This window comes from Natator depressus, chromosome 4, assembly GCF_965152275.1.
Source record: "Natator depressus isolate rNatDep1 chromosome 4, rNatDep2.hap1, whole genome shotgun sequence".
Lineage (NCBI taxonomy): Eukaryota > Metazoa > Chordata > Testudines > Cheloniidae > Natator > Natator depressus.
Genome location: NC_134237.1, coordinates 62,056,220 through 62,200,398, shown reverse-complemented (window position 1 = coordinate 62,200,398; position 144,179 = coordinate 62,056,220). Strand labels below are relative to the sequence as shown.

At 40.3% G+C, this 144,179-nt stretch overlaps 2 protein-coding genes across 9 annotated transcripts in view; both read right to left on the bottom strand.

Annotated features, from left to right (window-relative positions):
* Window positions 1-26,523, bottom strand: part of GRIA2 (glutamate ionotropic receptor AMPA type subunit 2) — a 114,153-nt gene extending 87,630 nt beyond the window's left edge. For 3 of the 5 annotated variants that reach the window (XR_012639303.1, XM_074951056.1, XM_074951055.1), the window contains exons 1-2: window positions 26,118-26,520; window positions 25,435-25,575 (exon numbers count right to left, since the gene is read on the bottom strand). Coding sequence is in view for 4 of the 5 variants with exons in the window: in XM_074951056.1 (XP_074807157.1) it covers window positions 25,435-25,575; window positions 26,118-26,211 (235 nt within the window). In the remaining variant the exon portion in view is untranslated. Of the gene's footprint in view, window positions 1-25,434; window positions 25,576-26,117 lie in introns of all 5 variants that reach the window. The other 2 variants (XM_074951057.1, XM_074951058.1) reach the window with 2 other exon arrangements.
* A 21,760-nt stretch (window positions 26,524-48,283) lies between these two features.
* Window positions 48,284-120,158, bottom strand: GLRB (glycine receptor beta). 4 transcript variants are annotated; one of them, XR_012639302.1, is made up of 11 exons: window positions 120,025-120,158; window positions 117,814-117,968; window positions 99,916-100,022; window positions 96,290-96,357; window positions 88,085-88,314; window positions 86,152-86,234; window positions 79,176-79,316; window positions 75,162-75,314; window positions 66,828-67,120; window positions 61,989-62,581; window positions 60,629-61,315 (listed from the first exon to the last, which is right to left on the bottom strand). XR_012639302.1 is itself a non-coding variant. In XM_074951052.1 (10 exons), exons 2-10 carry the CDS (start codon window positions 117,933-117,935, stop codon window positions 48,815-48,817), a joined length of 1,494 nt encoding a protein of 497 aa, XP_074807153.1. In that variant the 5' UTR covers window positions 117,936-117,968; window positions 120,025-120,158; the 3' UTR covers window positions 48,284-48,814. The 4 variants fall into 4 exon arrangements, 3 of the variants coding, with proteins under 3 accessions (XP_074807153.1, XP_074807154.1, XP_074807155.1); XM_074951052.1 differs by lacking the exons at window positions 60,629-61,315; window positions 61,989-62,581 and adding an exon at window positions 48,284-49,111; XM_074951053.1 differs by lacking the exons at window positions 60,629-61,315; window positions 61,989-62,581; window positions 120,025-120,158 and adding exons at window positions 48,284-49,111; window positions 119,017-119,107.
* Between the last annotated feature and the right edge of the window lie 24,021 nt (window positions 120,159-144,179).

The window sequence follows — 144,179 nt, the reverse complement described above, 5'->3', positions numbered from 1 at the left end:
GAAGGCCAAATCACACCTGGAGTTGCAGCTAGCAAGAGGTGTTAAGAGTAACAAGAAGGGTTTCTTCAGGTATGTTAGCAACAAGAAGAAAGTCAAGGAAAGTGTGGGCCCCTTACTGAATGAGGGAGGCAACCTAGTGACAGAGGATGTGGAAAAAGCTAATGTACTCAATGCTTTTTTTGCCTCTGTCTTCACGAACAAGGTCAGCTCCCAGACTACTGCACTGGGCAGCAGAGTATGGGGAGGAAGTGACCAGCTCTCTGTGGAGAAAGAAGTGGGTGGTTCGGGACTATTTAGAAAAGCTGAACAAGCACAAGTCCATGGGGCCGGATGCGCTGCATCCGAGAGTGGTAAAGGAGTTGGCGGATGTGATTGCAGAGCCATTGGCCATTATCTCTGAAAACTCATGGCGATTGGGGGAGGTCCTGGATGACTGGAAAAAGGCTAATGTAGTGCCCATCTTTAAAAAAGGGAAGGAGGAGGATCCTGGGAACTACAGACCAGTCAGCCTCACCTCAGTCCCTGGAAAAATCATGGACCAGGTCCTCAAGGAATCAATTCTGAAGCACTTAGAGGAGAGGAAAGTGATCAGGAACAGTCAGCATGGATTCACCAAGGGCAAGTCATGCCTGACTAATCTAATTGCCTTCTATGACGAGATAACTGGCTCTGTGGATGAGGGGAAAGCAGTGGATGTGTTGTTCCTTGACTTTAGCAAAGCTTTTGACAATATCTCCCACAGTATTCTTGCCAGTAAGTTAAAGAAGTATGGGCTGGATGAATGGATGATAAGGTTGATAGAAAGCTGGCTAGATTGTCGGGATCAACGGGTAGTGATCAATGGCTCCATGTCTAGTTGGCAGCCGGTATCAAGTGGAGTGCCCCAAGGGTCGGTCCTGGGGCCGGTTTTGTTCAATATCTTCATAAATGATCTGAGGATGGTGTAGATTGCACCCTCAGCAAGTTTGCAGATGACACTAAACTGGGAGGAGAGGTAGATATGCTGGAGGGTAGGGATAGGATACAGAGGGACCTAGACAAATTGGAGGATTGGGCCAAAAGAAATCTGATGAGGTTCAACAAGGACAAGTGCAGAGTCCTACACTTAGGACGGAAGAATCCAATGCACCACTACAGACTAGGGACCGAATGGCTAGGCAGCAGTTCTGCAGAAAAGGACCTAGGGGTTACAGTGGATGAGAAGCTGGATATGAGTCAACATTGTGTCCTTGTTGCCAAGAAGGCCAATGGCATTTTGGGATGTATAAGTAGGGGCATTGCCAGCAGATCAAGGGACGTGATTGTTCCCCTCTATGCGACACTGGTGAGGCCTCATCTGGAGTACTGTGTCCAGTTTTGGGCCCCACGCTACAAGAAGGATGTGGAAAAATTGGAAAACGTCCAGCGGAGGGCAACAAAAATGATTAGGGGATTGGAACACATGACTTATGAGGAGAGGCTGAGGGAACTGGGGATGTTTAGGCTGCAGAAGAGAAGAATGAGGGGGGATTTGATAGCTGCTTTCAATTACCTGAAAGGGGGTTCCAAAGAGGATGGCTCTAGACTGTTCTCAGTGGTAGCAGATGACAGAATAAGGAGTAATGGTCTCAAGTTGCAGTGGGGGAGGTTTAGGCTGGATATTAAGAAAAACATTTTCACTAGGAGAGTGGTGAAACACTGGAATGCGTTACCTAGGAAGAGGTGGAATCTCCTTCCTTAGAAGTTTTTAAGGTCAGGCTTGACAAAGCCCTGGCTGGGATGATTTAGTTGGGGATTGGTCCTGCTTTGAGCCGGGGGTTGGACTAGATGACCTCCTGAGGTCCCTTCCAAACCTGATATTCTATGATTCTATGATTTCTAACTACAATTTTTTTCTACCAACTCATTCCCCAAGCTTGCCTGTATTCATTTTGCTAAGCCAAGAAGTATGAGATAGAGAAAATGCCAAATTAATCTTCACATATGTAAGTGACTAAAAGTGCTTTCCCCTTTGAAGTTTCAGACTAGTGGTTGAAGGAAATAGTTATTTTTCTTTGAAAAACAATCACCTAAGGAAAGGGCAGATGGGAAGGTATGTCATATAGCATATGAAAAGGGGTCATAAAGTTAGTGTCTAATACATAAAGCATATGCTACTTACATTATTAGAAGTAGTAGTATTATAGAGCCGTAGTCATGGCGTAGGATCTCACTGTGCTAGACGCTGGACAAACAGTACAAAAAGGCAGTCCTGACTCCAAAGAGTATACAATCTAAGTACAAAACAAAAGCTAACAGATGTAGAAAGATCGACGGGGGAGTACAGTGAAACAATGAGACAATATTGGTCAGCATGATAGGCACTGGCCTCAGCCGTTGGAAGACACCCAACACCAACAACCTAGCTGCTATCACATTTTTTGTAGACATCACAGCAAAGAAGAGTTTTAAGGAAGGTTTTGAAGAAGGATCATGAGGAAGCTTGAGAATGTTAGCAGGAAGCTCCTCCTGAGCATGAGGGGCAGCATGGGAGAATTCACAAAGGCATCTGTCTGAAAATTCAACAAGTGAGGGATGGAGGTTGACATTTCCGGCCAATCAGAGATGAGAATCGACATTTCAATAGCAAATGCAAGATGATAAGAAAAGTGAGGCTAAGCCATGAAGGTCCTTGGCAGTGAAGACAAGCAACTTGTGTTTGATGCAATAGAGGAGGGGAGGAAGACAAAGAGAGGGCTGACATGGTCAAAGTGATAGGCTGAAAGAATGATCTTTGCAGCAGCGTACTGAACAGATATCAGTGGAGCAAAATTGCACTTCTCAAGGCCGAAGAGAAGGATGTGGCAATAACTGAGACAAGACAAGAGCCTGGACAAGAGTTTTAGCTGTGTGGATGGACAGGAAAGACCAGATGTTTTGCAGAAAAAATTGGCAAGATTTAGACAGTCTGGGCCTGGCTAGATAAACGTGTGATCAATTTAACTGTGTTTAGATCTTGCTTAAAATTTGTTCTGCCTGTGATATTTTCTGCCTTATGCAAAATAAGAGTTAACTTTTATTTAACATAACTGAAATTGATGTTACTTACTACTGCTACTGGATGCCCTAGAAAGAAGGAAACTGACTTCTGACCTCCATGAAGGCAAAGGCAGGAGTGAGGTGATGGCTTGGTCACAAGGTCAAGGGCAAAATAGAATTGCAATTCCCAGCCCCAAACAGTAATGAAAAGGGACTGGCACAATGTGTGCACGCAGGGAGAGCCAAACGACCTGAGGGATGAAAAGCCTGGTTACACATACATTCGAGATTTTCATTATGTCTGTTATTGCACAGCACTGAAACCTCAAGAGCTCCTTATTTATTAAGTTTCACTTTAGCTATATTACTGATTACAGTATAATATTTCTAAGCTTCTGGTCATTGCTTGGCTGACTGACTGACAAGCCTTTAAAGGCACATGCTAACTGTAAATTAAAACTACTCCTAGTTTGATTGACTTGTTTGGTTACCATTTTAAATTGTCTTACTTAACTAAGCATGGCCTGTATGTGTCTAAAGAAGTTTATTTATAACCAAAATTCTCATAACTAAAATGATGTATATTTAATTTGTAAAGTTTAGCTGACCTGGAAAATATCCAGTTAATCAGTATTTTAACTCTCAAACATTGCACAGGGCATTTAAACATACAGGACTCGGGACCTGTGAATCTGACCCCACCCTTCTCTGTGAAAGAGAATAATGAGCAACTGGTACCTCTCCTGTCGGGAACATCCAATGTAACATTCAGTAAAGGGATCATCTCTTCCTCCTTCAAAAAAAGTATAGTCCGTCCAACAGTGAAGAAACCCATCCTGGACAGATTGGACCTGGCTCTAATATCAAGCAATAAGCTTCTTGTTAATGAGCAAGCTCATGCAGAAGCTAGCCAAAGGCTACCTTCAAGCTCATCTAACTAAGCCAATATCATAGACCCTGCACAGTTTGGATGAGCTATTGCCAGCAGGAGAGTGAGTTTGTGTGTGGGGGGTGTGAGAAAACCTAGATTTGTGCTGGAAATGGCCCACCTTGATTATCATGCACATTGTAGGGGGAGTGGTCACTTCGGATGAGCTATTACCAGCAGGAGAGTGAGTTTGTGTGTGTATGGGGGCGGGGGAGTGAGAAAACCTGGATTTGTGCTGGAAATGGCCCACTTTGATTTTCATGCAGGTTGTAAGGAGAGTGGTCACTTTGGATAGGCTATTACCAGCAGGAGAGTGAGTTTGTGTGTGTGGTTTTTGGAGGGGGGTGAGAGAACCTGGATTTCTGCAGGAAATGGCCCACCTTGATCATCATACACATTGTGAAGAGAGTGGTCACTTTGGATGGGCTATTACCAGCAAGAGAGTGAGTTTGTCTGTGGGGGGGGCGGAGGGTGAGAAAACCTGGATTTGTGCTGGAAATGGCCCAACTTGATGATCACTTTAGATAAGCTATTACCAGCAGGAGAGTGGGGTGGGAGGAGGTATTGTTTCATGGTCTCTGTGTATATAATGTCTTCTGCAATTTCCACAGTATGCATCCGATGAAGTGAGCTGTAGCTCACGAAAGCTCATGCTCAAATAAATTGGTTAGTCTCTAAGGTGCCACAAGTCCTCCTTTTCTTTTTGCGAATACAGACTAACACGGCTGTTACTCTGAAATCTGGATACAGATCAGGACATGGAATGAAAGCAGCATTAGTGGTCTGTTGGATGATTTCCTCCTGTCAGTGGATGGAGGGCACACATCCACTCTCCTATGCCTGGACCTCTCTGCAGTATTTGACACAAGTCTTTTAAGAAATATTGCCGTCCTGTCTCAGGGATGTGCATTAAAATGCTTTGTGTTCTTCCTGGAGCCAAGGGATACACTCAAAGGGGATAGTAATAGGAAACTGCATATAAAGCACCAAACGTTTCATTTGCAACATCCCACAAGGATCAGTTCTCTTTTGGTCATATTTATAACTCATGTACAACCACTGGGGAACGGAGAAGACATCATGGACTCAAGTCAAAGTCAAGAGTCAATGATATGCAATGACATACCATATCACAATACAGTTCTACCTATCTTTCACAACAAAGACAATAGCACTGTCATTAAGCTGACCAGTGCTTGGCCGAGATGAACTCATGGATGAAGAACAGTTGATTGAAACTGAATTCAGTCAGAACAAAAATTATATTGGTTGACAGAAGAAAACACTAAGAGGAGTTTACAGGCACTGGCTGGGGATAACCAGTTGGTCAAATCAATCTGCAGTTTAGCAGGCTCCTGGATTCTTTGCTTCTAAGCTCTCACACAGCAGCATCTGCACATTCTAGCATCTATTGCTGGCTAGGAACCTGCAACCTGGTGGACAATAACCTGTAACTGAAAACACACTTCTTTGCTATGCAACTTACCTGGAAACTACACTAGTACAAAAATGCATGAGCACTTGTCCTCAGGAACACAAGTTAGCACAAGCGCTTCAGACCTGTCCTCCGCTCACTACACTGGCTTCCCATAGGCTATTATGTAAAATTCAAAGTTTCAGTCATCATCTTTTAGGTGCTTAATGATCTGGGTTTGGGATACCTAAGAAATCACTTCAAGTTCTGAGAGGAGGACTGCAATAGAAAACTCCATTCTTCAGGCACAACAGAACTCTTTGCTGCAAGGGTAAAGCTTGTTTGTGTAGGAGATAGAGCTTTACCTCATCCAGTGCACAACTGTGGAACAATCTTCTGGAGAATCTAAGAAGCAGCACAAACATCCCTCAGTTTTATGGCCAACAGTAATACTAATCTATTACTGGCCGTCCAAAGATTTTCTTTAGCTATTTTTCTGCCCCAGTGATTTCTGTTTTAGATTGCAATGTAATTCTGAGGCAAAAAATCTTGGTTAAACTGGAATTAAGGGGGAGTCAACTCACCAGCCCTTCTGAAAAGATTTTAAAGAATGTTTCAATTCTAAGGAACAAAAAAAAAAACCCCAGGAAAGCACAGAAATCATAAGTCAAGGTTCCACCTTAAAAATGACGAACAATAAGAACATAAGTGCCCATCTCAATCTCTCTCTCTCTTACGCACACACTCACACACCCACACAGAGCTTGGCATCAAAAGCCCTTAAGCCGGAACCTCCCAAGCAAACCTATTGTTTTCATCTTTTGGGGGTGGAGGAGCATAATAAATTCCAAAACAGCATTATAGATCATTGTGATCGCTAAATTCAAAACTTCCAGCAAAAGGCAAAAAATAATTTTCCCATACTTGCTGAGATTTTAAAAAGGCAGTATTTAGTCTCATATCAAACGTTTCACCCCTTTGTTAATACACTGCAAGGTAAAACACAGCAAGGCAAACAACAGAGGAGGGCTCTAAAAATAGTAATACATTTTTCTCTCTCAGAAAGAGGATCATGTCTACATCTTAGACATGGATTGAAATTGGCAGCATGAGCATCCAGAGCAGGCTCTGGAGTTCATAATGCCACCTTAATTTATTGCTAGAAGGTAACACTAATTAACGATTCCAGAAAAGCACAGGAAAAATTTCATCCAGTTTCCCTGAAGGAGCCATCATACTGAATTCAGAATTTTTTGTCATAAAAGTGAATCAGATTTTCTTGATGACATGACAATTTTTTTTCCATGTTAGTGAGTTTTCCTTGCATATTAGCAAAACTGAAAATTAATGCAACATATCATGGAATATTGCTTCCACAATGAGATTTAATAAACTATTATTAAAGAAATGTTGTGTCCTATGTTGGTGCTCTCTCTCCATTATGATAAACGCAAAGATAAATCTGTTAAATATGTTTGTATTTTTGTGATTGTTTCCAATAATGTTTAACAGGAACACCAAAACCAGAACATGCATTTTGGCCAGATTTCCTGATGCACTTGAGCAAAGCTTAATCATATAAAGGGAGTGGTGGGGAGAGATGGCTTTTGGCCACTTTTGGCTTGGCTGCTGGCACATCTTAGAACAAGCTGCCCTTCATTGCATTAGGATGTAAGGGATTGCCCCCCTAGGGGCTGTTATGACAACAAAAATCAACAGAGAATAGTATGCTGCTCCAGCATGTCACTCCCTCTCTCCTGCCCTTTGCACACCCTTGACATGCCTCGTATGCTGTTGGGAGAGAAACCAGGAGGAAGTAACATAGAGCCAGTTAAGCTTTGCCAGGAGAATCCCTAGTATACTAGTGGAGCCCACATTATAGATAGCTTTAAGTGCCCTTGATAGCACAGGAATTGTGCAAAGGGGACTTGGTGGGGCTAAGGATCTGACCCACTATATATTTATGTTTACACACAATATGTTTTCAGCATTCATTTGGATGAGTTGGTTATTCATGAGTGGCACAGCAGATAATAAACAAAACTAACCAAAGATAATCTGACTTCTCACAAGTGAGTTTATCCTAAATGAGTACTGATAAAACCATGCCACCACATGGTTTTATGTTTTACCATGTCACCACATCATATATTCTCCATGCTCCATATATACAATACACCAAATATAGTATCATGAACTCTTTTATATAGCATAGACGAGCTATTTTACAAATATTCTAGAACATTACTTATTGAAATTTTCCTCCTCCAGGTTTAAGGACCATAGTTCCAAGTGGACCGAGCTCAAAGGGGAGCCATAATAAACTTCTAAAACACTAAAAACCTACCTTTAAAATAGCTTTTCAAAATGTTATTTTAAGATCCAACCTGTTGGTATCTTCTAAGACAAGAATTAAGTGTGGTCTGTCTTTCTCAATGTTATAAAGCTCTCCTTTCCACACCTGCAGAGTTATTAAATACCAGAACTTAGGGTTCCCTAACTGAATAAGCAGAACTCTCAGAATATGATTCTCAGTGTAAATAATACTTATGGTTACAAATTCAAAATTCAAATTATGTGACTATTAACTTAAAATTCTGTTTTCTTGAACATTGTTTCTGTACAAATCTGCTAGAATACTCACAGAAGGTGAATAAAGGAACATTATGTGCCCTAAGCACCACTTACACCCTCAAAATAAGGCAAATTACTACTAACACCTGCATACCAAATACACATACATAAACATTTGTACAATTTGGCAAGTACGGAATTCTGGCAAACGGTTTTTGCTCATTCATATAGCTACCCAGATCCAGACCAGCCTTTCTCCCCTTTCCGTTTTTGTCTTAAACAACCCATAGTTGGGCCTTGTAAATCCTGACTAGCTAATCTGAAGAAAAACACATTCAGAATACCTTAATGCTCAGAATACCTTAATGGTGTTCAGGCTGTTTTTGGATGATTCTGGCCATCATTGTTCGGCAAGTAAAGAACACAGGCTGACAGACTTTCCACATGTGCCACTGTTCTAGTCAACAATAAAACAGATTTCTGGGATCTAGTCCCAATGCAGCGTTTCTAGTTTTGTAACACACATATGCCAGTGGGTTACACTTTTATGTTATCTCCTCCAACCTTAATGAAGTTAATTAAATGAACTTCACCTAACCAGCAGACAAAATCACCCAACATATGTTGCTTGAGTCAGGAGAACAGAAGCCTTGCAGTGAGGTTTGTCGAATGGCATCCTAAACCACTCAAACAACTAAAAAAAAAAGTTTTTCCTTTGTTTGACTAGGCTGGAGTCTTGCCACCACATCAAAGCAGAGGTAATTTTGTCATCAAGTAGCTTGTGAAAAATTTACCAAAATATTAGTACTGAAATTTTTCTAGAAATACCATTAAAATGTTATATTTTTATGGAAATCAGTAGCTTGACAGAGCTGTGCCATTATCTTCCATAGGATCAGGAAACAATACAATCACATTCTTGGGAGATGGCAATTTTGGTTGTTTAGTTTCCATTGTTCTACTAAAAGAGGTAGAACTACAACTAGATCTAGCTGAAACTTTTCAACTTATTTTTTCCCCATGAAAAATGTTTAAAAAATTATACGATGTGGCTGATAATGGGGGGGGGGAGGAAAGAGAGCACTACAAACCCAACAATGGCAGCAGTAGGTGGGTTCTGAGCACTTTGATGCATCTCTCACACACCTGCAGCTACATACAGGGCTGTATACATGGCTAACCTGTCTGGCCCCAGGATCTTAGGTATCTTGAAGAGAAGGGCCAGGAAAGAGCAAGACAGAGGGAAATGAGAGTAGGGAGAGAGAGAGAGAGAGTGCAACTCAGGAGTGGGGAAGAAGGAGAAACAGAGATAGATAATATGGAGGGAAAGATTGATATATAGTTAGTACTACATATGTTAGAAAAATACAGTCAGGGGAATCTCTGGGGAGATTAGAAATGGGCATTAGAAAAGCAGACAGGGAAATTCTTGGAGAAATATACAATAGGGGATAGAGGTACAGACTATCTGGAGAGGAATAGTTTTGAGCAGGCCAGAGAGAAGGGCATATTGAGATCTTCTCTATTTGCCAAACATGGTGAATAGAATTGTCCTTAACCAAAACACATTTTCAAATCTTCAGAAAGATTAAGTTTGCGTTTGCTATGAAGAATGAACAGTGGTTCAGGGGAATTCTTACTGAATATTTAACCAAATCAGATTGCACATCAGTATAGCCACCTGGCCATTATCCATCACCAGGAGGATATACCAGCTCCTGGGAACAGTGTCATTTCCTCCATGATCAGCACTAAAGATGGACTGGAAGGGATCCAAGGCCTTGAACTGATACCAAAGTTGCCTCTCCACAGCCCTCTCAACAATCTGCCACAGATAGGGAATCTTCCACAGACAGTGTCAAGAGAGGATTTCCAGGCTAAGGGCCTACCAGCTGTTCCTTAGAGGGAACTGGAACCCCACCTCCACTTGGGAGGCATCTACAGTATTTAACACCAATGGATCCCATATTTTCCTACTTGATTTTGCAAGATATGAGCACATGAGTTCAACATTGTAAATTTTCTGATAGGCTTCACCAGTAAGTGGACAGAGAATATTATTGCTGTGTCTCTTAGTGCCTGAAAACTACCAGGTTTTTGACTTCATAGCTTTTCCTCTGAACACAATGATACCACCACCGAGACAGGCCACAGTTGAGTACTCTTTCAACCCTGCAGTGACTGTGGGTGGCCATCCTTTTGTACTAGTTACTAATCTGAACTCCAAAGACTTAAATGACAATGTGTGCCAAGATGATCTCTTCGATCAAATGGTTACAATTATTGACAAAGAAGATGGACTGGATGGAAAAACAATCTTCATGTACAAGTTCCTTGCTGAACTTGGCCTACTTGTCATGGTTCATCTACATCAAAGCTCTCCTTTGCAGTGATGCCTATAAAAAAAAACAAAAAACTTGACAGCGGTTGGTGCACTGAGACCACAGCCTATCATGCTGACCAATACTGTCGCCTTGTTTCTTTGTACTCCCTCACCTATCTGTTTATATCCATCCGTTGTCTCCTGTCTTATACTTAGATTGTAAGCTCTTTTTGTTCTGTGTTTGTATAACACAATAGGATCTATGACTAGACTCCTGATCTATAACTAGAGCTTCTAGGCATTATGGTAATACAAACAATTAGTAATAACAATTCAGAGGTTACAGTCTAAAATCTTCACTAGTACCTCCAAATGTTCAGTGAAACAATCTGGTCAAAACATCCCTAGAAAAGATATCCCCTCCAGCCCTGCCCAGCCTCTCCAATGGCAGCCATTCTAGATTGAATCCACAAAGTATAGAAAATGGAAAATTCCTCACAAAAGGAAAAACTATTTCTAAGTAGAGATAGCCTCCTAATTTTCAGCTCTCACACACTTTACAAAGAACTATCTGCCTATTTCACAGAAAAGATCACAGAATCAGGGATAACCTCATAGAAAGCATGTAATGCTACCATCCCATCTTCATTCTCAGAATCTGAGATTCACACAACAGGAAGGCCTACTAATATTAAAGACCATCCAAACCTGACCCATAGTCCTAAGGATCTGGAGGACTGCCTGGAAATGCTCTAATCTGACTCAGAACCTTACTCTCAAAGTGTTCCCATAAAGTAGCGGTAGACAACTGCACCTCTCACTTATGAAGATGTGTGAGGCTATATTGTTCCTCTCATGTCCTATTTAATGCATCTATGGAGCTACATGGGGGATCATGAGATGTCAAGATCTACACTGTTAAAACATATGTAAAAATACTCAATTATGTAGCTCCTTCACTACCATCACCCAGTTGATCTGGTGCCTATGCAAAATCAATTCCTACAGCTAGATGAAAGTTTCTTGCTGCAGCTGAACCTAAACCTGGGAAAGTTGAAAATGATACTCGTGGGTAGAGGAATAGTCTACTGCCTAAGAACCCTGAGGAAGGAAATATTTTGGGGGCCTGTATTGGTCAATGGCAGAGGAGAGTAGAAGAGCCCAGAAAGGAGAAAGGAGGATTTTTTGAAACAAGAGGGAGAACTAAACATTCAAACCACTACCCTCCAAAACATATGTTTGAGCTGCAATGAAGGAGGGAGCAAGGAACACAGAGACATGTTGTAAGTGTCTGGGTTTTGGGGTTTTTTTTAGTAGTTACCAAAAGTGACACAGAAAGGTCACACCTGCTTCTGGGTGCAGTGAGAGCTTCAGCATCTCAAAGTTTCAAAGGATACTTACAGACAAGGTTGAAAAGAACTTTTATTTATTTTGAATGGTCAACCTGGAAAATTGCAAGATATAAATTTCTCCATAAAGAATCACTGGTGAATCAGAATTAGAGAGTTAATACTATTATTTTCAAAAACTTTTAAAACAACAAAGTAGTAGTAGCAAAGCTCATGTTTTTGAGAACAATGAATGGGGAAGATTTAATGGCTGGATATAAAGTAGATCTAATAGTGTAACACCTGTCTCCCTCACAACAGCGTTCACTTTTCTTTCACGTTGGAATATTTGGACTAACAAAGCTGACTTTGCAACATGATCTACTGTTTTCAAGGCTAGAAAATATGATAAACAGTACAAACAGGTGAAACAGGCAACTTCAAAACCAGGTGAATGCTGTCAAAAATATTTCACAGAAAGGAAAGAAGATAAACCTATAAGCAAAGTTCTCCCCCACTCCTTCATTTTGTTATAAAGGGTTTTTGACAGTGTAGATTCAGTTTGAAATTTTTTGGTTTTTTACATGCTGAAATGTTTTCTTCTCTATTTACCATGTCAGAATGAAATATCACACACTACACAATGCAGGCTATTAGACAGCTTTTGGATATTGATGAGATAAAGCCCAGAAACAGAGGCAGAAAAGATTAAGCAGTGCTTAATCTGAGTGTACCATAAAATGAAACTAATACTGATAAGCATGACAGTATTCGTGGGTCCACATCTAAGCCAGAAACACCTACTTTGCAAAAGAGTGGAAAACAAAATTCCTAAAGCAGAAGCAATTAGGCATTTTTGTCACCTCCAAAAGGATAAAGGGTAATGGGAAGAGAAGTATCATCATGATTCAAATGGTACTCCAAACAGTTGTCACAGATGGAAAGTATTCTGTGGAATATACCATTTATTTGACACAACCAAAAAAGAAATTATGGTCTAGAATGATCCACTCCTGTCACAGCAAATAGGAATTAATCGTGTCAGAAAAAAAAAAAAGCAATCTCAGAAATCTTCTGAGCTCCCAAGAGTCAACACTCTACGTGTTTGTAGGGATGTAGAGATACTATTTTCATCATCACACTGAACATCATTCTGAAAGTAACACACCCTCAGACTTGATAGTTCTATGAATTATGGCATATCTTCATACTTTCAGCCGTGCAACTGCTAATTCAATGACACTGAAATGTCATTTGGGGTGTTTTTAGTTTGATGGAAATAGCATATTTAACAGCAACTCAAGCATCACCTTTTTATAATTGTAATTATAAATTGATGTCAATGGGAGTCACACCTGCATAAGTGAGACTAAAATTTATCCCATAATTCATAGTTTAAGTGGGGATCTTTTTTTTTTTTTTCAAACCAGTCGGGAATAATTTTTTTTTAAATAAGACTTTCTTTCCCATTTCTTAACCAAAGCCTTCTCTTTGAATACATAGTTTTACTACTTGATCTTAATAGTCAAGATGTGTATGTGTTTTATATTGTTCCACTAAATTTACTTTAAAGTAACATGCAAGAACCAAGACATAACAATAGCCCCATTGTTTTATCTTTGATGGTAGTCTAGAGAAACAAACAAAAAATCCTACATAATATTTTAAGAAACATTTCCCAGGTGACACAAACCTACAAAAAACAATCAAATCCTTTATGTATCCCATTGGGCTTTAATATTGCACATTTCATAGAACTCTTTCATCTGAGATCCCTGCAAGACCAAGTCGCACTGACAAACACAGGAAGAATGGCCTTTGAATGTATTTGCTTTTGTCACAATATTAGTGTTGTTTATTTCAGTTTAGAGTGTCAATTTATAGTCAACAAAACATTTGCACTAGAATTACAGATTTAAAAAAAAAAACATTTACACAGAGGGACAGATCCATGGACCTATGACCATTTACATCAGTTCAGGATCTGCCCCAGATTGCTTGAATAAACTATATCATAGTTGGTAGCCTCAAAAATTGATTTCCCTTTTCATTATATTACTTTACAAGGACTAAGGCTAAAATCTTCAAAATGATTAGTGATTTTGGGTGCCCAATTTGAGATATCTTAAGGAAGCCTGATTTTCAGAGCATGGCTGATCAGAATTTTCTGAAAACGTGGCCCCTTTAAGGTGTTTTACATTGAGTTTTCAAAAATTGAGACACACTCACACACACTCACTCACTGGCATACACACACAGAAATAAATATAAATAAAGTTGTATTTTCCTCCCAACAAATGTTACAATGCTCTGTTTCCTAGAAAATTCAGTGCTAGTAGTATGTAGTTGTGCACAGTTATTTCCAGAGTGGAGTTTTGCTACTTTCTATGGAGCCAGTTTAAGCAATCCTGCAAGTAATTTCCTTTTTACATTTCACATAGATATTGACTAAATAAAATAAGTATCATGACAGTATTCTTTTAAAGGTAAAATGTAAAGGAGGAAAGGAAACAAACATTATCTTTGCTTTGCTGTTCATCTTTAAGACTCATCTACACAAGCAGAAATCAAACCCATTTTCAAAAATGGCTTTACTAACACAAAAAGAAAAGGAGTACTTGTGGCACCTTAGGTTAGTCTCTAAGGTGCCACAAGTACTCCTTTTCTTTTTGCGAATACAGACTAGCATGGCTGCTACTCTGAAACCTTTACTAACACAGTTTCAGCTACATACTTGAGCTAAATTACATTGTTTTAACAATCCTGCTAGTATGTCCACACTTCCTCTTAAGTAACTATGTTAGAAGTGCTTTGAAATACTTGGAATCCTGGGTCACGTAAGCTAGAGTATCTCATTATCCTCCACAGTGTTTCTTGTCAAGAAAGGTAGATTAATGGCCAAATATTTTAGTACAATTTTCTAAAAATGTTCAGATTTCTCCGTTTTACACATACACTGCAATATACTAGTCTGCCATATCTACCGTGTTGACTAGATTGGAAAACTAAAAACTCATGCTACATGCACTTAGGGCTTGATCGTGTTCCCGCTGAAGTCAATAGGAGCTTTTCCATTGCCTTCAGTAGAAACAGAATCAGGGCCTCAGTTTGCTGGCTTCATACTGCAGATTATCAGATCACCTGCAGGGATGAAATCATCTGGTTATGTAGTAATCCTGCCCATATTACAAAGTAAGCTATAGCATTTAGGCATAACACTTAAATATTAACCAGACGTAATGAAATGATTGAAATAAAAATTGATAGCATTTTTATAATACTAAAAAGGTATTGTCACTGGAACTCACAACCTATGGCATAGCACCTCAGTTCTGCTCTATTCCCTTATTTTTTATACCTGTCACTCTCTTTTTTAGTACTATTTAAAAAAATCACTTGCATCATCAGTAAGTCTTAATCTTTCATTAAAAGTTGGCAACTAAAACTATACACTCTGGGTAAAGCTGGTCAGTTAGTATTTACTCAATGGTTTTCATGATATTTCTACAAAAATATCTGATTTGTTTAACTCTGTGCCCAATCCTATGAAGAGAGGAGACTCTCCAGTAAGCAGCAGCTCAGCACTCTCAAGTCCCACCACAGTCAAAAGTTTGAAGCACTGGGCCCACTGAGCAAATGGCTCTAACACTTCCAAATGAGCCATTGGAGTCTATATGGTAATGTGGTTGGAGACTTTTAAAAGGCAGATTATTGATCCAACTGATTGCAAAAGCTCCACATGGTTTAAATCCCTATTTTGTGCATCACTGAAATGACCGATCATAGCAGCTTTTTGGTGTTATGGGCACAGAGCAGAGTTAGATAAATATCACATACACGTACCAAGGAACAACTCCAGAGCCCAGGGCCTAGATGGCATAATTTGGCCAAGGACTGGGCCAATGAACTGGGATAATATGAAAAGTGGGGTGGACCGTGGGAAGAATCCTTTCTTCAGGCTACAAAGCTACTCTATCGTCTACACTCTAGCTCAGCAACTGAAGTAACCTCTGAAGACCCTTAAATAATCCTCTCACTGCACAACCGTGGCTCTTCCAATCCTACCCCCACCGCTTCCCTCTGCCACCATGCCTCAGTCTTTCCTCCTTCCCTCCCATCATAGGGGTGTTGCCACTCACAGAGCAGGGCTCTGCACCATGTAAGGAGGGCATACTCCTTGAGAAGCACATTCACAACCTGTGCAGAAGAGCCATCTTGTCCCACTACCAAGAGGCCTTTCTCAGCCTTGGAAAAGGAAGCTGGATATGCCCTTAATCCTGTTAAAAAGTAACAAATGGCATTTTTTATGAAAAAGGTTAGTTTGAATGTGCAGTAGCTCCTTCTCTTTCCACCTCAAACAGGCCACTAAATGATGCTTGATGCCATGCACTAGTGGGCTGCAAAACTTCAGTAATTCAATAACAACAGTCATATAAATTCTAGAAGGTGGTAAAAAGGCAACTGAAAGCATTACCTAATGGACTGCTTTGTTTTTTGCTTTTCATTCTTAACACTTTAGAGTCAAACCCTTTTATTTTTCAAATCAACTAAAAGGAAATAAAATCAAAGAATTTGCTTCCAGGCTGAAATATCTTTATGCCCCATTTCAGCCTGGGTCAAAATTTTAACTCTTTATAAATAGAAATGTCTAATAAAAATGCTGAGATGACATTCTTAACTATAGTAATATGAGAAAATGCAGTATTATGTAACTGAAATTCAATCAGAGACTAAAATGAAAAGGGATAATAGAGAAACTAGACTTCATCAGATACTGGTTATTGTGAGCATTTTATGTACTGTCTCAGTTACAGTATCCTTGCCTCTAGTGGACTTGAAGCCAAATCAGCCCGTCTATGAAAGAAGCTGCATTTATAAGTTTTCAAGAGTGTTACAGTCTACTGGTAAACAAAACAGAAACTGTGGCACAGGTTTTCAAGAGAGACCAGTGTTCACACAGGCACCAAAATCAGTAGCCAGATTTTCAAAAGAGCTCAGCATGTTTCGTGCTGAATTTTTTTTTAATATTGAGCCATGAATGTCACAAAGAGAACTTGCTCAGTGCAGAACTCTTGAAAATCTAGCACCAATTGCGTATTCTGAAAACTTGAAAATCTGGCCCTACATGAACATTTTTACAGACATTCCCCCTACATGGCACATGACAAGTAAATACTCTCATGGACTTCAGTGAGAATTTTGCCAGCAAAAGGATCATGGAATTAGACCACAAATGGGAAATTGCCATTTTTCTCTTCTTTTTGGTATCTACACCAATTTAACTTCAGTGTTTAACAAATGAAGATACATTTCTGATGTGCACAATAAGCTATTCACAGAATAATTGAAGTGGGAATTCAGTTGTAGGCACAGCACCATCAAACAAACATGCAAGAGGATCCCATGCCAAGTTAAATCTGCTCATATAGAGCTCAATAGCCTGGTCTGATATAGAATAAAGGAAATTTCTTATGGCCTGATCCTGCCACCTTTAATTGCACTGAATATAGTACCTTAACCCAAAAAGCAATGTCTTTAGTTTCTACAAGGTTGGCTGTGGCGTAAGATGATATTCAATGTCAGCTACTGTAGAAGAACTGGACCCTTATTTTGTAGAGAATAATTAATATCTCTTAGTGAAAGTCTTTTCTTTACTACATCTTTTGTACTTTTTATCAAGGCATACTGAAGACCAATAGAGTTACACTGTCTGAAACAGTGTAAATAAAATCAGAATCAGGCCCCAAAAGCTTTACTCAGTGACTTCATTCTCCAACTGGAAACTTTAGGGCACAAATACACTTCCCTTTTAAACTGACTGATGTATAGGTAAGAAAACCCTTAAAAGTTTCTTAAAAGCATACAAAATGTCAAAGATGTATTTAGGGATAAGTACAAAAAAAAAAAAGAGGGCGTATTCCCCTTGATCAGTGATTCACAAAGCACCTTTGCGCTACAGACAAAAAGATAAATGAAGCGTAGATATTAGAAGTAATACTTAAAACAGCATAATCCATATCACTGTAAGTACACATTACAAATTAGAAATACAGTGCGGTAAATAGAGCTACACAGTATGTATTATCTTAACAGGTGATTTTTTTAAAATATGCATTCACTGTATTTGCCTAGTTCTTTTCATCTCTCCTTTCCATTCAAATAAACTGTAAAGCATTCACTAATGAAATACCAGACTGTTTGTTTATCATCAAAGTACCTTTTCAATTTTAACTAGCTTAAAACTAATATGTATTTGTAACCAATGTACAATTTTAATTAACTTTTTAAAGTAAAACCTGAAGGTTTTAAAACAAAATAATAATGCTGATACAAAACACATTAATTTCAAACAACATAAGAGAGATTTCTACAATAGCAAGCCTTCTGCAACACTGAAACCAGTTTTCAGTAAACTATGTGACACAAAAAAATAAAATCACCATGGGCAGAACAACTGTAGAAAAGTACATGAGTGAATCCCTAATTCTTGGTCTTCTAGAAATATAATTTCTCACAGTACTGTGATGCTGGCCACTGTATACCAGATAATTGTAGGTACCACAAGTTAGGTATCAGAAAATTTAAAAATATAATAAAATAAAAATCTTTTGGCTCAGGCGTTCTTGTATGAGAAGCACAATACTTAATCAACATGTGTGTGATGCATTTACCTATTCAACCCTCTTCTCAACATTACTTTGAGCCTCATCCTACAGGCTTTGGCTTCAGTGCCAGTGTGCACTATTCAAGAATGCACAGAGCCTTCAGAATAAAATATTGGTAATTCATGCTCCCAGCTGATTTATAGAGATTGGAAGGTTGACTTAAGATGGTAATTTTGCTTGTAAGGGCTTCTGGAATCATATTATTCAGAAAGTTACTGTGTGGTTTAAACAATTTCCTGCTTTTTCTTTATATTACACCAAAGCCAAGTATTTACTTATTAGTTGCATTCATTTGAGAACTTTACTATGGAGTATTTTCCCAACCATTTCAGTATCAAATAACTGGTCTTATTGGAACTTTCTGTAAAATCACTCAGATTTTACAAATGGTCTTATCATTACATAAACCTTTTTCTGTCAAGATGTAGACATGACAAGTTCTAGAAGAAAGTTACTGATAATTAAATTAAAAAGAAAAGGAGTACTTGTGGCACCTTAGAGACTAACCAATTTATTTGAGCATAAGCTTTCGTGAGCTACAGCTCACTACATCGGATACATACTGTGGAAACTGCAGAAGACATTATATACACAGAGACCATGAAACAATAGCTCCTCCCACCCACTCTCCTGCTGGTAATAGCTTATCTAAAGTGATCACTCTCCTGACAATGTGTATGATAATCAATGGCCCAACTTAAAAAGCTTATGCTCAAATAAATTGGTTAGTCTCTAAGGTGCCACAAGTACTCCTTTTCTTTTTGCAAATACAGACTAACACGGCTGTTACTCTGAAACCTGATAATTAAATTATACACATTGACATAACAATGATAGCATACCTTCAATTTCGTTAATAATCTTGAACTAATGAAAAACGTTTCCCCTCAACAATTATCAACTGTGCAAGTAGAATTGTAGCAGCTACACACCTCTTAATTCTCAAATATATCTTTATAATCCAAGATCTGATCCACTCTGTTGACATCAGTAGTAAGACTATAATTTACTTCAACAGCTTTAGATCAGTCCCCAGTTCATGCAGTAGGTCCAGATCATGCAAAGATTTGTGCACATGCTTAACTTTATGCACAGTGAGTAGTCCCGTTAAAGTCAATGTAAATTAGTTATTATAGTAATTAGTAATTCATACAATAAATATATTACTAAGTACAGGGAACTAAAATTTATTTCAGTAGTTTTATAATGACAAGTAAAATGATCATTCATTAAAATATTTAGAGACTAGTAAAGATTTAATTGATGTGTATCTCATGATTAGCAGTTAAACCTAGCTCATTTGGTACTTAGTTTTATTTTAATTATCTTCACAATATAAATAGGATGTATATTTAAGACACAGACAAGATTTATGCAATCATGCAATGAAAATCTGGAAAGTCAAGCTGCCAAACCAAAAATGTCACTTATCTGTAACTCCCCAACTTCTGGATCATGGCTCTATGTATGTAAATTTAAATATCAGCAAGAAGAAAACAGACACAGCAGGGAGGGAACTATCACAAGGAACAAGTGTCCTGGGTTTGATTTTGTAAGGCCAACAGCAGCAAGAACTTTAAAGTACTTTAAAGTCTGCTAAAGCTCTTGATTTTGAGTGAAAAAGGGGGGGGGGGAAGGTGAGGGGTTATTTGGGAGTGTGAGAAGTGTGACAGTTCATATAGCATACCATGCCAAGATATTTTTACATCATTTTTATGGTAGGTACAGTTTGGAGCTTGTCAATTCTAACTATAAGCAAGTGACTTTCCTGTGTAGAGATGTGTAGGGGAAAAGAAATGAAAAAGAACTAACAGGAGAAAATATGAACAAACCTAAGCATAACTACTGAACAAATTTCTCCTCTCCTTAAAAAACAAAACAAAACCATTATTGTGCAATACATTTCCTTTTGGTCCAGAGTATATTTACTCCACATAAACACAGATACATCTCTCCTTGCTTTCCTGGGATAGTCTGTTTTTTTAATTTATTTATTTTTGAAATGTTTTTACTGGTGATTCTCTTAAGAATTCCATCTGTAGCATTATAGTACAAAACAGCTAGAAAACCAAATGCCATGAATACCTCTCTCCTTCAGAAGTTTCAATACTCTAGACATTCATAGGTTTTCAAAGCTGCTGGTTGATGATATAATGAGAGGATCTGTGATTTATGCATGAATCAGCAACTCCTTGTCATAATGTCATGGTGCAGTGATCCCTGCAGAGCTGTAAGACTTGATTTAAAATGGAAATGCTCAACCCCCTCTTGAGCCAGCAAGATTAAACTTCCAAGATCTTACATATATTACCTCTGTGCCGAGGCTACTTTATGAATAACTTGTTACTATTATTGAGCTTTTACAATACCCTGAAGAAACGTCTCTTGAAGGGACTCAAATCTCTTTTTAGGGTTAAAAAAAAAAATCAGCATTCACAAAATAACTGGTATTGTTTAGTGTTTGAAGGGTTACAGGAAGATTGTCAAGGTTCATCACCTCAGCTGTTTTCTGTTTTGATGTAATTACACAATATAATCTATTCCTGATATTGTAGATGAGGAGTGATTTCATCAGTTGCGGTGGGTTTAGTTATACTATGCTAAAGGACTAATAGTTCATTTTTCTGGATAACCTCCAGTTTTACGCTATAGATCACCGCCACTACTGTAACCTTGTCACAACTGTTAAAAGCCAAAATCTCCCAAACACCAGTTTGTGGTGCATTGTAGTGACCTTGTAACTTTCCTTTCCCCTTTACTTCTTTCCCTGATTTACGTCATTGGAATCACCTACGCGCATCGAAATCTGCTGCTTCTAGCGCGCTTCCCCCTCAGAGAGAGATTGTACTCTTGGCTCCTGGGCACCACTCACGCTGCTCTCATCCGTGTCAGGGCTGCACAGTCCCTCAATGAAAACCACGAACCAGAGCCTCCCCTCCGGCATGAAAGAAATGGTGCTACTCGATTGACACCAGCTGCTGAAGATTTGCCCTCAAGTATTTGCTAAAGACCAAAATGAACCCGCCCAAACGGCAGCTTGCGGTGTGTGTTACACAACTTAGTGCAACCTGTGCTACCCAAAGCAGAGCCTCCCTCCCCACACGTCTGCCTTTTGGTCATCATCTACCGATCAGAAGGACTCACTCACCGGACTGTTTGCTGCCTGTTTTGACAACTGTCAACCTCGCAAGCCTCCTTCCTTTGTTTGTGCGTATGGGAACGTAATGCTCTAAACAGTTCTGCTTTGTGTAAAAGCCACTCGTTCCGTCTGTAGACTCAGTGTTTCCGTGCAATTAAATGTTTTCAATAATACATATGATCTTTAACTAAGAACACTTTTTGAACAGCCTGCGTCCTGGGTTTCCTTTAGTTATTTTGGGAAGTACTTCGCTTACGGTCTAATATTGGGGTTTGATGTGTCTGTGTGCGTGCTAACTTCTGAAACGTGTCTCTGTTTCAAAAGAATGATTTACAAACATTTAAAATCGATACCCAACGCTGAGTAAGACTTCCTATCCTCCCAACAATTTCACCTGGAAAGAGAGGATCTGGAAAGGCTGACTGTTGGTGGAAGTAGTCTGCCATCTGCTGGATGCTTAATCTATGCCTGCCATTTTTCTCTTCGGTCTGTGAACCTACTCTTAAAGCTGCAGAACTCCATTTTTACAATGACTGGGTAGAGTTTCTAGCGGTCGGAACAGCGTTTTGTTTTATTCAGTCACTGCCATGACTACTTTGAATAGTAACAGTTTCTCCTGAATGTTATGATTGTCCATTTAGCTTACTGAACTTTGGTTTAGGCGTGGGCTAAACTAGCAGAAGAGCACCTCTGCTAAGCCAGGTTGATGAACTGACTATTCAGTCAGTAAAGATCCAGCAGCAGTTTCCAGTATCAGTTTTATTTCACCTGTAAGATGCTTTGTAGGTCACCACAAGAAAACAAGCTGCGAGAGAACCAGATACAGAACCTCAGTTCTCAAACAAGAACGAATTTCATAGGATGAGGTAGTGGAAACGGTAATGGGGGGGGGGGGAGCTAATTTTGAAATGTTCAGTACCTCCAGTTCTAAACGAACTGCTAATTTTTATCTGGCTCAGCAAATACTGGTCTCCAGTATCCTCTGTTGGCTAATCACAAACCTTTCCTGGATGGTAATCGAAGAAGTACTATTTCTAATTATTTTTAGTATGTGCCTCTTGATTCAATCCAGAACCAACAGGATACCTGCACTAAACAGTCAGTTGTGATAGACTTGAGAGACACTACCTGCTCTTACTTTACTCACTTTAGCTTGTCATGGACCGGGCTGTTATCCTGGACCCCAATCTGCAAGTCGCTCGAAAATGGAAGTTTTGGGTTTGGCCACACACAGAAAGACAAGAGAAAAAGGAGAGCCCGCTGAAAGCCTATATCAGCTCTTTAATGACGTAAGAGCCTTTCATAAACCCTCCAGGGGTCCGATAAACATTGTAGGAGTTGTCTGGAGGAAGATTTTTAAGCTCAAGAACGAGTCAGGCACAAACATCAAATGTGGTTTATTAAGGAAAGCAGGATTCCTCCACTTTCTGGAAGAAATTGAAAAGCAGCCATGTTTGCCGTTAGAGATTGTTAGCAACAGGAAAATCGCTGGTGCTGCTTTAACTAAATCACATTCAGGAGTTCATTGACTTGGGAGTGGAAAAGCATGAAAACACAGAACAATCATTCAGGCTGACCTTGAATTTTGCCAGGACTAGAATTTTAAGGAACATCTAGATTCAGTTGATTAATTTCCAACAAAATGTCTTGAAAATACTACCCAGAAATAGTACTAAGTCCCTAGAGTCTCCCACGATATTTGATGAGCTGAGAACTCGTCAATTAAATAAACTGGGCAGTTCTCTCACATTACGGTAAATAACTAATGCGATAAAATTATGAAACTAGCTGGCTGCTGGAGTAAATCTGTTGTTCCCAGCCATTAATACCCGTATTCAAAGATAACAGCAAGGTTTTTCTTTAAAAGGGTACTTTCTTCTTTCATTCCCACTTTTTAAGGACAAATTAAAAAATGAGAGACTGTGGCTGAGTATGCAGCCTGCACGCAGAATTAAGGGAAACTTCAGTGTGACCATGCAATGCTCTCTTCCTAGTGCACAATAAGGGGAAGTCAGTTTCCTGAGCTAGTAACCATCTGTGTTGCCTGCTTGTCCTTGTAAACGGTGTCTCTGCAGTAGACTCATTTCACCGCAAACAGATGCGGTAGGAGAGCAAGACTGAAAGCGGAGACTATGTCGGAAGCCATTTGGAGCGTAGGGAACAAATTACAGCTTTTAATGCTCCCCACGGACAGGTGTGCCTTTTTAGGGCTCCTGGATTTGTTACAATTGTCATTTTTAAACGGTTGTTTGGGTTTTCCACTCTGTATCGCACGGTTTCTCCTTAAAGTTAGAATGACAAATTGTAGCTCTAATCGGCTGGGTCTGAGATGATTTTTCTCGTTAGGCAGGCACCTAAATGGGCGTCCTCCCTGTCTTTTTTTTTTTTTTTTTTTAAAGGTGTTGCGCCGCCAGTGTACAATCAGGGAATCTCACAGGCCAGGCTGAACGTTCATAATTCATTCCCAGAACTTAAAAGTGCCTTTCTCATTCAAGATATTGCACAGGTTTAAACAATCCTCCGACACTGAAACAATGCAAAATATGGGCGTAAAATTATCCCATCAGAATCGGTGCGTACACACATACACCACTAGATAAAATTTCCCAATGGGTCTGTAGCATACGTTATTGCAAAGCACCTTACTCGAGGAATCGCTCTCTCTTTTAATCGCACTAAGACTAAAACCCTGACTCCAGCTATTTTCATATACCCCACTCAAAGGATGTATTTGTTATACATCTAGGCAGATTTATTATGTTTTCTTGGTGTATCCTTATTTTACCAAGGAGACGAAAAACAACCGTGTCTCTGCCTGTGATTTTAAGAGGAGGGGATGATCACGGCTCTCAAATCTACCTGCTCAGCCAAATTTGCTAATTGTTCAATCTACTATTTCGGATAATGTGATGTAGTTTGCAACCAACGATGTTTGTAGGGGCTTTTCAGTGTTGGTTTTACCGTGGTATTTTCCCGCGTGACCCTGCCATTTTACCTATTGTCTGAGCCCGCTGCAAAACCACTGAACACGGGGAAACATACAGGAAATCGCGAGGATGGGAAGGGATGGCAGCTGTTCTGGCCCTATGAAATTATAATACAGTAGATTATAAGAATACCCCAGAGTCTGTGTCGGAAGAAAGCATCAATTTTCCAACAGTACTACCCTCGAGGTGCAATGATTTTATACAGGGAGTGAGCGGGCTCTTTCTTAATGTGCATTTACTCCCGAAAATCCCATCTTTTTGCTGGTCTCTTTGTTAATGTGCCCCCCGCCACCCTGGAGGGGTTCCTCAGAGAGGCTTGAATTATTGGGGTAACGGTAGGAAGGGGGAACTTGATGTAATATGGAGAATTGCAAACAGTAAAATGGCTGATCCGTGTCTCATTTAGCTATTGATGCTCAGACCCGAGCGGATCCACTCGCGTTTGGCTTCCCCCATTCCCGATCGCCTCGCACATCCTGCTTTATTTGTCAGCGCACCGCTGTACCACACCAAGGCGGAAGTCAGGACCGCCGCTCAACGGAGCTAGAACTGCACAGCTTTCGTGGGCAGCAGGCTCTCCTGGTTAAGTTTAATTGATTAATTGGAGAGCTAAATGGATCTCCGCTCAACAGCTCCTAGCTCAGCTTGGAGCGTTTAATTTGCTGACCCTGCCTGTCCAGCTGGACGGGGAAAGCGAGCATATGGTCCCACGCCATGTGCAGTAAGCCAGGCTTATGTAATGTATGGAAAGAGCAGAAAAGGAACCATTTTAAACCTGGACCATCTGTAAAGCAGTGTGTGCCATCCGCGGGGGAGGCGCCCTTTAAGCCCCAAAGTCATCGCCAGAGGAGCGCATTAGATGGGCGCGTTCTTCCCAAACCTGCCCCCACAGCTTCCCGGGGGGCAAAGCACTGCACAGCCCGCACACCACCCTCTCCCACCGCCCCATTCCTAGTGCGCACGCGTCCCTGCTCCCCTCCTCCCCCGAACACGAGAGAAAGGGGTCCAGGCGGTCTCACGCCTCCCCCAGAGCAGTCCGGTCCACAGTTATTTGAATGACACCAGCATTCGTTACTCACAAGCATTGGTGACAGCGAAGCTGTTGGCTACCTCCAGGTTGTCGATGTGGGGCGTCAGCCTAAACTCTGAAGTGGAAAACTGAACCATGCCTACCCGAAATGCACTGTATTCCTGATCGGCACCCCTCGGAAACAACCCTCCTGCAGGGAAACAAACACACATAAAACACAACAAGAGACCAGATCAGTGCTGCAAAGTGGGAAGCTTCAGGCAAGAGGGGACTGACGCTTGGGCATCGCATCGCTTGGGAGCCACTTATTCTCGCTGGCAGGGAAAGAGGCAGCTACATGCACGCTCGCTCTGGGGCGGTGGATCTCTTCTAGTCAGCTGTCTCAGAGGGGCATGTTATTTGTCGGGAGCCGTTGATTCTGCATCACGCCAGAGAGATGCGAGTCTCTTAATAACGTGCATACCCTGCATGGCAAACCGTTATCGGACCAGCTACACGATTTCGTTTCTGTTTAAGGCAAAGGGGGGATAGCCATCATTTCTGAAGGGAGGGGGCGTCATACAAAATCACACACACACACATGTGTGTGTATAATACATAGCATTCAGTGCTTGACAGGACATGAATACTCGAGCGCAATGCCAGCTGTGAATGAACGAACAAATAATCCCTCCAAATTAAACCTCAGTCAGAAAAAAAAAATAAAAAATCCTGCAGTGCAGAGAAACCTACCTATTTGTATGCTGTTAGAATAGACCCCCCAAATCAGTCCCCAGAACACAGGAGACAGGAAGACAGAAATATGCATAATCTTTTGCATTTCCATTAAAAGTAGAGCATCCACGAAGCCACAAACGATCCCTTTCCTCCTCCTCGTTCTTTGTCAGTTCTCGCCAGCGAATTAGATCCTCTGCAATGTTGGGCGAGGGACCAGACCACCCGAAGAAAGGAAAATAACCCCGAAGCGCCGGAAGCGGGAGAAGCCTTTGCACAAGGTCTGGTCCTTGTCCCGGCTCCAGAAGTAAGAAGGCTGCTTGAACGCTGCCGTGGTCCCAGCACATCCAGCACACGCACATGCACTCACACACTCGCACCCCCTCGCGCTAGCTCACAGGCTGGGGAGCGGGGAAGAACCCGGCGCGCGTGCGCGAGCAGCACAGCGCGCGGGAGCGCGCCCCCACCCCCACTTTCTCTCGTTGCCCCCAGCCCTGGAGCGCGGCTTGAGCTGCTCGCCCGGCTCAGCATCAGGGCTGCGCCGCTGCGGCTGCTTCCCGCGTCCCCCCAGGGCCGCTGCCGCCGGGACAGCGCTAACCAGGGGGCTGGCGCCTTTGCGCACCGCGGACAGCGCCGCAGCCAGAGCAACAGAGCCGCCGCAGACCTACCCGCCGCCGGTCCCCAGTGCTGCAGGGGGCTCCCGACGGGCTCGCCTGGGGGCAGCGCGGGCGGCTCGCTGGCCTACCCGCTTCCCCCCCCCCCCCCCCCCCAGTTGTGCTGGGTAAAGGTCTCCCTTATCTGTCAATGGCTAGGTCAAGGAGGGGGGTGGGGTGGGTGTGTTCAGCTGCGGCGGAGCACAGGGCCTCCCTTCCCCCACACCGGAGCCGTGCAGGCGCGTGGCGGCGGCAGGGGGAAGTGCTGCGGGGCTGCTCTCCTGCATGCTCCATGCGGGCCGGCTTCCGGCTGGCAGCCGGCGTTGGCGGTATACTGGCCCAAAGCGCCTCGTGGTGCAGCCGAAAGGGACCCGGAGCCGACGCGGGATTCGGGCTCTGCCTCCCCCTCGACGCGCACCAGGACTCGCTTGGTCTGCGGCAGGCGCGGAGCTCGCCCATCGGGGCCCTAAGCGGCTCTGGCCCGCGGAGTCAGAGCGGGGGCGGCCGCTGAACTTTGAGCAGCGAGAGAAGGGAGACGGCCCGGACGTGCTTCCATACGTGATTTGTTTTGTTTCAGCCACTTAGGCGGGGACTCGCAAGAGAAGCTTAAGGGTGTTGGGTGCTCAACAGGAGCTGGCGCCTAATTCCCTTAGGCTTTTTTTGAAAGCCCTGTGCCTTCACTTATAAAGATGAGAGACCCAAACATTATGGGCAACATTATCAAACTTGGGTGCCAATAATTGGGCACCTCACTCGAATGAGTGTCCTGATTTTCACAGATGCTGAGCACCTACAGCAGCCTGTAAAAGATGGATTTAGGAGCTTAACTTTAGACTGGCTTTTGGAAGGTTTGGCCTAAGTGAATAATAAAAAATGGAGAGAAACCTCCACAAACACATCTCTCTCCATAAGGACAGGAGAGATCAGTTTAGATGGAATGCAGAGATGAAAAAGCTCATTTTTTTACTAGTTTTACCCTTATCCAGATCTTACCTGCATGAATATCGGCTGTATCTGCAATTCAGGTGTATCTGGAAAACCTGTTTTTAATTGACACACTAATACTGTTAAGTAGCTAAAGAAGTGGTTTTATTTATGAATGCTTATCCAAATCTCAAATTACCAAATGTAATTAGCATCCACGTTTATTTTCCAAAATTCACTTCACCTCCAATAGATAAATTTACAGTGAACTACAAGTGAACATTTTTCAGTTTGCCATAAGAAGCTGCCCCAAAAATTATCTTATGTAAGAACATTTTAATACATACACTGCAAAGAAATTTGCCAATAAATGGAATAATGAGTGCATTTTTTAAATTAGTTCATATCTCAAATAATAAGGGTGAGGGCAATTGCTCCTTCTTTGGAAAAACACTTTTCTACAAGGAAAACTCTGATGTTCTCCTGTTGGATTTCCTTTTGATTTTTGTATTAGATTCTCTCTAATATTGTATTAGTTTGTCTCTCCTTTCCACAGAAGAATCAGAGCTTGCAGCTCCAAACAAGCAGTTGCCGGAGATCATGAGAAACTGAAAAAGCTTTACCCTCATCTAGTTTCTGAGAAAGCTTTACCCTCATCTAGTTTCATTGCAGCCATGCTACCAGGGAATTCCTTTGGAAACTATTGGGATTAGGAGGGGGTTCCCCAAGATGGATGGGCTCAATACAAAATAAATACAAACAAACAAAGCCTACATCTATATTACATTGTACCCAGGTGCCCCATTTTGTGGGGGAGAGGTGGGAATTATGCAAGGCACACTATTTCTACTCTCGTCCGTCCCCATCCTTTATCTGCGCTGCCCCTTCCCAGTGCTCATATCATGTGCTACATGAAGATAGCAATACAGAGCTCTGGGAAGGGGGTAGTAAGCTTCACTGAAATGACTGGCCCTGCCGTACTTCACATGGTCTAGGGAAAACGTGCATATAAATAATCCCGCTGAGCATATATTTGGAGGACTATCAAATCCACAGTCATTACATCTGGTAAATATTTCAGGGTCAAAATGCCATACTATATTTAACTTTAATACAGATATGTCCAGTCTATCCCTCCAGTCTCAGAGATTAAGAACTCTACTCTAAAAATTCATTGTGACACAAATTTGGCACATATCTTAATTTGAGAATGATACTTTATGTTTAAACAAACAAGCAAATAAAAGTCCTATTTGTGAGTTTGAATTGCAGAGTAAACAAGAAAACAAACAGCAAACTAACCAGAGACTATTTTGTGCTTGGATAAAAATGAAATTTAGAATAAATCCATTATGTGGACTCATTGCCTTTACAGTTTGGAAAATAACTAAACTGGCCAATACATATAAGTAGAAAAAATATCTATTCATGTGCACATATATTCCTTTGCCAGAAATATCGTAAGTATAATTTATGATGGCACGTTTTATCCTGTTGCTAGTAAAATGTTATTTTTATTTTTTATATCACAGTAACAACTAGGGGACTAAACCAAGTTGCGGTCCCATTGTATTAAGCACTGTACATTTATATAATATAAGACAGTGCCTGCCCAAAAGAGATTACAATTTTTGAAGACCTTGATCTGCATTGTGTGGGCCAAGCAGTCCACCTGCATGCTACGTAGAATAAAGGCCTAAAAGACAAGGGACTAGAGTGAGTGAAACAAAGAAGTGGCAAGGGTAGAAGAGTGAGGACTGAATAAAAAAAATGGATGTTTAGCATAGACTAGTTGTGTGCACGGTTCTTGTGTAATAACAAGTCAGTAGTAATAATCCGATTGTGTCATTGCAGAATTAAAAATAATCAGTTTTTTGTTTTTGTTTTTATTTCACTAGGTAGTCAACTGCAGAAAAAATATAAAAGCCATTTTGCCCCATTCTCTTGTCAGCTCCACCCTGGTGACTGCAATTGAGGTGAAATGGTTCAAATAAGAGGACAATACAGTCCAATGATACTGCAAGAAGGTAATTACATCAGTAGTTACAAACAAACATAAAAACTTATGCTGACAATACAATAAGGCATTCTACATCTCTCCATTCTTTTTCTATAAAAATCCTTAGTTCAGTGAAAAGATGCAAGACAGGCAAGGGAGAAAAAAAGAAAAACTAGCTGATAATAAATTATGCTAACATAGTAAGAATAGACCATACTAATTAATATTATATAAAAAACCCACATAATATGACGGAGATTCATGTTCAGTACTCTTTGCACAAAAAAAGGAAAAGATTCTAGTAAGAAGTCTCGTAAAATTGTGATCTAAAATAAAGAAAAAAAAGGTCATGGTCTCTTATGCATCCTTTCTCAATCCACTTTAAGAAATGTTTATAAGAATACAAATCATAAACTTAGAACCTGAACCTCGTGACTTCCGTGGAAGTATTTTGCATAAATAAGGACCATAGGATCAACCTTTATTAAAATGAATGTAAGAGTACTGTTATACTGAACCACCAAAGATAAATTACGGAAGTGCAGAGCACAAACAATAGGGAAATGCCTTTCAAAAGTTTAAGAACCTCATCTTAACTCCCCTGAAGTCAATGGGATATTTGCCACTTACTTCAAAGAATGCACGATGATGCCCTGCGATTCCAGTATGATCATTTCAGTGTTCCTAGCTAACTGATAGGTCTCAATATGTAATTGTAAAGGGGGAATCATCATCAAGTGAGTGTGTTTCTAATGGGGTCCTTCAAGGATTGAATCTTGGCCCTGTGCTGTTTAACATTTTTGTTAGTGACCTGGAAGAGAATTTAAAGTATTCACAGATAATGTTTGCAGATGACACAAAGATTACAAAAGTCATAAATAAAGAAGAGGACAGGTCACTGATACAGAGCGATCCGGATTGCATGATAAATTGGGTGCAAGCAAACGATATGCATTTCAGTACAGCCAAATGTAAAGTCAGACATCTAGGAACAAAGAATGTAGGCCATAATTACAGTATGTAGGACTCTATCTTAGGAAGAGAACTATAACTAAAAGACTTGGGGGGGGGGTCATCGTGGATAATTGCTAAACATAACAAACCAGTGTGACATTGTGGCCAAAAGGACTAATGTGATCTCTGGATATATAAGCAGGACAATATCAAGTAGAAGTAGAGAGATATTACTTCTGCATTTGGCATTGGTATGACCACTGCTGGAATAATGTGTCCGGGTCTGGTGTCCACAATTCAAGGAGGATGTTGAAAAATTGGAGAGGACTCAGAGGAGAACCACGAGAAAAATTAAAGGATTGGAAAACATTCCTTATATTGAAAGACTCCAGAAGCTCAACCTATTCAACTTATGAAAGAAAAGGTTAAGAAGTGACGCAGTGTATAAGTACCTACAATGAGAACTTATATAACAGAAGACAAAAGTGGCTGGAAGTTGAAGCTAGACAAACTCAGAAATGAGGGACAGTTTTTTAAGAGTGAGGGTAATTAACCTTTGGAGCAACTTTCCAATTGTAGTGGAGTCTCCATCACTGGAATTTTTAAATCATGATTGCTTGTTTTTCTAAAAGATAGGCTCTGGTTCAAACAGAAATTAATTCAGGCAACTCCTATAGCCTGTGTTATGCAGGTGGTCAGACTAGGTGATGATGGTCTTTTCTGGCCTTACACTCTATGAATCTGCATATTTGTTTTTCATAACTAGGAATTCACCTCTAATTTTGAAATCATATCAAATACATTTTTGTCCTTTCAAAAAAACAAAGGTTTGCAGAATACAGAACTGCAATATCTGCTCAGATGTAAAAAAATTCTGATTCTAGACATCTAACATTCTCCAAGGTTTGGTGTCTGTCAGGGAACAAAAGACTCCACTTGTCCTAAAAATACTGTTTTCTTTGGACTTCTGAAATAAGTAAATGGTTTTCTCCAATGAATGTAAAGTTCAGTACAAAAGTAAATGAAAGCAAGGTGTTCAAGCCCTAAAACTGACTTACTTTAAAACTGTTTAGTCTGACGAGCAGGTTCTGGATTTCAAATGTCTCTTTAAAAATAAAAAATACAGCAATGTCGCCAATGTACAAAATAAAGCCACTCGAACAATGGTTTCTGCTGTAGTGTCCCCTCTTCTGCTCTTCACCTGCAATTAGCTAGCATTGTTCCCAGATATATAACTACTGTTGGTGAGCTATAAGGAAGACAGTCGACAAACACAGCCAGGTTAAATTTCTGCTTCATGATATTGGCGGAGAAAAATTGCATCATGAAGCTTTGGAGTGGCTGTTACAAATAATGGAAAGTAATAAGCAAATACTAGACAGTGTCATTAAATGCCACTTCACTGCATTTTTGGAGTGGTTTAGTTATATAAATAATATTTGGAGTTTCTAGTGTATTGGGATTCAGTATATCAATCCAGGTTATTTTCATCCATCTGAGACACATTTTCACATTATTTTGAGGATAAAGCCACTCAGATTCAGGCTAAGCTGTCTGTGTATATAATAACAAAGCCACCTCTGGTGGAGACAAATACAGTTTTTACTGCTTAGATTTTGGCCAATGACAACCTGCAAATTAGATCTATGATTCTTGTCCGGAAAAGAAATATGAAGCCATTTTTGGAGTTAGTTGTCAGTGCCTCCCTTTGGGAATGGCTAAATCTTGTAATTTTTTCCACCACAGTAACTAAAAAAATGTATGTCTTCCTTTTAGTCCCAAGAAATAAATTGAATGTTCATGTCCTAATTATCTCCTGCCTCACCTGCTAGTTGCTCTGTTTTTTTGCCTCCTCACCTCATCCCTTTCATTTTGTCAAAAGTGCTGCTGCAAAAATAATTCTCATGCATTTTTTTATTACATCACCCATCTTTTAGTCCTTCCACTGGTTGTAGCAAGTTCAAGGTTTTTTGTCATTGCTTTTGAAGTCCTGCAGCACTCGGCCTTGACTTTGTCTTCTTTCAAGTTCTGCCCTTCCCATCTACTTCACCACTTATGCCAGCCTTGACTTCAACTTTTGTTTCTTATTCTCATTCCTGCTTTCCATGCCTTCTTCTATGCTGACTTCTGTGCTTGAAATGCACTCCCTAAACCTGTTCACCAAACTGGCTCCCTTTAATCATCCAAATCCCTCTTTAAGCCTCACTTTGCTCTGTCACCTATGAGAAATGAGTTAATAATGATTTTAAAAGAAAAGCATTTTGAATAACCAAAACCAGAATTTCACAGACTAGCTATGCAACAAAGATTCAATAGCTCTCAGCATTTACAAAAAATGTGATAAAAATGTTGACTGGCAAGTACCAGCAATAAAAGTGTAATCGTCCACTTTCTATTGACATTTGGCATGTACATCTGTCACATTTAGTTGTGAATTACTCATGTCTTATTACTTATATAGACAACAGCAGTGACAACAACAAAAATGGCTTTCAAGAATAAGCTGTTTTTTATTCAGTGATTACAGAAGAGAAAGTGCTCACACATCCATTAAGATTCTGGCCAATGCCTGAGATATAATAGATAATTAGATCCATGTCCATAAACTGCATATAGCAATGATCTATGTGACTAACATATATCATAGCTAATGTCATCTGTGTACATCCTTACACTCCACATGGTTATGGATAGAACCATGAACAGAAAGAAGTGTTCAACGTCATAGCAAGCAGAAAGAGCACTGGGGTTGAGCAAGGATTGGGGTTGAGCAAGCACTGGGGTTGAGCACTGGTTGAGCAAGGATATTCAAGCAAACCCTACTCCTACGAAATGTGCTGTGGAATGATTAAAGTCCCCACAGAGCAGACTGGACCTTGGTTTTAAGGTCTTATTGACAATAACCAAACAAAGAATGTGCATACTCTACCTACCTTAGAAGGATGAAGAATTCAGTTGATCCTGTTGGAATTTGAATGGGTTGTTCCACAGAGTTTGGACATTTAAAACCCGATGCTTAGACAGAGTGAGAAATGTCAGTCACTTGACTGTTTTTTTAAAAATATATATACACATTCAATGTAGATTTATATCATGAATACTAAAATATTACAAATAATGATAGTATTATACTATTGATCAATACTGTAATTTGTGATATGATCTCTTAAAGGATTCAGCATAATAATTCAAGTAAACTTTTCAAAGATTCCTGAATAACAGCAAGACTAGTGAATTGCAAAGTCTTACATCAAAGATCTTAATCCAATTAAGACAACTTTTTATACTATTTCATAGTACAGTAGTGGATCAAGATGCTCTCAAACTAGTCTGTTTTGTTGGAATTTCCTTAATCAATTGTAATATCGTATTTTGAGGCCTTATAGGTCCTTTCAACCACAATAAACTCTGCTGTGAGGCTATTAGTGTGCAGGCCTAGATACTCAGCAACATACCATGGGGAGGAGAGGGGACCACAAGAATGGCATAGTGTATGAACTCTGTCTCTTTGGACTGAAAAGCTATATTGCTCACAAGACCAGTAGGTGATTTAACAAGCTGTCCATGCAATTGGATTCACAATTGTGATTGAACTCACAGATATGAGTTGTCTTTTGCTGCTTTTCTACCACTTGGCACACTGACAGCTTTGCTGCTCCCTCTTTGGTGTAAGGAGAATAGAATTCACTGTGGTCACTAATAAAGTAAGTGAATCCCCCATTTTTCTTTTTCTCTCTTAGAGTGCTTTTCCTTTAGAAAATTTCTGAAGTAAGGCTCTGTGGAAGGATTTATAGGCCTGAATTCACATTAACACTAAGGTCACTTTACCCTGAATCACAGTCACCCTCTGTAAGGCTCCTTTATACTGCTAGACAATATAAACTAGCCTTAGTGTAAATGAGAATCAGGCCCATAGTAATCTCAGATGGGTGTTTGAAAGTTTTCTATAAACCTGTTCATTTCTAGTTATAAATTTTAACAAAGAAAACAAAGAAAAGACAAAACTACCCCCCCCCCCATTGCAAATAATGGTTGTGGTACTCCTTTATTTTACTGACAATCTGGTTTCCTTTAGCAATTTTTTTTTGGTCAGCAAAGAAGAGTAATTAAAAAGTTAGGACTATTTAGTTCATAGCATAGGTGCTGTAACTAGGGCTGCTGGGGGTGCTGGTGCACCCCCTGGCTTGAAATAGTTTCCATCTTATATAGGGCTTACAGTTTGGTTCAGTGGTTCTCAGCACCCCGCTCAGAGGAGATGAATAAATGGCTACACAAAGATCAGTTGGACACACCTATTTACAATTTTCATAGGAATATAACAAAGAGAATATCATGTGACATTAAAACAAAATATGCATCAAATATTAAATAGTAAAGCAAATTTCACCTATTGACTGTATTCACAAGATATTATCGAGATCAAGAACTTAGCAGTATTCAAAAACTGATTAGACATGTCTACAAATAATAGGAATATATACAGTTATATAGGATAATCCAAAACTCTTTCTTCAGGACACAACCCAACCACCAAATTGCCTAGAGTTACAAAGAAATTACCCTCATAGTTGTATTATTGCTGGATTACTCTTTTTTGTCTTTTTTTGAAGAATTTGGTACCAATCATTGTCAAAGACAGGATATTAGATCAGTGAGACCATTGGTCAGTTCTGGAATGGCAAATTTTATGTTCCCATCATTCTGATCTCCTGAATAGATCTTGCTTGAGCTTATGACCTCATAGTTTATTTGCCATAAACACCTTGAGTTTTGGCATGAGAGTTTTTCATTCCAAGGAGTTATCTTGTGAAGAAGAAGCTCATTCAAATTATCATTAAAATGTACTAGGTTGTGCCCAGTGGACATTTATTTTGAGTTTTGGGCAAAGTAACACTTGTTCTTCAATCCCAGCACTGGCTCACAATAAAGGTCAGAAGTATTTCAACTTTCACCACTGCATGGAAATAGTCTCCTAGATTAATTATGTTATGTAGTATTAGTGCAAGTATTTAAGAACATTAGAATGGCCATTCTAGGTCAGACCAATGGTCCATCTAGCTCAGTATCCTGTCTTCTGACAGTGCCAATGCCAGATGCTTCAGAAGGAATGAACAGAACAGGGAAATTATCAAGCAATCCATCCCATCATCCAGTCCCAGCTTCTGGCACTTAGAGACTTTGAACTCCCGTAGCATGGGGTTGCATCCCAGATCATCTTGGCTAATAGCCATTGATGGACCCATCGTCTATCAACTTATCTAATCCTTTTTGGAACCTAGTTATAGTTTTGGCCTTCACAGCATCCCCTTCCAATGACTTCCACAAGTTGACTGTGCCTTGTGTGAAGTACAGAGTGGATGTTCATTAGTAGCAACATATAAGTGCCCTTTTGCTATTTTGCTCCTAAGTGGCTGTTGCTGTGAGTGTTGACAATTCACAGTAGGGAAAGTGTTCCTGGGAGAAATGTTGCTTGTAAGTGGTGATGGCTCTTATAAGATGTTGCTGCAAACAAGTGTCTACTTCCTTTTGTTTGTTTTAAATTAATTTCATTAGGTGAATCCCTCCTCATGTGGAAGCTGTTCCATGCCCCTAATCATTTTTTTTGCCTGCTCTGTACTTTTTCCAGTTCTAATATATCTTTTTGGAGATGGGGTAACCAGAACTGCACAGAGTATTAAAGGTGTGGGCATAACATGATTTATGAGGGGCGTTACGATATTTTCTGTCTTCTCTCTATCACTTTCCTAATGAGTCCTCACATTGTTAGCTTTTTTGACTGCTGTTGCATGTTGAGCGAATATTTTCAGATAACTATCCACAAGGATTCCAATATCTCTTTTTTGAGTGATAACAGCCAATTTAGACCCCATCATTTTGTATGTAAATTGGGATTATTGTTTCTAATGTGCATTACTTTGCATTTATTAACATTGAATTTCATCTGCCATTTTGTTTCCCAAACACCCACTTTTGTGAAATCCTTTTGTAACTCTTCACAGTCTGCTTTGGACTTATCTTGAGTAATTTTGTAACATCTGCAAATTTTGCCACCTCACTGTTTACTCATTTTCCAGATCATTTATGAATATGTTGACCAGCCCTGGTTGCAGTACAGCTTTGTGGGGAATAATGCTATTTACCTCTCTCTACTCTGAAACTGACCATTTATTCCCACCCTCTATTGTTTCGTCTTTTAACCAGTTACTGATTCATGAGAGGGCCTTCCCTCTTATCCCAGGACAGCTTACTTTGCCTAAGCATCATTGGTGGGGAACCCTGTCAATGTTTTTCTGAAAGTTCATGTACACTATATCCACTGGATCACCCTTGCCCACATGTTTGTTGACCCCCTCAAAGTATTCTAATAGATTGGTGAGGCATGATTTCTCTTTACAAAAGCCGTATTGGCTCTTCCCCAACAAATCGTGTTCATCTGTGAATCTAGTAATTCTGTTCTTTACTATAGTTTCAACCAATTTGCCTGGTACTGAAGTTAGACTTACAAGCCTGTAATTGCCAGGATCACCTCTGGAGTCTTAAAAATTGGCATCACATTAGCCATCCTCCAGTCATCTGGTACAGAAGCTGATTTAAGTGATAGATTACATACCACAGTTAGTAGTTCTGCAGTTTCATATTTGAGTTCTTTCAGAACTCTTAAGTGAAAACCATCTGGTCCTGGTGACTTATTACTATTTAATTTATCAATTTGTTTCAAAACCTCCTCTATTGACACCTCAGTCTGGGACAGTTCTTCAGATTTGTCATCTAAAAAGACTAGCTGAGGTGTGGGAATCTCCCTCACATCCTCTGCAGTGAAGACCGCTGCAAAGAATTTGTTTAGCTTCTCAGCAATGGCCTGGTCTTCTCAGCACCTCAATTATCCAGTGGCCCCACTGATAGTTTGGCAGGCTTCCTGCTTCTGTTGTGCTTTAAAAAAAATTGCTGCTAGTTTGTGTGTCTTTTGCTAGTTGTCCTTCAGATTCTTTTTGGCCTGCTTAATTATACTTTTACATGTGACTTTCCAGAGTTTATGTTCCTTTCTGTTTTCCTCAGTAGGATTTGACTTCCAATTTTTAAATGATACCATTTTTGCCTATAGCTGCTTCTTTTGCTATGTTGTTTAGCCATACTGGCACTTTTTTTGGTCCTCTATGTTTGTTTTTTTAATTTGGGGTATCATTTAATTTGAGCCTCTTATGATTTTTTTAAAAGTTTCTGTGCAACTTGCAGGCATGTCACTCTTTTGACTGTATCTTTTAAATTCTGTTTAACTAGCTCTGTCATTTTTGTGTCATTCCCCTTTCTGAATGAAAATACTGTGCTGGGCTTCTTTTGTATTTTCCCTCCCACAAGGGCATTAAATTTAACTGCATTATAGTCACTATTACTGAGCAAACAAAACAAATCATAATTGTAATTAGGCACTCTGATATAGCCTTATGTATGAAACTAAAACTCACAGTAAATGCACAGAAGTCCTTTCTTTCAGTTGTATGATTTTTTAAATGCAAAATTTGATAGCTGAGTTTTCTGTACAGAATTCCCTGCTTACCATGTTGCAGCAGTAGACTCAAGACAAATGATTCTGAATGTGTGAGCCACAAACAGACATTCACTCCCAATAAAAGGGGCACTCAGAGCCCTGGCATTTTAGATGTACCCTTGCCTACTAGCACCACTTCTGGTTTATCTGTATTTAGCTCTCATCTGGAAATGAAACATATATATTGCTAAGAGGAGATAATCAAATCATGGGGAATAGTTACTTTATAACCACTGTGAGAGTGCAGGACTCAACCTTGTGGCACCTCCTGCTGGTCATTGGGAATTAGCTCTTTTCCAGCCTGGAGTGCCCTCTGCAGGCCAGTGATCTGCACAGCTCTGGCCCCCCCATGTCCCTCACAGACCCCAGTGTCTGGGGTTCTGCCCCCTGACAGTACCCCCACACTCTGCCTCTGGGTCTCCCCTTCCTGGGGAACCCCCAACCCACTATCCCCACCTTGCCTCAGTCTGGGCTACTGCCAGTCATCACCAAGCCCCCATTCCCTGGGGCAGACTGCAGCATAAAGGCCACTCATTATAGACAAGGGGTTTCAGACCTGTTGCCTTCCTCTGCCTCCTAGTACCTCTATGGGCCTTGGACCAGGCCCTACAGCCTAGGGAGTTACCAGCCTGAAGCCGAAGCCCACGCCCACGCCCACGCCCACGCCCACGCCCACGCCCACGCCCACGCCCACGCCCACGCCCACCCTCTCAGCCTGCTTCCAGCCTAGCACAGCCTGGAGAGAGACTCCTTGGGCCTCTGGCTCACAGCCTTTTTATACAGGCCAGCTGGGGTCTGATTGGGGCGTGGCCCAGCTGCGGCTGCTTCTCCAATCAGCCATCCCCAGCCACAGCCCTCTCCAGGGCTGCTTTTAACCCCTTCTATTTTAGGAGCAGGGTAGCCACCTCACTACAACCACATTTGAAACCAGACTGGTAGGAATCAGAGACAATTTGAAATCATGAAGTAGTGAGTCCTACACCACTTTGTCAGTTGCCTTAGGCAAAAAGATATACAGTAATGGTTGATGAAAACTGAAGGTGCTGTTAATATTAAAAAAATGGTTCTCTGGGGTAGGATCTCACCACAACCTGCCTACTGTCCTGCTTTGAGGCTTTAATAATCCTTGCAAGAATGGGCCCCAAGTCTAATGTCTGGTAACCAGCAGCTATGAGGAACAAGTGTTAAACTCACAGATAATGAGGTGCATTTACCCAACACATCTAAGACCTCACTTAGCAAAACAGAGTGAAATGCAACAAGGGAAGCCATATCTAGCTTCCTTGTCTGGCCTGTATGGATCTGGCCTTCAATTTAGCTGGATCTGGCTGAATTTCTTTCACAGAAGTAGATGGAAAATTCTTCTCAGGGAGAAAAGCTCAGTAATGTAATTAAGGCAGATCACAAGCCTGCCTAGCACCCTGGTCAGTTCTTGTGAATAAGACTTCGCTAATGGTACAGCGGAAGAAAACAATGATGTGACCTCATTGCCCCAGTGTAGGACCAGAACAGTTGTCTGTACTACAGTTGTTCTGATTTGGAGTGAAATTTCCACTACTAGCCTTCTAAATGATTCATTTAGTACTTTATCAGTCACAGGTCATCTGTAAACTAGTGCCTTCTGAACACAATGCAAGGCTTCATGTTGTGTAGATGTGAATGTGTGATGCTTGTGGATAAAAGATTTGTTTACTATCCCACTAAACAACTGGCAGAGAAATTCAATGATTGAGTAGTATTATCCCGCAAATCTGCATGAAACCTGGGTTACCACCGAAGGTGAACCATTAAAGCAAAATTTTCACTGTGATAGGCAGTAGTGCAAGTGGAATCCATTTCTTACTGGTATGGGAGGGCAGCCTGGGGGGGCATGTGACATCTCTCAACCCTACTCACCCCACCCCCAGCCTGGGGCCCCTGTGCTCTCCCCGTGCCTTCCCCATGATCCACCCCCCTTACCTGGAGAGGGGAGGCTCTGTCCTTCTCCCGCTGTGCCGGAGACTTTGGAACCGCAGCGGCGAAAGGAGCAGAATGTGGGGCTGCTGGACAGCTGTACTGTCCCCAGCCCTCTCCTCCAGTAGGGCTGCTGTACAGACGGAGGAGACCCTGCATGGAAGCACTGGGGACGGTGCGGTACAGCTGCATCAGAGCTGCCGGCAGCCCCACGTTCTGCTCCTCCTGTGTCTTTCCGGTACCCCGTATCAGCTATAAATATCTTGCTGGTACAGTGTACCAGACTGTACCGTCCTACTTGCACTGCTGCTGATAGGAACAGTTTTAGGTTCTGACTTTAACCTGAAGCAGTGGTAATCTGTTTATGAGCATGACAAATGTGTGAAATTGATACTTTCAATTTCCAAAGTATATGCTGACACAGAAGTTACCATGGTTTTGTTTAGGAAATGGATTAGCAGAACTTCATAGGAACAGGATTACTGCCCCATACAAGAGAGTATCAGAGATTGCATTGCTCACTTAAAGTGAGCTCTCTTCTTTAGTATTTATCTAATAATTTTTGTCTCACATTCCCAATTAACACATTCATGTTCTTCTAGTACTGCTTAAAAACTATTTTATTAAATGGCAAATACCAGGATATGAGCATTAATCTTCACAATGCAGGCTTATAAATTGTACTATATAAAACACTTGTTCATAACCTTAAAATGAAGAATTTATTCCAGTTCAGAATTGTATGTCCAATTGTATAATTAAAAGTTACAGTAATAGATTCTCCACTTCATGGAGCACATGACTAATTAATATAGAGAACTCATAAAAATGCATACATAATCTGATATTGATGTATTTTGGAAGTAGTAGCCAACTGACAATAATAATTTAAGGGAAGATGTCAGTACTTTGTTAAATCCTGACAGACCACATTTCATGCCGCTTTAGTCCTAAGCTTTCTATTATATTAAAAGAATAAATAAAATATATTTATCACTTCCACAAAATACAGTATTTCCTATTTCTAGTAAGTGTCCAGAATTTTGATCAAGGGAAGAATGTGTTAGCCCATTTTAGGAATATTATTTAGAGATTCAGGAAAGAATAGTACCTAAGATTATGTGTAAACACAAAGGGCGTGATTCCTTTCTCAGTCACACCAGGGTAAATCAAGAGTAACAATGCTGTAAAGCTGGTGTAAGTGAGAGGAGAAGCAGACATTTTGAAGTCAGAGGGTGTATATCCTCAGCAGAAGCCAGATCACAACAGCGCATAGATGATAGGCCAAGGTGGCTTTCAACTACCTTTCTGCCCCTAGATCTGTGGTTGTTACTAACTGATCCAAGTCATTATTATTAATTATTTGTAATATGAGAGTGTCTGGAGGCTCCAACTGATATCATGACCCCATTGTGCTAGGCACAATGGTATTGGTCAATAATCATCCCAAACAGCTTCCAATCTAAATACAGAGGACAAAGAGTGAGAGAAAGGAAGTATTATTATCCTCCTTTTACAGATGGGGAATTGAGGGAAAGAGAGAAGAAGTGACCTGCCCAAGGTCATACAGGAAGTCTGTGATAGTGCTGGGAACTGAATGGAGATCTCCTGAATTACAATCCAATGGTATAACCAACAGACCATCCTTCCTCCCTGATGCTGCTCTAAATTATGCCAGGGAGCGAACTGATGTCTCCATCCCCATCTCAGGTTCTGCACCAAGCAAAATTCAGGTAGACTCAAATGATCTGGCCCATAATATTTAGCTAGAAAGTAGAAACTATTTCATCCCTTGAATTATTTAAAAATGAACTGGTCAGAACACTGAAGCATTTACTGTAGGAAACAATCCTTCATTGACAGGGAATGGACATTACAATAATGGAAAAGATTACCTGATAATTTCCATAAAGCTATTTTTTCTTTTCCATTGGTAAATGGAAAGTATTTGAAGATTGAATGTTTTATTGTCTTTAAATATAGAATCTCCTTTCAGCCAAAGTGGTTTAGTTCAATTGTCAATGTTCATCAGACTCTCAGCATGAGTTTTTCTTGCATTAATAGATTCACTTCTGGCTGTGAATTTTCCCCCCGCCAATTTAATTTCATCAAGACTTTCTTTATGGAGATTGGCAAATTCACTCTGAAAAGCTGTCATTTAAAATGCATCATATCCTTTTTTATATTCCTGAAGAAAATAATGTAAACTGTAATATGGTTCAATATTGTGTATATGTAAAAAATAAAAGTTACAAACCCCCCTACCTTCCTAATTTAAAATGCTTTTCCATGGGAATAGCATGGAAGAATTTTGATAAATAAAGCAATAAAATGTGGTTGTGAGTAATACACGAGATAATAAATTGCTGCCAAACTTGGATAAGTAATTGGTATTTTCTGTTTAAAATCTCTTAGGGTGAATTTTTGCAGGGCAGGGACTCAAGCTCCCAATAGAATTATACTGCAGCATTTCTAATACTATTCCAAGTTGGTGTTTGGGTCATTACTATAGAACAGCAACAGAGAGGGCTTTTTGCAGCAAGAGCAGAGATTTGGCAGCTTCCCACTACCTCCACCAATCCTATGCTGTCCCCTTTTGTCGCCCCTATTGTTTTTATTCACCTTTTCGCTCCATAAATCAAATGGGGGAGGGGAGCTTAATTATTCTTTCTGTAGCAATAGTGACGTCCTCAAATCCGCCAAGACTTATAAGACCCAAAGAAACCAGAGACTGCTTGTCATATTTCTAAGGGGATAATAGCAACATTTTTTCCCACCTGTGTTGGGCTAAAGGAGTCCTTCCCCTGTATTTATGTTTCTTTAGTCTTCATTTAATAAATTCTTAGGAAATTAGGAGGTCCTAATGATCAGCCAATTAACAAATGTGAAGCATTAATAGATTAGTAACAATATATAATTAAATTAAGTAGATTAAGTATATTATAATAGATAATGTTTTTTCTATTGACGTTTTATTGAATGTGCCATTCTCCAGCATAGGCCTGATCCTGAGACACATCTCTGGGAGGAGCAAACACTTAGGCCTAGATGATCAAAAGGTATTTAGGTGCCTAACTCCCATTGATTTAAATAGGATTTAGGTACCTAAATACCTTTGAGAATCTAGGCCTCGGAACCTCTCAGGAGCATGCCTTTCAGCCTTTGAAATGGCCAAACCTCAAACCAATTCCAAATTCCAATGCAAGCAGGTCTTCCAAAGTAAAAGAAAGGAACATTTTAATCCAAAGAAGAAGACTGCCTGGGACACTGAGAAATACATTTGTTGTAAACACTTATTAAACATTGAGAAGAATATTTTGTTGGCCCTCTGGGTCAACAGAAAATTTAGAAGGTAATAGTCAAAATCAATAAGACTGAAAATGTTAAGATTTGTTTCTCATAACTTGTTTTCAGCAATAATCTCTAGGTTCTAGAGAGAGCTGGAAAATATCATGTCTGTAGTGGGTATTCATCCAAACAACATATAATTCTGCAGTTACATATGTATCTAACAATGGTGAAATATAGTTACCTTTCATACATGAGCAATAAATAAGGCCCATATATTTTCATCTTATTTACTATTCCCATATACTTTAACATCCAGATCAACCTTTATTCAATCACATTCACATACACAGTCTTATTGCTGCTCTCAGTCCCACCCCCGCCAAATGTGTGCATGGGAGTGTGGGTTTCACTTTTGGCACTACAAGTAGTAATAAAAACCCCAAAGTAAATCACTTCCGCCACAGCTGTCAGTAAAACACAACAAAATGCAAATATGGCCGAAAGCAACTATGACTTCAAGACATACAGGGAGCACCTTGTACAGACACTTTTCACTCCATCATTGCACTTGGACAAAGCGTCTCATTGCAGAGGAAAAGCCTGTTTCGTAGACATTCAGTTAAGTTTTCCAAAGAGATTCCAAGATGACAATTTTAGTCTTATTTACCACATCAAAAACCCAAGGCTGTTACATGATATCAGCACTGATGTCTTGAAGCCAGGTCATGGTAAATGATCAGTAGGTAATTCCTGCATTAAATCCTTTCAAGAGGACCAATTATTAGGATATTGGCTATTGTCTGATGAAATCAGAAACAAGGCAAAGGTAATGATCTGAAGATTTAAAATGAAACACAAAGTGGTATTGGCAGCTGAGAAATATTCAGGTACAGATTAGCCCCACCCACTTCCTTTTCCTCTTACTCAAACTGTTAAAGACACAGAAGAACTAAGAAAATTGGGTTGGAAGTGTGGATCGATATGGGCAATGTTTTCTAAAAGTTAGGTTATTTATTGGTACGTCTTTTTCTTTCAAAAATTGTTTGTATAGATTCCCTCTTGTAGAAAAGAAACTAGAAGTAACATCCCTTAAAGGAGAATAAAAGGAGGAGGATCGTCATATAACGGTTGCAGAACTGCTCTCCAAAATTGGACATCTTATTTAGATGCCAATTCCAAAGAGTAATGATACATAAATGTGTGATTTGTGCTCCAGGCAACAGCCAAACTCATCCCTATGGAGATTACTAATAGATGTTGTTTTGGACCTGGTGGAATGCATTCTAAGATCTTAAGGTATGGAGTCACCTACAGGTTCTTAGCACATTTGAATACAAAGTTTGATCCACTTGGTTGTTCTCTGAGTAGGAGTGTGCTGTTCAGGGGCATTTCGAAGCTCGGAGTACTAGATAGCACAGCGGAGAGAAAGGGCAACCCCATGCCTATTTTGAATTCCCTGAGGCCCAAGTGAATCTTGAAAGATGTACCAGTTAAAGGGAGAATGGAAACCTGTGTTTCTTCTGCTTACAGGGGTCTAGGTGGGAAAATTTAAAGGAAACCGTGCAAGTTGAAACTTGCAAAGATTCCTCCTTTCAGAATAGGTTGCTCCACTATGTAGGTTGTTCAGAACTACTTTGTTTAATCTAATTATAAATCTGCTGTTTGCTCAGGAGGAATTTAAAGTTTTACCTTCACTATTAGAATTTCTTAATCGTTATAATATTGTTTTCTTAACAACCCCTATTGTATTAGTAGCTACAGTTATCAAACTTAGCTCTTTATTGAGCCTGCTAGTACTGTTTTATTCTATAACATCCCTGTCCTTAATATCTGTATCCCCCAAATAGGCAATCAGTTTTGCAATTTTGCATCTTATTCCAGAATGTAGCTGGGAGATGTCGTTCTACAGGCAGAATTTTACAACTAGAGGGAGCTGAAGGACCATGATATGATAAGATGACATATGAAACTCTTCATGACCTTTTAACAGTAGGGTGAAAAATAAAATTTAAAAGCCTTCTTATATCAGTTATTACTCACTGGAGCAAGTAGTGTTCTGCAGTGATAAAAATATTGCTACATTTGATATCCTTTGCTTGTCAAAGTACAAGGTATCATCTATTTTAAGCCTCATATGAATGTTATTCTAAATTTTGTGTGTTTTGGATTTTGTACTGCATCTTATTTCTGTCTTTAGTTTTTTGTGCTTTCAGGAAAGAAACAAAACATCTGCCATAATATATATTCCCTTTGCTTGCTCTTGTGGGAGTTGAATTGGAAAGTAATTATGGTGTATTAGTGATTAAATGTTTTGTGGTAAACACAAACACTATCAAGTAAGCAGGAAAGCAAGAAGGAACAGAGATTAATGTAACAATAAAATCTGTAATGGATTTATACATATAAAATATGGACATTAATTACAGACAAGTCATCTGATATAAAAGTACTAACAAACAAAGTATCTTTCAGACGGCATATAATTTCCAACACTGGGTAATTATTTGCTTGCCCTCCAGAACCTTAGGAAAAAAAGACAAGTATGAGAATAAATTATATCTATTACTCTGCCTTTATGTAGCCTTCCCTCTCTGAATCTTCTTCATCTCTTCTTAAGTTCTGTAATAACTTCCAAACCTCAACTGGAAAAAACTGGCAACTTTAAAACAGAGCCTAAGCCAAGGGAACTTGGGGTTGTGACCCCTCAGGTGGTCATGAGGTTATTAGGCGGGGGCGGGGGGTCACAAGCTGTCAGCCTCCAGCATTTATAATAGTGTTAGATATAAAAAGGTGTGTTTTTAATTTATAAGAAGGGCGCACTCAGAGGCTTACTGTGTGAAAGGGGTCATCAATACAAAAATTTGAGACTTACTGGCCTAAACAATGTTAACTCCTCCCTCTCATCCCTCAACTTGTTTTTCAGTTCAACAGTGTCCAGTAATATTTGGGTTACTTCCATCTGCTCCAGTCAGAAACCAATCTATGGGCTATATTCAGGCTGCCTATATAAATAACCCTTGAAGGCTGCATACCTATACATTGGAGATGCAAGATTGTTGAGCACCCAGTATCCTGAACAGCAGCACATCTCTGAACCATACACAGATTATTACTGTTAGAATCAGAAATTATCTCCATGCATTGGAATTTTCAATGTAAGAGCTGTGCACAATGTTTTGCTGAAAATCAAAGTATACCCAAATAATGAAATTCACCTCTGTGCTTAAGCGGGGCATAGACCTTGCACCTCAGAAAAGTACTCCACCTTTGTTCACAGATGGGCAGTTATTTGTTAAAACTTGTTTTTGTTTGTGAGCTGCCCACTAAAGCTCTGGTGAACTTTTCTGTTCTATGTGTGCAGTTTTGGGGGCTGCTGGTTCAGGTGCATTTTGAGCTTAAGTGCACAGGGACATATGACAAGTTACAACATGGAAGCCATGTGATGTTTTTTTCTGTTGCCCATCCCGGTTGAATCTGCCCCTGTGAACAAGAGGGTCAGCTCAGCAGAAGCTTTATTACATGCTTCTCCTTAAAGACTGCATTTCAGTTGAACTCTCTGATTCACCTGGGAAAAATCAGACTTTTCTCCCAGCCCATTTCTATCTTTTAGGGGGGAACTAGTACATATTAACTTTGGTAAATCCCCCAGTTAGTGGGAAATGTCTTATTTTAATATTTTGACTAACAACTATAACCCAGTTTTCCAAGAGGAAATGTATTCATTCCCTGAGGTCACAGTTCTGTTGCAGCATTAGGGCTGAAGCAAAGTCTCACTGTGTACTCCGGGAGGAGGGCTATGTTGCTCGTACCTTCTTTGATTCCTTCAGATAGCAGAAAATGTCATTTTATTGTTAGTCTCACTTTATATCTGAGTTTCACAAAGCACAATGTAATAGTAACCACTGGAGTCAGTGAATACTGACTGCTGTACTACCTACACTAAGCTAGTATACTTTTGTAATATTAACTGATGTCACGTCACTGGGTCATAGAGTCATAAAGAGTTTAAGGCCAGCAGCAACCACCAAATCATGTTGTCCAAACTTCTGTATAACACAGGCCATCACCGTCACCTGAACACTAAACCCAGCAACTAAAAGCCCTCATGGGATTAAACTATTAGGAAATTAAGGTCTACAAAATAAAGAGCAGCTTCTCATCAGAACTCCTGTCACACCCTTACTGCATTTAGGATTTCATTCTCAACAAGCAGCAGCAGTGTAAATGGGTTGGTATGGACAGACACTGCACCCGTGCTCTCTAGCCTCTGCACAAGAAGACTTTTTATATGGGCCTCAGCCTCTGAGTTGTTCAGAATCAGAAACCTGTCCCTTTCATTATAGTTGCTAGGCCTTATTTTTGGTGATTTGTTCTAACGTGTGAAAATGCAAACCTTGAATATGGGTCATGATGGAATTTGACCATAGGAACAATGGGTTCACTTATATTCAAGCCTTTTGAACTTCAGAAACTGCAAACCCATGCAAACCAGACCAGACTGTGACTCCTACACTGCAAGCTTGGAAGGGTTTGCCACAGATGAGACAGGTACAGATTTTAAACCCTACCCTGTGATGCTGCTCCACAATTCCTGTTGCTTAGAAGCCTGGAGAGTGGCCTGTTGATAGATTTTTGGGGGGTATGTTCTAGAAAAAGGAAAGACAGCCTCTAGCCCCCATTTCTCTTCTGCCTGCAGGTTTTCAAACGTGTGCCTTATGGAGATGGCAACCAAAATTTGGTCTAATATTTATTGCCAACACATTTGCACTCACTTTTGCAGTTGGTTTGTTTGAAGGATGCAAAGTAATATTTCTAAATGAGCTAATTTTGCAAAATTAGTTATTCTCTGATCTTTATTTTTGCACATAGACAAGATCAGCTTAGTCAATACTTTCTCCACTTACTTACAAAGTCTAAATAATATTAATTACAACTTAGCTTTTTCTTTAACAGTGCCATTTAAAATTATACAGGAACAGATTTTTTTCTCTGAAAGTCATAAGAAGAGCTGTTAAATACTACATGTACTAGAATATTGATCTTAATACTCAACATGCACATCAGTTTCGTTATCAGAAACACTTTAAATCTGTATGTTAATAATGGAAGATAATTATTTTGCTTTAATAATGTGGTATGCATCATCCGTCATATATTCCTAAAGCAGGATGTATGCTGTACATTTATATACAACAGTTGGTTTCAGCACAGACATTACAGTGTCATGCTTTCATTCAAAATTAAGATGCCATATTTTCATTACAATCGCATGGCATCTCAAATGCAATATATTGCTTTGCAAATGCAAAATAATTTCACAGACTGGCCTTCATAATTGGGAAAGGGAATAATGAAATGAGACATATTTTACACAAATGAAAAAATAAAAGATTTATCATAAATATATGGACCAGTATATGACATTGAAGAACAAGAAGCAGAAAGGAAACAATGCTCTTGCATAAAGATCAATTCGCTTTGCTGCTGATGGAATGACAGGCTTGGGAGGAGGTGGCTTCTTGTTGTTCTTTGCTTGAGATTTCCCGAGCCCACTGTTGACTTCAATAGGCTTTCCGTAACAGTCATAGTTGGATAATTCAAAATCTCTCGGCAAGCTTCCAACGATGCTAAAATCATTGGATCTCAGATCAGATTTTGAGGTGCAAACCTTTTTGCATCTGGTCTCGCCAACCTATGAAATAAAGAGTTTGGGAAATCATGATTGACTCACAAATATTTTATTCACAAACATAAGGCACCTGTAAGAGAACGCAGAAAACAAATATATATGAAATTACTTGTTGATGGGGATTCACCACATTAGCTTAATTTGTAGGAATGGTTGTAATATAGAGTACTTAAGGATGATCAGTCTATCATATAAACGAATCTAAACATTGATAATTATATAATTTTGAATATACAAGTGCCTCATGCTGTGGAACTAACTACGCTATATTGCTAGATTGTCTTTTAAGGCTACAGAGAGAGAGAATATTTTTTCTAAGTGGATTCAGAGTACAAGAAAGTTCTTAGATTGATATTATTTAATACTTATGTTACACTGGGGCTCAGAAGCTCCAATTAGGATTTAAAACTGGAAATTGCAGTACTTTATGCACTAAGCTTGAGCACAGAAAGTTTCCCCATACCAGATAGCTAATATGCCTAAACCCTCTCAGAGAGGGACCCCCTCTAACGGAGAGAGAGCACCCTCCTTGTATCAATAGTCCTTGTCCCCTCTATAATGACAGCAACAAAGGTAATACAGCACTTTCCCAGAGCCACACATTGGCATGCTAGAGGATCTCATCACTGGAAAACTCCCCTAAGAGACTGAAGGGCAACCTTTCTCCCAGCTGTCGGTTCCCTCAACACTTCTGGAGCAAGGGGGAACAGATCATGGGGAAGGGGATTTAAACTCAGCTGTGTCTGTCCCAGACTTGTCCTCTCTGCTGGTACATAGAAAGGCAATTTTAAAAATAAACTGATATTTGATGTAATTCAAGGACTAAGGTTTTGAAAAACAGTTACTTGGGTCCCCATACCTGATCTGCAGAGAGTTTATATTTCAGCTGTTACAAACACCAGAAAAAGATTAAACCACCACACAATCCAGTCAGCGTGAAGAGATTTGGAGACCGCTGCTAGGCATCAATGGGAGGTGGATATCTAACTGTCTTGTATGCGTTTGAAAACCTCTCCCAGTGACTTCTTTCATTTTAGAATATTCAGAGAAGAAGTCAAAAATAAAAATGTAAGTATACTGGTTTAACAGGTAATTTCAGGAGTGGAAAGCACATCAGGACTTTTGGATCAACTGAAAAAAATATTTTGGAGCTTATATTTTACCCCTCTTTGAAAACTGCCAAGGTATACTGCATAAAAATAAACCCTAGCATCAGGAGAGGTACATCACACTATCACTGCTCATTTATTTATTTTTCTATTGCTGATCACAGTGATTTTGGTGGAGGTAATCAGCAAGTGTTCCATTTTGGCTCTGAGCTTCATCATATAATGCCACATGTGCCAAACTCAATTTTGTAGACAAACACCGAGGATTTGCAAACAGAATGCACTAATGCTGTGCTAGTTACCCAACACAAATTAAAGATTTTTTTTTTAAATGATACATTTTACCTCAGAGATAAGGCAAAAAAACATGTTTGGATGCTGCAACTGCATCTGCCCGGGCAAGAAAGGAGAACTTGAAGGATTGGGGCCCAAATCAGTTTTTATTGTAAATGTTTTAGATCAAGAGTCATGGACTTCTTCTTCTTCACTTGTTAATAATCTGTATGTATTTTAGGGTGTCTGACTCATTTTGTCATGATTAAAACCACTCAGGTTTGATGAATGGACATACCATAGAATCCTACCAGGAACCATTCATGAGCAATTTGGTACTACCTGAAACAAATTATTATTATAAAGAAATAACAAGTGCTCTCAAAATAAAACAAACAAACAATAAAATAAATTAAGATGTCAAGATTAAAAATTAGTATAATATTTTCAAAATAATTCTCATTCAATCACAGGAGGTAGAGGTGGGAGTAAAAATATTATGTTATCTAGCCCAGTGGTTCTCAAACTAGGGCCACCACTTGTTCAGGGAAAGCCCCTGGCAGGCTGGGTCGGTTTGTTTACCTGCCACGTCCGCAGGTTCGGCTGATCGTGGCTCCCACTGGCCACGGTTCGCCGTTCCAGGACAATGGGGGCTGCAGGAAGGGCAGCCAGCACATCCCTCGGCCCTCGCCGCTTCCCGCAGCCCCCATTGGCCTGAAGCAGCAAACCGCGGCCAGTGGGAGCCGCGATTGGCCAAACCTGTGGACGGGGCAGGTAAACAAACCAGCCCGGCCCGCCAGGGGCTTTCCCTGAACAAGCAGCGGCCCTAGTTTGAGAACCACTGATCTAGCTTCTACTAATGCAGGATTGTTCCCTGTAGTTTACAGTCCAGGAATTTGTCCAGTGTAGTTTTAATTGTTCTGTTAACTTACAAGGTTGTGCCACTCTCCTTTGGAAACTATTCTCTGTTGTAACAACTCCCGGTCTCAGGAAGTTGTTCTTGATATTCAGTCTCAATTCTCCTTTTTGTAATTTTATTATATTACTCCTAATCATGCTCCTTGTAGTGCAGGGATCTCAAACTCAAATCACCACGAGGGGCGCATGAGGACTAGTACAGTGGCCCAAAGGCTGCATCACTGAAACCTCTTCATACAACGATACAAAAGTATAGTCAAAAATGAAAAAAAAATGAAGAGTAATATAGTATGCTATTAAAAGTCAATGTATTAACTTTTTAAAAACTGTAATGTGAAGAGGGGTTTTAATAAAATATAAACACTCAGTAATGCACCTCACTCAAATGACAAAACACGCATTTACTTTTAGAATTACCTTGGTTAACCCGCCCCCACTCCACTCTTTCCATTAGGCCCCACCTTTGCCCTGCCTCTTCCCACACCTTCCCTGCCCCTATTCCAACCCTTTCCCCAAATCCCCACCCCGGCCCCTCCTCTTCTCTGCCTCCTCCCCTTAGCATGCCGCATCCCCGCTCCTCCGCTCTCCCTCCTGGAAAGTCATAAGTGCCGCCAAACAGCTGTTTGGCGGCGGGAAGTGCTGGGAGGTAGGCAGAGGAGCGGGAATGCGGCGCACTAGGGGAGGCGGGGGGGAGGGGAGCTTGGCTGCTGGTGGAGTCGGCACCTATGGCAGGCCGTGTGTTTAAGACCCCTGTTGTAGTACCATCAGTTATTCCTTTCCCTTTATGGCATTTGCACATTTATGTGTAGACTGTTCCCATTTTCTCATTTAGTCACTGCTTAGGCAAGCTTTTAATCTTTCTTCATATATCAGTCTCTCCAACTTCCAAATAAGTTAGTTGCTCTTCTCTATATTCCCTCTAGTTTGTCTATAATTTCTGGTAGGAATGTAAAATTATCCATGTTAAATGTAGCTCACCTGCTTTTCTATTGCTAGCAACATAATATTCCTGTAAACCTATCAAAAGCCGCTGGCAGCTTTCTTTGGAAAGTCAACTAGCATGCAGATTTATTTTTGGACAGTTACACTGAAGGCTCTTAAAGACATTAAAATGTTTTTAAAGACTCTCCACTCTCCATTCCTTGTGCACATTGTCTTATCATAACCAGGCAAAACAATATAACTTGACTGTGGAAACAATTTTATAATAGCTATTTTATAATTTGCTCAATCCTAGGTCTGGAGTAGCAATAGCTTGAAACATTAATTATAGGACCTACATTTGCATGATAGTGCGGAACTTTTTAGATGTTAAGGCCAAAAGGGACCATTTTAACCATCTAGTCTGACCTTCTGCACAACACAGACCATAAAAGACATCCTTGAATTAATCCCAGCTTGAAGTCCAAGAGCAGTGGTTGAACTAGAGCATCTTTTAGAAAAAAAAATTAATCTTGAATTAAAAATCTCCAGTGGTGGAGAATCCACCACAAACCTCAGTAAATTGTTTCAATGATTAATTTACCTTATTGCTACAAATCTTGCCTTATTATTAGCCAGTGGATCTTGTCTTCTAGATCTTTTGTCTTCTACATTGAAGAGCCCTCTACTATCCCCATGTAAGAACTTATAGACTGTGATCAAATTCATCTCTTAACCTTTCTCTTTATAAGCTTAATAAATTCAGCTCTTTGAGTCTTTCATTATAGGGATTTTTTTCCAATCCTTCAATCATTTTCATGGCTCATCTGAACCCTCTCCAAATTTTTAACATCCTTCTTAAGCTGTGGACACCAGAATGGGACACAGTATTTCAGTAGCAGTCACCGGTGCTGAATACAGAGTTGATATAACCCTCCTAATTGATATTCCCCTATTGATACATCCATGGATTCCTTGAGCTCTTTTAGCTCACAGTTTCACACTAGGGATTCTTGTTTGGCTGATTATCCACCATGATCCCCAAATCTTTTTCAGAGTCACTGCTTCCCTTCAATCTGTGTGTCATCTTCAAACTTTATCAGTAGTGATTTTGTATTTTCTTCCAGGTCATAGATAAAAATATTAAATAGCACAGGGCCAAAAAACATTCCCTGAAGGAGCTCACTAGAAACAGACATGCTCAATGATGATTCTCCGTTTACAATTAGTTTTTGAGACCCATCAATTAACAAGTTTCTAATCAATTTAATTTGTGCCATTTTGATTCAATATATTTCAAGTTTCTTAATCAATGTCATCTGGTACCAAGTCAAATGCCTTACAGAAGTATAACTATATTAACTCAACACTATTACCTTTATCAACTAAACTTGCAATTTCATAAAAAAAAAATCAAGTTAGGTTGACAAGATCTATTTTCCATAAACCCATGTTGATTGGCATTGAATATACTACCCTCTTTTAATTCTTTATTGATCAAGTTCTGTATTAGCTGTTCCATTATTTTGCCTGGATTGATGTTAGGCTGACAAGCCTATAATTACTTGAGTTATCTTGTTCACCTTTTTAAATACAGGTGCAATATTAACTTTCCTCCAGTCTCCAGGAACTTACCTAGTTTTTTAAGACATTATTAAAAAACAAACAAACAAAAACCCACTAACAGTGCAGATAGCTCCTTAAACTGCTCTTTTAAAGCTCCTGTGATCAAAACCTGCCGATTTAGCAGTATCTAGTTTTAGAAGGTTCTATTTAACATCTTCCTTAGCAATTGTTGGAATAGAAAGTATTTAATCATCATATGATATGAATATCTCATCTGTCTTTTCCCCAAATACAAAACAAAAATAATTATTGAACACTTCTGTCTTTTCGTTGACAATTCTACCATTTCCCTCTAGTAATGGTCCCATACCATTGTTATGGTCCCTTTTATTCTTTTCAGAGTGGTAGCCGTGTTAGTCTATATCAGCAAAAAGAACAAGGAGTACTTGTGGCACCTTAGAGACTAACAAATTTATTTGAGCATAAGCTTATGTGGGCTAAAACCCACCTCATCGGATGCATGCAGTGGAAAATACAGTAGGAAGATATATTTATAAATACAGAGAACATGAAAAAATGGGTATTGCCATACACACTATAATGAGAGTGATCAATTAAGGTGAGCTATTATCAGAAGGAGAAAAAAACCTTTTGTAGTGATAATCAGGCTGGCCCATTTCCAACAGTTGACAAGAAGGTGAGAGTAACAGTACGGGGGTGGGGGGGAATAAGCATGGGGAAATAGTTTTACTTTGTGTAATTCTTGACGCACTCAAAGGCCATATTATTCTTAACTGTTGATCATAGTTTTCTCCTTGTGTCCTTTTGCTTCTCTTATCAATTTTCTATTATTTTTAGCTTCTAATTTATATTTATTGCTATCAATTTCCTCCTTTTTCCATCTGTTTTTAATTATTAATTATTATTGGTGCTTTCATTTCCCCCCTAAGTTTTTTTTAAAACCAATATAACCTTTTTTGATTGCAGGAATATGGATTCTGGGGTATCTAGTAAAATGTGCTTAAACAGTAACCAATCATCATATATATTTTGTCTCCCAACACATATGTCTTATAATTGTTTTGAGTTTTGTGAAACTGGTCCTTTTAAAGCAGTTTGTACAGCACCTAGCACAATGGGGTCTTGGTCCAATGTATGGGCTCCTGTGTGCTATGATAAAATAAACATTAAATAATAAATTTATTCTGTTTGCACATAACAAATGTAATCAAGTCATGATCACTTTTACCTAAGCAACCATTAAACTTTTAGTTCTGTGATCAATTCCTTTTTATTTGTCAAGATGAGGTGTGGTAATCGAATCTCCCACATAATGGTTGCAATAATTTCTGAGTTAGTAAAACTGTCATCCATAATTTCTAGAAATTCCAAGGATGTTTTAGTACTGGCAATGTGAGACTTCCAGCATATGTTCTTAGATTTAAGTTCCTCCTGATAACAAGAGTTGTTCCTCTTTACACACTATAGGTAGGTGCTTAAGGAGCCAGTCATCCTGTTCTGCAGTGTGATTTGGTGGTCCATAACAGACCAGCTAGTACTCCATCTTGTGCTTTATCTCTTACTGATCCATTGAGTCTTGCCCTTAGCAGGCAAACCTGATGCTAATACACAATGTGATAGAGTTCCTAGGTTCATTATCTTGAATGTATTCTACCTATATGTTTTTAGGGCAGTTTGACTAAGTTTTTTTGTGTTTTATCAAGGAAATTGGTATGATACTTAAGTACCATCTCTTCTGTAAATTCTCAACACCTGTCCCTAAACCATCTTTATGGCAGAGCAATAGGGTCAAAAGTAATGCTTAGCCACAAAAGACACAAACCAACAAAATCCAAGGTGCCCATGGTCTGCTTGTCTTGAAGTCAGCAACAGGTAAAAGGTATTTAACATTGCTTTCACATACATAAACAGTGGTTTAGCTGTCAAAGTCAAAACTGTGCACATAATGAATCTGCAAGAAAAATCTCTGAGGTTAAAGCACACAGGTGAAGGAAAAAGCACTTTAGTAAGATCAAAGGAATAATCATATATGTTATAAATCAGCATAGATGAACATAATATGCATCAGACGCCAAAGCCCAGAAATATGTTAGCAATGCTCTGAGAAGATTAGCAAGAAATATGCCTATTTCTCCTTAAGACTGACTGAATTGGGGGTGTTATCAGTACCTTAAGGGAGCCATTCATCATCTGCCTAAGTCATTATTCTTTTAGCAAATGTCCAGTTCAGTCATCAGCACACATGTGTGGGATGACTTCTATAAATGGGCATGATGAAAATGTGACTTTTCAAATCCAGGAGGATTTTCCAGAGTTAACAACATAATCTCTCTCTGCAATCACACCACCAGTGGTAGCAAAGAAAAGATGACTCATCTTGCAAACAGTTCTCCTTTTCCCTGTTTTTCCCACTATATGACGTTACTCTGCAGTGGAAAAAAAAAAATCAAACTCCCATGGTGGTTCCCATTAAAAAGTCAGATTTTGCTAAAAAAAAAAAAAAAAAAAGAAAAGTGACCACAAAGCTTCATCAGAGATTATCAAAATTTTCTCTATGCTTAGAACCAGTGATAGAAACTGTGGGTAAAGGTGGCTCCTGATGCGTAGATTGATATACTTTAGAGCTTTCTGCACTAGCAAAAGCTATAACAGCAACTGACTCTTCTTTTGTTTTCTCTCACACAGAGATGGTGATTTTGTTAGATCTACCAGATGCCTTTTGATAGCACTGATCATGAGGCCTTGTTAACATATCTGTAAACCCTAGCAGACTAAGACAGCACTTCCTTTTACATGTTTCAGTCTTAACTCTCAGAGATTCTAGAAGATAATCTGGGGCAACTGGTTTTCTTTACTAACAATTCTTTCATTGGTAATTCTGCAGGGTTCCATCTTGTCTCCTTTCATTCAGTATGTATATGGATAAATAGGAGATCAGACGAGATGATCTAATGGGCCCTTCTGGCCTTAAACTCTATGACTCTATGGCAGTTGGGAGGGTTAGTGAAGAGGCTGTGAGGATTGCAATAGACTGATGACACCCAGCTCTATTTCTCCTTCTCATCCAATTCAGTCAGTGCTGCTGAACACTTCATCCAGGGTTTGGGTAGAGAGGACGTTTAGCTATCTGAAGTGTAGTCCGGGGAAGATGATGCTGGTAGGAACATCTGGAAATGCAGCAATAATTCTATCTGTCCTCTCAGCCATGGATGTGTACCCACTTTTTGTTTCTAGAGTTCACAATCTGAGGCTGTTATTGAAACCCCTGCTGTTCTGAGTGCAGATTTGAAGAGAAAGGCTTTTCTCCATCTTCCTCTGGCTCAGAAATTGAGACAATTTCTTGGGACACGCTATATACGATCCCTTTGTCATACTGTCACAGGTGCAATCAACAGAAAAACTAAAGCTAGGCTCCCACTGGTTTAAAAGAGGGCGTTTCTACCAGGGAGGGGCTTTCTTGACTTTGGAATTTACTTTCATTCCCCACTCTCAGTCCTAAATAGTATCAATCTTAACCTTTAGAACATGCTGCAAAGGCCACCATTTTATACAGATGGGGACTGAGAGGCGTGATAAGGACTGGCATTTCTGGGTGAGCCTGGGTATTGTTTGCGTTTGATTTTAATCTCTGGTTGGTTATTTTCTAGTTTGGGGATGAGGGGAAGTTACTGTTTTTATCTGTACCTTTAATAATGTCACAGGTTCCCAGAACACAGGATAGATTCTGTTTCATTGATTATAAATTGAATGAATAAATAAATAAATAAGAATAATACCTGTTGCTAGACTAAGCCCCATGTGGGCAGTATACCTGCCATACTAAGAAGAATGGTTTGGGTGCACTCTGGGTGTAATTTGGTTTACTTTTGGGTGTAATTTCAGCACATTTTTCCTACTAATGTGCTTTTTTGCATTCAAGATAATGATTGGGGCCCAAGACCTTTATTAAAGATGCTGATAACGCTAATGAAGCACTAGAGGGAGTCAGAGGGTAATTTGTTGCCAGAGTGATTATAATAAAGCAGTGGTCACCAATCGGTCGATTGCGATCGACTGGTTGCTCTTAGAGGATTTCCCAGTCAATCGTGATCTCAGGCAGGCTCCCTACCCCAGCCCCATGTCGCTCCCGAAAGTGGCCAGCGCAGCCCTGAGGCCTTGGGGGCAGGGGTCTCCCTCTGAGAGAGGGGCAGCGTGTGGAGCCACATGCTCCCTGCCCCTCCCATGGGTGCATTGCCCCCTTCTGGGAGTGGTGTGGGGCCAGGGTAGGCAGGGAAACCGCCTTAGCCTCGCTGCGCCCGCCATTGACCAGGAGCCACCAGAGGTAAGTGCTGCCCAGTGGGAGGCCGCACTCCAACCCCCATCCCTAAGTTCCCTCCCAGAGCCAGCACCCCGAACACTCTGCCCCAACCCTGACCCCCCTCCCAGAGCCAGCACCCTGTACCCCCTCCTGCACCCCAACACTCTGCCCCAGCCCGGAGCCCCCTCCTGTACCCAAACTCCCTCCCAGAGCCCACACCCTGCACCCCCCTCCTGCACCCCAACTCCATGCCTAGGCTCATCCCAGAGCCCTCTCCCACACTACAAACCCCTCAGCCCTAGCCCAGAGCCCACACCCCCTCCCAAACCCCAACCTCCTGCCCCAGCCTGGTGAACGTGAATGAGGGTGGGGGAGAGCAAGCGACAGATGGGGGTAGGGGGGATGAGTGGGGCGGGGCTTTGGGGAAGGGGCAGGGGCTTTGGGAAAGGGTGGGGTAGATCCTGGGTTTCCCTTAGATTCAAAAAGTGATCTTGGGCGTAAAAAGGTTGGAGACCACTGTAGTAAAGGATCCTGCCTGCATTGTTAAAGTAGTGTTGCAGAGATCTGTGCAAAGCTGTACATTTCCAATCCTCATCTCATGGTATTGAGTGCTGAAACTTTCTACACAGATGATTTTAAGTGAAATAAAGCTGTTTCTCACCTCAGTTTACAACAGCAAATTAGGACATGTCTACACTTGCAAAGTTACAGTGCCGGCAGTTACAGCACCGCTCAGAGAGCACCCAAGGAAAAACACTGTTGTGTGTTCACACTGACAGCTGCCTGCGCAATACCATGTTCACTCTTGCGGCACTATTCGGAGCAGTGCACGCCAGGCAGCTATCCCACAGAGCACCTTTCTCTTTTGCCGCTAAGACTTGTGGGAAGGCGGAAGGGGTCGCAGGGCATCCTGGGTCCTGTCCCAATGCCCCATGATGCATTGCTTCGCATTCCAGCAATCCCTGTGCTTCCGTCTGCATTTGGCGCCATCTTTCAACGGGTTGTGTACTGCGTGGCCTGCCCTGCCTCTTTCTGGCTACAGGAATGGATCCCAAGCTGTTGACCAGAATGCTGCTTGCACTGACCAACACATCACAAGTGGCAGTGGAGTTATTCCTTAAAGTACAAAGGCAAGAGGAGTGTGACATTGATCTTGCCACGCACACTAGCTACGACAGGAGAATGCTTGTGTCATTCACGGAGGTGCTGACCACAGAGGAACGCCATTTTGGGCTCGGGAAACAAGCACTAAGTGGTGGAATCACATTGTGATGCATGTCTGGGATGACGAGGAGTGGCTGCAGAACTTTCACATGAGGAAAGCCACATTCATGGGACTGTGTGATGAGCTCGCCCCAGCCCTGTGGTGCAAGGACACGAGACAATGAGAGCTGCCCTGTCACTGGAGAAGTGTGTGGCGATTACACTGTGAAAGATGGCTATTCCAGACTGCTACCGATTGGTCACTAACCAGTTCGGAGTGGGAAAGTCAACTGTTTGAGTCATGTTGATGGAAGTGTGCAGGGCCATTAATCGCATCCTGCTCCGAAAGACCGTGACTCTGGGCAACGTATGTGAGATTGTGGATGGCTTTGCACAGATGGGCTTCCCTAACTGCGGAGGGATAATAGATGGCATGCACATTCCAATTCTGGCACCAGACCACCTAGCCACCGAGTACATTAATCGCAAGAGGTATTTCTCAATGGTTCTTCAGGTGCTTGTGGATCACCATGGGCGTTTCACAGACATTAACGCAGGCTGGTCCGGAAAGGGGCATGCCGCACACATCTTTCGGAACACTGGCTTGTTCAAGAAGCTGCAAGCAGGGACTTTCTTTCCAGACCCAAAGATCACCGTAGGGGAAGCTGAAATGCCCACTGTGATCCTGGGAGACCCCGCCTACCTCTTAATACCGTGGCTCATGAAGCCATACACAGGGCAACTTGACAGCAGCAAGGAGCAGTTCAACAATAGGCTGAGCAAGTGCAGAATGACGGTGGAGTGTGTATTTGGCCGTTTAAAAGCCCGCTGGCGATGCCTGTATGGGAAGCTGGACATGGCTGATGACAATATTCCTATGCTTATTGTTGCATGCTGTACGCTCCATAATATTTGTGAAGGGAAGGGTGAAAGCTTCACTCAGGGCTGGACCGCAGAAGCCCAGTGCCTGGAAGCTGAGTTTGAACAGCCAGAGACCAAGGCTATTAGAGGGGCACAGCACATGGCCATAAGGATCAGGGATGGTTTGAGGCAGCAATGTGAAGCTGAAAGCCACGAATTTGTTGCTATGGTCAGGATTGCAGTACTTGTAGTTCTAGGAGGTGATTGGTGCACATGATACAAGAAGGGGCCTTAACATAATTGTATGTTGCTTTGCAGTGCTCTTTTTGCTTTCAATTAATAGAATAAAGATTGATTTCAAACAAACACACTTCTTTTATTGAAAGACAACAACCAGAGGAGAGAGTCAAACAAAAAAAATTATCAGTAGGGAGGGGGATGGGGAAATGGAAGGGTCTCAAGAGGAGGAGGGGTCCCAGGACAGCTATAGATTTGTGTATGTCCAGGGATCATACCCAACCTTCTCCTTTGGAGTATGATGCAGTGGGTGCTGTACTTCAGCAGGGCCAAACTGCAGAGGGATGGGTGTTGAGTGCAGTGGGTAGAGAGAGTCCACACTGCTGGACTGGGAGGAGGGAGGAGTGGAATGCTGCGGGTAGAGAGTGGAGCCAGGAGGTTGATAAGAGTGTGTTGGCAGTGCGGGGGGTGCGCATGGGAAAGAGTTTTGCGACAGTGGCTGCAGGGGAGGGCAGGCGCAAAGCTGCTCGGTTTAAAGAGCTAGTATCGCCTGGGCCATGTCCGCTTGGTGCTCCATAACTGTTAAGAGCTGCTCTGTAGCTTCTTTTTGGTGTGCTGCGTTCTCCTTTCTTTCCCTCTTCTCGCTATCCCGCCACTCCTTCGATTCCTTTTTCTTGGTGGCGGAGTGCATCATAACCTCATGTATAAAGTCCTCCTTAGTTCTTCTTGGATGCTTCCTAATTCTTCACAACTGTTCTGCCACTGATAACAAAGAGGGAGGCTGTGCTCCCAAGGTCATCTCTGTGAATTTAAATCCAACATTTTAAAGAAGCAACACGGACAACACTATTTCAGTGCTTTAAAACACAGCCAGTACTCACACACCTGTCACTAAGTGGCTGACCCCAGGCAAGCAAACATAAGCCACAAGTCCCCCAAAATGGTGAGTAGCTGCAGGGGCAGGGTAAATCACTGTTCCCAGACTCTGCTGTACACTGGGCACATGGCTTTTGGGGAAAGCCAGCACTGTAGGGTGGGCCTGATAATCATTCCTGGCCCCACACTTTCCACAGGAGGTGATCATAATGGAAGATATCTCGCTGCTGAGGGTGAGCAGGGAATCAAGGGAGGGTCTTCTCCAAGCCTGTGGCTTCCGCCCTGGCCCCTATGCAGCTAGCCTGTGTGCAGCAATGGTCCCTCAGCTCCCCGACAGCACAGTGGTGCAGGAAAGTTACCGTTAATGGGGCAAGAAACAAATCAGCTCTGCCGAGGAACCTGCAGCAGTGGATTGCCCAGTATCTCCATGAGAGTTTCCTGGAGATCTCTGAGGGAGATTCCTGCGAAGTGAGGGCTTCACATGCCTCTCAACTCATGCTGCTCAAACTAAGCATGAGGTGGGAGACAAGCCTGCTTTCTGCAACCCTCCTGTCCCCAACAACTCTCTTCAGCAATTCCCAAAATCAGATCCACTTACCAGGGGCCTCCTCTCCTGTTTGCGCTTCACCGAGATCCAACTGCTGTGACTGGCTAGGGCTCCTCCGGGGTAGAAAAGAGATCCTGACTGCATGTATCTCTGGCCTCCGAGTCATCCTTTGCCTCTGGCTCCCCATCTTCATCCAAGATTGCCTCCTCCTGGCTCAGTCCACTCTTGACTGGCATGTGAGCCAACGAAGTATCCACAGGGGACTTTGCAGTGGAGGTGGGGTCACCACCTACAAAGAGCTGAATGTGATACTCGAACCAGCAGCTTGTGGGCTTGTTTGCCTCCCGTGCCTTGTGGTAGGCGTTCTGCAGCTCCTTCACTTTGACCCTGCACTGCAATGTGTCCCGGTCATGGCTCTTTTCTATCATGCATCTAGAAATCTGACCATAGGTATCATAATTCCGATGGCTGGAGTGCAGCTGTGACTGCATTGCCTCCTCTCCCCCAATGCCAATGAGGTCCAGCAGTTCAGCATTGCTCCAAATGGGGGATCGTCTGGTGCGTGGAGCAGGCATGGCCACCTGGAAAGATGCGCTGAGACCATTGCATGCATTGCCGAGCAAACAGGAAAGGGACTTTCAAATCTGCGAAGGAATGAATGGGGTGGGGCTGACGGTTGGTCACCTGAGGGCAGGGCAGTAGAGTTCAAACCAATGGCCAGAAAGGTGAGAACAGGCATTGTGGGACACCTTTCGGAGGCCAGTCGCAGCACTGTAATCACCACGGTGTCTACACTGGCACCGCAGCGCTGTGGCCACGGCGCAGAAAGCTCTACGCCTCTCGTCGAGGTGGTTTTTTTAGAGCGCTGCATCTGCACAGTTTCTGCACACTAAGTGCCTTGGCAGTGTGCACACCTTGGGAATTACAGTAATCAAAGCTGCTTTACTGCACACAAACTTGCCAGTGTAGACAGGGCCTTAGACCAATTCTTCTAATACTTAATTAGACAGTATCATTTGTCACCTTTAATGATGATTCCTCTCTGCCTTTCTTGACTTGTGAATTGGTTTTAGTTTCTTTAAGGAAATTGTAAAAAAATAAGGAGTTCTATTTGGACAAGAGGTGCATTTGCAATTAATTATCTCTCTCCCTCTCCACCACTCAGCTTCTTTTGCCTCTGTAGTCTTCAGTCTTGGCACTACCCTTGAGGTTTATAGCTCTCCTCCTCCACCCACTGTCTCAACTCCACCTTTGGTGAAATCTTCAGGTATGCCTATAGTCCTTCTTGCCTTAACCATTACAAGTCTATGTCTCCAGGTCTGTAGTGTGTTCAGAAATCTGCTGCCCTCTCTCTTACGAGGAAAGCAGCATCACCATCCTCAAGCACCTCCCCTTGCTCCTCTTCATTCATTGTAGGATTAAGTTCCACATAGCTTTAATTATTCTGAAAGCTCTCTGTGGGTTTGACTGCAGCTTACCTCATCGATCCATTGTCTGCTTACCCCTCCCAAGACATTTAGGGCCAATCTCCACTTTGTCTCACATGCAGTCCTATTCCCACTGTTGGTCTGAAAGCCTCCTTTTGAAGTTCCTGCCACCTGAAACAGCATTCCTATTTTTTTTTGTCTCAAATTCTCCATCTCTTTTAAAAGATCATTTCTCCCTTGCCTTCTGTATGCTTCTTAATGTTTTCCTCTCTTGGTCATTGGCCTTCATGACTTCTTTTGTTCACCATTAAGTATCTCCACACCATGGTTTCTGTAATCTGTACTAGAGATAGGCCCAAAATGTATAATTTGGATCTACTTTTGAGCTCCTTTTTAGCCCTTCGTATTAATAAAAACCAGCTGTGAAATGTAGATTTGGATTTCAGAGCTCTCCAAAATGTCAGGCAGTTCAGATATGGAGTTTTCAGTCAGGCACACTTTTAATTTCCAAACTTGGGTGCCAAAATTTAGGCACCTAAGCCCACAGTTGGACACCTAACTAAGTAGGTTTATTGCAGAAGTGCTGAGCATGCAACTCTGCTCAGCACCTCTACCAATCAGACTACTTATGTAGATACCTAAATATGGATTCAGGTGCTTAACTTTAGGCACCCAACTTTGAACGTTTTGACTTCCTTCCCTCAGCCCTGAAATAAGCAAAAAAGTGTGTCAAGCTCAAAAGGAATTAAAGCTGAAAAGTTGAGGATATGGAGCACTTTGGCCCTCTCCAGCAAATGCTTAGTTTTAAGCATGTGAATTGTCCCAATGAAGTCAGTGGAGCTATTCTAGTTTACACCAGCTGAGGTTCTGTAGATATTTGAGAAATGCATCCCATGTCCACTTCTGTTTTATGGTGTCTTTCATTTTGCTGTGATCCACTGAATGATGTGCGATACACTAGTGATTTTTTGAATCTGGGCCTGTCTCTTCACCTTGGCCCATCAAACTGCTTTCTGCCTTACTAAATTTAGGGACTGCTACAGGTCCTGAACAATGCTGCCCTCTGATGTGGCACTGCAGTCATTCTGTCTTAGTTTTTCTTCTTGGTTTTTCAGTAGATTGCCCTCTTGAAAGCTGGATTATTAAACTGTCACAAATCTTTGGCTTTTCCATGCTCAAAACATTCCTTCCCCGCTTAATGCAGGATCTCCACAGCTTTCCTGAGTCCCTACTCCCAGTTCAGTCTGGTGATCTTTCCAGGAACTACCAGTCTCAGCATACCTGTTCTTAAAGGGGCTGCACCTTGGAACAGAGAATCAGCTGGACCCAAACCCCACTATCATTTAAGGAGACAACCCTATTACAGAGCCAAATTCTGTCCCACTACATTAATGCTTCCAAAATTTCTCAGCAAAAACAGTGTTTCATTTGTACCTATATTCTGGCCAGCAGAAGCCGTAAGCACAGCTCTCCCTATCCAGCAAACATTATTCCCACCAGGAGAAAAAGGTGTTCACATATAAGGGTCCCTGATAGCTTGGGGGAACACACAAAACTGTGCAGGCCAAACAGTCTCCATCTTGGAGTGCCCTTCCCAGGCTCCTGTAATGGATGACCCACAGAGTAGGCCCCTGCAGTTTCTGGGGAGAGAAATCAGGACTTGAGTATAAGCCTTCATCCCACTTCTGCTGTGTGTGTGTGTGTGTGTGTGTGTGTGTGTGTGTGTGTGTGTGTGTGTGTGTGTGTGTGTGTGTGTGTGTGTGTGTGTGTGTGTGTGTGTGTGTGTGTGTGTGTGTGTGTGTGTGTGTGTGTGTTGGGGGGGGGGATATTTCTGTTGATTGTCTATGCACAATGCCTTACCTAGATCTGGCCCTTAAAATCTATAGTGATATGCCATCTTTTAGGAAAGCTTTGCAGAACACTACTATTGTATAGCACAGATGAAAGACATGATGATAGAGAAACACCTAATGTTCTTACACAGTGTGGTTAAGACAATTAAAAGGACCTCATGCAGCGGGTAGGGGATATGCAATCAGAGGAATACATGATTTGGATAGAGGATCACATAGATGTGTTTTAGCTAACAACACCGTAGTCATTTTAAAATCTTAACATTGATTAAGCTGCACAAAAGTAATCAATTTTGACAAAAGTAATCAATAGATTCCATGCTGTTCTGCTGGAATGTTGTATCTACACTATTCTATTGTAGGAAACTACTGAATTTGGTACTCATCAAATTGCTAAACACAAAGGGCAGGGGCATACTTCCCAGCTGTTCATGCTCAGTGCACCAGAGAATGGGGAAGCAAAGATGTTGCTATGCCACCTTTACCCCTCCCCCCAATCAAGGGATGACTGGGGGTCCAAATTGGCTCCTTGCACAAGTTAAAGCAGCCACAGGGTTGGTTTAATTTATGCCAGCCAGAATGATTTCCTAGAGACTATACTGCCAGTTGGGAATTGGTGGAGTATACCATAGTCCAACCCCAGCATGTTCCCGATGCTGGTGGACTAGTAGGAGTTGGTGTATGTCAGCTTTTCATCAACCCAGGATCCCCCCCATACTGGGTGAATCCTCCCATTCCTTCTTAGGGCAGCTTTTTAAGGTAATTTGTTGTCAGATTCAAAGTGTCCTTAGCAGGACCCTGGATCTGGCCTAATAGCCGTATTTTTGTTCATTTAAATTGTTGAGTCATTGAAAACCATGAGCCAAATTCGTGCCTGGTATAGCTCTATATTTCCTCCTGCGGAATAGGTATCAAGTTAAATATCATCTAGGACAGGTGGGGGTTGGCCTGTGGAGTCCACATCTCTCTGAACAAGAATGGTGTTATTGCCATATAAAGTCAGCATCAGTATAGAAAACTTTGGCATGGGACAGTATGCATAACCATATAATGAGAACTAACAGATTTCTCCATCAGCTCTAACAGCACAAGAAAAGGAGGGGGACAGTTTAACAGGCAAACAAACAGAGATCTCCGTTATTTATAAATGCCAGGACTTCTGGGTCCCTGGGATTAGAAATTCTGTATGTATAATGCAGTACAGCTGTGGCCATTTCAAGCAAAGCAATGAGACTGTTGCTACTTGAGTATGCTCTTAATAAATGCTTACTGGAAGCCCTGACTGAATTAAACCCAGTTATAATGTCACAGCTGCTATTAGAAGTGCAAGATCATCATAAAGTTGCTTGTCACTTGATTTACTTGAAGCACAGCAGCAGGCATCTTATTAGGGTGTTAAAAAAACGTGCTTCAGGTTTTTTCACTGGGAACATCTGAACGTAAGTCATTTGTGGTAGACTGTTCAGAATCTTGCCCATTAATCACCATCGTGCATCAAGAATAATACGTTTTGGCTATTTCTAATCCCATTTTTAAGATTAAAACTATTAAAACTATGAAAAATATTTCTTAAACAACTATGATTGAGAATCAAATATCAGAGCTCTTACCTGTAAAGTGCTGATGTGCACGGGGGTCCCTGTACCATTTACCGTGTTCTTTTTGGCTACATTGCCTCCTTTCCCTTCTGCTTGCTCTGCCTTGGCAATTTTTGCTTTCTCAGCTTCAATTCTCTTTGGATTGTTCAGCATTACCTGAACCACTGCATACTCAACCAGTGAAGCAAACCCAAAAAGAAGACAAACGATCAGCCAGACATCTAAGGCCTTCACATAAGACACTTTGGGGAGTTCAGCAGCAAGAGTCATACATTCAGATGCCAAGCTGAGCACTGAGAAGATACCTAGAAACAATAAAGCAATATATTAAAGTAATGAAAACTGTGCAGTCTTCTTAGCCTCTTCCCTGCTGGAGCGCTCTTCCCATGTCCCCAAAACAGCTATACTGCTAGATTCTAATGGATGACATTTCTTATGAGTGAATGGAACTTCATGATGTAGAAGGTATATTTTGCAAGAAATGACTATCTGCTGAATATACATGATACACATGCCTTCAGTTAACTAATGGCTTAATAATCTAGACAAGATTTTATTAATATTAATAAACCTCGAATGCCTTGAGAGGTAGATAGACACAGAGATGCTAAATTACTTATGGTTACACGCACACACACACACACACAGGGTCATTTGAGTATGTGTATCTAACTCCGGGAAGATGGAAGGGCATGAAATACACTGTTAAAACCTTGTCTTTTCCTCCATATCCTTTAGCTCTAACATGATGACCCAGAATTAAGCCAGAGGTGTCCCAGGAATCGAGACAGCATGGAAAATACTTAAAATGGTCTGTATCAGTGTAACATGTCTAGAGTACAAGTTAAAATGATGTTTTTGGCTAAAAATCAAAAAGAAAACCTGTCCACAATTAGCTGCGCAAAGGAAGGAAATAAAGTGGCTAGGGAATGCATGGTGTCTTATAACCTCAGCTTCAAATGACTGGTGCTCAGAGGGGGCCTTTGTATGGTCCCAATGAGCACCACTTTCCTAGAAGGTTCTCAAAGCTCGGCAACCCGCAGGGATACATCTCACTGGTGACAAAATGTGGAGATCATCTCAATGAAGCAGTTCAGTCATATGCAGATGGGATATTTACAGACACTTATGTGTCTAAAAGGCTGACTATCTAAATGGTTGTCAAATTAGACATACTTACACCCTCTTCCCCAAGTCAGAATTGCCATTTTGGTTCTATGATCTCTATTGGTAAAATTCTTCCCTCAGTTGCACCTGTGCAACCTCAATGAAGTAAGTGATGTTGGATGGATGTAAATAACTTCAAAATCTGGCCTTAAGCAGAGGCGTCAAGTCAGCCCCATATTATCATCTAAGTTGATGACATATGTTATCCAATATACACACCAAAATATTAATTCATGCAGGGATTTTTTTTCTGATCCTTATCCACTTATGCTTGGAAAATGTTAATAGTCCTTATAATATTTGTACTGCTCCATCAAAGTAATTTTAAGCTGAGCAGGGCACAAAATATCAGACTTTATCACACCATTCCCTCGTTGTTTATTTTACTTAGATTTTGGTGAGATTGTAGTGGCCAGTATATTCAGAACTGCTATAATTAGACATTTGTCTCCCATCACCTTAGAATCCCAGATTTTATTTAGTATAAGGCATTAATCTAACACTGGCAGCTTGTCAGATATTAGCTACTAAAACAAAGATGGGGGGAATGATAATAATCAAAGTGATATGATTTCAAAGTCAAAATCTTTCAATATACTGTCAAGAAAGAGATAATATCCCTATATCATTCTAAAGCTTGTAATTCCAGCTTTCCATTGGTTGTAATGCATTTATTTCCTGCCCTAATGAGATATCAGACTGATATCACTGGACCAAGAGTGAAAGTAGAAAATCCCTGTGCTTGGACCAAATGATTTTCCCTGTTTCATATCTGAAGCATTTGAGCACATACAAGAAATCCCCCTTTTTTCCTTGCCTTTCACAATGTCATTATGAACCACTTATCTGTGATGATCTCATTAGAGATTCACTCCCCATTTTTAACAGTGGGGAGTGGAAATGTAAATGCAATGTTAGAGTTAATAAAGCTCTATGTCCTATTTACTGCTCATGCTATAGAAAATGCTTAATACAGCTATCCACTTTCATTCAACAGCCCTGAAAATCAACACCTATTCTGAACCTGAATCACCTCACTAGTAGCCAAATAGACTACCAATATGGGCTAGTAAACATCTCTTTGTAACTGGATATTCTTTGTAATATGTAATTATTTTTACTATCTTTAAATATGTTTACTGGACTAATAAGCTATTTTTGTTAGTATTATGTGATAGGTGCTGAAAACACTCAGCTCTTTACAGTCACTGCCCAGAAGTACGTAAGATCTTGGAGCTTACGATCTTGGGCTTAAAGTTGGAAAACTAACTTGTAAATTCTACTGACTGAAAAGATTACAGCAGAGCTTTCATCACTTTGTTCAATAGGGCAGCTGAGGCCACAGTGACTTTCTGCTAGTTTCTATTTGTCTGGAAACCTGGGGTAAAAAGTTCAGTCTCAGAGCAAAAGAAAGGAAAGAACGTTTTATCAGATTTCAAGGAAAGAATATAATCAGGTGGAGGAAGAAGAAATATTCTATTAAGTAAACATTCACTGCAAAATCAACATTGACATGTCTTAGAGAACCTGACAGCAGTTTGGTAAGTTGCACCTCTGAGTGCTGCTGTATTAGGTGGTTACCTAAACTGGCCCAAAGCAAAATACTGGAATACAGTTGGGAAGAAAAAAAAAAGAAACTCAAAAGTTGAAATATAAACAACAATATTCAATTCCCATGGAGCACTCAGAGCCCCTCCACAATTTTGGAGCCCCTCCACAATTTTGTTGGGGTAGAAAAGTGCTTGGCCTGGGTTGGGAATGTATCTGTTCCTCTTCCCTCTCCTAGGGACCCAGGTTGGTGGCAAAAAGGGTTTAGTTAGGAATATAGGGCAGGACTGCTCATTGCCAAGAGCAGTACCAACCTTTGCATTTCACAGGTTTAAGGTTACATTTCAATACCTAAGCCTCACATCCTGATTTCCCTTTATGGGGATTCCCCTACTCTGTGCACACATGCACATACAGACACCCCTGCTACCATAATGTTCCTTTCCCAGTTACATGGAACTCCTAACCTGACTTCTCTCATGACTCCTTCTAGCGGTGTGGGATTCTTTTATACCTGGATCTACTTGAACCCCCCCGTCCATATGTAACCTGTTACTTGGATTCCCTCTTTAACTTCCTTTTCTCCCAGCTAATCCCTGTTGCATCTTTACTGTTTGACTAGTGAGGAGTTTGGGGGGGAACCTTAGTAGTTTCCTCCATGCAACAGAAGGATTTTTTTCTTTTTGAAACAGCCCTTGTTCAACCACGCAGCTAGTCTAAACCTGGCTCCTCTTAATTTCATGGGAGAGGTGCCCAGTAGGACAAGTAGTAATATTTCCCCTTCCTTCCCTGATTTCTGTGTGTTGCTCTGTAGCAGAGTGCTGACTCACCAGCACAGCGCCTCCTGCTGGTTGTCCAGGAATTAGCTCTCTCAGCCCTGGAGCGCCCTCTATGGGCTGGTGTCTCACCCTTCTGCAGTCCCTTTATCTCCGCCACGTATAGGCCCCATGTACCTCCTGGATTACAGTGCCCCTTACCTTGGGATGCTGCCCCTCACACAGGGAACCCCACTCCTCTGGGCCCACCTCCCCTCAGTTACCCACTGCCAGTCCTCATCTAGCCCCTTTACTCAGGGGAAAACTGCAGTCTGCAATGGCCACTTATCATTGGCTAGGGGGTTGGACTTGCTGCCTCTCCCTGCAGCCCCAGTACCTCCTTAGGTCTTCCTGTCAGGCCTCAGCCTGGTAGGTCGCCAGGCCTGAGCTCCCCAGCGCCTGCCTCTTCCCCAGCACTGCTCTGTTGAAGGTACCCTGTGCTCCCAGGCAGCCTGGATCTTCCAACTCCAAGGCTGGAATGAGACTGCCTGCCTCCTAGCTCACCGCCCTCTTTATACCAGCCCTACCGGGCCCGGCTTAGCTCTTCGGGGCAGCCCTTTCCCAGAGCTGGTTTTAACCCCTTTCTCTCTGGAGCGGGGTGCTCACCCCGCTACATGCTCATATAGCAAATGATAGTTCCTTTGCTCAGTGTGCAGTGTCTGGGGTCTCTGCACTGTACGACAAACGTAGGCAGTAATTAAGAACAAAAGCTGGGTTTGAGGAAACACAGGTACATAAGAATTGCCATACTGGATGAGACCTGTTGTCCACATATCCCACTTCTGCTTTAGAGGGATGTGTAAAACACCCCTTGGTGGACAGTAATGGAATAACCAGTTCATAGAAGTTTCTTTTTAACCCCCTGTCAGCTAGTGGTTGGCTTATGGCCCTAAGAATGACGATTTATAGCTCTTATTTTTTAAATTCCTATCTGAGGTAACTATGGGTGTTTCCATTGGGGTGCTAATCCAGCAGAGCACTTAAGCATGTATTTTGCTGGACTGGGATGTAGCCAATAATCCTTTTTTGAATCCTTCTAGCTTCTCAGCCTCAATGTTATTTTCTGACAATGAGTTCCACAGGTTAATTATATGTTATATAAAACAGTATTTCCTGTCATCTGTTTTAAACATACTGCCTTTAAAAACCATTGGTCTCCTCTTTGTTCTTATATTACGAGAAAAGGGACACAGAAGCACCTGATTTGCCTTCCTTGTGACACTGATTATTTTATAGACTTCTATCATGTCTCCTTACTCATCTCTGTAAATTAACAGACCTAATCTTGTCACATTCTCTCTTCAAATGGAAGTCTTTGCATGTTTCTAATTATTTTTGGCCTTTCTTTGTATTTCTGTTAAATTTTATATGAGATAGGGTGACCAGAATTAGCAGAATTCATAGAGAGGCATATCACTGATTTGTGTATTGACATTAAAATAGTTTCATCATTATTTTCTCTCTTATTCTCTACACATCCTAACTTTTTTCTCTTTATTTTACAACTGCTGCAGAGGAAATGTCACACACAGTAACACCCAGGTCTCTCTCCTGAATAGTTAGAGTTAATTTAGAATCCAGGCATATGAGAAGTTCAAATTCTTCCTTTTAATGTGTATTACCTGGCATTTATCAATAAAATTTCATCTGCCACTGTACTACCAATTTATGGACCTTTATTAGATTCCTCTGCAATTCTTCAGTCTTCTTTAGTTTTAACTAACATAAATAACCATATGTCATCTGCAAATTTGTCCAGTCCCGCTCGTTTGATGGATACCAGCAGGTTGTGCTGAGATCCACCTACTGAATCCCATGTGCTGCTAACCCTCCAGGTCTGAGTAGTGATTAGTCACTGTTTCAAGCTCTGTCTCTCAAGTGCTCTCCCCAGCTGCAGACCCCATGTGTGACACCCCTCTTGGGCAGTGGGACCCTGAACCCTGGCTGCCTAGGCCCAGGAACCAGTGCCATAGCCCTCCTGAGCCCCCAGTTGTTTAGACCCATTCTCCCCCAAGAATAGATCTGGCTGGCGAAGCTCTGATTTCCCTAGTTCCCAGTTTAGCAAAGTAATTTCCTAAACAGACTTTACTCTTAGAAAGTATAAGAGAATTGAGATCTATGGAAAACATCAAACTCTCGAATGCAATCAAACTTAATCTAATCTCACCCTTTTTTGGGACTCACTGGATTTGATCCAAATCTTTAGAGGAGGCAGAGACAGCCATTTTTTTCCACACCCTCCTGCTGAGTCATGTGCTCTTGGTGATGAAAAGTCTCCCCTTGGCTTGCAGAAGCCCACTTTTTATCAATAGTCTGCGCCCCTTTGGTCAGCTAAAGAAAAAACACAGCTCTTCTAGTCTAGTCACGTGAAGTCTGCGGGGCTGAAGCCCAGGGCCCTGAGCCCTTCCACCTGGGACTGAAGTTAGACAACTGAAGTTGGACCTAACAAGTTATCTTCCTGGGGGCCCCAGGCAATTGCACTGCTTGCTACCCCCCGGCTTTTCTATGCAGAAAACTAGTTGTTGTGGCACAGGTGGGCCGTGGAGTTTTTTTATAGCATGATAGGTGGGGGGGAGGGCTCAGAAAGAAAAAGGTTGAGAACCCCTGATCTAATTCATAATGACCGCTACAAGTACAAATAGAGTTCATAAAACCAACTGGAATTCATAACTGGACACAGACATATTCCCCACACTAACACATGTCAATTCTCCAGATTAATTAATGAACATAACAAACAGCTTTTGCCCACTTACTTTCAATGGCTCTTGTGCTCCTAAGTCACTCAAACGCTACTGAAAATCCCACCCATGGAATTTAGGCACAATTACATTTATTTCTTGAACCAACTCCTTAGGACTGAATTGACAGTAGCCACTCTCCCCTCTTGTGGCTCTCTATAGCTAGCTATTCTAGAAGCAATCTTTTAAGGTCTGGAGAAATTGCTTCTCCAAAGGTTGTACCAATGTGACATATGATCAGTCAAGACACAGGGAGTTGACAAAACCCATTACTGCTGCTTTGTTGGATTTAGTTGTCGCTGATCTCTCTCAACACTGCATATGCAATACAATTTTCCTTGTACAAAGGAAAAACATTAGTATAATTTTACAAGCATATTTGTATTTTTTGACTTGGGATTTGTTTCAATATGGATTATACTCTAAAGTCCACTTCACTCAGAAGTTTTATCTCATTAGATTATAAAAAGTCAAAACTTCAGGATGCTGCTATAAAGTTAGGTTTGTCCTGATGCCATACTGCAAAACACAATGCCTGTAATTTGTGGGGACTTAAGTCCCAACCCTCCCTTAATAACACTCACTCCAACCTCCTGAGCAAGGAGTAGGCAAATTATGTACAATCCATTGCTTCCTTTTGGGGTCACACCAAATGCCACATAATTATGCTGCTGTATTACATTTGAAAAAAACCCAGACACATATATTCATTTACTGAGACCAAGAAATACTCTGAAGTTTGTATATATATATATAATCCTCAAATACTGTACAATCTGCAACATGCTTCTTATAAATTTAACGTTGAAATAATTAAACCTTTCCACTATATTACTTTTAAAAGTTGTATTAGTAATGCATAAAAAGTTGATATATAAAAATTCAGGTTTTAATCATATTGGAAATAACTATATGAAAAATACTTGTTTGCAAGAGATTTTTTTATTTCACAAAAATATATATTTTCCCTATACTACTTCATAAAAATTCTTCTATCTAAACATTATTTGTCTCTGTTGCACTTTATATTCATGATGCTTGTAAAGTTGTAAACACTATAAAGTTAGAACAGGGTATACTCCATGTGCTATCAAACTAAAATAAACTATATTTCATAAACAAATAGCTATTTATGTTTTTAAAGGACAAGTAAAAAAGAAAGGAGAAAGCATATGCATGTGATGGATATACTAAAATATGCCTTTGAAAAAGACAAATTTTACATATATTTATTATATTTAATGTAGATTTTATTTTCATTTAACATCTATTAGAGTATCACGTACAATCCAATTAGTCAAGTTTGTTTTTTCTTAATTAACTCTATGCCCCTACTGCTTGGTAGCAAATGAAGAATCTGATCTTGCTCCCATTCAAATCAATGTGACTTTTGTCATTGACTTCCCCAGAAGCAGCAGCCCTCCCAAAGACTAGTATTACCTCTTCTAAGCCTGAATTCAGCCCATAGGAAACCTTAACATAAATTATTATGTGTTTTGCTGAACAGGAAGAGCACATGGTTAAAGTACTTTGATAAATCAAGGCCCTGATGAGACAGAAGCCAGTCTGGTAACGGTGGCCATTAATCCTCGTCAGAACATTACTGCTATTTAATCTTCAAACAACTGCTGCAGGAGGTAGGTATTCTACACCTTAATAATCATCTTGATTAGCCATTATTTATTTATTTATTTATTATATATGAATTTATATATTCAAGTTTCTATAAGGTGTCTATCACCACCGTATCTGTGGTGCACGCTATACGTGTATAATATAAAAGCGAGAACTTTTCCAGGTATGGAAAGGAGACACATTACAACCTCCTTGCCTCAAAACCACATTAGAAGGCAGACATAGGAAAACCGTGCCTAAACACTAGATATGGCATTACGCAAAAGCCTGGATGAAGAGATGTGTTTTATAGAGGCTAGAAATGGGAAGGTTTCAGTGAAAATGAAGACCATGCAATGGGATGTAGTTGCTTTCAATATCCCATCTTTTGCTATCAAAGCAACTGAAAAGGGTAAAGTGGTGCTAAGTGCGTTCTCACAGTAGGTGTAAATGTCGGTTACCCAGTGGCACTCTTGCAGCACTTGCATCAGGATTGATCCAAAATGACAGCCACGACAGAACAACAATTAGCAGTGTAGGAGCATAAACACCCATCATGTAAAATCCAACTTGTCTTCTTAAAGTGAAGATTACTTCTACACAAGTGTAATAACCTTTAAAGAAATAAACACATTAATGTTCTAAATGTTTTACAGGCCAAACTTTTCAGATTTGAATGCCTTAGCATTACTCAGAATCCTGCCCTGTTGAAATCAGTGGGGATTCTGCCCATGATTTCAGTAAGGCTCTCAGTGAATTAGGCTTAAAATAAATTGTTTTTCCCAAAACCAAATAGTTCATCTGAAAACACGTTTGAAGCACATATGAGAGCTTACAAAACCTGAATGAAAAGAGAGCTGTAGCTCATGACTGGCCTGTTGTACTTGACCTTTCAGAAAACAGAGAAAATCACAGTGCCTGCTGCTAAATCAATCTCCAGATTTACAAGTCTTTCCACACAAGAAAAGTAGAGTAATATCCTGTTTTGTCATTGCTAGTGGGTGTTCCCACAGGCATATGAAAGGTCATATTCAGGAAGCCAAATAGGGACAAGCAAAACCAAAGGGAGAAAGGAGGACCTGGGGGGATTCTTCTGTATTCCAAGGAAGTGGAATGCATGGACAGAGACTAGGGTTTTCAAGCATCCAAAAAGAGTTAGGCTTCCCAACTCACACTGGTAAAATTCTGTTCTCGAAGATGCACTGTCTCTAAAAGCAGAATTTTGCCAAATGGGAGCAGAGCACTTATCTCCCTTAGGCTCATGTGAAAATCCCAGCTGGTATCAATTTTGCGAAAAAGAAGGAACCACTTATTAAAATAAGGTGTACAACTATGAAGTCTTGTTCAGAAAAAAATTCGAAAAGTAGAGACCTAAAGCAGGGCTTAATAAAAATTGCCGTGATAATGAAAGTTGATAAAGATAATTTTTCATGTTGGTACAAACTTTTAAAAGAAAATCCTCTAAATTTAAAATTGGGAAAAACTAGGCATACAGGCTCAGGCTTATTTAAATATGGAACTTCATCACACAAACATACTTCTGGACTACCTGGAAAAGTGACTGGAGCAAAGAGTAAAAATGAACTCCACAGCCCCCTATATTTGCTGGTAGAGAACAAAGGGATCAAGGAATATGGTGGTAAAAACAGTAGCCAAATTATGCTCATATTTAAATTCATGTAACTCTACTGACATTGTCTTATGTTCACCGGATTTGATCGTATAAAAACAACTCCATAAACTTCACTATCACCATCTCAGGGCAAGACTTTTCCCATGGCTTTTAGTCTATTCCAGTTAGTAGCTAAATTTGGTGAAAAGCAAGTAAATCTTAAATATAGAGCTTAAATAGCAAAAAGGGAAATACGTTCTTTTTTGAGTTGTTACATTAATAAATTGTTCACCACACACACACACACACACACACAGTTTACAGTTAGAAGTTGTTTGAATATATAATAATCACAAAGCCAAGTACAAACAAAAACAGAAAGAAAAGAGTTTTCCTTATTATTTTGTAGGTAGAAGACATCCATATGCTCTTAATTCTTCTTCTCCCCTTTTATGATCTTTAGTCTGAGGAATTCTTCCTATGCAGTTGGTGAATGGTTTCCAGATATTTTCAAATTCTTAATTATTTTCCACATTATTTATGACTTTTATGTGTTCAGCTGTTTGTGTTAGGTCAAATTCATTCTGACTCTGGCTAATGGCCTTGTATCATCTTTCAATAAGCAGAGTATAATATTCTTTGCCATCACCATTTATCATAAGGGTATCCATTTTGCACTTTCATGAGAAATTTCTGTCTCGCACACAAAGAAAAAGAAATGCAGGGACTTTTATTTTAGTACAGGCAATGATTATCATACAAATGTAATCCCCAGATTTTCTTTTGCTTGGACAAGTACAGAACATATGGATCCAATCCTACTTCTACTGATGCAAATGTTACAAACACCCATTGACATAAATGGGCGAACAAGGTCGGGGACTATGTTTGCGGTTGTCAAGCATTTCCAGCATAAACCATAGCTTTGAAATCCAGTTTGTACATTAATGAGGTGCCCTTGTACAGTGCATGAGATTGGCTGTAATTTGGTATTGCAATGAGATGCTCTCCCACCATATGCCTTCAAAATATGAACCTTTAGTAAATTAATATGCAAACCTAGCAATGCCTCCCTGTATCTGCAAAGAACCTATGACAATACCTACGAGAGTCATCTCAAGGGAGTGTTAGGTCCAAAGCCTAGCTATTACAAAGGTGAACATTATTAAGAGAGTTGGTAAAAAAAATAAATTGATTTTTGACAAAAAAGAGTCAAAATTTGACAACAACTTTCATGAAAATCTCACCAGTTCTAAATGTTAACTCTTTCTTTCATATGAGAAAGAAAAGAGAGGAACACTGAAGATATTCACAATCTACCATTAAATATCTTATTTTTCTATCATAAGGGAACACCACTACTTCCTTTCCCCCCCCGAATATAAATTTATTTAGGACAAAACCCCAATTAATCCCATTCAACTGTCAAATATTTTTCCAGCATCCAAGCATAACACAGCAATTGGTCCTAAGTATTCCATTTTTCACCACCCAAATAAGATGGAACAGCCTCTTTTGTATTATCTGGTGCTTCCCTATTGCTCAAATTTAATTTTTTTAGTCTAATTATTAGCATTTTTGTGAGTAATGTGTTGTTTAACTGTTTAAGAATTAAATACCCCTGTAGCTGCTACATAAACTGGTATCTTATCCGAAAGTAGGGGTGAACAGAACTGTTGACTAGCACCTCTGGCTTGTACTTTTTACAGTTGTATAATTTTGCTGGATGTGGAGTAATTCTATAATATTTTAAAATGGCAAATCAACCAGAGACAATGGATTACCTAGCAAAGATTTAACAGTTTGAGAATTCATTCCTGTTGTAGTTAAGACCATAGTTCCAAGGAATATTTACACTGAAACCTGAAATAACGCAAAGCTCAACTGATTTCAAGTTCCAATACAAACTTCAGACTCAGATCAAATTAGCTCTGAGGATTATTACGATTACCTGGGAACTCTCCAGATATAGAGTATGGCTCCACAGTACCTAAAGGATAACAAACACTATCCTTTGACAGAACAGAGTTTCTGGATGATTGTAAGGGGAGCCTCAGAGATTCCCTTCCCCTTAGCTCTCCTTTCTGTGTTTTGCTGGAGGCTTTCTGCAAGTCAGCAACATATGTTTCAAAAAGCACTGACCAAAATACAATAAAAACCATGCTCAGTTGAAAAAGAAATGCTGGTCATTGCTTCTGGATGTGAGCAATTTCCTAGCTATGATTGTTGGCAGAAATCAGTGGAGGTAGAAACAGACAATAAACCACTGGAAGCCATATTACAGAAATCACTGTACAAAGCAGAGCCTGGATTTCAGAATATCATGACATTGCAAAAGTACAAATACAGGATCTGTAAACTGTTTTTTACAGTAAACATGCTTTCAAGAGCACCCTATCAAAAAAACTAGAAGCTGCAGGAAGAAGAGTTTGAAGTAATATTCAAGTATTCTGAAAAAAAATTTGACAAGCTCAAACAAGAAAACTAACATGACTCAACCATAAAACAATTTGAAAGAGTAGTTCTAGATGAACGACCAACCAGAAAAGCCCAGGCACTTTCAAACATAAAAACTTATCAGGACAATGGAAATGAAATTGCTATGGGAGGATCAGAGACATCTAAACAAAAAGAAGGAGGTAATCTAACCTGACCTCCAACATCTCAATGTCTATATTAGTTTATGGTTATTATATTTGGCTGTTATTGTGTTATTCATATCTAAATTATTGATTAGTTAAAAACTAATGTCCTCTTCTGCAATACAAAAACTATCAATGCAACCATTAATCATTAACAATATACAATAACTAAATTCAAACTGAAGTCTTTAACAAATAAATTAGTTAATAGAATTACATACCTGTGCCTTTATAATATTTGGTACAGTTACCATATTCAATATCCTCTTCTTTAATGTCAAACTGGGGCAAAGCAATTTTTTCTAACTGAACAGGATCTCCAGATTGCCAGATAAATCGTAAATCATCAGTTGTGTAACCAACTACAAGAAAAAAAAATTAAAAGCTACCTTACACCAGAGTCAATTCAGCAAAAATATCTATCTATATATCTATCTATATATATATGCATGTATGTATTTCTTTCATTTCTTGATTCCTGCTTCCTGTCATAAAATTATCAGTTGATTCACAGCTAGATTTTTATTCTCTATTTGTTAATTAGGACTTGATGGAACTCTGTAATACTGAAAATCTGAAACTGAATGAGAGTGTTATTTTAGCACTCAGTATTTAAACAGAGAAAACAGTACCTGATTCCCCACAACTTTTAACATTGTATTGTCATTTAGACTCCAATTCAGCAAAGAACATTAACACATGCTTAACCTTAAAACACGTTCTTAAGTCCCATCAACTTCTGTGGGATTTAAGACTGTTTATGTGGTTCTCTGAATCTGGGCCTTTCATGTGTAAGAAGTGGCCTTTCGTGTGCTCCCCTCTGATTTGGACAGACTTAAGGGCCTAATTCAGGAAAGCATCCCTTCAGCAAAACACTTAAGCATGTGCTTAACATTAAGTACATGGCTAAATTCTACTGAAGTCAATGCAGTTACAGAATATACTTCAATTTAAACATTTGCTTAAGTGTTCTTAAATATACTTAAGTGCTTGCCTAAATCTGGGCCCACACATTGCACTTTAGACCACTGAATTTACACATAGTGCAAAGCAGTGGAAGAAGCAGGCCCATGATGTTTGAGCATAAAAGGATGTTAACTAAAAGTACAGTCACGATCGTGATTTTACATGTCATTTTTCTGTCTGCCTGATATATGGAGTTAAACACAGATACAGCATGACAAGTAGTGGGAGGGATGGGGGAACATACAAACGGAAAATTGAGAATGCAATATAATTTTTTTGTAAGAATGCAGAATCTTTAAGAAACGCTTAAAGAATTGTTCCATTCAGGGGGTGAGAATTAGGCAGATAATTTTCACATTTGAAAAATTTCTGTGATAAAAAACTAAAATGTGAATGAACCTCTAAAACCTCTCAAAACATAATACTTATTATCTACCTCCACATTTGTATCATAAAAGCTATATCATGAAAATAAGTTTTAATACACCCTTAATAAAGGTATCTAATAAATGTAATAAAATATGCACAGTAAATTACAACAAAACTGTTATAGTCAACTGCGGGAATACAGAGGGTGTGCTTAGTAGACAGTGAATGGTGTTTAGGATTGTTAACAATAACTGCAGACGTGAAGAATTAGTGAGGGAGTGGGAGGCAAGCATATGGTCAGGATAGCTGATGATGCAGCAAAGGATCAGAGTAGAGGGAGAATATAAGTCTAAGAGGATGCCTCAATTGGCAGAGCAGAAAAGTAAAGAGACAGGAGACCAGAGGTAGTTAAGGGCATAGTCATGAAGGATACTTAGTATGAGTCAATTTTCAAGTGGCTGGGAAGTCAGTAGAGGTCTTTCAGGACAAAGGTGATAGGTATGAGAGAGTTGGTAGCACTCCCAGACTGGAGTTTGGATAGGAGGATCCCTAGGAGGCCTTGCAGGAAATGTGCTGTAATAATCAAGGCATGAAGTAACTAATTCACAAAAAAGCAGTTCTTCGTGTAAATGCTGAGGAAGACACAGACTATATTGCAGAGATGGTAGTAAGGTGGACTAGTAAAAATTAGTAATGAGAGCTGCAGTGGAGATTTTGGAGTCAGGGATAACTCCAAGATTATAGGCCTGTGAAGTGCAAGGAAGGTCACAGGTGAGGAAGGAAATGCATGTCTTAGAGACATAGCTGAGGATACTTCTCTTGCAAAGGTGGAGGATACCTGTCTTTCTAACATTCAATTTAACATCACATCAAAGATATATATGCTTCAGAGAGGTTGGAGAGAGTTGAGGGAAAAGTAAATGAGTTAAAAGAAGAGACAGAGTTAGATGTCACTGGCATAAAAGTGGAAGTTGTGCTTAAATTGTGAAATTTTTAGTGTAAAGAAAAGGAGGCAAATGAAGTAGAGAGTTTTTGGGAGACTAGAGCAGAATGGTTTAGAATCCAAGGCACAGTCAGCGCTAGAGACAAAGAAATGGTAATTAGAGATATAGTAGCCAAACTAGGAGAGGAGGGACTCATATCTACTTAGTGTTGAGGCCAGTCAAAGAGTATATTTCTTGACATTGGTGTCATATGCTGCACTGAGATGAAGAATAAGTAGCACAAGGAGTTATCTTTAGCAAAGTGGAAGAGGTAACTGAACAGTCCACGTAAAGCAGTTTCTTGCCATGGAGGAGGTTGAAGACATACAGGTCTGGATCAAAAGGAGGTGAGCAGTAAAGTAATTGGAGAAAGTTTACTTCTCTAATCTCACCAACATTTTACAGAATGAATGTAACTTGTACAGGTAGCAAAGAGTCCTGTGGCCTGCCTCTGGAAATTTCCACTACATGCATCCGACGAAGTGGGTATTCACCCACAAAAGCTTATGTTCCAATACGTCTGTTAGTGTATAAGGTGCCATAGGACTCTTTGCCACTTTTACAGATCCAGACTAACATGGCTACCCCTCTGAAACTTGTGCAGGTGATAATAGTTGTTGGGAGTATTGGGGTCAAAGACAGATTTCTTATGAATTACAGAATTTTTAGTGCAGTAGTGAAAATGCTACAAAGTAAAATGATGGTGATATAGGGAGCTAAAGCTGGAAGACATATCGAATTGAGTGAGCTGAGTTAGGAACTAAGACCTACCATACCAGATCAAGACACTGGTCAATCTAGTCCAGTATCCAGTCTCTAATACTGGCCAGACCACATGCTTCAGAGGAAGGAGTATAAAACTCTATAGTTGACAATTATGGCATAACCTGCCTGGGGAAATTCTTCCTAAATCCAACACGTAAAGTGTGACTTATCCCATGATGCATGAGGGTTTATATCCCTTCTGTTTTTTAGAATCTCAAACGTAACTGTAGATATTCCTTTTCTGAATTCCACCAGGCTCTGTCTCAATAACATCTAGTGGGAATGAGTTTCAAAGGCTAATTCTATTTTAAGTAAAAATGTATTACCTATTATCAATTTTAAATTTTCTGCCTTTCAACTACAATAAATGTCCTCTTCTTCTTGAATTATGAGAAAGGATAACAGAAGCATTTAATTTACCTTCTCTGAACTACTATATACTCTATTATTCATCTCCCTCTAAACTAAGCAGTGCCAGTCTCTTCAGTTTCTCTTCAAATAGAAGCCTTTCCAGGCTTCTGATAATTTTCATTACCAGTTTCTAAACCCCCTCTATTTCTGCTATTTTCTTATGGACACAGGGTGACCAGAGGTGGTGGTGAGATCAAGAATGAGGCGTTTTACTTTCCCAAGAGAATGTTCGTGCAGCCAGATGTGGTAGGAGCAGAACAGCTATAGATTTTTGGGGCAGCAAGGGGAAGACTAGCAGTAAAGAAAGATAGACTGTGGAGTTGGTGGCTGTGGTGCGGTTATGGATTAATGAAATTTTGTATTACAGTGACGTTACAATCTCTTGATAACTGCTAATGGTAAAAGTAAAAAGGAGTCAGGTAAATTAAGTGGTGTGATAGTGCAGAAGAGTAAGTGAAGATTTCCAGTGCCTTTGGAGATTGCAGAATAATAAAACAGCATCTTAACAGATGAAAGGAAAACATGTTCATATCTACCTGGTCTGTCTCAGTTCCCACCCTTGGGCTCTCCAGTAATGTCAAAATAGGCTTTTTATGTGTCAAATAACACCCCTTCTTGGGACCTGGGTTTATTAACAAAGTTCCCAAGGAAACACAAGAACTCCTACCCAGTCCTCCTAGCTGGCTCACAACCCTTGGTGCAGGTTTCTTAGCCCTGTCCCTGCTGAAGGTCTCCTCTAGCAGACTTATTCTCCACACTCTATCCATCCTCACTGACTCCTGCTCTCTGCTGACATGCACCCCCAAACCTGCTGCTGGGGAACTAGGGAGAGTCTCTCCCTGCTCTCTATCAAGCAGCAACTACCAGGACTTTCAACGTAAGTCTTTCTTTCTCTCCCCTCTGGCTCTCCATGGGGTTTTGTTTTATCCCCATCCCAGAAACCCTGATTTAGCCATATGACTTGCCTGCCACATGACTTTGAACATTTTCTCCATATGGAGAAACAAGCTATGTGTGTTACAGGTGAGGCTGGACCCTTCTCCCCTTAAAGAGCCAGTCACCTTGTTACATTTCTTAAGGGCTCTGTGTTCATCATTATGCCAGGGGTTCTCAATGTAAGCAAGAGAATGCTTTTACAGAAGCAAGTTGTTAGGGAAAAAAACCCAACCACCAGCCCCCCACAAAACACAAATATAGGGCTTGATTCTGAGAGAATGTCCACAACTTCCATTATCGTCAGCAGGAGCGGGGGGTGGGGGGGTTCAAAGCCTCTCCAACTCAGACCATTCAGTGTAATTACTATCTCAAATTACATAGAGGTTACTAGAGACTTCGGAATGAAAGAAAGAAATATTGTGGGAGAGTTTCTCTTAGCAGAGATCTGGTTACAGCTCCCCTATTTTGAAGTACAGCTGCCGTATGCCAGCTGTGTATGGTCCATAAGTGATCACGTGCCAGTTAAGAATTGATGGAGTGGAACTGCACCCAAAGTGCCTTTCCTCGTCCTCTACACAGAGGTAAGGGGGAAGTCAGCAAAGGAGCTACATCTGCTGGCTTCATTCCTGCTGACAGATCCTCCTTAAACTGGATGTGACAGGGCATACCTGGCCTTTGCAGCCACCTACCAGAGGCCCAGCAGTTCTACTGTACCCCACCCCAGAAAACAGAGAAGTGACAGGAAAGCAGCAGCGAAGGTGTGACCTCCAGGGCTACCTAGACAAGCCTCATGGAAGAAGCCAATAAGAGCCCAAAAGGCTCAGATAAAAGGAGCTACGGGGCCTTAGCAGGTAAGTTCCTGGCTGGGATCAGCAGATTAAGGAGAGGTGTGCCTCTGTGCTCAAAGGAACTTGAGGGATAACCAGAGTTTGTTTCTGACTGCATTTCCTTAAGCTGGGTTTGCAAGGAGAGATGAATGCTCCCATTACACTGGGGCATTCCCAGTTAGTCCACTATGGCCAGATTCCTTTGTGTCACCTGAGTAGAACAAGAAGAGAAGAGAATTTGGCCCATAATTTTTAAACTTTCAAAACAGCAAGGGAATAACCCACTGGAGAATCAAAATTTTTCTTGACTGCTGGAAGCCAGGACAATATTTATTACTTCTTTAAAACATTTGATCCATGTGATCTAAAGTAAAGCCTGGGTGGGATTTATTGTTCAGAAGATGTATCTAAAAAAACCCCCATCACTCATTAAATCCTTAAAGCCTGAGAGTCTGTGTATAAATAAAGACCTCCTACTATATATAGCTCTCTGCTCATCTAGTGGCTAGCCCACTAAAACTGAGCTCTTAACTATAATCCTTCACTAGCTAACAGACATTTTCCTTTAGCTCAAGTGATATGCACCTGTGTGACTGGAATCAAGGGTTCATGATATGATCCCCAATACCATTTTAAAGCTTTCTCCAATCACTGTGATGTTTCTATGTATGCAGTTTCTGGCTTTATTACACCATTTTTAGTAAACTGTGCTCCATTTTGGTATGGTTAAGCAAAGGTTTGGATGAGATACATAGCTGTTCTAGCAGATTGTTAGAGCTACAGTTTAACATGGAGGCTTGGGCTCTTTTTTTAAATACACATATTTTGCCAATATTTTGTGACATGTGTGTATTCAATCTGAGGTCAGAATAACACCTAAATGCATACAATTGGGAAAAATGCATCCAGAGACCTTGCATCAGGGACACATTAATAAGATTGCTCTAGAATTCAAGAGCATAAGCACATAGTCAAATCCATTTAATTTACTGAATTTCATGATTTTTTTTTCCAGATGGTGACCTTTTTTAAAAAAGACTGACACTATGTAAGAAACAGTTTGGTTTTGGAAGTTCCATTAGTCAAGTAATTAAGTAAAATAAAACATCTTATGTGTAACAAATAAGTGAAACAAGGAAGCATCCCCACTGTTGGAACTGGAAGGGAATACCATGCCATGAGCTAACTTCTTACTGTTGCTAATTGAATAAAAAGGGGCAAAAGCTTAAATGACACTGTCACTCAAGGGAGAGGGTAATAATCAATTTCTCCTCCTCACCTGTTTGAATTTAGCACGTCTGGTATTAAAGAAAGGTCTGTGTTTCTAATAAAGTGGAGAAAACTGTTAATGAATACTTCTTCCTTGAGTAAATATGATATCTGTAATGCTGCTAATGGGCCTTATATTGAAGTTCTTCTCAGGCAAACTTCCACTGATATCAAGGGTTTTGGGAATCAAAGGATTGGGCCCAGTATTAAGTAAACATATAAAACCTAATTCAAACCTATTATAAACAGGTGTAGACCTATTTAATTCAGTAGATTTACACTCAATAATACAAGAGCAAATTTATCCCAAAATATTCTGCAGAGGAAGTGGTCGTCACGCAAGTTAAAACTACCTGAGGAAACTACTAATTCATTTTTCCAAATGATATTTATGTCCTGATTTTCCCCAATACATTTTAAATGTCTTCAGAAATGCTAAACAGTGTCATTATGTGTTTGCTAGCAAAAATGTAAAAATAGAACAAATGGTGCCATAAAAATTAGAATTTTTTTGTAGGAAAGAACCATAAATTTTAATTTGTAATGATCATGGAATATTAATTTTAAAATTCATTAAGAAATGTTTACACTAAACAACATATATATTTCCTGTTTGATTTTCAGGCCTGCCTAGAAGGTAACTATTTTTATGCATAGACTGATTTACATACAGCTCTCCAATTGCATCTTGCAACGCTGTGTATCCATAGGAAATAAGGTCAAGTCCAAAGGGCATGACAGAGTAACGGATAATCTGAGAATGGAAAAATAGATCTTAGACACAATTTGAACTGTTTTGTAAATAACGAAGTAGAGTAAGATTATATATATATTGCTTTAAATGTAAAGAAGTACAAAAATAACAAGAGTATATAGAGTAGAGCCTCAATAATTTTCTCTTGTCACAGACTCTGATTCCAAAATATTGAGGTATTGAACAAACATCATTCAAAATTTATTCATGTATTTTGTCAGCTAAATTCTGTATTGTTTAAAAATAGTGCAATAAGATTTTAATGGATAACATTTAGAGGGAAAAAATGCTCACCTCACTAGTCAGAGTGTGTCTTTGATGGGTCCAGGAGGACATCTCCCACACCCTAGGTAGTGGGAGGGGGAAATCTCAAGTGAGAGCAGCTGGGGAAGTATTACATTGTGTGGAGGGTGCTGCTTCTTTCTCATTCCCTCTCCCACACCAGGCTGTGGAGGAAAACGGGGAGGACAATGTCCTGTCTGCTCCTGCTGCCACTGAACAGCAGTAGGGGGTCAGGATAAGCCAGCTGATTGGCTCTCACCTGCTGGACTGGGGGAAGATTGTTTTTGCTTGCTGTTGGCAAGTAGCCAGTTTAGGCTCTTTTCCAGGCCCACTTTTGTGTAGAGAGTTGGATCTCACGATGCCAGGGTGAGGCTAATTGCCAAATTTTGTTTGGGGTCTGGAAGGGATTTTTGTTTTCCCATATGGAAAACTGTCAAACTGCTCTGTGGGTTTTATCACCTTCTATCCAGCATCTGGAAGATTTACTTGGGGAATTTAAATTACATTCGTTGCAACTTTTGAATTGAGGTCTCTGTAACCCAATGGGCTGCTTGGGCATGAGCAACTTGGGCAACTGCATAGTGATGGGGTTGCCTCTGTGTCTCATGCAGCATATGGCTCTCCTCATCTCTTCTACCTCTTGTGTGGGGGAGAGGAATGGGTTGCGATTCTGACTTCCAGCCAGTGTCTCCAGACAGGCCTGAGGGAATAAAGGGGGCATTGCTCCCATACCCACCCTCAGGTCTGTAGAACTCAGGGGCACTGATGCCAGGTGAAACCCACACAAGAGCAGCCCTGCTAGGTAGTTTGGGGAGGGGGTTCCCCATTGGTCAATAATTTTAATAAGGTTGCAAGCCTCTGTATTTAACTATACTATGGCATATTGTTTCTGTTGTGTGTCTTTTACCGCTAACTCAATCATCAATAAAAAGTTTCATTGTATTTGTAAGACAGTCTTCTAATAAAAAAAAATTTGGATCCATTGAAAAACTCATATCCAGTATTACATTGACCCAAATCAGTATTTTCCTGCTACATTTACAGACCAATGGACAACCCTCTACAGACAGGTTTTTTTTAATTTTCTGCCTCTGGCTGCGGCAATTGTTAGTAGCTATAAATCAAATTCTTATTAATGGGCATCTAATGTGATCTGAAAATTGTATCACTTACTCTGAAAGACCCTAATTATTGTCAGTTTCACTATGCTTCTGCTGAATTTGGCCAACTATCTCGCTAAGATCTTTATTCCATTGTGTAAAATCTTATTTTACCTACATTTGATCTAATAGTGATCTAATATATACCTAGGGTTCAGAATCCTTCATACTAGTCAAAATATCAATCAATATGCTTTAGAATCTGTAGTTTTATGAGAATTTACTCTGATTTATTTTTCTGCATTTGTAATATCAATATCAGCTGAAAGGTCTACCAATTATTATCTTTGTAAATTATACATATTACTAAGCTGCAAAGCAAGATGTATGTCCTACACCAAATAACTTATTGAAGATTATTTAAATAAAACCAATAGTAAATATTTACAATTAAAAATAACACAGTACCTCATACTGACTAGAACATCTCCATCCCGAAATATAAATAGAAGAATATTTTCTTGAGTAACATCATGGAAGTTGGCATTCTTTTCATTTGCAAAGAACAAGTCTGGTTTCCACAGACATTTAAACATTGTAGGGTCCACTGTCAGTGTATCTGAACCCCTCCAGTCATTGGGCAATTTAAGTCTGGGGTCATTCCACTTTTGTCTTAGGAAGATGTTAACTCTGTAATCCTGATGAGAAGAATTTGCAAGTGTTTATTAATCTAGCCACAAAACAACAAAACAGAAACAAACAAACAAACAAACATGCAGGCTCCAAAATGAAAAAAAGATCCATTTAGATTTTGTGGTTTTCCTATAATGGATACAGCTGATCATTCTTCAGCACACAAATGTTCTTGATTTTAAAGGAATTAGCTAAAAGATACATAAAGTTAGGTTACATAAATTCTTTGTTTCTCAAGATTAACCATGTTAAATTAAAATAATATGGGTCAAATTCTGCCCTCACTCACATCTGTGCAGCCCCAATGACACCAATGGTGCCCCATGTGTCTAAATGAGGACAGAGTGTGGTCTTCTATTTCTACAATATATATGTATTTCAGGCAGCAGGGTATCAGGCAGGGCCCAGGTGTATTTCACATTTACATCAACGACCTGGTAAGTGTCAACGGCAGCACATGCTCCAGTTGGTTAGATGGTATGTTAACAATATGGCATTACATTGTCAAAGAAGAAAACAGAGCAGAGAAGTAATACTAAGGACCCACAGAATAAACAACAAATGAAAGAAAAATGAAACATGTTTCTAAATTTTGGTGTCAGTCCACTGCTGCACTGGAGGAATGTCATTGTTATACTCCTGGAGTAACTTAGAGCAGCCTCAGAGCTTGAAATAGCCCCTGAAGCTAGCTGACGATCACCCATTCTACCTTGCACATCCTGAACCCCATGAGATAGCATGGGCACAATTAAAAATAGAATTTGGCCTGGACAGACCAATATTGAAGACCTTAGGCAAAAATTTCACAGAATCCAGCAGGAATTTTGTTTGAATATGGACTGTAGTAGAATCAGGCCCAGAGAGAGCCTAATTTTGCCTTCCGGAACTGAAGCAGCATGGGTCTGAAGGCACAATAGTATCCACATGCATTTCGTCCTCAGTAGAGCTGTGTGCATCCAAGGGAACAATCTGATCCAGAATGTCAATTCGGATTTTCACCCTTATTGCTTGTTCATTTAGGTTTGAGATAGATTAATATTGTGAACCAAAAATGGGGGGAAAAGAGTTATCTTAATTTTTTTAAAGCAAAAAACCCTTATCTAGAGTAGCTCCTTGCCCTAGGTTTTGTAATACTGATTGTGTTTTATGTGTGTCTATTAGAGAGTAAACATTCTGGGATAGGATCTGTCATGATATTCATTCCTTCTATAGCAGAGAACACTCTGCCACTGGTCTACAAATGATAATAAATTGTTATGGATGAATTGTCATTTAGTGGAGATATTCTTTGTACATTTTGATTTGTCATTGTGCCAAACCAATGATAAAAGATCATTTCTTGTACAAGTTAGTCTCTTTTCTCTTAATATAGTCTGGGCATTCTTCCAAAATATTGTATTTATGACTAAATGTAACTTTAAATAACAGAAAGTCATCTAAACTGGAAAAAACTGCAATATTTATTAATATTAATTAAATTGAATTAATACAACATTATTATTAATAATAATAATCAATACTAATTTATTAAGTAAAAAGATGGACATACTTTTGGAAAAGTTGTAATTAATATTAGAGATGTATGGCTTTTTGACTGTCTGTTCTTCGAGAAAATGATATATGACCTTATTTTCATTTACGTTAAAGCCCACTTTATACCACTCTGGAAGTGTAAAGGGCCTTACATAGTGGGAGTTAATGTAGGCTCCTTTGTATTGCCAGCATGGTGTAAAGAAGCCTAAACATACATGAGAACGCAGGCTATTCTCTATATCTCCAAATGCATCTTTTCAATTACATGTATAATTATGGCTCTGTTAGCTTTTTGTGTTGCTGAAATTCCCATCCCACATGGACTTATTTTCTCAATGGAAATTACTTAATTGTTTTGAAACCACTTGTGATTAATACAACTCATTGTTTATTCTCACTTGCATGCCATTATTGATTATACTGAAAATGGAGCTCCTCCAAAAATCTACTGTTCAAATTACCACCAAAAAACAGCTGGTAAAAGCGAAGTGTTCAAACACAGCCTCTAACTCACCGATTAATAAATAAGTTTCCTTGTTCACCCTTTACTCCTGAGCCTTCTGTCTTTGCACACAGAAAACATCAAGGTCTTGATCCTTAAGTGTATGTTTGTCTCCATTGCATAGTTAACCCAGGCTCTTACCCACAGGCTGCTGTCCACACAGAAAAACCTCTGAGCGAGGTTTGAAGGTGCCTTAAGTGTGGGCTACCTCACGCAGGCTGAGGGTATAGGTTAGAGCCCGGCTCTGCTTTAGCTTGGGCTGGAACCTGCCCACTTGCAGTGAGGATCCAGGCCAAAAAAAATAAAAAATCACACAAGTGCTGACAGTCCTCCAATGCCCTTTTCAAAATTCCCCCCAAAGTACAAACAAGTTCTCCCACAATTGAGATAATTGACTGGAGAAGCGTCCTACTGCCTCTCTGCACAAAAAAAGCTGGGATATACCCCGGACATACACAGGAGAGTGCAGAAACAGTTAGGACACTGTAACATGGGTATGGCTTTGCTGTGGGGATGCTCTCACCCAGGCTAGGCTAACCCAGGTGGTCAAAATCAAGTGCCAATTAGCTGGGTCAACTGTGTAGAGCAGGCATAGCCTACATGAGATCTGAACAGGCAAATCCTTGTTCCCCTATAGACCTCTACTAAAGTTAATAGGGATCAGCAAAATGCATTCACAAAGAACTGGTTGCAGGATTTTGGCCCAACTACAATAGGAGTCATACATGGAATTATTATTTTATGGCACAAAGCACACAGATAAAGGAATTTATCTGCTCTGAGTTAACAGCCTAAGGCTTCAATTCTGAATTCTGTGCTCTGTGAATAGCCCCCTAGGGCATTGGCCGGCAACCTGTGGCCTACAGGCTGCAGACAGCCCGGCAGGGAAATCTGCTGGTGGGCCGTGGGACAGTTTGTTTACACTGACCATCCATAGGCACGGCTGCCTGCATCTCCCGGTGGCCACAGTTTGCCGTTCCCGGCCAACGGGAGCTGCGGGAACTGGCACGGGTCATAAGGATGTGCTAGCCGCCACTTCCTGCATCTCCCATTGGCCAGGAACGGTGAACTGCGGCCACTGGGAGCTGCAGGGGCCCGTGTCTGTAGACGGTCAATGTAAACAAACTGTCTCGTGGCCCGCCAGAGGATTACCCTGATGGGCTGCATGTGGCCCACAGGCCACAGATTGCCCACCACTGCCCTAGGGTATGCCTTCACTGTACTAAAACACCTGTGGCTGCCCAGGTCAGCAGACTCAGACTCACAGAACTCGGGCTACAGGGCTATAAAACTTCTGGGCAGATGTTTGGGCTCAGGTTAGAGCTCAGGCTCGGTCGCCCTCTCCTCTCCCAGGAGCCCGAGTTAGCTGACACAGGCCAGCTACAGTGCAGACATAACTATACAGTCAGTGGGACTACTCACAGTGCAGAAACTGAAGTATGTGTAAGTCACTGCAGTATCAGGACTGAACAATTACATACACAGAAGACAGGATGCACTGGCAAAATCACAGTTATGGATATCAGAAGGTTGTTTTCTTCATAATTATCATAACTCATTTCTTATAGGCATCAACAGAACAGTGAATTCTTAGGAGGGATTTTAAGGGCTTGATCCTGCTCCCATTCAAGTCACTGGAAAAACTTCCATTAACTTTAATGGGGCAGGATCAAGATCTAAATGAGTAGAAGGTATTGGCATGATGAGTCACACCATGTCAATGGGCAGTGTTGAAAATGCATGGATCCAGGAGCTGGAGGAGCAACAGAGTTGTTCATGGTACAAGACCAGACCTGATTTAAGCCCTGATATAGTTCTTTCATTTTAGTAGAATATGAATTAGTATCTGGTTGCATTTCTATTATAAATCTATTTTGGGAAGAGTTTATATCATCATTAATTTGCGGGGTGAAGTTTAACCTTGAGGTATTCACACTATATTTAGATTCTATAGATGGTAGGTAAGAAAGGGGGTTGCACAAGACACATTTTGCCATCTTTAAGTTAGAGTAGGGTAAAAAATCTTACATTTTTGCTGTTTCCATTATTTATTAATAATAAAATAATATTATTATTTATTATATTTAGTCCTCTCGTCTTTGTAATGGAAGAGAATTTTTGCTGCTCATCAGCATTAGAGCTAGGATTGCCAAAACAATGTCATTGAAATGTTCTCCATTTTTTTCTTCGCATTTTGTACCCCTATGAAAAATTAAGCATTAGGAGAGTCTGAATGAGAGAGGATATACTTCTATGAAATGTAACCTGCTGAATAGCAGGCATGTGGCCAGACCAGTTCATAGGGTGTGACAGATAAGACAGCCAATATTGCTTTCCTTGCTACAAAATATCATCTACTAGATAATAGGAAAGTTTGGGATATTTTTATATTAACTGCAATGTTAATTAGGAAAGAAAGCAACATCATTATTTTTGATATAAATTAAGATAAATAAATAAATTAAAAGAAAAGAGATTTGAGCTTTCCCTGAAGCATATGAAAATTCAAAAAATCCCTTTTGTTCAAAGTTTTGAATGGGAAGAAGAGGAGGCGGTTTTCCATTTACTTCAGTGGGGCCAGTTTTTCACCCTAAGTAAAGGCCTTGAGTATGGTATTCTGGAATTCAAGGGGTGAATATATAACAAATTCCAAACATTGTATAGTTAGTCGTCTCAACCTCTCCACCCCGCCCTCACAATCTCTGGGAGGATATGGCTGGTGTGTGTCAGGAAAGCTCAACCATCTTCTTCACCTACAGCTTAATTAAGGCAATCCAGGGTCATAGGCACACCATGATATGCCTCCCACCCACCCACCAGAGTGGCAGCGGAAGAGGGCTCCTCCTTCTTTCAAGGAGAAAAGGATCTCTTTCCCCTGGAGAGTAGGAGAGGCAGTGACAGGCAGTCCCCTTTGCTCCCTGGCCAGTCAGGGTCAGTAGAGGAGAATCCAGTGCTTTCCATAATAGCTAGAGTATATCTGCTTGGATAGGTGGGCTGAGCTAGGCCCACTGCACTCTTCTTCTCCTGCCACTCAAAGAGTCTTCTTCTGGGATGTTGCTGGAGGGATCCCCCAGAGCTTTAGAGAGTACCTTGGAGTTAACAGCCCACTGAAATTTGAAATGGAAGGGGTAGTTCCTCCCATTCCAAGCAACTGTTTCAGGCTGTCTGCAGACTCAGGCAGACATCACTGCATTGGTTACACTCAGGACACTGTTTAAAGCTTTTCTGTTTAACCTTGAGGACTAGAAACTTTCTAGCTCACTCTTCTTTTAAATTAATGCAGAAAGTGCTGTAATCAGATGACTGCAAAGCAGGGGGCCTAGGCATGAGCCTATACTTTCCAGGCCTTAATCCAGCCCTGCCCTCACCTCTCCTCACCCTAACCCTAACCCTAATACCTCATTTTTGGTGTCAAGTTCTTAAGTGTACCTGTAGAGGCTGGACCCACAAGAAAACCTCAGCTGAATAATCAAACTAGATAAATATACTTCAAGCCAAGCAATTTTCATATAACCATACACGATTTTTGTGCACAAATTGGTTGCAAGGCTTTTTTATTTTTTATTTTTTGCAGGCACATCCATTACATCAATGTTTTGTTACCATTTGGTCCTTGGAGAATCATAAAGAAACCTCTGTAAAAGTCACTTTTTAAAGTGTTCAATAAATTTTAGAAACATGAAAGGACCATCTGGCCTAATATACCTGACACGTTAAACATTTATCTCACTCTTACCTTCCTGCTTTTTTCACATTTATCCCTCAATCTTCTTTTCCCCAGAAATAAACCTAAGGTTGTTTTGAGCACACTTACATTCTTTGTTTCAATTACACTTTCCTATAATACAATGCATATATTTATTATCCTTTGCAATAAAATCCATCCAAGTTCCCTACTTACTCCTTACTAAACAAACAAAAAAAGTTTATGTCCAAAATCTTCAAATATAGGTGTCTAAAGTCAGGTCTTACTGCCATGACCCTGCAAACACTTACACACATGCTCAACTTTAAGCACTTAAGCAATCCCATTGAAATTGTCTTAAGACAGCATTTATGTATGTCCTTAATTTTAAGTACATGCTTAAGTTCCATTGACATCAAAAGGGGCTTTTACTATTATTATTTAACATTTATATTGTAGTCCATGTGCTTACATACTGTCCTTAACAGGGAAGTTTTCCTAAATCAGAGCCTGAAGTAAATGGACTGATTTTCAAAACTGCTGAGCTCCCAAGGGAGCTGGTGGGTGCTCAGCACCTTTGAAAAACCACATAACTAAGGACTTGATCCAACGCCCACTGAAGTCAATGGAAAGATTCCCAGTGACTTCAAAGGGCTTCGGAACAGATCCTTGTTTAGTTAGATGTTTGAATATGGATTGAGGAGCCTAACTTTTGGCACATATTTAAGAATCGTGGCTTTAGATAGTGGAACCGTGGTTAATATGCAGTGAGGATTTAATAAAGGAAAACTCTTGCCTGACAAACTTGATTGCTTTTTTTTTTTGAAAGAGCCACAAAACTGGATGTAAGAAAAATAGTAGATATATGACAGGGTATATAGGCCTTAATAAAGTACTCGATACTGTGTCTCCTAAAATGTATACTCAAATCAACTCCTGCTGAATGACTAAGCTAATAATAACTGAAAATAGCAGGACTGAGTTGGGGGAGGAATCCAGTGGATTACCACAGGTATTTGTGTTACATCCAGTTTGTTTAAATGAAATCTTCCTGAGTGATACAGGAGAGGAAATAATGTCATACTAATGAAATTCACAGATGAAATTGCAATCCTGTAGGAAATTAGGAGGAGTTTCAAACATCAATGAGGACAGAGATATAATATAAAAGGGACTTAAAGGGATTTAAAAAATGAGCAAAAAACACAAATTAGATTCATCTTGAAAAAAGCAGGTTAATATCTCTGGGGAGAAATAATCCAAAAGAAGATATTCAGTGTGAGGGAAAAACCTGAAAAGCAGTAACGCAGAGAGAGTGAGTTAATAATGCAATATGGCAACAAGAGAAGCAAATGCAATATAGGATGCGCACACACGGGTGTGATGAATGTAGGTTATTGGTATTTGACCTGATACCAAATAGTTGGCCTGGGTATTTGCTGACTACTGAATATGAATCCAAACAGTGGGATGGGGCAGGGCAGGGAGCATAAAATTGGAACAGACTATGATAAATGGAAAAGTTTTAAATTTAGACTCTCCCTTCTTAAACCAAATTCCAAATTTTTCAAACTTAAATGCAAGTCTTTCACACTGCTTCTGCCAATGTCATTGGGTCCAACAAGGACTAAGCTACTGAATATTCCTCAACTTTTATGTCCACAAGAGAATGCTTCTCACGCTGGCACTCAGAAAAACTACAACAGTCACAAAATGACTTACTGTAGTAGGGAGTTCCCAGTCATTACCATCTGTCTTTTATCAATACTCAATTTACTTTCGCTCATCCTGGGTAACAAACATGGGTATACGTGTGATCAACTGTGCATTGATATTGCATTTCTTTACATTCCTCCACTGTGCTTACTCATATCTTCAGGTGCCTGGAAAATTAAGAATTTGTACACTACACAGCCTTCTGCTCTTGGCATGATCACCTTTCTATGCGTCTCATTTATGGGCCAAACATTCACCTTAAGATTGCATAAGTGACAAAACTGTGTCTAAGGGAGGTCATTGACCTCACACTAATACACATTCTCCTGCTGAGCTGAATATCTTAAGCAAGGAAGAACCACATTTCACACTTCTCAGAAGCCACTAGACTCCTTTTCATTTTTTAGGCCTTGAATCCATCAAACAATAAAACCTCTCACAATTTATGAACAACAAGATACAATCCTCTTTGTGGATAAGTAGATTTAATTTAGTTTAACTTAGTAAGAAATTTTGTATGCAAATATTCAAATTTCACACTTACCATCGTTGTCTCTTGGATTGATCCAAAGCTGTTAATGAAAATGTTGACTGTTACATCGACTGGAATTCCTAAAAAAAAAAAAATAGAAAATGCACAGTGTAAGATTTAGGGCCTGATTCTCTTGTGAGCTACTGACCATTTATATCATTCTGGGTCCTTAAATTGAATTACACCCACTTTAGGGCCTCTTTTAAATGCACTTAACACTGCTCTGGCACTGAAATATAGATAAGAATCAGGCCATCAGTATCTTTTAATCTTCTAATATACATTTGCTAGATTAAAGATATGGTGTCCAATCCTGCTCCCATTAAAATGAAAATTATGACAATTATTTTCATTCTAGCGATAACTAGAAAAATTCCTCAGCCCACATCTCTAAGCTTAAAATACTCCATGAACAGTAAGCTGGAATCTTTTGCAAATCTTTTACAAATGTAATGCTTTTGTGTTATCACTAACCTCACAGTCTAGTACCAGCCCCTGTAGATAGTGTAATGGATACAGACAACATAGGTACAGAGGAAAGACATACACTTTCGGCTCTCTTCACTGATTTGTGACTTATACTGACATATTTGCTTAGATTTTCCAGACCGGCTGTTCTTTCTGCAAGTCTGGTGTGAGTGTGTAAAGGGATTGGTGGTTGTGGTGAGGTATAAAAATGGCCCTTTGTAGCTTCTTCATCTGAAGGTTGTTCTTATATACTCTTCCGTGAAGAGTACAACTTGACATGATGGGGCAGCTTGTGTTTCCAATGACCCTGAGAGCTATGCTGATGGGAGTTTTAATTCCTGGTGGGGTCACCCAAGATGGATGGTCAAAGGGTAGAGAGGGACCTGATGAAAAGCAGTCCTTTGGTCCTCCAGGTTGGGGGCTGAGTAATAGGCCGACACAACAAGGTAGCCTTTCCAGCAACCTGGACAGGGACGGCGGAATCTTGTTTGTGTCCTAAATAAGGTCTGACAGCATGGGAAACATTCAGATTCAGAATCGAATATACAGTTTATTTAATTAATATTGTCATAAATATAAAGGGAAGGGTAACCACCTTTCTCTATACAGAACTATAAAATCCCTCCTGGCCAGAGACAAAACCCTTTCACCTGTGAAGGGTTAAGAAGCTAAGATAACCTCGCTGGCACCTGACCAAAATGACCAATGAGGAGACAAGATACTTTCAAAGCTGGAGGGTGGGGAACAAAGGATCCGTCTGTCTGTGTGATGCTTTTGCCGGGAACAGATCAGGAATGCTCTTCAGAACTTCTGTTAAGTTAGTAAGTAATCTAGCTAGAAATGCGTTAGATTTCCTTTTGTTAAATGGCTAGTAAAATAGGTTGTGCTTAATGGAATGTATATTCCTGTTTTTGTGTCTTTTTGTAACTTAAGGTTTTGCCTAGAGGGATTCTCTATGTTTTGAATCTGATTACCCTGTAAGGTATTTACCATCCTGATTTTACAGAGGTGATTCTTTTACTTTTTCTTTAATTAAAATTCTTCTTTTAAGATCCCGATTGCTTTTTCATTGTTCTTAAGGTCCAAGGGTTTGGGTCTGTGTGCACCTATGCAAATTGGTGAGGATTTTTATCAAGCCTTCCCCAGGAAAGGGGGTGTAGGGCTTGGGGGGATATTTTGGGGGGGAAGACATCTTCAAGTGGGCTCTTTCCCTGTTCTTTGTTTAACACGCTTGGTGGTGGCAGCATAGGGTTCAAGGACAAGGCAAAGTTTGTATCTTGAGGAAGTTTTTAACCTAAGCTGGTAAGAATAAGCTTAGGGGGTCTTTCATGCAGGTCCCCACATCTATACCCTAGAGTTCAGAGTGGGGAAGGAACCTTGACAAATATTATTCCAATTTATGCTGCTAAGACTGACTGGTGAAAGTGTAGATTCTGCCTTGTGTGCAGGCTTGATACTATGCCGCGCTGAGCCCCTCCTGCAAGTGGCTGAGTGCCCTCAACTCCAAACGCCTTCAGTGCCATTGAGGGTGCTCAGTACCTTGCAGATTTAGGCCAGGTCTATGTGCAAGCCAAGTAAATCAGTCATGCTTGAGAAATATTTTAACGTGGGCAAATCACTTGTCAGAAGATATTCTTCTTCCCACGTCGCCTCCTTCTGAATTGATGTAACATTTCTCCTCTTTCTTCTTCAGTCCTGATTCTTTCTGGACTGCTGGCAATGGGAGTGTGTGTGAGAGAAGGAATCAAATATTGGCAATAAGATTTTGGGCTATATGCCTACTACCTATTGCTGAATATCAAGTGGCCTATTAGGTGGACATGCGACCCCTGTGACAATGCCTACTGTTGAAAATAATTGAGTAAGCTTCCATAGTGAACAAAAAGGGGTGACGTTTCTTCTGAGGTAAGTATCTTCTGTAGTATCTGGCTGGTGAATCTTGCCCATATGCTCAGGGTTTAGCTGATCGCCATATTTGGGGTCGGGAAGGAATTTTCCTCCAGGGCAGATTGGAAGAGGCCCTGGAGGTTTTTCGCCAGGTTTTAGCATGGGGCACGGGTCACTTGCTGGAGGATTCTCTGCTCCTTGAAGTCTTTAAACCACGATTTGAGGACTTCAATAGCTCAGACATAGGTGAGAGGATTTTTGGCAGGAGTGGGTGGGTGAAATTCTGTGGCCTGCGTTGTGCAGGAAGTCAGACTAGATGATCATAATGTTCCCTTCTGACCTTAGTTTCTATGAATCTACAGTATTTGAGGTTAGGGGGGCAGGGTTAATATGTTTATAAAGTGAGTTGAGTAGATATATCTGAAGAACTGTTTCCCATTGGGAAGAGGAAAAGTCTTTACCTTGAGGACAAGGTGGTAACGGCATATCTGTAGCACTCTCCTCAGAAGCACAATCAAGATTATAGCTTTCCAGAATAGTTTTCTTCATACTATGTATTTGTGTGTTAAAATTATATACCTACACACACATATTTATATGTGATTTTTAATGTGGCAAAAGCCACATTCACAAGCTGCAGTTCAAGTAGTGTAATAAAAATTGGGTTTTTTTAGAAAGAATCTCATTCCTGGAAAACTTAAGATGCAGCTGTGAGAGTTATCACATATTATTTAGAGGATATATACTCTTGTCATTATTATAACAGTACAGAAGTGATAGCTGCTAAGTGCATGTACTTAAGCATATGAACCACATTAATTTCCAAAATGCAGCAATAGGGCTTAGCACAGATTTAAGGGAATTATAATGTCTGTGTGCTTTAGAAATACTAACACTGTAGGGCCTAAATTCTGTAGTATTTTCATGATCATTGACAAGAACCTGTTTAAAAGAAATTAAATAAAACTGTTTAATGTTTTAAAAATACACTGCCTTGAAAACAGTATTCAAATACTAAATAAAACCATTTTAAAACCATATAATTTAATTTTAAAAAGCTATTAATTAAAAAAATCCCTAAAAATACTCCATGTGTTAGCAGCATGAAATATTCATATGCTATCTATCCATTGGCTAAAAAGGGTAAATATCTTTCAGCTGTTTCCCCACCCCCTTTTCAGAAATGTAATCCTATATCTTTCCAGAAATCTAGTTTCCACAGATTCTGTGTGGAAATATTAATAACTTGAAAAGGCAGAAAATGTCTTTTAAATGTGACAAACCTTTGAAATTTGGTCTTATCCTGGGATCATAAGTGAGCAACAGCCTATTCAAGATATTGCTGGTAGAATTAACAGGTACTCTTGCAAGATCTTCAGCTGACTGCTCGCTGTGAAAAAGTGCACTGGTTATTATTTAAGATAGCAGGTACTGTAACTTTGAACTTCCTGAGTCATTTTAAAATGCCATTCAAACTATCCAAAAGGCATCAGACATATAAACGTCCCCCAAGTTTACCCCTTACAGGTAACTTCTATAGTATTTAATCTTCCTTTACCTAGCTTACTCTAATACACTGTAGTACTGACATTTCAATATTTTCTTCATAATGTTATAAAAACAATGAAAATTCTAATAGCTTCTGATTGTAAACTAAATAAAAAACTAAAAACATCAAATAAGCAAAAATGCACGAATGACTTTTATATCAGTGATGCTTTAATTTCTTCATTAGGAGAAGCAGCCTAAAGGACTATTTTTAGTAACTGTCAAATTAGAAAAACAAATTGACAAGCAATTTTAGATGCCAAAACGTTCAGAAGTTTTTGGCAGTCTATTGCTTTCATGTGACAGACCCAGATATCCCACAAAGAGTTGAAGGCTCTTCGTAATTTAATTGGTAAGTCCTGATAACCCTTTTCAATTGAAAAAAAGAGGTTGCAAATTCTCATTTTACTTTTGTCAGGAGAATTGCAATCCTCATTAACCTTCCCATTACTGTTCGTGTTTCAGGTGATCAGTAAAATTAGTTAGCTTGAGATAGGTAAGTGTAGCTTAGCTACTGAATTTTGATATTAAGGTCAGCAGGTACATGCATGCACACGCCTCCACACACACACCTCCTTGCAATTCACCCATGCAATTCAGTGGACCATCCACCCACACAGTTTGGTAATTCCAAGACTCCAGAGTAACCCCAAACAAAACTCATGAGAACAAATGAAACATCAAACCTAAGCCTGTTTGTGATTTATCATATGACTAAACAAATCTGTCATACTACTTACACCCTGACTCAGACTCCATGGAAGATAAGACAGTAAGTTTATACCTATGTGTGTTTATACCAGATGGTGAGGTTATTTGATACCTCATTCTAAACTGAATAGTAGGTCACAGACCTAATTTGCTCAGCTTGTTATGATGTTTCAGTTTGCTTGTACATATTTTACGTGAAGTTTCAGTGAATGTGTTGAGAGCTTTTGATGTTACCCTTGTTCATGAAATATACAACTAAATGCTGTGCACGTGGAAGCCACAGAATAGATTTTATATTTAGAATCCAAGATTACCTCCTTGGATGTGAAGTAGGGTTTCACTATTAGAGTACTACCCTCAACTTGATTATAGTAGTGTAGAGGCTGTGATTATAGGAGCAGCACTTCTAAATGAAATAATCAAGTTTCTAATATCTCAGACAATGGAAAAACATACTAACAGGATCAATCTTCCACTCATCCACATATTACCACAATGTATTATTGGTTATTTCTCCAAAATGTAATTTGTGCTACGATAAAAAGGATACTTTCAGGAACAAAAATAATGGAATCCCTGAAGATTTATACAACAGTGAAAGGTCAGGAATGCATAATGCATCACAACTGGTTGTATAATTATGACTTTCAAGATGCTCCAAAAGAAGGAGGGGGAAAAAACCCTATAATCTATATGAGAACTTTCCTTGCCGATCCCTCAAAGCTGAATAAACCATATATCCTCTATCAGCAGCTGCTAAGCTACCACGAAAAACCTGGTATTTAAACTACCTGTAAGCCTGGCTTGATTAGGGTTGCCAATTTTGGAGGTTTCATCACATGACATCATCTTTAAGATTCATCTTTAATTCCTGGAGACTCCAGGACAATCCTGGAGGGCTAGCAACCCTTGGCTTGATATTCATTTCAATCACATTCATATAAAACAAGAGTAAAACCACTGAAAATAATAGAGATCATAGGCAGACAGGGCCAGACCCTGGGCCCTGGCTAAAGCTTATTTTTGCTACCCCAGTTTTGAAAAGCAGCTTTAAAGCTTGTATACCTGGCTACCCACTGTAGAAAAAACACTAGAACCAGCTGTTTTGGCTCTACAGCAGGAGTGGGAAAACTTTTTGGCCCAAGGACAACATCTGGGTATGGAAATTGCATGGCGGCCCATGAATGCTCAGGAAATTGGGGACTGGGTTGCAGGAGGGGGTGAGGACTCTGGCTGGGAGTGCAGGCTCTGGAGTCGGGCCAGAAATGAGGAGTTCAGGGTGTGGGAGGGGGCTCTGGGCTGGGACCGATGGGTTCAGAGGGCGGAATGGGGATCAGGCCTGGGGCAGAGGGTTGGGGTGCGGGAGAGGCTCTGGGCGGCACTTCCCTCAAGCAGCTCCTGGAAGTGGCGGCATGTCCCGTCTCCAGCTCCTACCTGGAGGTGCGGCCAGGCGGCTCTGCGTGCTGCCCCATCCGCAGGCTCCACCCTGCAGCTTCCAGTGGCCGCAGCTGGCCAATGGGAGCTGCAGAGGTGGCACTTGGGGTGGGGGCAGCGTGTGAGCCCCCTGGCTGCCCCTACCTGTAGGAGCCAGAGGGGGGACATGCTGCTGCTTCCGGGATCTGTGTGGAGTCACGGCATGCACCGAGCGGGGCAAGCCCCCTACCCCGCTCCCTCGCTGGAGAGCTGGAGCGGGGCAAGCCCCAGACCCCACTCCCCGGCAGGAGCTCAAGGGCCGGATTAAAACATCTGAAGGGCCGGATGTGGCCCCAGGACCGTAATTTGCATACCCCTGCTCTATAGCATCCATTACTGAGCACTTTACTCCAGCACAACAGGGAATGACTGGTAGGGGGGGAAGGGGAGTCAGAGAACTGCTGAGCTGTGGGTTCAGGTGCCAGAATGGCCCTTTCGAGGCTAAGTTACTCCTTGGCCCACCAGCTGTGTCCCCCAACATTTCTCTGATTTGTGCCAGGCAACAAACAGCCAATCCCAAGGATGTGACCCACAGTGTTATGATCCAAAACCAAGACTTTATGACACAAGTTGTGAAATTGAAACTTTGTTAAATTGGCTTCAACTACAACATTTGTACTGCAGGCTAATTCTTTGAAAATTAAATTCTTATAAAGAAAGTGAGAATAAAACATCAAGAGTCCATACTTTTAATAAAAATATGGAATCTGTGGGGGAAATGCATAGTTTAAACCAAGAGTGTTTAAAAAACATCCTCTTCACAACCCACCAAGGTCTCAGATTTCTTTTCCTATATTGCAGCTGAAAGACATTTCTAAAACCTAAAACAGCATAAGCGATGCAGTTACCAAGCAGCTTTAGATTTTTGTGTGCTCTTTTATGCTGTTGCAGGTGGAGGAGAGGGAAGGAGAGTGCCTAAACTTAGTTCTTAAATTATAAATATTCATTCACTTCACCTTGAAATTGCAAACTGTGCATTAGATATTCTTTAGACAAGTTTCAGGTCAAATCAGAATTCTGAATCCTATTCAAAGACAATGCAAAGTATTACATATGTTATTGTGCCACCTCAAACTCCAGAACGAGAACATGCAAATATGAGGTAGAATTTAGGAATAATATTAAGTGGCTGCATTATACAGATCCCTGATCACATCTGGGTGAGTCACATCAACTTCTACCCCATTTAGAGGATCTGAGTAACATCATTATTAGATAGAAAATAAAATTATGATTTTTTTAAAAAAATATTTATTAATATAGTCAGTGTAACAATGTGAAACAGTACAAAATATATTTATCAAGAGATAAACTGATATATATATATATATCTATAAGGAATGAGCAGTGGTAACCAGACTTGAAGTACTGTACAAGAATGATCACAGAAGTATACTGAAACTCTCTTAATCTAACATTACTGCTATTAATTAGTAGTTGTTATTAAGATCTGATATCCAGTTTTATATCCAGGAGGAAGGTTATTTCTTTTCCTTTACTCATGTTTATTGATTAGCTAACAGAGTGCCACATGTACACTCAAATGGTGTGGATTTTCTCCTCCATTATGTAAGTGTGTGAAATTTCTCTTACCCATCCATTTTGAGATGAGGGTTTAAATACATTCATTTTCAAATAATTTTCCAAATGTCATGTCTGTGCATTCCCACATTTGACCTGGGTCAAAATGATGAAGTAGAAATGCAAAACCTGTCTCTTATACATCTTTAAATTATTTTGTGTTTAACTTTTAGCATTGACCATTGGCCACTACCAGTGAAAATATCAGCAATATTGGTATAGCAAACAGCTTTGGATGACCTTTTTGCAGGTATCACTGATCAGTTAACAAGAAACATCTAAACTTAAAGTGAAAAAGAAAATATTTTTTCCCTTCTAAATGATCAAGATCATTCTCCATTTTGAAGAGGGAGCAAGTAGGGAAAGACGAGTGTCCATACATCACATCCACAAGTAGAATTAATATAACACCATACTGGCCTGATCCTAAGAGGCACTGAGTATGTATAATTCCCACTGAAGTCATTGGTCTTCAGAAGTCCTGAGCACTTACAAACCCCACGGACTTCAGTGCAAATTGTTATATCTATCTATCTATCTATTTAGTGGGATCTTTCCTTTCACAGGCAATAGCATTTCTTTCCAAATTATAGAAGTCCAGCATTTAAAATATGAAACATTTTAGAAACCCTTGTTAGCAGCATAAATTACCAGTTTCTGTTGCAAATTTCTAAACTGTCCTGGTTGCTACAGTATTTGAATATTATAGTACTAGCCCAAAGTGGTTAAACAGAGATATTTGTCTGACTCGTGTAGCATGTTACCTGTGTATACATTAAATTCACAGATTCTACAAAATTGGGAGATGGCAGACATAAGTAAGAAGAGAGAAATAATACTAAGGGAGCTAGAGAGACTAGGAAATGAGCAGGAAAAAAACCAAAAGGAAGTCAAATGTAGATGACATTCAGACAGGTTTACTTGTCTCTTCATGTACCAGGAATAAATGACTGTGGAACTGCGCAATCTTAGTTGAACTGGAGATCCATTTCTTGACTTAGGAAATGAGACACAGACTATTATTGTGCAGTCTTCACATCCATCATCAATTACCAGGATAGCCAGTTACCTATGGATTCCAGTGGGACAGCTGATGTATATAGTCTAGGACAGTAAAGCTCAATCTTGCTTGCATCTAAATCTACATTTTCTTGCCTCTGCAACCATTGATAACACCATTTCCTCTAATGTAATGGTTTGTCTTGAAGCATAATCCTCACGGCATGTTAATACAAATGCATTTTCAGCCTGTGTGGTCACAGGCCAGTCAAAATATGATCCGCTGCCTCTGGAGGAAAACAATAGACAGGATGAAGAAAGAATGAAGTGAGCTGTAGCTCACAAAAGCTCATGCTCAAATAAACTGGTTAGTCTCTAAGGTGCCACAAGTACTCCTTTTCTTTTTTCTTTTTTCATTAAAGATTGGGAAGTGCTCATATACTATGGTGATGGTGCCCATATAAGTAGCTAAGATACATAGTCAGGGTCTCTGCCACAAAAGTGGCAGCCCCTAATAGGAGAGACCTTTAATATTCCATGGACACTCACCTCCAGAACTTAGTTACCATACCTACAAAAGTACATTGTAATTGCAATGTTGTGAAATGTGTTAGAGAGAGAGACAGAGATAGAGAAAGATCTGTTGCTTATTCCTAGACAAGTGGGAGATATATAACCTTTTCTTGATTATCATCTCTCATCGTTATTTTTAATGAGCCTATCGCCAGGGTATCTGGACACCAAATTTAAAAATTAAGACTTCATTAAGGTTATCCACAAAAACCCTGTTCTCCACTCCTAAGTTCAGTCACTTTACTGGAACTTTTTTTTTTGTGGGGGGGGGGTGTTAAAATTCACATTCATTTTGCTATCACCCTCCCAATGTCTCTATTACCTCAATAACCTTGTGATGGATTTGGAGACGCTCTGTGATACTTCATAAATAAAGTATATTGGCTAGTTATAGGGATGGGATTTTTTGGTTTGATTACACTGGCTTCCAATCAACAGGAGGCTGTCTAGAAAAACAGGCAGGAAGCGAAAGAATGGCTCAAGAGGGCCACCTCTCCACAAACACTTGATTCTTGTTACAGGGAAGTGCCAAGACTATTAGCTTTGAATATTTTTCCTCTTCTCCACCCGACTTGCAAACCTGGTTCAAAGCAGGACAGGAAGAGCCCAATGAATGCAGGAGATCAAAAGAACTACAGCAGAGTTTAAAAAAAGAACACTCTCTCAAGACAGAGGATGGGTTGTTCTGGGGAACCAGACTGAGACACAGGTATCTGCTGGGATGTCTGGAAAAGTTAAGCCTGCATAGATTGCCAGGGGATGGTAAGTCTTTACGTAAGCTAGCCATGCAAATAGTCTGTTTGTTGTTTTAAAATCCTGTCTCTAAATGCTTTGTTCTCACTGCAAAATAAACAATACTTTAGCTTAAGAAGACTCTCTGGTCACTATATACACAACTGGTCACAGACTTCCAAAAAGAAGACCCACAGGCGCCCATATTCAGTTGTACCTGGTGGCTAAGTACAGTTGATACACAGGGCACTGTAGAACAGGACCTGGTCAAAGAGCAGAAATACTGTGGAATTCCACCTCAGGAAAGGTAAAGAAACAAGTCCTGACAGCTGAAAGGAGGGTGCGCTCAGAGAGGTCAAAAAGGGACAAAGATACAGCTAACGTTGCAGTCGTCACAATCCGGTAGAATACGTTGGCCCTCTTACTAATCATTACATGATCAGTAACCATTAGCATCATTGACAGGATGTAACAATGACGTTAAATGAAAGATTTCCAATCATCTCACCTGTGTAATCCCTGTAAACCATATGGATCCTATATCATAAACACGAACTCACAGACAGCTTACCCACATGTGATATGGAAGCAAGGCATTATCAAATGTGTGGTGGAGGAGATACATTTATATTGATGGTGGTGGGATCAGGAACTAATTCACTGACCAAAGGTGACTCTTAGAACGTTGTTCAGCAAGTCTGAGCAGACATATAGGTGGCATTCTCAGTTTGAAGTCTATAAGGCTTCCTTGAGTTTGTCAGGATACATTATGTCTCATTCTTTTGGGCTTCTGAGACATACACTATGATGGGATTTATTGTCTCACACAATTCACTGAGGTTACAGGGAATCCTTCTCCTAACAGACCATGTTATACAAGGATAATTATTTGGGAAAAGAACTGCTAGTGAATAATGTTTCTTATTGTCTTGTTCTCATATCAGTTATCTGTTGTCCTAAGATCTCATTATGCTGTGGCATGTGTAATTTTAATAAGTGTGTGGTATACACTGTTGACATGTACCATGACTGTCAGGGAAGAAATAGACATGTCTCAGACAAGTTAACCCACATAACATTTTATAACACACCATACTACTGTCCAGACCGTCATATGATATGTAAACCCAGTTGCCAGAACCTGCTTATAGCTTAGACGTTGGATGATTTAGCATCATGTCCCACTATTGAAGAGTTCAAGACTGCTGGTTGACTGACAGAAAGTGCGGTAAATATACACTGCTGTATTAACTTCAAGCATTTAAAAAACAAAAAACAATATACCACTCAAGCTGCAGACTTTGATTCTAGCTTATCTAACCAGAGAGATATGAGCAGATGCTTTACACAAACGGTGATATGCAAATAACAGTGATGCAGATATATGATAAAGTGAAACGTAATGAAGTGAAACATAACATAATGCAACAAGACGTCTGACATATCACAGTAAACCGCAAGCACTATTACTTTTTATATGAAGTATTAGTCTTTTGTGATGTGGGCATCTGATATTCTGAGTGATATGCACCATACTGTAGAAAGGGTCTAGTACTATACAATGATATAACTTCTTTCAGTATCAGGGGAATTATACAATATGTATGGGATGAATATCAGCATGTATCTAACTGCCCTATGTACAATATATCCATTTTGGGACAAGCACTGAATAATATCAGGAACAATAATCCTCCAGAAATTCTAACATGTTCACATGATTTCTCATAATATTATTTTAGAAGAGTTTATCTCAGTTTATTCAAATAGTTCCATTCAATTGACCAGTTCATTGAAGAACACCATTGGGAGCTCACAAAACAGGCAAACTTGTTTTCCTCCTTCAATCTATGGATAATCTATGGATCTACTCGTTCATACATCTTGAAACACATGGTGACCAGAATGTATCATTTCAATTCACTAACTAAACCTCACATTTCCTTTGTTTAAGAAATCAGTTAGTTTTAAATGCAAAACATTTTTGATACAACTCTTTTCTTATGCTTCGCTTTCTAGCTCTGGCATGACCTTGCTGTGTGACCATAGGTAAGTCACTTCCATTCTCTTTACCTCTGTATCATGGGGATGGAGAAAATTCTCTAAGTCCTAGCAGGAGAGAGATTTGAGCACATCAGGAGTTTTAGAGCCCTTGAGCTCAAAAGGACAATGGGTGATTGTTGTTTGGGGCAAGGATTTACTACTTGTCCCCCATTCAAAGCCAATAACACATCTCTGTGTTTGCAATCATGAGTTAGAAATTCTCAGTGCCCCTCTGTCTCCCGCTGCCATCAGATGTTCCTTGGATTATAGAGGCTTGGATGCTAACAGGACTGGAATTTGTTACTGGCTCCCTGGATGTTCCTAGCCAATGAGGGTCTCAGTCTGGCCTCACTAGACACTAAAGATCAGGGTAGACTGATTTCATTCAAAATGTTTTTCATTTGTATTTATGAGTTACTTTCCTAATGAAAGACTGATTCTCATGAAATTCTTAGTGGTGGCAGATGGCAGAACAAGGAGCAATGGTCTCAAGTTGCAGTGGGGGAGGCGTAGGTTGGATATTAGGAAAACCTTTTTCACTAAGAGGGTGGTGATGACCTTGAATGAGTTACCTAGGGAGGTGGCAGAATCTCCATCCTTAGAAGTTTTTAAGGCCCAGCTTGACAAAGCCCTGGCTGGGATGATTAAGTTGGGGTTGGTCCTGCTTTGAGCAGGGGTGAACTAAATGACCTCCTGAGGTCTCTTCCAGCCCTAATCTTCTATGATTCTATGATCTCTGAATAATTAGGTGTATAGTCATGTAAACAGACAACTGCTAGTATCCAACCATACATTCCTTGCATATCCAAAATTTCTCAATTCACTGGGAATTTTTACATGCACAAAGGTTTCAGGATTGGGCCCCTAAGTGAATTACATACACAAACTGGTATTCCATCTAGTGTTGGCATTATTATATGTACACATGAAACATGGTCAGCATCTTCCTGTTTTAGAGAGCACCAGGCAAAGAAACATGTTTTAGACTAATCCACCCACATTTTCTCTTTTTCCTAAATATGTGCAGCCACACGCAGATAACATATAGATCTTGGGAATAATACTATCTTGGTTAGAAAATATAAATAGAGATACTTTAGTCGATTTTTAAAGATCCATTTGGCAGATCTGAGAATACAATTCAGCCCTTAAAATTTTTCTTATATGGTTATATTATGGGACAGACTTCCAGGGGAAGTTACAAGTGTTTCTTAAACTAATAACTGTAGGATGAAATACAGGGACAGATTTTGTAACCATTACTCACATGGAGTAGTATCTAATCACATCAGTGGTCAAAATACATGCAGTATAGCCATACACGTGAGCAAGCACTACTCAGAGTGAGGGTTGCAGAAATGGGCCCAGATTATTATGTGTCATATTACAGTATAAATATTTTACAAAAATGATACAATGCACAGTTTATACAGAATTTTATCCCCTTACTCTCCAGAATGCCTATCCCCATTGAATAGAGGGATGTCCTGATACTGAATGCCCTCCAGGGACTGTCACTAGCTACCTGGGAGGTCAGCTATCCCTTAGTTACCATAACTTCCCATGACAGCCATGTGCCACCAGAACAATGAAACTATTGATCAACAGGGCAGGCTTATGAGTATGTGGATAATGGAATTTCACAGGAGCCAGATCTAGATTATGGAGCTTACCTATCTTCAGAAGGGCCACAAAACCTCACAACTTTAAAAACTAAATACACAACTCATTTCTTCAACTTAGCTTTTCCTCATAATTTTACTTACACCCCCAGCAACTCACCCCCAAACTCTTGTAAACTAGCAAACTATTTCTCCTACAAGCTAGGAAAGAAGAAAAAACAGAGAGATTATTGCTCATCCTTCTCCCTCCCTGCCACACTCCCCGTATTTAAATATTTGGGAGGTGCTCAGACACTGCAGTGATGGAGCCAAATAAGTACCCAGATAGATACCAGGTAAGGAAAGAAGAGGTTATTTTTTCTACTGCTGTGTGGTGTGCCAGAGAGGTTCTGTAGAGCCAAGATGCATTCTCTACTTTTCACCAAGAAAAATTCTAGGATAAATTTTCAAATAATTCCATTTTTTAGCCACCTAGAAAATCTTCAATTCCACTAACATTTTAAAATTTTAAATGTATTTATTTTCTTTTAAAATAATCAATTTATTGGACCTTGTTTTCTCTGATCTTTCTGAGTTTCTGCTTCTGGCCAGTGGCAGAAGTTATATTCTCTGAAAGGCTCAAAGGGGCTATTTCTCAGCTTCAGAAGGGGTTGATGTGGGTTACTGAGTACAGACCAGAATTTTGGAGAATACCTTGAAAAAAGGCTACAAGTTACAGCAATAATCTCAATGTATTTCAATTTGCCTTAACCAGAAATACCAGGGAACTGAGAAGAATGTACGCTGGGAAAAAACAAGTTACTTGATGACTGCTTTGAACAAACCTTAGAAGCAGATTACAGAATTTCAGTCTCAAAGATGCCCATCTACACATACTTATCCATCATCAACCGCATACAATACTTATATCTAGGTCTAACATTTATTAGTTATCCTCTGCTCCTTGGCCCTCTGGCAGTTTCTGCAAAATAAGAAAAGTTTAAAGAAATTCTCTGTGACAAGAATGGATTTTTAAATTAAATAAATACTTTTAATATGATAAACATTTCCCACCTAATTAACACTTTTATAATATACCATATATACTCGTTCATAAGCCGAATATTTTTGGTAAAAAAGTGACGCATCATTAAAGAGCAGGGGTCGGCTTATAAACAGATCTACACCAAAATCTGATGATTTTAAACTCCATGGAATCATTGCATTGAATATCTAATACATTGTAGTTTTGTTTACCTGGAGCTTCTGCAGGCATGGAGCCTCTCAGCTCCCTGTGGCGTTCCTCTTCCCGCAGCTCCCATTGGCTGGGAATGGTGAACCATGGCCACAGGGAGCTGAGGGGCACCATGCCTTCAGATGCTCCAGGTAAACAAAACGTCCCAACCCGCCAGCGGCTTACAGTGACAGGCTGGGAGCCAAAGTTTGCCGACCCATTTATTAATGTCAATACTGCAGCCTTTTAAAGTTGCAAAGGCTTGTTTAGTGGACTAGATTGGCTTGAAAGGAATACTAAAAGAGCAGTGCTGCAGATCTGCATGACATTTGACCCAGGCATTTCACAAAATGCTATGACTTACAAGCCAATCAGAAAAGTACAATGAACGATGGTACTATAGCACTGGTGTCAGTCCACGACTGTGTAATTTGATCTCTTCATGCATTTCTACCAATGGACCTCATAAGTCTCGAGACAATATGAAAATATAAAGTGCAGAATCGATGGAATCTCTAAAAATTGAAATAGCCTGTTATCCCCACAGACATGCCACTCTACAGGGCTGCTTTGAAATAAACAAAGAACAATAATACTTTGACAGTGATAAAGCAGGTGACATTCCTATATAAAGTCCTACAAAACCTATAACTACAATAATAATAGTAATCTATTTTCATACTAGTATTTAAAATGAACGGTGAAATCAAAAGAAAAAGGTCTGCTTATCACGCAGCATTCAAACTTAAAGTTGCTGAACATGCAGAAGCAAACAATAATTGCGCCGCTGCTCGTGAATTCTGTATCAATGAGAAGCAAGTAAGACAATGACGAAAAAATAAAACAACACTAAAAGACATGCCAAGAAGCAAGAAAAAATGTCCAACAAGGTGCGCTTCATTTCCTGAGCTGGAGAAAGATCTCAATAATTGGGTTGTTGAATGTTGACAAAATGGGTACATTGTCACTAGAACTGGAATTCGTCTGCATGCTCTGCAAATGTTGAAAGACGACAAATACAAGTCAGTAAAGCCATCAATGTTTGTCGCATCAGCGGGTTGGTGTACTCGCTTCATGAACCGTCATAGTCTCTGTTTTCGTCAGCGAACAAAGATAGCGCAACACCTGCCGAGAGATCTGGAAGAAAAAAATCGAATCTTTCCAAAGGTTTATTATAAAATATCAAAAGGAATATGCATTTGAACTGTCACAAATAGGAAACATGGACGAAACACAGATGACATTTGATCTCCTGAGCAACAGAACAGTAACCTGTGTTGGTGAAAAAAGAGTTTTAATTAAAACCACTGGCCACGAAAAAAATCCATTTTACGGTGGATTTATCGTGTTTGGCAAATGGATCAAAGCTCCCTCCTGTTGTTATTTTTAAAAGAAAAACTTTGCCTAAAAACATGAAATTTCCTGCTGGTGTCATCATACATGCACACGAAAAGGGATGGATGGATGGATGGATGAAAGTGAGACTATTGAATGGCTGGAAAAAGTATGGAATAAGAGACCAGGAGCACTTTTCAAGAAACCTGCTATGCTCGTTTGGGACATGTTCAGGGCACACAAGACAGATGAGGTGAAAAATGTGGCCAAAAATATGAAAACTACTTTAGCTGTAATACCTGAAGGCTTAACTTCAGTTCTACAACCGCTTGATGTCTGCCTGAACAAACCCTTTAAAGACAGGCTACACAAAATGTGGTCTGAATGGATGTGCTCAGGCATGGTGAAGTTGACAAAAGGTGGGAATCTTATGAAGCCCGAAATCAAGCTGGTCGCCCAGTGGATCAAGGACGCATGGGTGTCCATTCCCTCGGAAATGACAGAAAAATCATTTAGGAAATGCTGTATCAGCAATGCACTCAACAGGTCAGAGAAGGATACCATATTTGATGATGACAAAACAGAGGCTGATGATGAGAAGGAATCTGAGTCTGAAGATGACACTGCTGACATCTACGATGACAGTGCAGGTGCAGCTGTGACTGAAGCTGAGTTTAATGAACTGTTTGGTGAATCAGAGACTGATTCAGACTTTGAAGGATTTTAAGACTTTTTAAAGTCTCATATTGTTCTAAGTTACTTGTTTTAAATATCCATTTACCGATTTTAAATATTGACTGTAATTTTGAAGGTGAATACATATTTGTTTAGTTATTATTATAACAACAACAGGTTTTTCATAAGATAACATTAAAATAATTCTAGCAAAACTTTGAGTGTTTCTTGTGACGCCAGCTTTTAAAATATAGCAGGGGTTGGAAAACTTTGGCTCCCGGCCCATAAAGGTAAGCCACTGGCGGGTGGGGGCGTTTTGTTTACTTGGAGCCTCTGTAGGCACAGAGCCCCTCAGCTCCCAGTGGCCGCGGTTTGCCATTCCCAGCCAATAGGAGCTGCAGGAAGTGGCGCCACTTCCCACAGTTCCCATTGGCTGGGAACGGCAAACCATGGCCATTGGGAGCTGAGGGGCTCCACGCCTGTGAACGCTCCAGGTAAACAAAACATCCAGGCCCGCTAGCAGCTTACCCTAACGGGCCAGAAGCCAAAGTTTGCCAATCCCTGAAATATAGGGTTGGCTTATGAAAGGGTCATACAGTTTTCGCTATTTTTACCTATCCATCTTGGGGGGGTTGGCTTATAAACAAACGGGCTAAGGAACGAGTATATACGGTAGGTCAAATTAGTGCCTTAATCAACAGGACAGTGTCCCTTTACAATTTTTACTACTCAGAAACCACTGTCAGTTCAATGTTCCTCTCTTTGAAATCTTTCCAACACCCAAGGTCTTTACAAAGCTTTCAGTGGCAATCACAGATTCACTTCACAAATCCATTCATCATGTTTTCTATACCTGAACTACTGGTTAATTGCAGCAGACACACCACAAGCATGCAGTCACCTCCACTTAGTGAACAATGGAGACAGTGGGATTTATGTAGTTCCTTGAGCAAGAGTTTATGTCAAATCATTTCACAAACACGTTCCCCATCTGTGGAATTCTTTGCAGGTTTATACAGCAGAGCTCCCTATTATGGCCTTTTAATTCCAATATATCAATTTGTTCTTTAAATCAGAAAATATTCAAGGGTCAGACACTACAGCAGCCCTATTCTACTATAATCATTATAGGTTTATACATAAGCATTAAATCTCAAGAAGGATAACCTGTTAAGTGTCAATTTAATGAAACAAGAGACTGCACTGTTTCAAAACACAACTGGTAAACTGGTTCAGATCCAAACAGACTAGAGAGCAGCACATCATACTACTCACCAATTGTGTAATCAAATAAAACACACAGAAAAAAAGGAATCATAAATAATCATGACAAGAGTTTGTCTTAGATAGAAACTAGAATTTTCTTGTTTGCAAAACAAGTTAGTTTCCAGTAAATATTTGTAAATAACAAAATGAATTTAATGCAACCTTTTTTCTCTGCACCCCCCATCTGGCAGTTTCATGCTGACACTAGTCAATTTCACAAGGGACAGTAGTGTTTGGCTGACAGCCAGTACACTGGGAATGGTGCTGGTAAATGGGGAAAATACTAACATATTTGCCTGTATAGTACAGAGAAACCTGGTGTTAAAGTTTAAAGACGACCCTCATTAATAGTCCATTTTACAGTGTTAAATTACCTGTACTAAATTACCATCCCTCCAATCAAAGTAACCAAATATTTGTCCCAGATGTGGTATAAATTTTTCCTAGGAGAATAGCTGAATGACTTAGGACTGTGATTTACATAGTTCATTGTTCATAGTTCACAGTAGATCAGTGGTTCTCAAACTGTGGGTCCAGACCCCAAAGTGGGTCGTGACCCCGTTTTAATGGGGTCGCCAGGGCTGGTGTTAGATTTGCTGGGGCCCAGGACTGCAGCCCAACCCCCACTCCCCAGGGCCGAAGCCCAAGGGCTTCAGCACAGGGCGACGGGGCTCGAGCCCCCTCCCGCCCGAGGTCATGTAGTAATTTTTGTTGTCAGAAGGGGGTCACGGTGCAATGGAGTTTGAGAACCCCTGCAGTAGATCATTATAATAAGCTATAGATTTTTTCCTTCACTAATGGCTAGGGCTAATGGAAGACAGATGAACATTTTGACTTTATATATTTAAGCATATTTTCACTAGGAATTTGTATTTTAAATATTAAACTATATTAGTTTAATAAAGAATGCAATAATATTTCACATCAAATAAATTTAATCTTTTATGGGATTCCCTTTCGCTTTTCAAGTAACATTCTCATCCAGCTTTATGAAAAGATCACTCCTTTGAGATTATTTTAGTCAGCCCTTAAGAGGTTACTTATTTAAATTTATTGGCGGGAGGAAGCAATATTCCCTGAATTTTTCCAGGTAAAAAGTATTAAGAACAAAAAGACTTAACTATGTCATCAGCAAAAAGCAAACAAACAACAAAACAGAAAAACCCCAAATAAACAAAACACAACTCTACAATATACAAGGTCATCAACTAAAGAAATATCCAATCTGTATCATGCAGTTTAAGGGACATTATGGGAAACAACAGGGAGTGTGTAACTTTTATAGGATTATGTGGGTCTATAGACCTGCACAGACATTTTGCAGAGCTCACAATCTATATTCTCTCAGGTTTGGCAAACTCACACAGACTATGTATTTTTTAGGATTTTGGAATCAACTGGCAGAAACTGGTATGTTCATAGCTGAGTCATCATCTTTTCTTATCAGGACAATAGCAAATAGAATATGAGAATATTTCTGCACAGATTCAGAGCAAGATATCATTCTACCTCAATTCTAAAAATTATTTTCACCACCCATTGACATTAGATGTGTTCTCGATGTCTTCTAACTAGTCCAACAGGAACTCCTCCACTGTTATAACATTAGGATCCCATTGGCTGTGAGTCTCTGAATTTAAGATATGCCAAATATGGGTACTTTGTTTATTTTTAGAAAATCTGATTGGGCCTACCTTTATGTTAATAACCTGAAGCCTGAGCTTCCACCTCTATAAAATAAGAATAATGATACTGACTTCCTTTTTAAAGTTCTTTGAGATCTACTGATGAAACACGTTATATAAAAGTTAGGTATTATTATCAGCCTCGGGTTTTCCTTAAACAACCTCTCTACAATGACCTAAAAGCACTTTATCAAAGGATTCTAAATACTGTAATAAATTCTTAAATCAAATCGATGAGGCATACTGTTCATCTGACAATTGTTCAAAGAAAAAGGCAGACGAACAAAAAGTAAAATCTACCTGTAACATTTCAGGAGATCCCTGGTGACATTTGACACTAAAAACTCAGGAGTTCCAAATCCAACTGACCAGCACCCAATTCTTGGGAACCCAATCAAAATAACAAAATAAATAAATAAATTCTTCCATAGATTGAATTTTCTGATCCTATGCCAAATAAACAAACAATTACTATAGCCATTGTTCAAAATGAGAGTTCAAAAAGGGTATATACAACCAGTGTTTGTGCCTGGCATTTCAAAGAAAAATAATAATGGCTTTTCCAGTTAATATTTCCTTTCTCTTTCCCCAGGAAGATATGTCCCCTAACTCCTGCCTCTTTCTTATAGTGCATTAAGCAATGACACTGGTTAAAAAGTCTACATTTAGCACAGAAGAACACAAAGTGACAGCAGTATCTCAGATATCCCTGTGTAGTAACTGTGTAAAATACTGATTTTTAAACTGGTGACTCTGGTAGCTCATGCATGGCCTCTAGCCTCACCATTTAACTCTGGCAATCTCTGCATTTACAGCATGTTTTTTCTATATTTAGTGGTAATCCATTCTACCCTGTCAGTCCCTGTCTGGAGTCTTCACATCACATCATGCAAAAGATGACAAAGGGTAATTTGTCCATGAGAAAACTGTTATGCCATTCTAGAGGTTGAAATACAACTAAAGTGTTTTGAAATTAAAAATAGGGAGTCTTTGCACAATGAAATCATCTTAGGTTTTCACTAAGGGTTTTACTGTATATGCTCTCTGCAACTGATCTCTTTATAGTCAACTGGGCAATTAATAACTTTCAAGTTCTATATTTCATAAGCAGAACTGTTCGAAAAAGGCATGTGTCAGTTCATCTAATACAGCAACCATCAATGGTATTTACTTTAATAAAAAATAAATATTTACATCTTATCCGTGGGGAGATGTTAAAGACACTAGTTGCATTACCAATACATTACGAACGTGAACAGCTGCATTAATTTTCGGCTGGAACAAAACCTACATATCCAGGAAATGGATTTTAATACCACATTTGAAACCCTCTTTATTAATAGTATATTTTTGATCTGATGCTAGACAACACACAAGTATAAGTCTGTACTATTATTTCTGCAAAAATCTGAGGGTATTGGACTGAAATCACAACTTTCTAAATCACAATTAAAAACAAAGTCATTTTGCCATCAGATTTTTTTCATGACACTTGAAAGGAAACCCAAAGGAGTCTACGGCAGAAAACGAATGCTTTAAGACATTATACTGACCAAAAGCCCTTGCTCTCCTTCCCACCCACAAAAAACTTATTAAACAACTATATTCTTTCAATAGGAAAAGTCAGGCTCCACTTTATAATTGTATGCAATCTCTTCAGATAAAAGGAAGATAATATCCATCAGTCTTGTCACACAAAAAGTATAAAAGAGATAAGGAACATACGATGGGCAGAGATATTGCTTCTTTTTCCCCTTTCCTTTCTTTGAAGATTTCTCTTTGGAATAGGCTTCTTCAACCCATAAAGACAACAAAACAAAAAAGAGAATTTCCAGTAAGAACTTCATCTTGAGGGCATAAGTCTCAGAAGTACAGCTGATCTATGGTAGATAAGAAAAAAGGGCTATATTAGTGGGGTTAATTATGGAAAATGGGACCACCTACATATAGGAAGTAAACAAATATATTTCATTCACACACAAGGATCACAGAAAACTCAGCTCAACAAATTATCTCAAGAGAGAGGTGCTCCTAGGCTACAAATGAGATATAGTGTTTGTTTTAAGTATCCTCCCAATATTTACGTACATGGATAGACTGTATGATAGGAGATACACAATAAATTGATATAAACATATTTTTGTTGCTGTGTTTTGGAGGAATACATTTAAACTCTCTAAAGGAAGCCCTAACTCAAGAGGCCTGTGAATTCTCACCTGACATGGGTAGACTGCCCCCTCTAAAAACCCACCATATTAACCCAGAGACATTTATATGCCAGAGCATGCTCCACAGTATGCCAAGTATTGAGATCATAAGAATTTCATATTTCATTTTAAACCACTGTGTTCAACAAATTTACCATTAATAGACAAGACACAAAGTTAGGGACTCATACTGTAACCTTAATGCACCCAAGTAGTCCCATTAATCTAAATTTTAAGTGTGAATAAAAATTGCACGTGTAGGCTCTTACATGGGATTGTATATTTGAATAGCTTTCAAATACAATACATTAGACAACAAAGAATATACCACACGTATTACAGAAATTACAGATTATAATGAACATGGTAATTATCAGGGGTGACCAATAACCTACAGAATACTATGCTTTCCTCTGCATTTTGTGTCCTAACTACCACAAGTAGCTTTTCCATCCTTTTCTCCCTAGAGCAACAGAAGCACTTTATAGATTTTTTTTCTTTTTTAGAAACAGTAGTTGCATCTCTCTCCCCCTTGGAAGCAGCAGGATATTTATATTCCTTTTAACGTCAGCAACAGAAGGAGCTTCTTGTCCACCCTCCAAAAGCAACAACAGAAGGGGCTTCTTACGCCCTAAGCAAACAGCAGCAGGGACTCCTTGCCAAATTACAAGATATGGGACTCTCCATCTCCTTCCCAAGCAACAGGGCAGAGCTCTGATACCTCCGCAGCTGCAGCAGCAGTCTCTTGACTCTCAGCCCCAGCAGCAGCAGGAGAACGAGGGATAGCTTACTACCGTCACTCATACACAGCATCCAGGGACTTCCTGTCCTCTCTCCCAGTTAGAAAACTGTCCCCCCCTCAAAGAAAGCAGCATTAAATACACGATAGTAATAATAAATAATAATCATTTATATAGGATCTTTCATTGGAGGCTCCTGAAGAGCTTTACAAAATGCACATAAAAGGATCCTTACACGCTAACTATGGCATCAGGTCCCAGTAAACTACCTTCTCCCCCACCCCACACCATTCTCCAATCACAGCAACAGTGACTCTCTACTCCTCCCCCAGCCAAGCAGAGCAACAGGGGGTTCCCCATGGCCTCCTTCTCCAACCACAGGAAGCTCTCTGGGGCTGGGGCTCCCTTCAGCTGTAGGTCTTGTACATAGGTGCTGGAACTAGGGATGCAGGGGGGAGTACTCCCTGGCTTGAAGTGGTTTCCGTTATATCCAGGGTTTACAGTTTGATTCAATGGCTCTCAGCACCCCCACCGTACAAATTGTTCCAGCGCCCCTGGTCTTGTACAGTGCTAGCAGCAGGTTATTTGCACTAAACTCATCACCAACCCAGCGACAACAGGGGCTCCCCGGGCCCTCCATTCTCCAGCAGCAGCCACCCCACCTGCAACAGCAGCGCGAGCGACGCCCCGCCGGCCTCTGCCAGGCCAGCCCTGGGGCTCCGGGCCCTCCGCCTCCCGCGCGCAGCAACCCCGTCTCCCTGCTCCCCACGGCCGCGAGCAGCGGCGTCTCCCCCAGCGGCCCAGTGCTGGCCGAGGTACTGAAGGCGCTTCGCGAGGAGACAAGTGCGCCCAGTGCACCGGGGCCCCAGAGACAGGGACTCGCTGGGCCAACGGGGATGATGGAGCATCTCCTCCGCCGCCCCCCGCGCCCGGGCCAACGTAGCACGCACGCAGCCCCACGGCCCACCCTGCCAACACCCGGTACATACCACAGGGCGCCCCCCACCGCCGGAGCGCAGGACGCCGCAGCCCCCGATTCCCCCCCCACCCCTTTCCTAGAGCCGGAGGGGGCTCGGGACCCAGCAGCGCGCCATGGCAGAGCCGCGACGGACCGAGCACCTCTTCCAGCAGCCGTGGCAAAATGAACCCTGCATCTAAATGCGCCCTGTCCCCTACTGAGCATGTGCAAAATGCTCACCCCCCCCCCCCCCCCCCGTGAGCATGTGCACAGCGCCTGCCCATGTGCCCTGGAGAAGTGGAGCCTTTTGCCCTCAGTTTCCCCGAGTGCTCGTTTCCCCTAGGGAATGCGGGGAGGGAGTGGTATTGTTAGGAGCGGAGAGGGAAGGGGATAGGGACGCATATTTGCTCTTTCCTGTGAGCATCCCCGCTAGAATTCCGGCAGGGGGAAAAAAAGTTAAACTGGGACAGTGGCATCAGGGGGTAAAACGCTAGGCTCGCTCTCCCCCCCTCCCCGCCCCAACCAGATCCCCTGCTCTTGTGGGCATCCCTGAGTGCTCAGATATAGAGGAGAGTGGACACCCACTGTGAGACATGAGGGCTAGAGGAGGGCAGAATTCCCAGCAGAAGTCATGTAGTGGGGTGAAACACTGGTTCGGGATATGGGGGTGGGAGTCAGTATCCAAGGGGGTTCCAAAGTAAACGGAAAAGGGCAATTAACACGCACTGGAAATAGAAACTACACAAAAGTAGAGAAAATGGAATAGGAATGGACAGTAAATACCATTTTAAAAATAGGGGGAAAGGGGGAAGAGATATAGTTTAAAAATATCAGAAAAACATGGAGAGGGAGAAAAAGAAAAATTAAAATAGGCAAGAGCAGTAATATAGTACAATTTTAGTAAATAAATAAGGGGAAATAATCTTGAACTACAAGATATATGTCACCACCCTGCTCATTCTGCTGGCATGTTTGCCCATTCTTTTTGTCATTTTTTGTTTTAGATTATGTGAACAAATCACAGAGACTATATCCTCCTATGTGTTTGTACAGTGCCTAGCACAGATGGTTCCAGTTCCAGTTGGGGCACTACCATAATGCAGATAAAAATTATAACGATAAATTCTTGTTGGAGGAGCTTTGGGCATTAGATAGCCTGACAGAGCATATCATTTAAACCGGTATAATTCCCCTGAAAAAAAGCAAGGATTTCTGTTTCAAAGATCATTGTAATTTTGCATCTCTCGCAGATACTGTAACTTTTATTTTATAAAATCTTTTCTAATTATTACATAAATTAGTTGTATTATAAATCAAGAGTGAACAGAAAGGGACATCATTTATAAAAAAAAAGGAAGGCCCCAATCCTGCTGAAACATACACACACACACACACACACAGCACTTTAACCATATAAGTAGTTCCAATGAAGTGCATAAATACTTGCAAAATCAGGGCATTAAGGCCAAATTATGGAAACACATACAGGAGTAAGTTTAGTCATCTAAGTAGACTCAGCATAGAACAAGTCCACTCGTCCATTAGCATCATGGTCCTTAGCAGGGCACCTTTCCACTACCATTCCTGGTTGCAGGGCATATTCTCAATATTATGTAATATTCCTCAAAGTGTGCCCATCCTCAACTCTTCATCCATGGTTTACAGAATGACATATTCTGAGGATTGCCTCATGCCACTCAGAATGTTCCTTGCAAGGGACCATGGATGCTAGTGGAAGGGCAAGCATATTCTGCTGAGCATATGCTTTAGAATGTGTCTTGCTATAAGAGATAAGAATGTATTGATGGGCACATTCTGAGGGGTGTCATATCCCTCAGACATGCTGTGCTATGAGGCATGGGTGCTAGTGGAGGGTGAGCACATTCAAAAGGTTATTCCACACGCACCAGAACGTGCCCTGTGGTAATGGAAGTGCATGTGGGTACGCTCTGGTGATTTTTCCTTTGCTGCTATATATCAAATGCTTGCGGTACTTTCTAATATTTGCTCTGTGCCCATCAGAATTTTACCAACATCTCCACAACCTCTTTCAGCAACACATGTCAAAACTCAAATGAATTAGTCTTTGCATGTGTCTCCTTGACATGCAGCCCTGCCAGCACAGGGAAGAAAAGAAAACACAACAAAGTGGTTCAAATCAGATCAATTTTATCTTCAAAACACCACAAATTCTTCTCACAATGGAAAGAAACAACTTGGATAAGTCAGTCTATTCAACCAGAACCAATGTGCTGTTTAAGATTGTAGATGTTACAGAGTAGGCAAAGAATTTTTTGTTTCAGTGAGAGTACAAGAAATCAAAACAATCTGTAGGACTCAAGTCAGTTCTACATATAATATTATAAATTTAATTTAAAAATTGTACATAAGGAAATCCAATAGATTTATTTTTAAATTCAGGGTAAGGTTAGCACAAAAGGTATCTATTTTCCTTTTCACTTAGGTGCTGTAAGTCTGCACGATTTCTTCCCTGTCTAAACAATAATACAAACTATCATACCTGAAGTATATTTTGTTAACATGGTGAATGATCAGACTTTTTATAAGACCTACAATTCTATTTGCCTAAATTATGGAATCTGTCTTAGACACCTAGCAGGATCATTCTCATCTAAAACTACTGTACCAAAATAAATGTTGATAGATCTAAGTACATGACTCATTCTTCCGTGACCATAACTCTATTCGACCAAGCCCCACTAGTCACATATGCCTAATAGGTCTTTCAGCCTTGAACCCTATAAGATGGTTACATAATACAGCTGGTCAGACTTTTTTTAATTAAAAAAACATTTTAGATAAAAAACGGACAAAAAAGGTAGCAAATATCAGCTGAATATTTTGTTTGTTCTTTATAAAACACGTCCCCTCCAAATTTTATGGAGTTTTAAGGAACTACATGCAAACTGCAGATTTGCTCATGTATGCAAATTAAATTAGGGGTGACGAATGTAATTAATGTATAAACATTTGTAAAACTCCAGACATAGTGCTGCTGAATGGTATTATGCTATTTGTGCTCCACTGTTCACTGACACTTGAGGAAGTACAAAAGATCATCCAAAATTTACAGACTGGACATGCTGGCATTCCACCTGAGCCACTCAAAGGTGCATCTGAACCAGTGAGCATCAGCCTATATCAACTGTTCTTAAAAGTGTGGGCATCAGGCAAAATAGCAGAATAGAAAGACAGCATCTCTGTAAAAGAACAAGGGATCTCATACAAAGTGTGGCAACTACAGGCCGACCTCCTTGATATTGGTTCCTGGAAAAGTCTTCATTCACATTCTCCTTGGTAGGATGCAGCCCCTCGTTAACAGACATCATCCTCCACAGCAATCATATTTAACTGTTGGGCAGCTGACAATGAAGAACACTGTCCTTACCCTCCAGCTTCTAGCAGAGCTGCACTGAGAATTTAACCGCCTGCTTCACAAGGCATATAATCAACATGAAACAGCTTTTTGTTTTCAGTCAACAGGTCAGCTCTTTGGCTAGTACTTAAAGGAATTGGTGTTCCAGACGTTCTGCTAAACCTGATGCATGATCTTCACACTGGTCCTGGTGCAAGGGTATGCATTGATTCATGGCTTTCATAGCATTTCTACACAACCTCAGGTGTGTGGCAGACATGCATTCTTGCCCCAGCACTATTCTGTTAAGCTATCAAGTGGATATTAGGACTTAGCGTGCCACACCACAGAATCACGGTTGGTCAAGATGTGTTCACCGTCCAAGACTATGCCAATGATGCCTTGCTTGTAGAGAAGTCAGAGAATTTCAGCCTCATCCTCCAAGGCGCTGCTCACAATATGAAGTTGAAAACCATAGTCCAAAATCTCAGAGCTGGGCCAGCAGTAAACCCCAGTGAAGACAGGGTCAAGTAACAGGAAGAGCTGTGATGAGTTTATCTACCTAGGTGGTAAGCAGTGTTCAGATGTTCACCGCAAACCCAATGTTCTTCAATGAATAAGTCTCACATCCTGCATGAAATCCAGGTGTGGCTTAAGGACTTAAAAATGTGTTTGGGCTGAGACAAAGTTCAGGATCTATTAAACCTGTGTACTACCTGTATTGCTCTCTGAGTCAGAAACCTGGACCCTCTTACCGGCAGACTTGGAGTCGCTAGAGACATTCCATGTACACTGTCAGCACCAAATACTGAACATAAAATGGTTTGACCAGGGGTGAGAACACTTACCGGTACAGGGTGGGGGGAGGGGGAGAGGGGACTCCAGCCCCCGGAAGGGGCAGGGCCTTGGGCGGAAGGGGCGGGGCTCGGGGGGTCAGCATCCTCCAGCCAGCCCTTCCATGCTGCATGGCCCATGCTGTCCGGGGCTCCCGTGTTGATTTAAAGGGCCCGGGGCTCCAGACGCCGCTGCTGCGGTAACTGGGTATGGGCCGGTGCAGGTTCTTACCAGTATGCAGTACCAGCCTATACTGGCTCACTTTCACCCCTGGGTTTGACTTTGTGCGAAAGGTCATAATCTATCACAGGTCTGGCCTTCTTTCAATCACTCATTATATTCAGAAGCAGTGTTGCCTGCTTTTTAGCCATGTTGCCAAAATGAACAAAAACACCCCAGCATACCATGGTCTCACACTCTCCCTTGACATGTGAAGGGCTGAATGCCATGACCCTACCTGTGGAGATTTGGGGATTACAGGATTGAGCCAAGTGTAGGAAGTGCCCTAACAATGCTTACCTCAAAACCATCAACCATGGTCAGTGTGGCTGGCGCAACTTGTCTGCAGTAGACTATGCATGTTTGATGCTCCACAGTTCCATCTTCTTGGTGCTAATTAATTAAATAACTTGCACGGTTGTCAAAACTAATAGAGTGTGCTCTGGTTATAACAGACATTCATATTACTAAGAGTTTCCCTTTTTATTTGCTGTAGCTAGGACATGTGTCTTCTCAGGTGTCTTGGAGTACTTGAGGGCCCCTCAGTGATGTTTAGCTTTCTAATATAAAGAAGGGTCCCTAGCCTCTGTTTGCCAGAAGCTGGGAATGGGCAACACGGAATGGATCACTTGATGATTACTTGTTCCACTCATTCCCTTCGAAGCACCTGGCATTGACCACTGTCAGAAGACAGGATACTGGGCTAGATGGATCATTGGTCTGACCCACTATGGCTGTTCTTATGTTCTAAGGTAATCAGACAGATGGCCTACCATGGGTTCCTCCCAGCCTTATTGGTTTTATGGTTTCAAGCTGGAAACCTCTTCAAATATTTTTATATGCGGTTTTATATTATCCTTTTCTGTTGAGTTGTCTTTGCTTATCTCCAAATTCAGATTGTTGTTGTGCTGAAGAAAATTGATAGAATTCTTCCTTGAAGATTTTCCCTCCCAGATTTGTACTGATAAAAATCCACTGCAGCAACGTCCATTTAAAAGTTGTGAAAAGCAGAGTACAGTATGAGATCTTCCTATAAGGATCATTTAGTATGGGAAGTAGAGATGAATTAGGCTTAAATATCCATATGTCAAAATAATTAGGTACATGTAAACATTTGTATCCAATGTGCTGTGAGGTCATTCCCAAAGAAATTTAGAATCTAAACCTGCACCTCTGTTATCACTGACTTCAATAGGAGCAAGGCCTTACAGAGGTTCTGACTTACAAATCAGTCTACGTAAATGTTTACGTTAATTGTTTCTTTCACTATATGAATAAGTACTGAATGTGTTCTTAAGAAGGTTGCCAAAGTGCAGCTTTATAAATTCCTAAAAGGATTTATTCAGCATGAGAAGCTTATTCCGGGACAAAAAATGTATTTGCTTGCCCACAACTCTTGTCTTTATGTTGGAACATTTTACTAGTGACACTGAACTGGCTTTAAACTCTGTGTATAAACATAGCATCCAGGATCAATATCATACAATTAAAAAATTAAACAGATTGTACACTACCATATTATAATGGAATTCATTGATGTAGTTAAGATTGAAAGGCAATATCCATAAAAACCATTTTTAGTTGTTCATGCTCATTTTCCACTTAAGGAAAAAAAATTTTGAAAAGTTTCAGCAAAATCCATCATGCCATTATTTGGCTAAAACCCACAAAAAAACCAAGCATAACCAAAATAAATGCATGTAATGTGTATACATGCATTCACATGCACACTTGCACAAGATAAGTAAACACCTGTCCTCATTTTCTTTCCTTAAAGTGTAAATAGAAAAGAAGAGACATGTTCTGCATCAGAAGCCAAACCCTGGCAGAAAGCATTTCATTTCCAGGAACATATAATATTAATAACCATGGGAAATAAATTTTTGCTTTCAGAAATTATAAATACATAACTCTAACTGACATCAGTGGGAGTTATAAGGGCATATATGAGTGCAGAATTGACCCCACTGGAAAACAAAGCTCAAAAGCCCTTGCTCACTGTAATGCATGCATTCTGTCTAGTTACAACACCAAAGTGTCTTACCTTAACTGCTCTTTCCTGAAATGCTTCTTGATTTGTACACAGTCTGCACAGCTGTCAGCTACCTGCTAGACAAAGGATGCCACAGGCCCTTAGGGTGAAACTTAAAATCCACAAGATGCTCATTTTCAGTTGCCGGAACACTCTGAGGGCATTGTCAATGTATGTAGAAGGAACAGAGCCTATCTAGACCCAATGAGTGATGCCAACCAGCACTATAATGCTGGAACCCTACAGTTTATCATATGTCTGCCAGCTAAGTAATCCTAACCAAGGGAATTTTTTTTTCCCAAGACAACCATTATTATGGTAGAACATTGGCACAATAGGTATGAGCTGATTTCAGTCCTGGGCAACTGTGCTATAATGAATTTTAGAAATTTTTTCTTTAGCCAACCCTAGCAATTCCCTTCCACAAAAAAGTGATATAATCACCACTAGCATAAACTCAATTTCTAGGCAAAATGTCCTTGTTTCCATTTCACAGCAACAAATAACTGTTTTATTTGTCCCTGTTTGTGATGGTATTGGCTGCCATAGAAATATAGAGCCAGCTACTATATGAGCCTCATTTATTTAGGACCAAATCCTGGGAGCTTTATCTATGTAAAGACTTTAGAATTTGGCTCTTAGACAACTTATACATGTCCTCTTCTTCAGATGTAATCTAATAAGAACGAAAAAATCAGAAACCGTCAGAAGTAACTGTGCATTGCTTCACTTTATTATGGTGACTACAGGCATAGCAACAGAACCAGCTTCATTTGATTGATTGCCAGTCATCATTTTGGCCTGTGAACTTGGTTTGGAAATGAATCTATCAACCAGTTACTATGCTGTGTGTGAGAAATCTAAAGAATTCTGCATGTGGAGTTAGAAAGCTAAATTAAAAAACTACCTTCTGGATTCAAGAAAGCACTCAAGCACATGCTTAATTTTAAGTATACGCTCAAATTCTCTGTTGAATCAGGATATTTTATTATAGGTGTTTTAGTCAAAAACGAGTGCTGCCAAAACAAGACAAAAACGCACTCAGGTGAATTTTGCCCAACGAATTACAGGGGAAAGAATTTTGCCAGCTTTTTTTTTTTTAAGCATTAAAGACATTTTTCATATTTGAATTTCAAAAATATTTAGTGAATTCCATGATTGTTAATTTTGCTGTAAATATTCATGGAAATGCAGTTTGTCATGCAGGGGACTGGACTAGATGACCCCTCAAGGTCCTTTCCAGACCTCCAATTCTATGATCATTTTCCTCCTTGTCATACAGACAAGTTGGAGAAGCAGCTCCTCCAAGTCTCCTCTCAGTCAGTTTTCATAATCTTTGTGAAAATGTTTTCACAAAGAAAAAAAAAATCACATTACAGTACATCAGTGCATTCCATCAACTTGTTAATCTACATAATCATAGCACTAGTGTAGGTTTCCATAACTACTTTGTTTCGATGTGGCAGGAAGCCTTGCGTGCCCCCATGATTCCAAGAGTTGTGCTGGTGGGATCATAACTCCTGATAGGTCACCCATACCAGACAGGTTGTAGGGTAGGAACCAGACTTAATGCAGTCCACTGATCCTCTGGTAGGGGCTTGGGAGTGAGCTACTGACTTCTGTAAAAAACAAAGCCTGCATTCTGCAAGGTATGAAATTAATAAGCATTTATGTTATTTTACCTAACAATTTCTGCACAACATCTCATAAGGATGACCTGTTTCTACGACAACCATTTCTATAATCATTGGTTTCATAATCCAAATGACCTAACATTTATAATACAAACAAATCTAACAGAAAAAGTTCAAGGAGTCCTGGCAAGAGTTTGTGACATATCAAGCACATAATTTTAATCTTACTATTTTCCTTGTCTAACTGTGTATAAAGACACTAGGGATTTTAGTATTTTTTATCATTCAGCATTAAAGAACACACTGACCTTTCACTATGTGCTTAGAATAACTTTTTTTCTTGCTAATACATTTTCTTTTTCTCTTGGAATAGTTGTGAAATGTATGTGCTAATGGATCTGACATCAATGCTGCTAGAAAAGAGGGAGACTTATTTTTGCCCTTGAAAACAATCTGGTTATTAAAGATATGCTTTATTCTCTGCAAGACATATCAGCATTTTAGTATATTTTTGTAAAGTAATTTAGGCCCAAATGTTTAAGCACATGAGTAATCTCACTGACTTCAACAGGACTGCTAATAGAAATTATAGATGAGGGAATCGTAGACCAGTTAAGCTTAATTTTGGTACCCAGAAAGATAATGGAGAAAATAATCAATCAATTTGTAAGCACCTAGAAGATAATAAGGTGATAAGTAACAGTCAGCATGGATTTGTCAAGAACAAATCATGTCAAATGAACCTTATATCCTTCTTTGATAGAGTAAAAAGCCTTGTGGGAAGCAACAGATGTGAGATATCTCAATTTTAATAAGGATTTTTATGCTGTCTCACATGACCGTCTCATAAACAAACTAGGAAATGTAGCCTAGATGAACCTAGTATAAGGTGGGTGCATAACTGTTTGGAAAACCATACTCAGAGAGTATTTCTGAATGGTTCATTGTCAAACTGGAAGGGTATATCAAGTGAGGTCCCACAGGGATTTGTCCTGGTTCTAGACAATATCTTCATAAATGATTCGGATAATGGCATAAAGAATATTGCTTGCAGACAACACCCAGGTTGGAGGTGTTGAAAGCGCTTTGGAGGACAGGATTAGGATTCAAAATGATTTTGACAAACTGGAGAAGTGGTCTGCAATGAATAGGATGAAATTCAATAAGGACAAATGCAAAGTATTACACTTAGGATGGACTAATTCATTGCATAAATACAAGATGGGAAATGACTGCCAAGGAAGGAGTACTGCAGAAAAGATCTGAGGGTTATAGCGGATCACAAATTAAATATAAATCAACAATGTACTACTATTGCAGAAAAAGTGAACATCATTCTGGGATGTATTATCAGGAGAGTTGTAAGCAAGACACAAGTAATTCATCCAGTCTGCTCAGCGCTGACATGTCCAGTTCTGGGCACCATAATTCAGGAAAAATGGGGACAAATTTGAGAAAGTTCAGAGGAGAACAACAACAACAAAAATACTAAAGGTATAGAAAACACAACCTATTAGGAAAGACTAAAAAAAATGGGTTTGTTTAGTCTGTAGAAGAGAAGACTGAGGAAGGGACATGATAACCATCTTCAAATACTTAATAGGTTGTTATAAAGAGGAGGAGGATCAGTTGTTCTCCTTATCCACTGAGGATGGGACAAGAAGTAATGGGCTGAAATTACAACAAGGGAGATTTAGGTTAGACATTAGAAAAAACTTCCTAACTGTAAGTGTAGTTAAGCACTAGAACAAATTACCGAGGGAGGCTGTGGAATCTCAGTCATTGGAGGTTTTTAAAAACAGGTTAGACAAACACCTGTCAGGAATGGTCTAAATAATACGTAGTCCTGCCTCAGTTCAGGGGATTGGACTAGATGGCAGTGAAGGTCCCTTCCAATCCTATAGCTCTATGATTCTATGAGCTTAAAATTAAATGTATGTTTAAGTGCTTTGTTGGATTAGGGCCTAGGTTTTATTTCATTGCTTATAGATTAAATACTGTTCTGCATGTAGAAGTCAAAGGGAGTTTTCTACTCTGGGCAGCTGTAGGACTGGGGCTTTGGTTTGCTTAGCCAAACCAAATGTGTGCTATATGCGGTGTAGTTGTAGCCAAGTCCACCCCAGGATATAAGAGAGACAAGGTGGGTGAGGTAATATCTTTATTGGACTAACTTCTGTTGGTGAGAGAGACAAGCTGTTGAGCCACACAGAGCTCTTCTTCAGGTCTTGGAAAGGTATTCCCAGTGTCACAGCAAAATGCAAGGTGGAACAGATTGTTTAGCATAAGTAATTAGCACATATCATAAGCGACCATTCAAGGTAGAATGGCCTGGTAACACCTCTGCAGTGATAGGACAAAAAGAGGGGGTAAGTGGGTTACAGACAGTTGTAATAAGCTATAAATCCAATGTCTCTGTTCACTCCATGATTTTTAGTATAAGTTGGACCAATAAAAGATATTACCTCACCCAACTTGTCTCTCTAATTGTGTGCTATGTCAAAGTACAGTAGAACCTCAGTGTTCCAAACACCTTCTAGTTGTTCTTTCAAAAGTTTACAACTGAACATTGACTTAATACAGCTTTGAAAGTTGACTATACAGACAAAAAATGCTGCTTTTAACCATCTTAATTTAAATGAAATGAAACAAGCACAGAAACAGTTTCTTTACCTTGTCAATTCTTTTTTTTTTAAACTTTCCCTTTTTTTTAGTAGTTTACATTTAACACAGTACTGTACTGTATTTGCCTTTTTTTTCTTTTGTCTCTGCTGCTGCCTGATTGTGTACTTCTGGTTCCAAATTAGGTATGCGCTTGAGTGGTCTGTTCATAACTCTGGTGTTCATAACTCTGAGGTTCTACTGTATCATACTTTGTTTTTCTGCAGTCTGTGCAATTGAAATAGACTTCACATGATGTACCAGTCAATTAAGTAGTTACTGAAGATTGTCAAATTAGTGCATTGTGTTTTAATACATTAGTCATGTTTAATGAAATTTCTTTGTTAGTACAGATATACGAAAATCTTGCTTACCAAAAGAGAAAATAAAGTTATATATAGCACATAAGATTTTCTTATTTTTATACCCTGGTGAAAATCTACAGTAAAATAATCTATAATAGTCCCAATAAGACAGTACATATTCTGCAAGTGAAAAAAAAAGTGAAGGTGTTTGGTAAGACAACTATAGTGTAAAGTTAAAAAGGGTGCACATTATATGCAGTGCATGCAAGGGCCTATTCTCCCCTAAATGTAAGGTTAACTAACTTCCATTAACTTTAATGGTAATTGCAGATACAGATCGAAGCAACTCAATGCATCTTTAAGTCAGTTGCTAGATGAATCACCCAGAAAATGAAAAATCTGTTCTCTTTTCCATCTCAGTGCCTGTTGCATTTAGTGAAATTAAGATAAGGTTTTTGATTCAGTTGTTTATTTTAGTAAGAGCATACAAATGAACTGATGTACTTTCCTTTAAGAACTATTTCTTATGGCCCCTTGATCTATAGCTTTGTAAAGCTCAAAGCCCTTACCATAGAATATCTTTGGCAGTATAAAAGGCTTTTTGTTTTTAATTTTTGTTTTCTTGTCTTTTAAAGCAAAGCAGCTTTAGTTAGCTGTCATTTAACTATTTTTTAATTTAAAAGAGCAGCAATTGGGTTAATCTACTAGGTGGTAGAGGGGTTTGGTGTGTGGGAGGGGGCCCCAGGCTGGGATGGGGGTTGGGGTGTGGGAGGGGATGCAGGCTCTGGGTTGGGAGTGTGCACTCTGGGGTGGGGCCAGAGGTGAGGGGTTTGGAGTGCAGGAGGGGGCTCTGGGCTGGGGCATAGGAGGGGATGTGGGGTACGGATTCTGGGTGGTGCTGACCTCAGGCAGTTCCCAGGAAGCTGCCGGTATCTCCCTCTGTCTCCTAGTGGAGGCGTGGCCAGGTGGCTCTGCATGCTGCCCCTACCTGCAGGCACTGCCCCGCAGCCCCCATTGGCCGGGAATCATGGCCAAATGGGAGCTGCGTAGTCGGCTCTGGGGTGGGGGCACTGTGCGGAGCAGCCATGGCCATCCCTAAGCTGAGGAGCCAGAGGGAGATGCCAGCAGCTTTCTGGGAGCCGTGCGGAGCCAGGCAGGCACCCTGCCTACCCTGCTGCCGGTGGCCAAATGAACTTTTAACAGCCCAGCCAGTGGTGCTGACCGGAGCTGCCAGGGTCCCTTTTTGACCAGATGTTCCAGTCAAAAACCAGATGCCTGGCAACCCTAAACAAGGGGTGGGGACCATATATCCTCTTATAGTAATCTTGCCCATTGAGAAGAACTTGAAAGCATATAGTGAAAAATGTAGTTCAAAATGAAATTATTGTCTAACATTTTACTTTTAGTTCCACTAAAATTAGTATTAAAGTTATGTTTAACTGTTCACCTGGCCCATAAATGGTTATGTCCCTCACAATTTGTAAGACAACTGTCACTCACTTGGCAGCAAGCTCAGTCTTTATTATGGGTTTAAATCTGCTCCATTGAAGTCAATGGAAGTTCATTTTCCATTGACTTTAGTGGGAATTAGACCAGGGCCTATGATTTTAAACAAATCCAGATACTAGGCCAAAATCTGTGTTCAGTTACGGTGGTGTAAATTAAAAGTAACTCTCTTTGAAGTCATAGAATTAAGCAAAGTACTGAAGGCAGACTTTGGGTCACTGTGGTTGTGTGATTATATATTGATTTATATAGCACTTCTTAAAAACCTCAATATATGCTGTTCCAGCCAAGCTACACTTGGCACAGGAACACAATGTGCAGAGCAAAGGCGGCTTTAAATCTGATCCTGGATCCAGCATCTGACATAATTCAGAGCAGCCTTAGGGCGAATATAATGTACACTCAGTTGCTCAGAGCCCCAAGGAGCCTTGTCAGCTTCTGAGAATAGGCAAAACACAGCAGCACTCCAACCATGCCTCTTATGCTAGATGCTGTGAGGGGCGAGTGAGGGTAAAGCCATTATATCTGTTCTATCCCACACGGGATTCCCCTGCAGTTGGGGGATGGGAAGGGAGGAGAAGTAGGAGGAGCATATTACCTACTTTGTCTCAGTATAGAAATGTCTGCCTAGTGTTTAATGTTTGTGTTCCTCTATGCTTTTAAATAAACCACATTACACCACAACATTTGACTTGCAGTTGGCTAATGCAGGAGACAGTTTCAAGGGCAGGAACAATAAGCTGTTTAAGAAATTGCCATTATTTAAAAACTAAACACAGTTCTTTATTTATAAGGATGGCAGAGAAAAAACATGGCAATGGCGATGATGTTCATCAGCTGCCTCTGAATCAGCCCAGTCTACTTTTCAAAAATGAAAAGAAGGTCCAGTATCTGGTTAAAAAAAATCCTCTCCTGCCCAAATACTTTCTTGTCTTGTTTATGAGTCCTGAGTTCAGGGCATATCAGGGACCGATCATAAAGTGTCAATGAATAAGAACTGTGAAGAGCAGAAACACCAAACCATCCCCGTTGGGCAAGGGAGAGTAATGTCATTCCCCCATCCCTCACTCCCATTCCAGATGAGATAACTGAGGCAGAGAGAGAGAGTCACTTAGGAAATTTGCACCAGATATTTAGAATATTCTATAGTGATAAGGACTTTTTACATGCAAATAGAGATAGATTTTGCTTTTGTCTTCTACAATTGGCAGTATGCAAAGACAGGAATAGTAAAAAACATTAAAGAAATTTCTATTGTTTGGAAAGTAGGCATGATTTCCTATAATTGAAAAGCAGGGTGGGGCAGGTCTTGAGCCAATGGAGAATATACTCTGTGCTGCAGTCCTTGACTAATCCTGTAATCCAATATCTGGAAATTGAAACTAGACAAATTAGGACTGGAAATAAGGTATACATTTTTAACAGTGAGAGTAATTAACCATTAGAACAATTTGCCAAGGGTCGTGGTGGATTCTTCATCACTGAAGAAAGATTGGACGTTTTTCTAAACAGAATCATTTTTGGGAAATTCTATGGCCTGTGGCATACAGGAGGTCAGATTACATGTCAGAAAGATCCCTACTGGCCTTGGAATCTATGAATCCTTCCATTGACCAAAGCAAAAATACTGAGTGATGTAATGCTTTTTACACAGCATGGCATCATGAATTAGTTCTTTCTGCAACCCTTGAAATTGCAAGTCTTCCTATAATAATGTGAATCCAGTTCTAATAAAGAAACTGCTTTCAAGACCAATTATCAGCTAAAGTGTCTTTTCTCAAGGAGAGAATCTTCCATAGATTATAAATAAAAGTATAACTGTTTTTATTGTGCGTTATTCTCCACACACAGAATACAGGCAATTCCCACTGATGTCATAGAATTGTAGAAATGCAGGTCTGGAAGGGACCTCAAGAAGCGTTCTAGTCAGTTTCCCCATTCTGAGGCAGGATTAAGTATGCCTAGACCACCCCATTCAGTGGGAGTTACTTGTATTCATTGGTGGGACAATCACTACAAGTACATCTTGGAGGACATGTCCTTTTTCATCATCTTTCATTCAGTCTGTCCAAGACATGCTCTCTCTCTCTGTGCATGTATGACTTCTAAGACAACAATGTAGAAGCTGCAGGCAGTTGTCTATGTGGAGTTCCTCCCCACAGTTGGCAAAGCAATGTACTCTCTGTTCACATTCAATTCTGTTCAACCGCTGACAACATAAAATATGGTCCCATGTCCATCATACAGGCCATGAACTCTGAGCTGGGTAAGGAAAAGTTCAGCTCCTGAGCATTCTGAGCTCCACAGGGGTAAGATATGGAATTTCAGAGGCTTACATTGCCAAATTTTAGATAAATGGAAAAGTAGGATCTGACTAATGGGTTTTGCAGGCAAGTAATACAGGTATTTATATGGGTCACAGATTGTTTAAAATGCCTCCAGGGAGCTCTTTCTCGTTATTTTTCAAAGCCCCATGATGATTTAATAAAGTGAATGGAATATCAGTATCTTATTTGCTTTTGCTCAATACATTGTTTAGCAGCTTGGTAAACCCAAAGGGGTATGAGATTGCAGATTAACTCAAATTTTTCCCAACAAGAAAATTTAGCAACAATAGTTTAGTAATTCTTGTCAAGACACCCATGTGTATCATTGCTATTAGACTAACACATGTCTTCAGACAGTTGTCATCATACTGATAAGATATGTCATCAGCCTATAACATGGGAGTTTAAAGTTACTCGTGTAACCGGATTCTTCTGGCTACACTGCTGAATATCATTCCATAGAAATCAGTCTTATTGGAGACAGCTCATAGAAGGAAAACAGGTTAATACCTAGATTGTATTCCCAGATGATAAGCTTTCTGGCTCATGAGAATTCTACTTGAACAATGGTTACTTTTGTTCTTTCAATGACATTATGAATAGTTTTTATTGTTTCTTTTGCTTCAGTAGCCATTCTTCCTTGATTTCTCTACTCCTGAATGATTCTTCTGCTTCAGATAATTCACTAGGCATTTTTACTTAGTGTTAGGAATAGTTTTAGCTGGATATATTTAAGATGGATTGCATATTGTGTCAAAATGTATGTGTCCCACCAATTTCACATTTCCATGAGGCATTTAGTATACTCTTAGCTTTGATCCAGAGAGATCATCTCTCCTTGACAGTTTCTCATTTCTGCGCAGAACAAGGGATAAATGATACAAGAGGCTCCAACTGGTGACAAGAAATTTCCATATGGAAATTACATCTCACTTCAATGCTTTTAAGTCATGAAGGTCAACATTTTTTCAAATATTTCAAAGCCAGAAAGGACCACTGTGATCATGTAGGCCATAGAACCTCCCAGAATAATTACTGCAGCATGTATCTTTTAGAAAAATATCCAATCTTGATTGAAAATTGCTAGTGTTGGAGAATCCACCACGACCCTTGGTAAGCTTTTCCAATGGTTAATTATTCACTATTAAATATATATATGTTTTATTTCCAGCCTGAATTTGCCTAGCTTCAACTTCCAGCCACAGGATCCTGTTATATCTTTCTCTGCTAAATTGAAGAGCCCCCTTATCAAGTATTTGCTGCCATGTAGGCACAGACTAATCAAGTTACCCCTTAACCTTATCTTTGTTAAACTAAATAGATCAGGTTCCCTGAGTCTATCACTATAATACATGTTTTGCAATGCTTTAGTCATTCCCATGGCCCTTCTCTGAATCCTCTCCAATTTTTCATCATCGTTCTTGAATTGTTGACACCAGAAATGGATACAGTATTCCAGAAGCGGTCATATCAGTCTCAAATAGAGAGGTAAAAAATCACCTCTCTACTTGAGATTCCCCTGTTGAGGCATCCAACAATCACATTAGCCCTTTTAGCCAGAGAGTCACACTTGAAGCTTATAAAAAAAGACTTGTGGCACCTTAGAGACTAACAAATTTATTTGGGCATAAGCTTTCATGGGCTAAAACCCACTTCATTGGATGCATGCAGTGGAAAATACAGTAGGAAGATATATATACACAGAGATCATGAAAAAATGGGTGTTGCCATACCAACTGTAACAAGACTAGTCAATTAAGGTGGGCTATTATCAGCTGGAGAAAAAAAATTTGTAGTGATAATCAGGATGGCCCATTTCAAACAGTTGAAATGTTCAGCTGATTATCCACCACAACTCCCAAATCTTTTTCAGAGTCACTGCTTCCCAGGATAGTAAGTATAGCCTACATTATTTGCTCCTAGATATATAAATTTAGCCATATTAAAACAACTTGTTTGCTTGCTCCAGTCTATCAAGTGATCCAGATAGCTCTGAATCAGTGACCTGTCCTCTTCATTATTTACTATATCCTCAATTTTTATGTAAGCTGTAAACTTTATCAGTGATATTTTTTCCAGGTAATTGATAAAAAATGTTAAATAGCATAGAGCAAAGAACCAATCGGAGGGTCTTCCCTAGAAACACACCCTCTCAAAGATAATTCCCCATTTACAATTACATTAAGACCTATCAATTGTCTAGTATATAATTTATTTAATGTGTGCCATGTTAATTTTATTTCATTCTAGAGTTGTTAATCAAAATAGTACTAAGTCAAATACCTTACAGAAGTCTAAGCAGAGACATAGACTTTCTAGCGAGCTGGGGAGTGCTTGACTCCCACTCTGTCCCTTCCCCCAAGGCCCCACTCTGCCTTGCCTCTCCCTGCCTTGTTCAGTCCCCTCCCCTGAGCGTTCGCTGCCCTTGCCGCTCCCCCACCCCTCCAGCACCTCCTGCATGCCTCAGAACAGCTGATTGTGGCAGGTGGGAGGCACTGGAAGGGAGGGGGAGGCACTGATCTGTGGGGCCACCGACTGGCTGGAGGCACTGGGGGGAGAGAGGGAGGAGCTGATCGGGGAGGCTGCCGGTGGGTGCTCAGCACCCACCATTTTCCCCCCTGAAGGTGCTCCAGCTCTGAAGCACCCATGGAGTCAGCGCTCATGAGTCTAAGTTTATTATGTTAACTATTACCACTATCAACCAAACTTGTAATCTCATCAAAAACAGATATCAAGTCTGTTTGACAGGATCTATTTTCCATAAACCCATGTTTATTAGGATAAATTATATTACCCTCCCTTAATTCTTTATTAATAGAGTCCAGTATCAGCTGCTCCATTATCTTTCCTGGGACCAACATCAGACTGACAGACCTATAATTACCTATGTCATCCCATTTACCCTTTAAAAAGGAAACAACACTGGCACACTGTTAGTTTTCTTCCAGTCTTCTGGAACTTTCCAATTGTTCCAAGACTTACTGAAAATCATTATTACTGGTTCAGCAAGCTCCTCCGCCAACCCTTTCAAAACTCTTAGCCATAAATTATCTGAACCTGCTGACTGATACATGTCTAACTTTAATAGCTGCTGTTTAATATGATCCTTAGTTACTGTTGGAGTGGAAAATATATCATCTGTTTCCCACCCCCCACTACAGAACAGAAATGTATTGAACACTACCTTTTCTGATTATTGATCATTCTACCATTTCCATCTGGGAGTGGATTGATAGAATTGTTATGATTCTTTTTGTTCCTAATATACTTTTAAAACTCCTTTATGTCCTTAACTCTCCTGGCCACAGATGTGCTTGTGTCCCTTTGCTTCCCATATCAATTTTCTGCAGTTCTGGTTTTCTGATTTATATTTCTTACTGTTGACTTGTTTCTTCAATTTGTGTGTATATTATTTGAGATTATGTAATTATATAAATACATACCTTCAGTTCTCTTTTAAACCAGGTGAGTTTTTTTTTTAACCAGTATGGTGCTGTCAAGGTTCCTTCCCCACTCTGAACTCTGGGGTACAGATATGGGGACCTGCATGAAAACTTCCTAAGCTTACTTTCACCAGCTTAGGTTAAAACTTCCCCAAGGTACAAACTATTTTACCCTTTGCCCTTGGACTTCCACTGCCACCACCAAACTTTATCTGGGTTCCTGAGAAACCGTTTTTTGGAAACATCTTTCCCCCCCAAATCCTCCCAACCCTTGCACCCCACTTCCTGGGGAAGGTTTGGTAAAAATCCTCACCAATTTGCATAGGTGACCACAGACCCAAACCCTTGGATCTTAGAACAATGAAAAAGCATTCAGTTTCCTTACAAGAAGGCTTTTAATAGAAGTAAAAAAGAATCACCTCTGTAAAATCAGGATGGTAAATACCTACAGGGTAATTAGATTCAAAACATAGAGAATCCCTCTAGGCAAAACCTTAAGTTACAAAAAAGACACACAGACAGGAATATTCATTCTATTCAGCACAGCTATTTTCTCAGCCATTTAAAGAAATCATAATCTAACACATACCTAGCTAGATTACTTACTAAGTTCTAAGAAGAAAAGGAGTGCTTGTGGCACCTTAGAGACTAACCAATTTATTTGAGCATGAGCTTTCGTGAGCTACAGCTCACTTCATCGGATGCATCCGATGAAGTGAGCTGTAGCTCATGAAAGCTCATGCTCAAATAAATTGGTTAGTCTCTAAGGTGCCACAAGTACTCCTTTTCTTTTTGCGAATACAGACTAACATGGCTGTTACTCTAAGTTCTAAGACTCCATTCCTGTTCTGTCCCCAGCAAAAGCATCACACAGACAGACACGACCCTTTGTTTTTCTCCCTCCTCCCAGCTTTTGAAAGTATCTTGTCTCCTCATTGGTCATTTTGGTCAGGTACCAGCGAGGTTACCTTTAGCTTCTTAACCCTTTACAGGTGAGAGGATTTTTCCTCTGGCCAGGAGGGATTTTAAAGGGATTTACCCTTCCCTTTATATTTATGACAAGTGCTCTCTCTGTTGTGGCTTTTGGGGCATCTACTAAAGGGTTCTTAAAGGATTCCCAATTACCATTCACATTTTTCTGATTAAGTTCTTCCTTCCAGATGATTTGGCTCATAATTGTTGTCAGCTTTGTGAAACTGGCCCTTTTAAAGCACCAAGTGTATATTGCTGTTCTGGACCTTATTCTGCTTGTACATTATAAATGCGATCAAGTTATAATCACTTCTAATGAAGCAACCATTAATTTTTAATTCTGTGATCAGCTCCTCTGTCAGGACAAAATCTAATATAGAAGATTCCTGTGGTGGATGCAATACTTTTTGAATGAGGAAACTGTCATCTACAATATTTATAAATTCCAAGTATCTTTTAGTACTGGGAGTATGAGACCTCCAGCATATGACACTCAAATTCATGTGCCCCATGGGCATGCAGCTTTTCTCCCCTTGTACATACATAGTGGTGTAAGGAGCTGGTCATCCCGTTCCCTAGCCTGTTGCAGACACCAACTAATACTCCATCTTCTGCTTTTATCTGTTAGGATATTGATCCATAAGCATTCAAGAGCATCTTCTTCTGGTTTGCCAGTGACTCAGAAACAGGTAATACCATTTTTGACATTCAGGCCTTTTGCCTATCAGTCCTTCCTAAATAGGTTATAAACATTGATTTTAACATGCTAATCGTGAGAATCATCCCACCTGGATTCTGTAAAACCAACTAGATCAAATTTATGCTCATAAATGAGCACTTCTGATTCTTCTCATTTGTTAGCTAGGCTCCTACCATTGGATAGGCAATTAAAGAATTTCTTCTCTTCATGTCATATTGTTCCATGATTAATGTTTTTCTCAGGATCTCAATTTGCAGCTAAATGAGTACTCATATCTTTCTTTTTTTTACCTTCCCCTTCCATTATTAGTTTAATGCTCTGACAATTCTAGCCAGCCTGTCCCCAATGAAGCTGGTTCCCTCTCTGCTGAGGTGAAGGCTATCCCAGCAATACAGTCTCAATTTCTTATAGAACAGTGGTTCTCAAACTTCTATACTGGTGTCCCCTTTCACATAGCAAGCCTCTGAGTGCGACCCCCTCCCCCTTATAAATTAAAAACACTTTTTATATATTTACCACCATTATAAATGCGGGAGGCAAAGCAGAGTTTGGGGTGGAGGCTGACAGCTTGCAAACCCCCCCCCAATCTAATAACCTCATGACCCCCTGAAGGATCCCAACCCCCAGTTTGAGAACCCCTGTTATAGAAGGTGGGCCACAAAACCACAACCCTCCATCCTGTGTACGTCATTTACCTAGATAGCAGTTTACTTCTAGAATCTTCTGCCTTCTGATTTCAAAGACTATTTAGATATTATTATTCTTCAGCACACGTCTGAGTTTCCTGAAGTCATCTATTATCTGTGAGAAATCCTATGATGCAATGTCATTAGTGCAGATATGAACCATTGCCAATGGATCCTTACCCATCCAACTTCAGAAGCCAATATTGCCAAACCTATTAGTTGGGGGGGGGGGGCGTGGGGGCGGATGTAACGAAAGGCATTAGCCACATATCTTCCATTAAAATAATTTTTACCATTGAAAGTGCATGGTTATGTCCCAATAGCATATGAAGTCTCATCCTTTCAGACAATGTATTTTGTTTCCAGAAGTTGTGGCCCTTCAAATAGAGGTAGAGTACGTTCTCTTGAGATGGTACTCTTTTCAAAGTTGTTTTGTCCATATGTTCCTAGAAAGGTTTATTGATCAAAGATCACATCAACATGTCCTTGGTTATCAGAGCTTAAAATTCAATTGGGATTGTTCATTTGTTAAACTGTGAACTAGAGAAAATCTTCAGACACAAGCACTGTAGACATCTCCATTGTCAGTAATCTTTAAGCTGAAGAAACTATTAGTGAGAGGAAAATACGAACTCTTGGACTTTTATTAAACTGGAGGCTAGTTCTGTGACCTTTCTTCAACAATGACAGAGTAAGAAGTCTGTCCTAGGGGTCATTATTTATTAGTCTTTGGTATGGTGCCAAGCATAATTTTTGATATGAGCTGAAATGTGCTGCTGGACTTTTGGGAATTGTACTCATGTGCTTAAGATGCATGAGTACCTGGGGAATGTTATGGAGGGAGAAGGTTATAAGATTTGAAAAATCGTTCCCCAACAAAGTTCCACCATTGCTGACTGAAATTACAAATATTCTTGAAACTATGTAGGTAAAGGAAAGTAAAATTACCTTTTTTTTCTTTTTTTTTTTTTTAAGGTTACTGAATTTGTAAATTGATGCATATTTTTCAGCATGATTACACATATGCATGGCATTCTTTGCTTTCTGGTTGTAAAAGAAAGGTGACTGATCCAGGCCCCTTGCCTCATACAGAGGCAACAAACACAGAGCCCACAGAATCCTCACAAAAGATCACCATATAAGCTACAAACAAACAAGGATTGCTCAAAAATACCAATTGCTCAATATACCCAAAATTGCCAGCATCAGTTTCCTATTTAGGCAACTCACTTTATAACCTTCCCAACCCTCCAGCAATATCCTGATCGACAAAGCTCTCTGACAGTTTTGTGACAAAAAAAAAACAAAAATTCTTGCATTGGTTTTAATGATTTTTTTTTCTTAAAACAGTCAATTTTTACATAGAATTCAGAATACAGATTTGCAAAAGCAAGGAAGCTCATCCTGGGGGAGGAAAGAGGGTGAATAAGCCAGGCTGCACTGGTCTCTTTAAACCATTATCTTGAAATGAAGTGAGTAAACCAGATTTTCAAATAACCAGTGGACCTTCCTTTTTCCAAAAGGGTTAAAATGGTGTTGCAGAACTGGAAATTCTGTTAATAAAAATTTGCTTCTACACCATCTCAGTGGCATAGAGGTATGAAAAAGGTTTTGCAGAGAAAAAGCATACCAAATTATTCACTGAAATATGAAACACAGTAGTTTATCCTCTAATTAAAATCAGAATTTGATCTATTTAGTAAGTGTCTTACTATGGATTCTTGTGATTAATCTACGTAAGCTACTCAGGAAAACCTGTACAAGCAATTTGGTAGATAAGAATAACACAAGAAAAATGTTAGAAAATAAAACATTCTGTGCAAGTGTAACATTGCAAATAGTATTCTGAAATGTAATTAAGTTAGTGTGCATAGAAAAGATTCAACAAGAAATTAGTCACGTATTAGAGCTACTAAAACCCCAGTCCTGACTCCAGTGGGACTATTTATGGGAGAAAGTTTAAGCATGTGTTAGTGTTTGCAGTATCAAGCTGTCAGTCTGCAACAATCAGGGTCCAGTCTAGCCCCCATTAGAGTCATAGCTAATAGCATAGCATGAAGGAGACCCTGAATTTAACAAACAAGCATGTGCAGGGTTTTAAGGATTGGACAAGGCCATTCTTTTACTTCCAGTACCATCGTTATGAAATAGGATCACTGAAAGCCATAAAGATCTTTAGCAATTCTTCTCAGCAAGGTTTGTCTCATCTTATATTTGCACAGCACCTTGCACAATTGGGCCCGGATTTTGATCAGGGCTTTTAGGAACACAGCAATACAAACAGTACTTTCAGACCTAGACATATGTTAGGCCTTAAAAAATGTGCAGGGAAAGAAATAAAACAAGCCTTAAAGCTATAGCTGTTTATAAAATAACTATTTTCAATTAAAAGTCTTGAAAGAAACAAATATTCTTCATTTTTTAAAAGTGTGGAAATTTTTTTAAAAAATAAACAGAAAAACAAAAAACTTATTTCCACCACCACTTGAATTTCTTTTCAGTTTATCATAGAAGAGTATTTTTTTTTAATGGCCATTTTTCACTGAAATTTTTTTCAGCCAAAATTTTTATAAATGAATTACTGTTATTATTTTCATTATTACTATTTGTATTGCAGTAGCCCAGTCATGGACCAGACCCCATTTTGGTAGAAGGCTGTGTAAAACGTATGAGGAGACGGTCCCTGCCCTAAAGACTTGCATTCTATTTGGGATCGGCAGCGCTTTTGAGGTTATTCCCTTTGTTGGCAACAGTGAGAGCACCATCTCAGCATGGGCTTCAGGCAGGGCTCAGGAGCAGTATGGCTGCTGCAGTACCTAGCTGCAAAGTGCAGAATATTCTCCCCCTGCATCTGACCAGCTCACCAGGCTCGTGTGGACATTGGGGGCAACGGGTCCTTTCTCTCTCCTTATTCCTCCTTGTCTGTCCCCTTACAAGAGTGGTGGGCAAACTGCTGCCTGCGGGCCACATCTGGCCCGTGAGACCCTCCTGCTTGGCCTTGGAGCTCCCAAACTGCGAGGCTAGCCCCTGGTCCCTCCCCTGCTGTCCCCCCACCCCCACAGCCTCAGCTCGCCATGCCGCCAGCGCTTGGGGTGGCAGGGCTGCAAACTCCTGCCCCAGTGCTCTAGACTGTGCGGTGGTGTGCCTGGCTCCAGCCGGGCGGCGCAGCTGCCAGTCCTGGTGCTCTGTGCGGCATGGTAAGGGGGCAGGGAGGTTGGATAAGGGGCAGAGGGTCCGGGGGGGGGGAACAGTCAGGGGAAAGGAGGTGGAGGTTCTGGGGGTGGTGGTCAGGGGACAGGGAGTTGGATAGGCATGGGAGTCCCGGGGGCCTGTCAAGGGTGGGGGGGGTTTGGATAGGAGTCGGGGCAGTCAGGGGACAGGGAGCAGGGGGGGCTGCAGGACCAGCTCCAGGCACCAGCAAAGCAAGCATGTGCTTGGAGCGGCACAATTCCAGGGCCGGCATTCCGGCCATCCGTTTTTTTTTTTAAACACAC

Bases quoted from the DNA above. Each gene is read 5' to 3' on its own strand.
- GLRB (XM_074951052.1), bottom strand. From the start codon at position 117,935: ATGAAGTTCTTACTGGAAATTCTCTTTTTTGTTTTGTTGTCTTTATGG. The intron at 88,315-96,289 runs GTAAGTGTGAAA...TCTTCTCATCAG, and splicing joins CAATCCAAGAGACAACGATG to GATTACAGAGTTAACATCTT. The intron at 79,317-86,151 runs GTATGTAAATCA...TTTTTCTTGTAG, and splicing joins CAAGATGCAATTGGAGAGCT to TTGGTTACACAACTGATGAT.